The sequence below is a fragment of the Tachyglossus aculeatus genome, chromosome 21, assembly GCF_015852505.1.
Source record: "Tachyglossus aculeatus isolate mTacAcu1 chromosome 21, mTacAcu1.pri, whole genome shotgun sequence".
NCBI lineage: Eukaryota > Metazoa > Chordata > Mammalia > Monotremata > Tachyglossidae > Tachyglossus > Tachyglossus aculeatus.
The window spans coordinates 49846360-49990538 of NC_052086.1; the positions used below are offsets into that span (position 1 = coordinate 49846360).

At 43.6% G+C, this 144179-nt stretch overlaps 2 protein-coding genes across 2 annotated transcripts in view; one reads left to right on the top strand and one right to left on the bottom strand.

The window, feature by feature from the left end:
- Positions 1–15438: 15438 nt before the first annotated feature.
- On the bottom strand, positions 15439–90871 carry USP31 (ubiquitin specific peptidase 31). The gene is made up of 16 exons (XM_038763534.1): positions 90161–90871; positions 52522–52659; positions 51915–52003; positions 51298–51390; positions 43830–43965; positions 41454–41598; positions 39630–39810; positions 36963–37074; positions 34751–34845; positions 31975–32052; positions 28568–28697; positions 26195–26314; positions 23858–24083; positions 21655–21813; positions 18485–18637; positions 15439–17156 (listed from the first exon to the last, which is right to left on the bottom strand). The coding sequence occupies exons 1-16, from the start codon at positions 90869–90871 to the stop codon at positions 15580–15582; spliced, it is 4143 nt and encodes a 1380-aa protein (XP_038619462.1). The 3' UTR covers positions 15439–15579.
- A 20920-nt stretch (positions 90872–111791) lies between these two features.
- The window catches only part of LOC119942603 (amiloride-sensitive sodium channel subunit gamma-like), a 42413-nt gene continuing 10025 nt past the window's right edge, over positions 111792–144179 (top strand). The window contains exons 1-6 of the mRNA XM_038763458.1: positions 111792–111891; positions 133449–133783; positions 135155–135464; positions 137660–137853; positions 140726–140829; positions 143174–143337. Coding sequence (XP_038619386.1) covers positions 133467–133783; positions 135155–135464; positions 137660–137853; positions 140726–140829; positions 143174–143337 — 1089 coding nt within the window. The 5' untranslated portion in view covers positions 111792–111891; positions 133449–133466. The remainder of the gene's footprint in view (positions 111892–133448; positions 133784–135154; positions 135465–137659; positions 137854–140725; positions 140830–143173; positions 143338–144179) is intronic.

Consider the following 144179-nt stretch of genomic DNA (forward strand, 5'->3'; position numbering starts at 1 on the left):
TTAGTTATTCAATCACTTGAAGATAGACTCAATTTGATGTGAGCCTTCCTAGGGACAGGGACCATATCTGCTTATCTGGGAAGGGAACACGGCTACCAATTCTGTTGTATTATACTTTCCCAAGACCTTAGAACAGCACTCTGCATATAGTACGCACTCAAAACCATTAATTATCTTGTATCTAATCCAGTGCTTGACACGCTAATTGCTTAGTACATTTTTAAAAAATGATCTCTTGTGGCCTCTTTCAGCTACAGGGTCCTCCACTCCCTAAATTTGGACTTTGGAAGACAAGCCGATGGGCAGGGAAGGCAAATTTAGGGGGCCCGCCTCTTCCCCCAGAGCCGGCTGAGGGCTAGCTGGGAATCCGATTGCCAAGGTGCCTAATGTCCAATTTCTTGGACTGGACTGAGGTGCCCTCTCCTTCTGGCCAGAGTATACTCTACCCTTGGCTCAGCCCCAGAACCTGGAGTGGCTGGAGGCTACGCCAGAGCTCCTGGCACTGCCCTATAGGCTGTAAGCTCGTTTTGGCCAGGGAATGTGTCTGCTTATTGTTCAATCGTATTTGTTGAGCGCTTACTGTGTGCAGAGCACTGTACTAAGCGCTTGGGAAGTATAAGTTGGCAACATATAGAGATGGTCCCTACCCAACAGCGGGCTCACAGTCTTGTTATATTGTATTCTCCCAAGTGCTTAGTACACTGCTCTGCACACAGTAAGAGCTCAATAAATATGACTGAATGATTGACTACCTGGCAAGGAATCACCACCTCATTCTTGCTGTGCCCAGGGCTTTTATGTAATTTTGACTACATATCATTTCATCTTCCCTATTGTGTCTGTCATGTCACAATTTTTAGATTGTGAGCCCTTGGAGAGCTAGGGACCATGTCTAAATCTCACCTGTGCTTTTTTTTCCCCGGCATTTAGTACAGTGAGCACTGAAAAAATACTATTTCTACTACTGGCAAACCTTGTAGCTGACACAAAGATCAGAATGAATTAATTGATTAGCAGAGGCTGGAGCTCTATATAGAAAGTCAACATCCCTATAGAGTTGCATGATCTCTCTTGGCTCATTTCTCTATTTATTTTAGTTGTACATATTTACTATTGTATTTATTTTGTTAATGATGTGCATATAGCTTTGTGTAGAGGAGCAGCGTGGCTCAGTGGAGAAGAGCCCGGGCTTTGGAGTCAGAGATCACGGGTTCGAATTCCGGCTCCGCCACATGTCTGCTGTGTGACCTTGGGCAAGTCACTTAACTTCTCTGAGCCTTAGTTACCTCATCTGTAAAATGGGGATTAAGACTGGGAGCCCCCTGTGGGACAACTTGATCACCTTGTATCCACCCCCAGCACTTAGAACAGTGCTCTGCACATAGTAAGCGCTTAACAAATGCCATCATTATTATCAAGCGCTTAGTACAGTGCTCAAGCGCTTAGTACAGTGCTCAAGCACTTAGTACAGTGCTCTGCACATAGTAAGCACTCAATAAATACGATTGATGATATAGCTTTAATTCTATTTGTTCTGATGATTTTGACACCTGTTTCCATGTTTTGTTTTGTTGTCTGTCTCCCCCTTCTAGACTGTGAGCCTGTTGTTGGGTAGGGACCGTCTCTATATGTTGCCAACTTGTACTTCCCAAGCGCTTAGTACAGTGCTCTGCACACAGTAAGTGCTCAATAAATATGACTGAATGAATGAATTCTTCCTCCCCTTCCACCTCAGGGCTAGAACAGAATCATTACCTCGTGGCAGTTGGTCAGAGTTTAGGCTACTCTATGATGACTCACCTAAGAGCTCAGTCCCCAGTGTGCAAGTCCATTGTTCTTTTGAAAAATGATCTGAGATTACAAAAGGGAACTGAAGCTCATCTACATTCCGTTCACATTTCCGTGTTCTTTTCAATGATACGGGAAAAATCATCATTGCATAACCTCCTAAATGAAAAACAATATTTAATTAGGACTGTGAGAGTTAGACAAGCAAACAATTAAATGTTCTATTACAATCAGTCTTACACAGTTTAAGCCTCTGTTCAATAAGGAGCCATTAAAAAAGGCTAATAGAATATCAAAATGTAAATACTGAAGTGACAAGTTGCATTTCAATGACTTCCCTGGCACCGCAGGTCTAAAGACAGTTTGGTAGACGCTGATGAATCTCCTCACCAGTAGAAAGATGGAAGTGGCGATGTGAGAGGGAGGAAGGAGCCTGACAAATCCTCCCACTCTCTGAAAAAGGTGGGAAGGAAAACAATCTCTTGGAAGAAGACATCCTCCTAATGGTAGTGAGAAAAATACGGGTGTAGCTGCTGACAAGGGAGTGACTTCACAGGTATTTGTTAGCACAAGAGGGAGAATAGAGAGGTCTCCCTGAAAGAGCTCTCGGGTGTTTGGTGTTACGCAAAGAAGGGAGGTTGCAGGCCTGCATTAGCAGTGAGCCTGATCAAACTGCCTCAGACACCCAGCGTGCAGGACTTGAAAGCAACTCCGGGTTCCGACACATGGAAATGCCTCATCGCACGCCACCAAACCCCTGGGAAGGGACTGAAGAACATGGAACAGATTGCACAGACAGGCAGTTCCCAGGGCACAGGTCCAGACTTGGAAACTAGAGCATGGTTCAGCCTTCGTTCCAAATCTCACACTTTCCTGTGCAATGGTGTCAGGGGAATGTTGTGCCCCTCATCACATTCTTAGATCGTGAGCGTCCTGAGGAGCAGGGACCATTTCTAATTCTCTTCCCCTCTAGACTGTAAGCTTCTTATGGGCACGGAACACGTCTGCAATTCTTCATTCATTCATTCAATCCCATTTACTGAGGCTTTACTGTGTTCAGAGCACTGTATTAAGTGCTTGGGAAAGTATGATACAACAATAAACAGATACTCTGCCCACAATGAGCTTACAGTTTGGGGGAGGGAGGAGCGGAAACAATATAAACAATATAAATAAATGACAGATATGTACATAAATGCTGTGGGACTGGGAGGGGGAATGAACAAAGGGAGCAAGTCAGGGAGACTCAGAAGAGAATGCAAGAGGAGGAAAGGGGAGCTTAGTAAGGGAAAGCCTCTTGGAGGAGATGTGCCTTCAATAAGGCTTTGAAGAGGAGGAGAACAATTGTCAGATTTGAGGAGGGAGGGCATTCCTGGACAGAGGCAAGACGTGGGCAAGGGGTCAGCTTCAAGGTAAATGAGATCGAGGTAACAGTGTGAAGGTTAGCATTAGAGGAGTGAAGTGTTTGGGCTGGGTTGTAGCAGGAGTGTGGGCTGTGGAGTTAGAGGATGCGGGTTTTAATCCCGGCTCCATCACTTGTCTGCTGTGTGACCTTGGGCAAGTCACTTCTCTTTGCCTCAGTTACCTCATCTGTAAAATGGGGGTTAAGATTGGGAGCCCCATGTGGGACAACCTGATTACTTGTATCTACCCCAGTGCTTAGAACAGTGCTTGGCACCATTATTATTTAGGAGAGTAGTGAAGTGAGATAGGAGGGGGAAAGCAGGTTGAGTGCTTTAAAGCCAATGGTGAGGAGTTACTGTTTGATGTGGAAGTGGACGGGCAACCACTGGAGTTTCTTGAGAAGAGAAACATGTCCTGAATTCTGTCGCACTGTACTCTCCCAAGTGCTCAGCACATTGCTCTGCACAGAGTAAGCATTCAATACCAATGACGATGATTCCCACCTGTGTATTTCCTCCCAGCATTTAGCACAGTGCTCTTGCCATGGTAGTAAATACTACTATAACTACTACTCTCCCATGCCACTTGGAATAGAGCTGGCAATGGGAATCATTGCTTTTCTCCAGGCAGTCCTTGGCAGGTGGCCCAGTGGAAAATGTACTCAGCTGGGAAAATGGGGACCTGGGTTCTAATCCGTTCTGCCACATGCCTGCTGTGACCTTGGACAAGTCACTTCACCTTTCAGTGCCTCAGTTTCCTCATCTGTAAAATGGGGATTTATTCATTTATTCAATCATATTTATTGAGCGCTTACTGTGTGCAGAGCACTGTACTAAGCACTTGGGAAGTACAAATCGGCAACATAGAGAAGGCCCCTACCCAACAACAGCCTCACAGTTTAGAAGGGGGAGACAGACAACAAAACAAGTAGACAGGTGTCAATACCATCCAGAATAAATAGAATTATAGCTATATACACATCATTAATAAAATAGAGTAATAAATATGTACAAATGAAGTAGAGTAATAAACATGTACAAATATATACAAGTGCATGGCTCAGTAGAAGAAGCCCGGGCTTGGGAGTCAGAGGTCACGGGTTCTAATTCCAGCTACACTGCTTGTCAGCTGTGTGACTTTGGGCAAGTCACTTAACTTCTCAGTTACCCATCTGTAAAATGGGGACTAAGACTGTGAGCCCCGAGTGGGATACCCTGATCACCTTGTATCTATCCCAGCACTTAGAACTGTGCTTTGCATATAGTAAGCGCTTAACAATACCATCATTATTATACAAGTGCTGTGGGGTGGGGAAGGGGGTAGGGCAGAGGGAGGGAAGGGGGGCAATGGGGAGGGGAGGAGGAGGAGGAGAGGAAAAGGGAGGGCTCAATCTGGGAAGGCCTCCTGGAGGAGGTGAGCTCTCAGTAGGGCTTTGAAGGGAGGAAGAGAGCTAGTTTGGTGTATGTGAGGAGGGAGGGCATTCCAGGGCAGAGTTAGGAAGTGGACTAGGGGTCAACGGTGGGACAGGCGAGAACAAGGCACAGTGAGGAGGTTAGCAGCAGAGGAGCGGAGTGTGCGGGCTGGGCTGGAGAAGGAGAGAAGGTAGGAGAGGTAGGAGGGGCCGAGGTGATGGACAGCCTTGAAGCCAAGAGTGAGGAGTATTTTCTTGATTCAAAGGTTGATAGGCAACCACTGGATTACATCCAACTCCCTCCTACTTAGACCACGATCCCTGCGTGGGGCAAAGACTGTGTCAATCACAATTTTTGAGCACTTACTGTGTGCAGAACACTGTACTATGCACTTGAGAGAGTATGATATAACAGTATTGTAGATATTCCCTGCCCACAAAGATCATGTCCAACCTAAGTATCTTCTATCTACTCCAGCACTCAGTATATAGTAACTACTTAAGTAGTACCATAACTAGACCCTGCTTGGGTCTATACACCTAGTTTCCCCAGGTAAGAAATGTGAGACAGATGGGTGCCCATAAGTTAGGATATAAGCTCCTGAATCCACATTTGCCAAGTTGAGCATGGGCATCCTAGCTAACCAGTTGCTCTCCCTTCTCGTCCTCCCCAAATCACTAGAAACCTTTTCACTCTTCCTCTGCACTCCTCTTCCTCCTCCACAATCTCTTCTGTTGACAAACTCCACTCTACTGGCTCTTAATTATAACAACACAGATGAAAAATGAGCCTCCAAAGAGAGGTCTATAAAACTTTTTTTTTAATGTGCCTTAAACTTCCAAACCTTTTGTTTTGAGGAAGAGGGAAAAAAGGAAGGAAAAGGGAAGAGGGGGAGAGGGAGGGAAAAGGAAGAGGTGAAAAGGGAAAACATGTGATTTGCTAAATTTCAGTGACCAGCCCCCAACGGCTCACTTTTAGGTTTTCTGCTAGAGGTGCAAACAAGGGATGGGAAGCAGCGTAGCCTAATGGATACAGCAAACGCCCGGGAGCCGGGACCTGGGTTCTAAGCCCAGCTCCTCCATGTATCTGCTGTGTGATGTTGGGCAAGTCAAAATTTATCTGTGCCTCAGTTGCCACATCTGTAAAATGGGGATTAAATCCTATTCCCTCCTATTTAATAATGATGGCATTTTGAAGCGCTATGTGCCAGGCACTGTTTAGACCGTGAGCCCCATGTGGTACAGGGACTGTGTCTGATCTGATTAACTTGTATCTACCCCAGAACTTAGGACAGTGCTTGGCACATAGTAAGCACTTAACAAGTACCACTATTATTATTATGGGAAATTCACAGGAAGACAGCATGCAACACTAGTGTGAATCCACTGTGCAACCCTGAAAAGGTCTGACCTATGCCCTGTCTCTACTCTCACTCAGTCCAGCTACTGTTGCCCTCTCACTCACAGGAGCCATGTTCAACACTCTTCAAAACGTTTAAAACTCTCCCAAGCACTCATAACCGTTAAACACAGCTCCTGTTAAACAATTAACATCTAAAAGTCAATCAGACTGCCATCTAAAACTCAATATGCCCAAGACTGAACTCCTTACCTTCCCTCCCAAACCCTGCCCTCTCCCTGACTTTCCCATCACTGTAGATGGCACGACCATCCTTCCCGTCTCACAAGCCCACAACCTTGGTGTCATCCTCGACTCCGCTCTCTCGTTCACCCCACACATCCAATCCGTCACCAAAACCTGCCGGTCTCACCTCCACAACATCGCCAAGGTCCGCCTTTTCCTCTCCATCCAAACTGCTACCTTTATGGTTAAATCTCTCATCCTATCCCAACTGGATTACTGCACCAGCCTCCTCTCTGATCTCCCATCCTCCTGTCTCTCCCCACTTCAGTCTATACTTCACTCTGCTGCCTGGATTATCTTTGTGCAGAAACGTTCTGGGCATGTCACTCCCCTCCTCAAAAATCTCCAGTGGCAGTCTGTCAACCTACAAATCAAGCAAAAGCTCTTCACTCTCAGCTTCAAGGCTGTCCATCACCTTGCCCCCTCCTACCTCACCTCCCTTCTCTCCTTCCCCAGTCCAGCCCGCATGCTCCGCTCCTCTGCTGCTAACCTCATCACTGTGCCTCATTCTCGCCTGTCCCGCCATCGACCCCTGGCCCACATCCTCCCCCCGGCCTGGAATGCCCTCCCTCCACACATCCGCCAAGCTAGCTCTCTTCCTCCCTTCAAAGCCCTACTGAGAGCTCACCTCCTCCAGGATGCCTTCCCAGACTGAGCCCCCTTTTTCCTCTCCTCCTCCCCATCCTCACACCCAACCTCCTTCCCCTCCCCACAGCATTGTATATATTTGTACATATACATATACATATACTCTATTTACTTCAATTGTACATATTTACTATTCTATTTTGTTAATGATGTGCACATAGCTATAATTCTATTTGTTCTGACGATTTTGACACCTGTCTCCATGTTTTGTTTTGTTGTCTGTCTCCTCCTTCTTGACTGTGAGCCCATTGTTGGGTAGGGACCGTCTCTATATGTTGCCGACTTGTACTTCCCAAGTGCTCCGCACACAGTAAGCGCTCAATAAATATGACTGAATGAATGAATGAATTAGAAATGCTCAGAAATGTCGGTATTAATTGTCATGGCAGCTTTTTTCTCTTCCAGCCAGCCAACTGTGGGAACAAATAGATCCTTTACTGGACTGTATTCAAAGTTCAAGTTCTGCACTGACTTCCTCAATTCGGGGAAGTACGAATTTTAAAATTCCCCCATTGGAATTTCTGGTTATAGAGGAATTTGGTGTTTTGCATAGATCTTCAACACCACCTTGTGGCTGAGGCACATTCCACAATATACGGAACAGACGCCTTAACTGGAAACAGGCACTGAGAAGCAAACTAATGCTTCAGAATCTACCTATCGACAAGTGGGTTGTTCTACACATTCATTCTCCCCTTGTTGAAGTCCAAGTCCCTTACTCCACATGCTGAGGCTGAAACAAAGGAAAAAGAATTTAACCAAAGCCTGTTTATTTCCCACACAAAGAGATCTACAGGTTGGCCAGCCAGAGGCGAGAGGAAGATGGCTTAGATGGGATGTCACGTAATAAATTTATTGACTTTTTATTACATTTTCTGCTTTTCTCTTAATTCCAACTACATACTGTAGAGTCAAACTGTTCTTTCGGAAAGAAAAGTTTTGTAACATAAAAATATAAATTCTGAATATTAAAAGTGCATACAACTTGAATAATAAAACATACAAATAAATAACAGAAGGGCATTGGCAGTCATGCTCTGATCTCCAAATAATAATTTATGGTACAATTACTGTTTTTCCTTCAACATCAGGAAAAGAAAATTTTGCTTATGATATTACTGTAGAGCTCAAAAACATTTATACAGACGTCACTATCGAAGGTGTGAACGAGACCGGAGAATTGAAATGTACAGTGATATGACATGCAGCTTTCAGAACTGTAGAAATTCCAGTGTAAAAACTGATGTTTGGAGTTCAGTTGAGAAACTAGGTTGGTACCAGAACTTCAATTCAATTTTAACCAATGGTGAGGCACAGTTGGTAAACAAATCTATAGAATGCACAATTTCAAGGTCACAAGAAGGATATCGGGCTCAGAAAGAACTGTAGCTGTTTTCCCTTTGGTGTGACCACACCAGAGCACGCAGAATAGCGCCTAGGATAATTTTATATTGCATTTTCTTGACGGCTAGAGAATTCTCTACTGTCTCTCTCAAGCAATACGAGCACTGGGTGGCCTTAAAAGGGACCCCGACTTACTTCAATCGTGGCCTATTCTAAACATTTTCTGGTAGAGACTGGGTGCTATTGGTTACTTGGATGCCTCCTTTGCGTTGAACCTAAAGAATAGTGCTATTCTTTTGACTGCAGAACAATGCGCCACAAGGTGAAGAGCCATGCTTCCCTCAGTGGATTGAATTAAGAAGAGCATGTAGTACTTTCAGCTCACCACAGATTAAAACTAAATTCCAGTTGCCTTCTCATACAATACACACTGCAAAATTATTGGGGATTGGTTGGCAAATGTTGCAGCCGAATTAAAGAGGATCATGTTGTCATAGGTCACTTCAAAATCAACATTTTTCACATTTGCTTTTCATCTACCAAATTTGTTTTAAAGTTCCTGGAACTGTTGACCTGATAAATAAAGAGCATGGAAAAGGAGGCGGCAAAAATGGCCAATTAGCAATAACCCGATATGGGTGAGGTTATTGGTGGACTACAGAAGAAACATTTACATTGTGAGGTACTCTATCCTCTAACTGAAGCAGGGACAAGATCTCCACCATGACTATAAAATGGGGCCTACGGTTTTGCTCTCCTGTTGTTTCCATAGTCAGTGAAGCTTTCCTGTCTTCTCAATATGAGTCTTCGGTTGGGGCGTAGAGCTTTGAAATATGGACAGAGTGTCCTTTGATTATTGATTTCCAACCTTTTGGGGATTTGTACCTGTTACATCAAACTGAAACGCCTTCCGAACTCATCATCTCCCATTCGGTTCTCATGCTGCTCGTCTACCCCACAATACAATCCCAGCTTTCACGAGGGCCCCCTAACACTAATGACAGAGAAACCTGACACCCCCTAAATTTTACAACAGATGACTTCAACAAAACCCCACTCAAGGCATGGGACAGTCAAAGACTTCCTAAAACTAGCCCCGTTACGACTAGAAGGCAGAAATCATAGCTTTAAAACAACACTAAGAAAAAAAATGTACAAACACATCTTAAATTGCCAACACTGCTGGAAGCTATCTTCTTGTCAATACCATGATGCAGTAGAAGATTTAAGTCATTCATTTAAATCCTGTAGAAAATGGCAGGTAATTTACAAGACCGATTAAGAGGTTCCACTAGTCAGAAAAATACAATATATACACCAATTTATTCTCATCTGAGCACTTTGATTCCTTTCATACAAAATACATCTTGCACCAGTCTTACCAATAATCTGAAAGTTCCATGAGGAAGAGAATCAAAGATGTGCAAATAAAGCAAGAAACCATATACATGCCTCTCTGAATTGCCACCTGGGTCACAGGAAAACACAATTTAGAGCTTCCAAAATAGAGCTCCATAATATATCTAACAGCTTTCTTTCTTTGTAAAAATTAGTGCAGTCCATGGTTTGTAACAGCTGCTTGCATAGTTAATAAGGGCATGCATTTGGGATACCACACTAGAAAGTGGCCATGCAATGTTTGTTCTCATTATTTTGAAAAAAAAAAATGGCTGGTCGTGCTTAAATTGCAGCTTTCAAAAGGCAACAGCACTGCATTTTGGAAATAGGTGAAGGGAAGGAGAGGCAAGGGGGTTCTAAGGGCTAGACATCCTGAACTTAGGATATTAGGTTTTATCTAAAGCATTTGGTCATCTGTACCTATAATGCACAATAAATTATATGTATAAAAAGGGCAAAAAAAGTGTACAATGTGGTCCACGCTCATGGTAACAGGCACCAATACAGCTATACAGTTCAAACTTCTCAAATCCAAATAATCCACGGTATCCTATGTTAAAAACTCTACTTTAAAATATGCTTCTGATTTGCATACAACTGAAATCTTACCCCTGCCCCCCACCAGAATCCATGCTAGAAATGCTTAAATATCTTTGCATCGAATAGCTAAAATGGCAATATACGAGATCAATGAAATTTTCAGTTGATATTCAATCTAAAGACTGAAGTGCAAGGATGAGATGTAAATTCTGGAAATGTTGATACATATAACCTAACTGCAAGTCTTTCAAGAGCTCCCAATAAACTGAGGTCTTGCAAACAGTCACCACCATCCCCTTTCCTTTGAACTTCTGTAGCTGTTTTGGATGGAGGTTATTTTATTCTCTTAAAATACTGCCGCTTGTCCTTTTCGCACTAACATTCACCAAGAACATACTCTGAGGACATACTCTTTTTAGAAAATAAATACGGGTAAATGGGGTTATATCCCTGAACAGACAAGGAGGTAAAGATGTGGGAAGACAGAGTCAGTGAGGATAATTTTCCTCCAAATGTTGTGGAAATTCACTTTTCAAATCAAGCAATCAATCAGTGGAATTTACTAAGCATTTCCTGTGCACCAAACATTGTAATAAGTGCTTGGAAGAGGGTCTTACCTAAAGCCTTCCTTCCTCTCCCCTTCGTCCCCCTCTCCATCCCCCCATCTTACCTCCTTCCCTTCCCCACAGCACCTCTATATATGTATATATGGTTGTACATATTTATTACTCTATTTATTTATTTATTTATTTATTTTACTTGTACATTTCTATCCTATTTATTTTATTTTGTTGGTATGTTTGGTTCTGTTCTCTGTCTCCCCCTTTTAGACTGTGAGCCCACTGTTGGGTAGGAACTGTCTCTATGTGTTGCCAATTTGTACTTCCCAAGCACTTAGTACAGTGCTCTGCACATAGTAAGCGCTCAATAAATACGATTGATTGATTGATTGATTCTATACTATGAATTGGCTGCAGTCATTCTCTGTAAAATGAAGTCAAGCACAATGACTACAGATCCCTGTGTGGACAATTCTTCGGTGTTAGTCTTGACAACATGTGCTCGAGGTTAAGGAGGAAGACTGACGTAAGAATATGAGACATACATGACCCCCAGGTTGAATGGTAGGTACCCTGAGTGACAGTAAGCTAAATTAAAAAGTCCACAACAACGTTTTCTCTCTCTCTCTCTCTCTCTCACACACACACACACACACACACACACACTTTTGCCATGTCTTTCTGAAAGGAACACAGAAAGCTTTAAAGAAAGCTTTGAACACTAGCCTCAAAATGGCCAGCCCCCACTTTACCATACTGATGTTCTCATAGGAGTTACACATATAAAGCAATGAAATCGGAATTCTTTCTACCCACTTGTCAAACTGTTACTCACCACATGGAATGGCTGCCTATTGAATCTGAAACTGTATGTTCCTACTGGACAGAGAACCTGTCTTTTGCACTTTCCCATGTGCTTAGTTCAATGCTCTACACACAGTAAGTGCTCGTTAAATACAACTGATTGACAGAATGAATGCACTGCATTCAAATACCATTAATATTACAAGATTACAATACAGCTGACGCATTCCACTGGTTTTAAATTCTTTTTACAGGGAGTTCTTATCAGTTTTTCAAACACGGAAGAGAACAGAGTTCAACTGGGATCATTCAGACCGAGTAATTTTTTTTTTTTGGCTTAAATTAACACCATTTGGGCTGCTTACATGGAAGGAAATCAACTGGACAATTACTCAAAACTCAGCCAATGTCTAAGTGAAAACTTTGGGTCTACAGTAAAGCAGACAGTCAAAATAAGAGTAATTTGAATTTATCATAACACCCACGGACCTTGTTTACTCATTTAAAATTCCTCAAGAATTAGATACACACTAGTATTTCAAACAGAGTATTTCTTTTAGACTGTGAGCCCACTGTTGGGTAGGGACTGTCTCTATATGTTGCCAACTTATACTTCCCAAGCGCTTAGTACAGTGCTCTGCACACAGTAAGCGCTCAATAAATACGATTGATTGATTGATTGATTGAAACAGAACATTTCAAGTATCTAATTAGAGTCATGGGATCATGATATCTAATGGACATTTTTGTCAACTGCCACCAGAAAAAGAAAATCTAATTCCTTTAAATGAACTGCAGCAATTTTGCTGGCCAATTTATCTTCCCATTGGACACCACTCACATACCCATCTGCCATTTTAGAAAAATGCTCTTGAATTGAAGCATGGTCATCACTGTACCTTTGCACAAGCAGACAAAACAATACGACCCCAGTAGTTGGAGTGGATAAAAGGAAAATAAAAGGATGTAAAAGCGATTCTAAATAATCCAAATGAGAATGGTACTTGCTAACCAGAGGCCAGGGCCAATCCCTCCAGTAAAACACAGAGGACAATTCTCCCTGAGCCCAAATTTTTTCTTGGATAGTAGTTTAGGTACTTGGGATAATCATTAACTCTTTCAGGCCATTACGGGACACTTCAAGGACACTGCAACATAAAAAGCACACCAACTGCAATGATACAGTAAAGGGTCCCAGTAGTCTTGGAGTTAATAATCCTCCCCAAATGCTTAAGTTAGTTCCTGGACATAAATCTGGACAAAGATTTGTTCTCATTAACCATATGGGGGCAAAATATAGTGTTGAGATCAAAGAAATATAATTTTTTTAATTACTTTGGGATATCTTCAATGATGCTCAGAGTTTAAAATGACTGAAAATCCATAAAACTGAATACAGAGCAATGGCCACTTCAGAATCAAACCAAACCTTTCAACAAGTTCAACATGCTCTGACAGAATCATGCATGTTTGCATTTAGACTGAATGAGAATCCAATAAAGCTGAAACAGATAATAGTAAATTAATTCCTAAATTAAAGGGAAACAATAATTGAAAAATATGCCAAAACTATATATTCTGAAAATTAAACTAATTTTTGTTGGTATAAGACATTTTAGAAAGTTATTTTTCTTGACTGCTCTAAGGCACAAAAAAAGCCTCAAAACAAACCCAAGTACTCAAATCACCCAGAAGTTGTTTTCAGAGTTCCTCAGTTAGGTGATCTGTCTGAGTTAGACTCGACTGTTCAAATACAAATGGGAAGTTCAAATCCGAAAACATTTTCATGCCACTTTTCACTACAATGAAAAGCCAGTAAGAATTAAGAGGTATATAAAAGTACAGTCATAATATGTTTTAAAACAATGTTTGGACAAAGATAGCGTTATGAAGAACTCTATACACCATTAGGAGTCAAGATAACATCAAAGGGAGTTGACTTTAGCCAAATTACAGCATAGAGAGAAATACTGCTTCTTGGTCTTTTAAGTTCCTATACTTATAAAGAGAAGAAATGAAGCTGAATCCCGGTTACAGGGTGTAGTGCTCTTTTGTCTTATGTTAATGGAATACACTGAGCACTATGCTAGATTTATTCACAAGGCTGAATATGTTGGTGCCTTAGATGTTACAATGGTCTAAAGTTTCAGCAGTCCTGAAAATGAATGATTTCCAGTCTGGTTAATTATCTCTAAATGTTCAAACTAGTAGCAGTTGTACCACAAACACACTGACCTGCAAGGAACGTTTCCCAGCAGGCACATCAGAAAAAAGTTTCCAGCAACAGACATTGCAGGATGCTTAAATACATATGGAGCTACTTGTTCCAGTCAGTTGTTACTCAAATACTGAGCAGGAAAGGTTAGAATGGGTCTGTAAACCAAACTAAACTACAGAACATCACAAAACTGACAAGAATTAATAATAATGATGGCATTTGTTAAGCACTTACTATGTGCCAATCTGAAGCCATGAGAACTGGAGATTCGATATAAATATGTAGCATAGCACATAACACCTCTATTCAAGGTGAAGTAACAAAATGCTTGCCAAAGCATCCTGACAGCCTTTCTTAGAAAGAACAAAAAAGAACATGAACACAATTCCATTACCAAAAAAAAAAAAAAATGAAAACAATGACAACGCAAGAGATGGATCCAAAAGCTCAAGGAAATGGATTCCATTTTTAGTTGTTCTTTAGAGAGGGGAAAAAAATGGAAAATTGCCCCAAGACGGAATAAACTTTGATCCCAACTTTCACCTCCAGGAGATGAAACCCGCAGCACAAAGTAAAAGAAACTGTATGTTAAAGAGTCTGGGCATATTCATAATAGAAATATTTAATATTTCATTATATTCACCTCAACCTTATATTACTGATTCTTGGCAGTAAGCTGCTGTTTTTATCCCAGGTTAAAAGTCTTTTAAACATAAACATGTCTGAAAAAGGCAGGATACAGCAGACTCCTTTCACTACATAAGAAGGGAATAACAGAAACAGAGGATGGCACTGCTATATCCTATGTATACTTTTATAAGGTACCTTATATACCTTACCAATTATATGTTTCCAGTTCTAAATCAATTTTTCCAGAGGTATAACTCTAAGAGCAATGCTATATTACAGAATCACAATTTCTTGGCAGATGATATTTTTAAAAAGATAAAAAAAGATACAGGCTAGCAACTGGCAACCCAATTTGATTTGCCTTATCCAAACTTCAGAGCCAAGGGATAGCTTAAACTATGCACACATCTCCATGGAGGTGACAGCAATGAAAGACTTCTCATCAGATTTTTTCAAAAAACCTTAAACCTGGTTGCATTATGGAAAACTGCAAATATTCTCTCGTGAGAAATGTATTTTTCAGTTTAATTCATTCACAAATGCTCACCCCTCCTATACTAGCTGAGTCTACACCTGAGAAACAACATTAGTGTTTAAATATTGCCCTAGAAAAAGCTTGAAGAATGGGGCAAGAGCCTAAGAAGCCACAGTCCCGCTAACTCCGCTGATACTGTAGCATTTTCTATAATTCACAACACCAGAAAGCAATCCACAGGGCAATGAGGATGGACTCAGATTAAAACCAAGGAAGAATTTCACAGCTCTACACAATGTACAGATTACAGCCTAACATTCACAGGTTTCAAAACCCTAGCGGATGACAAAAAGTTGTTGCATGTCACTAGAGAAAAATACATACAAGTGCTATGGGATAATCCAGGTTAAATTCTACAGTTACTCCAGTTAGCTTGGTATCAATGCTTTGCCTATGGCTACTATTTGGTTTGATGGCAGAAAAAGGTAAGGCGATGCTTTAACAATTTGCAGTTAAGTTTTCCACACACGCACATGCGTGCGCCCACACATACCACACACACACACACACACACACACACACACACACTTTTAGGCACATGAACCAAATTTACAAAACAAAAGCACAAGAAAAAATAAACCAAAACACAAGAGGAGGACTGGGAATAAATAGAGTCTTTCTTTACACAGGTAAAACACCTGGATGGCAGACGCCTCACTGAGGTTTTTGAGAAGGCCATGCAGATGTGTGCATGCTGGAAGGTAGTGTCTTCAAAGGTTTTTCGGCAGCTTGTTTACCCCCTGGGGACAGAGGGGCCCCTGGTTTTAACTGGGAAGACTTGGCCCCTCGGGACAGCAGCGAATGTTTGACCGAGGCAGGATCCTTAGAGACAACCTGCTCTTTAGCAACAGCGTTGACACTGGGAGGCTGGGAAGATGGCAGCTGGGTGCTCTTCTCAGGCCTGTCCTCCCCTGCGTTCCTAGAGACAGACCTGACAGAGCCGCCGCTCGCCTTTTTCGAAAGCAGAGTGGTTTTGCCGAGATCCGCGGACCGCCGGGTCTCCTTCTGCCTCAGGGCAGATTTGAAAAAGGAAAGCCCCTTGTCTTCTGACTTACTGTCTCTCTTCAGGCCTGACTTGGTGCCTGGGTTGGGGGAGCGCAGGCTGGCCATCGAAGAACTCCTCACTTGCTTGTTGTCCCCCCTGTTCTCGCCTCCTCTAGACTGACTGACTCCAGGGGAGTTGGGTTTGGAGGCAGAGAGGGAGCTGCCTTTGTCCGATCCAAGGCTCGATTTGGAGCCCTCCCTACTGAGGCTTCGGTCTGAAGTCCTGCTCTTGCTGCTCGAGGAGTGACCCCTTGAGACAGAGCTCAGGGCGGATTTTTTGGCAGGGATGGAGGGAGCCGTGGAGGCCGGGACAGAAGCCGACTTTGGCTTCTGATGAGCGGCTGACGATGCAGAGTCTTGGTGTTTGACTGTCAGTTCCTTCTTGGGTAGTGGAGGGGCAGGGGATGCGTGTCGCCCAGCGGCCTTGACGGAATCAGCCTTGCTCCTGGATGTCTTCAGAGAGCTTTTTAAGGGGAGAGGAGGAGGAGGAGAAGCAGTAGTCATTACAGAGGGGGTGTTTGAATGAGAAGACTCCTGATTTGCCAAGACCATCCTCCCTTTCCTCAAGCTTTTATCTGGTTCAGGAATTCCTTTGGAGTCCAGAGACTTTTTGGTTGTGCTGTCTGATTTCTCCAGGGGTAAGCCAGGGCCGCTGGGCGGTTTGCTCTCTTTAACGGGAGAGCTCTCAAGTGAGTCGCTCTGATCCACAAAGGCGATTTGATTATTGTTATCAAAGGGATCTAAAATAGGATGCACCCTGTCCCCTTGTCCTGAACTTATCCTCTGCACGTCTGCAAGGCTTGAGCCAGATTTCCTGACGGCCAATTCGTCTCGAAATACTCCTTCCATAACAGCAAGAGGAGCTCTCCCCTTTTGTTCACGCCGGCTGTGGCTGCCACTTGGATCCATGTAACTACTGGAAAGATTTCTCAAGCTACCAAAGCAGGATATGGAAACCTTGTCGTCTGCAGCCTCACCGATCTTCTCCAAGGTAGAGGAGGAAGTGTGAACTGGAGACTCCCCTGAGAAACGGGATGGAGAGTTAGAACGCAGTTGCAGCTTAGCAGACAGTGACCAAGATGGTCTCATACAGTTTTCGTTGACTGCCAGAGGGCTGGTGACAGAGGATCTGGAGGATAAGCTTTGGCGCTGGACGCCTCTTACAAAGGGTCTAGTAGAGAATCCACCTGTGGAAAAAGATAAAAAAGTGGAGCAGATTATATCCGGTAAGGACTGAGGCTTCCGTTCTAGTGGCAGAGGGATGAAGAATTTTTAACACATAACTGGTTGCTAGTGAACACGTGAAGTCTCACAGGAAAGGCTGAAAGTCGTTTGCTCCCAGATATTCATATAGTAGCCAATTAACTACAAACTCTATTGCAGGAGTCCGTCTATTGCCTACAGGGGCACCTCCAGGCTGTGAGCTGCCCTCAGGGAACGTGTTTACCTGCTCTATTGTAGTGTACTCTCCCAAGTGTTTAGCTTAGTACAGTGCTCTGCATACAGGAAGCGCACATTAAATACCACTGATTGACTGAATTCTGTACTGTGTTAGTGAAATCAGCATGTCAGAAGTAGTTTCAAAGGGAAATAGGAACCCCCTCCCCACAAGTGTAGCAGCGTGGCTCACTGGAAAGGGCACGGGCTTTGGAGTCAGAGGTCATGGGTTCAAATCCCGGCTCCGCCACTTAGCTGTGTGACTTTAACTTCTCTGGGCCTCAATTACCTCATCTGTAAAATGGGGATTAAGACTGTGAGCCCCACGTGGGACAACCTGATCACCTTGTATCCCCCCAGCGTTTAGAACAGTGCTTTGCACATAGTAAGTGCTTAATAAACATCATCATTATTATTATTAAGTGCCCTAATGCCTCCATACATACATTAACTGTATTAAGGCCCACTTGACGTCATGGTGCAGCTTTTAATGGAAGCATTTTTCCTAAAATCACTGCTGTATGTATAATACAGCAAAACTCACGTCCAGCAAAACACATAATTCAGACTCCACATTTACTGCTCAGTTCCCAGTTCCCTCCACATCACATTGTCTTTCTTGACAAGAAAGGCAGTAGCTGAAACTCCACACAGTAATCCCTCTCTCATGCAGCTGAAGTACACAATATGCATGGCTACAAATTCCACAATCCTTCATATTTAAATTTCATTCTTTGGACTATAAGCCCTCTTTTAAACACATTCACTCCTGACTCCTTGGTATTTTAGGAAGCCCGCTGTTGCTTTATGCATTGCCTTTAGCTAGAAAGGTGCCAGAAAGAAGGCTTTATATGCCAGCCTTGTTTCAGAGCTTGTGTTTACCACCTCCAAAACTTCCTAGTTCTCATTGCCCTGGTAATCCCATTAACCCCATAGATATATAAGCATCTTATGGGTCTGCCCAGAGCTTTACCCACAAATGAAAAAAGGGGATCTGAAAGTAGCTCGGTGGAAAAGGAAGAAGAGGAAATCGATTGTTGCTCTTTCACTTTCTTCTCCTTTAAACATTCATACACACCATCATCTTCGCTTCGTTCACCAGTCAACTCCACTGATTCCGAGAGTGAAGCCAGAGATGTGCGTCGGGAAGAAGCTGCAGAAGTGACGCTAGCCTGTTTGCTTCCAGGGAGCCGGCTCACCCAGTGTTCACACAGTGAAGAACTTGTGGAGCCTAAAAGGGGGAACGGGGATATAAATCAAACCAAGATCACAAGACCAATTATGGTTTTCATCCTCTCTTACAAGTTCTGCCGAATGATCAAAAGTCAATTTTTGATGCTCTCACTATTAGGGCTCAACTTTAACCGTGAGAAACATGAACTGGTCACGTTGGCTGAGGTTATGACGAACTCAAGAGAGAGTTAATTGCAATTCATTATTATAGGGCTGTAGCCATAAATAATGCAAGGGCAGAGCGAAGCATTTCACAAAGCAAATTTAAATTTAATAGCTGAGAGCAGTGGACTAGATCATTGCCCTAGGGCCATGTTCCTGGCTGCTACAGAATAAGAGCTTTTCTTTTCTAAAGTGAAGACTACTTGCTAATTTTTGGCGGCTTAGGTTTACAGTGATTTAAACGAACCTCCAATCAGACATGAGTTCATTTTAATAAAATCTGCCCCATGTACCTGGACTCACGTGTCTCTCTTCTGCTGAGTTGATCAGAGAGATCTATTCAATCATTCTCCTTAATACAAGCTGTTTTATCCCTTCCTTTGACTAATGGGTTTTGATGGAGAAGTTGTTTCTAACTGAGATGGCTTATTTTTGAAAACTTATCCAACATTCTGACCAGCAGGGACATAATGAGTTTGGCAACAGGTCAAGAGTGCCATAAATATTTGGGAACACAGAGCCCAACATTTATGTTCACCATCTCTTCAGAACTCAAGAGACCCACAAGTCAGCACTCATACCCCCTATAAATCCTATATGTAAATGGAAAAGTATATTAAATATACCCACAATTTACATAATCATAACCCTCTCTGGATATGCCTGAACACATAGCAGTGTATTCAAAACTTAAGCTATAATACTAGGTTCAGGGCTTGAAATTTAATGATGTCCACAAAAATGAAATTAACTGAGACCCTTCCTTTCAACAGAATGAAAACTGGGAGACAATCCAATATGGGAACTATCTCTGCTCTCCTATTACCAAGAGGTTTCTTGATTGAAGTTAGTATTCCTATTCATAACTAGCTGAACCCTAATATCATAACGTAACTATCTGAACCCTACTAGCACTGGTGACAACTTTATATTCCATCTGTGAACATGCCTGAATGAAGTAGCACAATCACCCTGGTCAGAGTTTACAAAAGAATACTTCTGAGCTTCTGTAGGCACATAGGTACCACACCCAACTGCTGCACTTATATATGTGTCCCATATATATTCGTGCGCACACACGCACACACACACTATATTGCTTCCTTCTTCTTGTAATTTATTTTAGTGTGTCTCTCACTAGATTGCAAGCTTGCTGCGGGCAGGAATCAAATCTATTTATCTTATCCCGCCTTGATTCCTGTATCAGCCTCCCTATCGACCTCCCTGCCTCCTGTCTCTCCCCACTCCACACCGTACTTTGCTCTGCTGCCCGGATCATTTTTCCACAAAAATGTTCAGTCCATGTTTCTCTACTCCTCACGAACCTCTAGTAGGTTAGCTACTCATCTCCACAGCAAACAGAAACTTCTCACCATTGGCTCTAAAGCGTTCAACCACATTGCCCCCTTCTACCTTACATTGCTACTGTCCTACTACAACCCAGTTCACACACTTGGCTCCTCTAATGCCAACCTACTCACTGTAACTCAATCTCATCTACCTCGCTGCTGACCTCTTACCCAAATCCGGACTCTGCCATACCCCGAAGACAATTACCTTTCCCAACTTCAAAGCCTTATTGAACTCACATTTCCTTCAAGAGGCCTTCCCTGACTAAGCCCTCATCTCCTCTTCTCCCACTCCCTTCTGCTCCACCTGGATTTACTCCTTTTATTCACCCCTCCCTCAGCCCCACAGCACTTACGTACCTCTCCGTAATTTATTTATATTGTCTGCCTCCCCCTCTAAACTGTAAGCTCACTGTGAGCAAGGAATGTGTCTACCACCTTTGTTAGATTGTTCTCACCCAAGCACTTATAGTACAGTTCTCTGCACACAGTAACAGCTCAATAAATATAATTAATTGATTTCCTAGCTCTCTTGTACTCTCAAGTGCATAATACAATGAATGCTCTACGCAGAGTAAGAATTTGAGTACTATTGATATGTACAATCATACTAGGGTTTCCATTCCTAGACAGAAAGGGAGGCTGATGGACAGAAGTCGGGGAAGGAAGGAGAAAAGGAAAAGGGAAGGCGCTTGGGGGGGCTTTTTGCTCTCAGAATGAATGCATCATAGGAGCATGGGTCTCCCTGCATTCACCAACAAATCAAACTCTACTGTCCACCTGAATGACTGCTCACTAGTAGCCATTCTGTAACAACTGCCTAAGCCTAGCTTGAAGGTACTGTTACTGACATTAGTACTTCAACCGAGTACTTTGAGAAGCATTATGGACTAATGGATAAAGCACAGGCTTGGAAGTCAGAAGACCTGGATTCTAACCCCGCCTCCACCACTTGTCTGCTGTGTGACCTCAGGCAAGTCACTTAAATTCTCTGGGCCTCAGTTACCGCATCTATAAAATAAGGATTATGATTGTGAGCCCTATCTGGGACACACTGTGTCCAACCTAATTTTCGTAAATCTAGCCCAGCGATTACTACAGTGCCCAGCACACAATAAGCCCTTAAATGTCTTTATAAAAAAAAAAAAAAAAACACACCGATTCCTTAGCAAAGTAACTATGTTCTAGTTCCAAGATCCCTTAACTAAAGGAGATTTGGATTTGGATTTTTCATCAGGCTGAAAGAATCAAAATTTTTTCCAAGACCCTCTGAGGAGTGAGCCACTATACCAAAGCTCATTCCTTAAGTTTTAAAAAATAATGAAACTCCACGCTGACTTATGTATACTGCCTCTTCTATTAGAGGGCAAACTCCCTGAGAACAGGGCTCACATCTCCCTTTTTTTGGATGTTTCCCCCAAGATCCCAGCAAACCGTAGGTGCCCAACAAATACAGTCGATACAGACTACTAAAACAGAGCAGCCTGGAGTTGCAAGACTTTACCTGCAACTGAGCTGTTGGCTGACCATGACGGGATGGCAGTCCGCCGCTGGTAGAAGAGGATATAAGCCGTCTGTTTGCAGACTTCATCTTCAGACAACTGCTGCACATTGCTGTCATCAAAGCAGTACCACAGCCCATCCACTGAGTTCTTACAGTAGGCTGCCAACAAGAATTTGCTGTCATTATGGAGTTCAGTCTCACCAGTCAGTTCATTCCCAATATGAAGCATTCAATTTAATTCAATGATAACATAAAGGCACTCATCTTCAAGCTACGGGGACAATTCAAGGATTTTTCATGAGAAGAGGCAATTAGTCTTTTTTATTTAATAATTTCGAAGACAGGCAAGAAAAACACGATTTTTTTATTCATCGCACTCAGGCAATAGGCTTCTACTGCTTTACAGGAAAAACTTACGGCAACTTCACAAAAAATGTAGTTAAATTAATCCTAACTCATAAATGTGCATTTTTCCATCTTTCAAGCGTTTCTTCCTCAGTGTTAGAACACAACATGCCAGTGAAAACACAATACAATTCTCTAGAACATACTGGCAATGAAAGCCTCAAAAACTGTTTGGTGTTTGCTCACCAGGCTGAGAGACAATGAAAACACAAAACACTGAATACTACTGTCTTTGCCTTTCTGGTCCTAAAAAATAGCCTGGATAGAAATAAAGAACATGCAAATTGCAGCAGGACCAACAAACAGAAACTCAGTGTTTACCAGAGAGAACAATCATCTCTCCTTTAAAAATGCTTTTTGGACCAAATTCTGTGAGATACATACCAATAATAATAATAATGATTGCATTTATTAAGTGCTTTCTATGTGCAAAGCACTGTTCTAAGTGCTGGGGAGGTTACAAGGTGATCAGGTTGTCCCATGTGGGGCTCACACTCTTAATCCCCATTTTACAGATGAGGTAACTGAGGCACAGAGAAGTTAAGTGACTTGCCCAAAGTCACATGGCTTACAATTGGAGGAGTCGGAATTTGAACCCATGACCTCTGACTCCAAAGCCCATGCTCTTTCCACTGAGCCATGCTGCTTATATATCCAATTTTGAAAATATGAAATTATTTTCTGAAAAAGGAAGAGGACAAATTATTAATATTGTGTGTACTGCTAAAGTAAATTGTTCAAAGGTGACAAACCAAAAAATCACAAATTTTGGTTTCCAATTTGGAATGGCAGAGAGGGTGAAACACTCCCAAGTCAGTATTTCAAATGAAAAATGTATCTTAGGAAACTATGGTAAGGAGCAGCATGGTCGAGTACAAAGGACATAGGCCTGGGAATCAGAGGACCTAGGTTTTCATCCCTGCTCTGCTAGTTGCCTGCTGTGTGACTTGGGCAAGTTACAACCTCTCTGTGCCTCAATTTCCTCATCTGTTCTCCTTCCCACTTAGACTGAGGGCCCCACATGGGACTGGCAGTGTGTTTGACCTGATTAAGTTGTTGCCTACCCCAGGGCTTAGAACAGTGTTTGATGCATAGTAAGCACTTAAACAAAATACTAAATACCCTGAATTCGCCTAGATTCTCTCCACTGTGAAGATTAAAAAAAAAAAAAAAGCCAACCTTTGAATGCAGCTGAGATTATTTAAAGTTTAAATGCACACATACTGGAGCTGGCAGAGCTCACCCCAGTATGTAAAGTTTGGGGGGCAAAGGATAATTTTAGGACAGGTAGAGGAGTTTTTCTCTGCCTTATCAACATTGATAGCAGTCATAGCTAGTAGTAACCTGGTAGTTAATTGGCAGTTGACATGAGGAAAGGTGATGGTTTTCAATTTGTTTGACATTTGAAAGGTGCCTATTGTATTTGACTTTTGGACACCAAAGGCCATTAAAAAAAGAGAAAAATTATTTTGTCACCTGAAAACCATTAATAATAATGGTAACTGTGGAATTTGTTAAGCACTTACTGTGTGCCACGGACTAAACTCAAGATCTGGGATAGAAACATGAGAATCAGGTTGGACACAATCCCTGTCCCACGGGGCTCACAGTCGAATCAGGAGGAAGCAGAGGTATTTAATCCCCATTGTACAGGTGAGGAAACTGAGGTACTGAGCACAGAAGTGAACTAACCTGATTGGGGTCACACAGCAGGTAAGTGGTAAGGGCAGGATTAGAACAAAATAACTAAGGGTTAACTAGAAAAGTCTCAAAGCTTTGGAAAATGGTGACAAGTTACCTGTATAATGTCCCCCTTGCATGGTCCCCTGATGATTACATACAGCATACAGATCATATATGTAGTCTTCAGGGTCTCTCCCAAGCCCATAAGGACGCCTCCATGGGGACCAATGAGATGGTAGACTCCAGCTACTCTGGCTTCGTTTTACCACATGAGGTGTCATGTCCAAGCCAGTCAGAGGGAATTTCACCATGTTCTGAAGCTTCACGCGCCTGTCCCCTTCCTGTTTCAAGACAGTACAGAGGGTACATAAATTATTGTGGTCTTAAAGCCACTAGGCTTTAAGGATTCCTGAACAATCGATCAATCAAGACCATTTATTGTGCACCTACTGTATAGACAGCACTGTACTAGGTGCTTATTCATACTCAGGTGGTGCAAAAGGGCTGAAATGGGAGCTGAAGATAGGAGGGGCGGTGATTAGAAAATTATCAGAGAAGGCCTCCTAGAGGTGCCCACACATTCAGGATCAAATCTCAGAGATCAACAGAAATAATCAGACTCAGAGTCGACCTGAAAAGTTATTGGCTTGACAGTTACTCAAGAAAAACTCATGAATTGATCGGAAAGAAATCATACATATATAGATGAAACATTACCAAGGAATAAATATGATTAAAAAATGAAACACAACCAACTTGCATGGATACTACATTTTAATATGACTAGTATCTTCAGTGTCCGTACTTCACATGAATACAAACAGAGAATTGCAACTACAATCTTCCAATACTTATCCTCTGGCTAACAGGCACTCAGTTCTGCCACAATGCATGCTTTCACTATACCCTTTGGCTAAAACATGACTAGGAACTACGGAATGTCAGTTTATGGAGCCTCAGCTTGCTGCATCATCATAGCAACTGCTCCTGAGCAAACAAGTTGCATATGGTTGGTAGTACAATGTGAGTTTTCCTTAACAAAAGGTTTTGCAAGACTATAGCCCTTGCATTACAGGTGAATTGTGTCTATCACATCTTTTCAGAAATGCAATAATTTTAAGAAACAAAACAAGTGCTCTGTTGGCAGCCTTGAATGAGAGAAATCCACAGCTAACCACGATCCATTATTTCAGTCAATTTCCAGGAAGCCAATTCCATAATTTCAAAAAAACTATGCCCCATTAATGTGTCAGCAATCTATGAAATGTCAACCCCAGGGGTACAGTCCAAGTGGGTAGGAAGAATCATTCGATCAAAGGTATTTATGGAGCATTTACGGTGTGTGGATCACTCTGCCAATTTGGTTGTATTGTACTTTCCCAAATGCTTAGGTGACATATTCCCTGCCTATGAGGAACTGACAGTCTAGAGGGGAAGACCAGACTTTAAAATAAATTATGGATATGTATATAAGTCCTTTGGGGCTTAGGGTAGGATGACTATCAAGGGTTTAAAGGGGCTCAAGTGCATAGGTGATGCAGAAGGGACAGGGAGCAAGGGAAATGAGGACTTAGCTGGGGAAGGCCTCCTGGAGGTCTTGACGGTGACGTGGTCTCCCATATATGAATGTGAAAGGGAGTTACAGGCCAGAGGGAGGACATGGGCAACAAGTTGGCAAGCACACATTACTACCACTCTGACAGCCTTACTAATTCTCTTCTGCCTCCTCATCCACCCCCAAACCCATAAAGTATTTAGGACATTTGTTAAGCATTCATAGAGTATTAAACCCTGTATTCAGAGCAGAGTATGCAGAGATGGAGGATTAATCACTGGACATTTTTGAGGAGTGGGGAGATGTTTACAGCATGCTATTTTAGGAAAATGATCCAGGTAGGAGAGTGAAGATTGCACCGGCGAGGAGAGAAACTGGAAGCAGAAAGGTCTGCAAGGAGGTGGATACGGTTTGGAATGAGTCTGATCTGTATCTATCCCAGCACTTAGCATGTGCTTAATTATTACCAGTAGAAATCTACAGCCACACCCCAGAAAGATTTTTTGCGGGGAGGAAGGGGAGGTGTGTTAGAAAGGTAAGGAGCAATGCCCAAATTTTGTTGCTGGCTGGAGACAACATTCTCCATATTGCCATATTCTGGGTAACTATTTGTCAGAGCCACTAAAATAGAAATGCTACTCAATCATACTCAAATAAGCCTTACAAGTTGCTATGCAAGAAGTAATTTGTGAAGATAACTGGGATATTCGGATTTTGCTCTAAGAATCATTCCTCTAAACATAAACCAACTAATAAGCATACCTGGAATATAATATGCATCTTTTATGAACACCAAACCACAAGGAGGAACTATTCTACTGCATTAAAAGGTAACCTGTGGAATGCTGAAAGCTTTTGGACCCTAGAGGATTTTATATACCCGGGGGCCGTTCTTACCTGTCGAAATCTCTTTAAATGTACGATAAGGACATCAGGCAAAGTCCACAGACTCAAAGTTATGCTCCCCTGCTGAAGCTTCTTACAATGGGGACAACGCCAGGCATCATCTGGAGCAAGCTAAGAACAACTTTGGTTAGCCACACCACGTGATTTTTAGGCAATTTTGAACAGAACAGCTTGTCTATTTCTTACCCAGAACTCAGAATGGCCCTGATAATCAAATCTGCTGCAACAGATTTGGAGCCAACGCTGAGGGGAGTGGGGAGTGGAGGGGGGTAGGACAACACCTCTCTCTGGGCCCCTGAACCTCTTCTAAGCACTGGGACTTTGCCCCTCTCTTCCTCCTAATCTTCCCCTTCCAGTCTTATTTAAAGCCTTAATTTTCAAAGCAAAGAGTTGAATTTTGATAAAATATTGTGAGATAGTTTCACATTTCTTAGCTATTGCAGGAAAAAAGAACCTTTCCTCTCTGCTTCCCAGCCTAAATAAAATTTTAACCTCTACAGAAACCTTAAGGTTTCTGTTGGGAACTACACCCTCAAAATGGAGCACGAGTTTCTTGCAGAGACCACTAAATATTTATGCTCCAATCCCCCCACCCATTCTTTATACTGCCAAATATTATACTAATTAAATACTTTGAAATCTGAAAAAGAACTGTTTTCAGAAAGTAGAGACCTACAGCCCTAACCTGATTTTTCTAATTTCTCTCCACAGAGAAAAATCTTATTACCTCTCAGTTCATACTTGTTTTTTGTGCCAGGAAATGCCCTATTAGAATTGTGCCCTTCACAATCATTTAGGAATCAAACACACAGTACAGTGCTCTACCACATTAACCGTTCACGTGGCTCAGTAGAAAGAACCTGGGCTTGGGAGTCAGAGGTTGTGGGTTCTAATCCCAGCTCTGCCACTTGTCAGCTGTGTGACCTTGGGCAAGTCATTTCACTTCCCTGGGCCTCAGTTCCCTCATCTGTAAAATGGGGATTAAGACTGTGTGCCCCACATGGGATAATCTTGATTACGTTGTATTCCCCCCCCCCCCAGTGCTTAGAACAGTGCTTGGCACATAGTAAGTGCTTAACAAATACCAACATTATTATTATTATTATTATTAAATATCATTGATTGACCTTTAATGAGCTCATACTCAGGTGTGCATACATACTAGCCAAATCAAAATATTTAAAATGAAGATAAACAACAGGAGGGTGGAGATTAGGGGTTGGAGTAAAATGGGAGTTGCAAGATATGACAATGCAGAGACACGGGGGGGAGGAGGGGGGAGAATAAGAGGTGCAAAACATGACTGTGAGGACAAAGGAAAATTAAGACCCAACCAGACAAGCACAGACCACCCGTTCTACATAAGGTGACAAAAGTGAGGAATGACGACAGGTGGCACGCCTTGAGATAAAGGAATCAGCAGGTAATTTGTCCCTTTTATTCACTGTAAGTATTAGGCACATTACAAGAATGAAAATATGATTCTACAACTAACAGAAAACAGCGCTCACCCTACATCTAAATCCAAGTCATTTAACGCTTGGCCTAGTGGAAAGAGTATAGGCCTCAAAGTCAGGGGATCTGGGTTCTAATCCCAGGTCTGCCACTTGCCTCCTGTGTGACCCTGGGCAAATCACTTGAATTCTGTGGGCCTTAGTTTCCACATCTGTAAAACAGGGATTCAACAGTTGTTATCCCAACTACTTACGGCAGTGAGTCCCATGTGGACAGGGACTGAGTCCTACTGATCACCTTGTAACTACCCCAGTGTTTAGTAGTGCTTTTGTTTTTTTTAAAGGTATTTGTTAAGCACTTCCTATGCGCCGTGCACTATACTAAGCGCTGGGGCAGAGAAGCAGTATGGTCTAGAGGCAAGAGCATGGGCTTGGGAGTCAGAGGACGTGAGTTCTAACCCCGGCTGTGCCACTTGTCCGCTGTGTGACCGTGGGCAAGTCACTTAACTTCTCTGTGCCTCAGTTCCCTCATCTGTAAAACAGGGATTAAGACTGTGAGCCCCATGTGGGACAACCTGATTACCTTGTGTCTACGCTAGTGCTTATAACAGTGCTTGGCACATAGTAAGTGCTTAACAGATACCATCATCATTATTATTACTACTGTTATACAAGATACTATAAGATACAAGATTGTACAAGATATGAAATAATGTTTGGTAAGAGCTCAACAAATACTATCGTTATTATTATTATTATTATTATTATTGAGTTCAATTTCAAGGTTGAGTGTACTTGCAAAATCCCTGTAAATTTACAGATGGAGCTCCAGCCAGTTGACTGAACATTTTAACTTTCTCCCAATTCTCTAGTATAGATTTGATATAAGAACGGTTTCCACAACACTTACCTGCTCCTCTTTGGTGTAAAGTTGGAAACATTGCGATAAAGTGCAGGTCTGAGGCTGATTATGTTGCTCCTTCTGCAGACGGACACTCTCTGCATCTGGAACATATTCATCTTCAGTATTTACAAATAGGCTGCGGCAAGGAAACAAGAGGTTCAGCAGAAAGAAAGGTACCCTATGAAATTGACATAGCAATTGTGGTACCTTCAAAACTAGCAAGTTCAAGAAACGGCTTTTAAAATGCCACTTCACAGTTTTAGAAGCCAGGAGTTGATTATACTTCAGTTAATAAGGCTGCAACCAAAAAGAACAAAGTAAGAGACAACCAGAAGCAATAAATATGTGCTATATGCAGAAAAAAAATCTCACCAAAGTCAGTTCTGCTATAATAAATGTTTTCATTGCACAATTTAGTTTCAGCAAGATGGAAGCACTAGGGAATACACCTTCCACACACAACTCTATTCTGCCTATAGCAGGTCACAAATTGAGGTAAGTAGATTTGGTGTAGGAAGAAAAGGTTCTGGGCAGGGTATTGTTTATGGCACAATTATCGTAATGCTTCCCAACTTCAGGTTTCACGTTAACATATACCTCATATCATCTTGTGTTTTTGCAACTTTAGAGTACTTCATATAATGAAATAGCCATAAGTAGCAAGGGTATAAAATATTCACTTGTCAACAGAAATGTAAGAATTTGATTACCTAAAAATGTCATTCATGATGATATCTTCAAATCCTTCTGATCCCATTAAAAGCAATGATTATTACTGTATAATTTTTCCAGAACACGAGATTCTTACAGAATAAAACTACTGCATTATAAAAGAAATGACACACTAACTGTAAAAGCTGCCCTTCAGGTTTAAATATAGTACCGAAGGTGAGATTTTTTTTTAAAATTGGTGTGTTTGCAAGTGTGGTTGACAGAACCAATAGCACAGCCGACAATCCATTCAATATGGTGGGCACTTGTAACCCCAGGTGTCTATCTGTGAACACTTCTATGTCTGTCTCCCCCCTTAAAAAAGTGTGAGCTCCTTGTAGTAAGGGAATATAACTCGTGCGTCTGTTGTACCTTCCCAAGCACTTTAGTACAGTGCATTGCACCCATGCATCCAGTGGACACTCAATAAATGCCATTACCACCAGTGTCTGGCACTGTTTTCAGTTCTCCCTCTCGGTGTAACAATCTTCCTGAAGCCTCTGTTCTAAAAGAGAAAGTCATTCCCATTTCTAATTGCTTTGCACTGGGCTGACCTACCTTCTGCTCCTCTATTCCAGTTGGCCAAGGCTCTGCCACAATGTTTAAGGTATTGCTTCCCAGCATCTTTTAAAGTAGTTACTTGATCAATTCCGCTGATGGCTGCTCTGACTAGATGACTGCAGGATACCCACTGTCCTCACACAATTCAACGATGGGCTGGACCAACAAGCACTGTTTCGGTGTTTGTGGACTGACTGAATTATAGGACCTCACTAAGGTGATCGCTTCTTTCTGTTTAGTGTTCAGTACTGCACATTCATGACACTGCTGAAATGGCTCTTCAAGTTAGACGTGGCATCTGTGGATGGTCTAAGTCCCCCAGCCATGGAGGAGGTTTGGGCATTACGATGGCTCTATAAATCTTGTAGAGTGTCTGTTTGCCATTTTCTCAAAGGAGAGTCAATTTTTTAAGACTCAGTTTTCTACCTTTGCATCAGTGCAGTGGGCTGCCTATGGAACACATTCAGGAAGAATATTTACTGTCCTGAAGTAATGTGGCCTAGTGAAGCACTTGTCTGTGCCTCAGTTATCTCAACTGTAAAATGGGGATTAAGACTGTAAACCCTTGTGGCAAGTAGTAAGCACTTAACAAATACCATAATAAAAAAAAATCAATTTCTTATCACCTCTGGGGATAAGGTTTTCTAGCTTCTGAGGTCGTCTTCAGACTGTCCATCCACAGCACTTATCTGATTTTAACATAATCATCTGCATATTTTATTTGGTGTATACTCCTCCTACAGACTATAAACGTCTTGCAGCAGGGATTGTGTCTACTAACTTTATTGTATTTTACTCTCCCAAGGCTCACCACAGTGCTTTGCACCCAGTACATGCTTCATGTATCTGTTATATTGTGCTGTACTCTCAAAAATGCTTAATATAGTGCTCTGCACACAGTAAGTGCTTCAAGTTTCTGTTACACTGTTGTGTTGCACTCTCCCAAGACCTCAGTACAGTGCTCTGCACAGTTGGCACTCAGTAAATTTGACTGATTGATAAATGCCACTGAAAGATTGATTTCCAGAGAACAGTCACCAGCAATTAGAAGCTACTGAAGAGCAAATCAAGAACTTCCAATGATGTTCACGGCCTGTTGAGCTGAAAGTCTCTCAGAGGATACGAATCATACTTTGACAGTAGCTTCCAGCATTCCTTGGTGCAACAAGAACAACTTGCATAAAGCTGAACTAGACTCAGTTGTGCATTACTCCTCTGCTCAAGAGGGGATCAAAATGCTATTAATTCTGACAGAGCCTGCCATATCATCATTTGGTACAGAGCTGCCAGAGTCCAGGTTTAATGATCCTCCTTACTTGGGTAACAGAAAATTTAAAAAGGAGGATTTTTTTTTTCCAACCTATTCTTGCACTACCTTGAAAACCAAACAGCTAGGGTTGCCTCCTTCCCCACATCCAACACTACAAGAGCCAAAGCCCAGCCCCAGTGGAAGCGAAGAGCAGGCAGAAAGTAGGACCCTGTGCAGCCAAGGTCTCTATGCCATTATGGGCTCTGGGGAGGAGCAGGTGGCCACAAAATGACCAGATATGCCTCTGTCATCCCGTACCTGAACCTAAAAGAGCCAAGCTTGCCTTACCAATCTTTAGGTGCTTTTGATATACTAATAGTAAGTATGGTATTTGTTAAGCACTTACTATGTGCCATGCCCTGTTCTAAGCACACTGGGGTAGATACAAGTTAATCAGGTTGGATACAGTCCCTGTCTCACGTGAGGCTCACACTCTCAATCCCCATTTTACATATGACGTAAACTGAAACACAGAGAATTGAAGTGACCTGCCCAAAGTCACACAGCAGACAGGTGGCCGATATGGGATTACAGTCCAGGTCCTTCTGACTCCCAGATCTGTGTTCTATCCACTAAACCATGCTGCTTCCCAGGGACTATGAACACCAACGGTCCCAATTAAATATAGACAACCACACAGCATTCCTTGATTTAAGAAAAAGGATAGAAGAATTTGGAATCAACCATCAAGAAGCAGGATTCTGAGGGCTAAGGACAGAAGGCGATTCCCTTATTTCTTGTCAGATCTGGAAGGCCAGGATCAAATTGGGAAGACAATTATAACAACACGGAAGACAATTATAAAACCAGTGACTAATTAAATTATACTCACTAATCTTTTGTCTCTCTGTCCCATTCTACTATCAATTTCACATGAGCAGAGCCACCATGTCCACATGACTTCAATGCCCTACAATATAAGAAAAAACAAACACTGCATGATTGCCTTAAAAGAGGACTATATTAAATCTGCCACCCAAAAGAACATAATAAATATCATTATTAGATTATACCAATGGTCCATCCTGCTTGGTAGTCTGTCTCAGACACAGGTAACAAGATGGTTGAAAGGATAGTGTGGGGGCTGCTTTCTTTGATAGCCAAATCAATTGTTAGAGATGCATGATGTATCATTCCTAAATTTTCCCCTCAACAATCCTAACCTTCCCTTCAGTAATCCAAGACGAACTGCTTGGACAAGAATTTCACCAAAACCATATTGCTTTTTGGCTTGTACAGCTTCCTGTGGTAGTTAATTCGATTTGCTGATGATTTGCTGAGTGAAGGAAATATTTCCTTTTGTGATTTGAATTTACTGCCTTCAATAATAATAATAATAATGATGGCATTTATTAAGTGCTTACTATGTGCTAAGCACTGTTCTAAGTGTTGGGGAGGATACAAGGTGATCAGGTTGTCCCACAGGGGGCTCACTGTCTTAATCCCCATTTTACAGATGAGGTAACTGAGGCGCAGAGAAGTTAAGTGACTTGCCCGAAGTCACACAGCTGACAAGTGGCGGAGCCGGGATTTGAACCCATGACCTCTGATTCCAAAGCCTGGGCTCTTTCCACTGAGCCACACTGCTTCCCAGATTCGACAGTGGCTGCAAAGGGATTTGTTGAAGTTCAGTCAATCAGAACTCCCCTCCCTCAAGGGACAAACAGCTCTGGCTTCATACACAAGCTTCTTCATCCCTCAGTCTTCTTGGTTACCCATATCGGTATATTCTGTAGCTGGGCTAATCCAATCTAAACCATGGCAACTGTATGCAGTAGACTTTGTACAATTGCAAAAGCTCTGCTTTTTGTTTCTTCTAGTATGTTCCTGAAAATGCCCAGAACTTTACTGAAATGGTAGGGGACTTCTCAGACCTAATTTAACTAACAAAGACAAAATACAGGTAGAACTACTTAAAATGATCCTCCTTACTTGGGTAATAAAAAAAAAGGAGGGTTTTTTTTCAACCTATTCTTGCACTACCTCGAAAACCAAACAGCTAGGGTTGCCTCCCTCCCCACACCCAATGCTATAAGAGCCAAAGCCCAGCCCCAAAGGAAGTGAAGAGCAGGCAGAAAGTAGGACCCTCTGCAGCCAAGATCTCTATGTCATTATGGGCTCTAGGGAGGGGCAAGTGGCCACTAAATTACCAGATTTGCCTCTGTCTTCCCCTGCCTGAACCTACAAGAGCCAAGCTTGCCTTACCAACCTTTAGGAATTTGGGAGGTTATGACAGATTGTAAACGGAATGGGGGGGGGGGGGGGTACCTGTGAATTGACCCCTGCAAACAGTTTTATTTGCATGCTTCAGTGCTTATTATTTTAGACTGTTGCACTTTACTTCAGGTTGTCATTTGTAATGTATTCTTATTGTTCTATGTGCCTGTCCTACCTCTCTCAGACTCGGTGCCCCTAATAGTACAAGACTAGGTGTTTGCCCCAGCACTTAATACCGTTTAATGTTTAATACCTGTTAGTAACAATAAGACATCAAAAATAAGCTGGGGACAATGTCTCAATTCTGATTTACTGGGTGGCAGTGAGGTCACCATAAATTATTTCTAACCATATTTTTAGAGTTTGTGTGTTTAAGTAGTCACTCCATTCCAGCACAAAAAATGTGTGAAGATTCAATGAATCACTTCATCTGTGAAGGCATCAAGTAGATTGTCAAGGGAAGGACTCTTCTTTTCCCAGTTAAGTTCTTTCTTTCTTTAGCTAACAGAGAAGGGCACTTTGTGTAGACTTGACCCACAGCCAATATTTATAAAATGAGTATGATCATTTCGGTCATCACCTACCACGCATGGAGAAAGGATATTAATAATTGGTAATGAAACCATTCATCAATAGAGCACTACTAGAAAATGCCAAATTACCCACATTCTTATCCTAGGAACCATCCAGGAAGTGCTTTGTGGAATACCTGAAGTCTAAAGAGATTTTAAAAATCAGAATCTGACCCAGTATTTCATGTGAAGCTTCCCTTCAGAACAGCAACGTTGTCCACTTTCCTAGCATTGCTACTTACTTGGCTATTCAGAAAGATCACAGAAACGGCAACCCGAAGAGGGATCTGAAAGCACCTTGGTCTCGGTTATGAAATTCACACTAGTCCTTGGTCTTTGGATGGGAGTGGGATTTGCCTGTGAGGTTTACAACAAAGACTTGACTGTAATCCTGGTGATAGCATCTTCCTGGCACAAATACCAGAGGGTGACATGCCAGGACACCCCTACATCATCGATTCTAACCCCCGTTTTGCCTCATCAAAAGACACATGCCTGGGTCGCTGTTTCTATGCTCTGTGCCGCTCTCCCAGGCTCCCTTGCTGCGATCCTCCATTCACATGGCAGGAGGGCCGTGAGGGTGCCTGAAAAAGTGGCACAGTGTAGAATCCAGTAAGCTCACTGTGGGCAGGGAATGTGTCCGTTATACCGTACTCTCCCAAGTGCTTGGTACAGTGCTCTGCACACAGAAGCGCTCAGTAAATATAACTGACTGCACCCCAACCGTGACTGCCACAATGAACCTGCTAGGCTCTTCCCCAGTTATGCCTCAGAGAAGACAACACACTCCGCCAAGAATGAGGGAAAACGCATTTTTACCTTTCTACAGCTGGGTGGCAGAGGGGCTGCTCCTCCTGCGGTAGCAGGTATGTTATTCCCACAACACTGACCACTCGCAAACTGAATGGACAAACCTAATTTAAACATAAAACAGTTAGTCCAAAATGCTGAACATTTCCAGGAGTTACTGGTGGAATGCTCATATTTGTTACTGCGACTAAGATTTTCAAACAACTGAAATCCATATATTTCAAGTCTCTTAGACTGGTTTATTTTCCAGGTTGAATAATTCCAGGTCCTCCAATCTTTCCTCTTAGGATTTATTTTCCATCTCTCGAATTACATTCCTTGTAGGCAGGGAACTTGTCTATCAACTCTGTTGTATTATCCTCTCCCAAGTGCTTTTACTTAATACAGTGCTCCACACACAGTAAGTGCTAAATAAATACCACTGACTGATAACATCCTGAGGATCCTTCAATCCCCAATACATTCTATACATCCATTTGGTTGGGGCTCAGACCTAGGCGCTTTTGCAAAGAGTTGGCAGTGCTGAGGACAATGGAGGAATAAACCCGACCCCTTTAAGACTGTAAACTCCTTGTGGGCAGGGAACGTAGACATTGCTTTTGTGGTACTTTCCCAAAAGCTTAGTACTCTCAAAATAGGTTGTCAATAAATGCCATTGATTGATTAATTGCAGAAGCTACATCCTAGAGAGTGAGCATAAAGCCACATATTATACACACATTGTGATTTGTCTTAGCTCTTAATGAGCCCAAGTAACTTCCTGTAAGAAAATCAAGCATTTTGGGAGGAATATTAATGCTTTCATACCGCATCTTCCTCAACATTAAACAATTCCCTAGTGTTCTAAAATAATTAACTCTCTTCCCAAAGTCTCTAATTTATGACTGAGGAATAGATTAAGCTCAATTTCAGGAATCATAGGCATATTACAAGAGTGCTCATCTTAGATCTTCACTTTTTCATTTTGGCATAAATGTGAATAAATCAATTAGGAGTCAAGTCTGTTCTGTGATCAGTTTGAATGCTTAGATTTTCATGGGCCCCAATTAAATAGTGTCAGTAATTTCCCAACTTTGGTAGTAATAATATTTATTAAGCACTTACCGTGTGCAGATGACTGTACTGAGTGCCAAGGAAGACAACACAGGTGGGAAAAAGACATGGTCTCGGGCCCGGGGGCGGTCAATATTTTTGTACATCTAGTTCTTCCCCAACAATGTATTTTCACTGTGCTTTATCGGACAGAATTTAGCTATGGATAAAGGAATGTTCTTCTGACTAAGCTCATTATGTGCCATGAAACTATCTGCTAATTCTGTTGTACTGATGACGATGGTAATGATGGTATTTGTTAAGCGCTTACTAAGTGCCGATTACTGGTTTAAGCACTGAGATAGATACAAGTGAATCAGGTTGGACACAGTCCCTGTCCCATATGGGGCTCAGAATCATAATCCCCACTTTACAGATGAGGTAACTAAGGCCGAGAGAAGTGAAGTGACTTGCCCAAGGTCAGAGAGCAGACAAGTGGCGGAGCAAGAATTAGAACCCTGGTCCTTCTGACTCCCAAGCCCATGATCTATCCAGTAGGTGACACTCTCCCAAGTGCTCAGTACAGTGCCCTGAACATAACAGGTGCTCAATAAATACTACTGATTGATTGATACTGGGAAGATGAACTGTGAAGTAGAGATAATAGGTTGCCTGCATGCATGCATACCAGGCAAGGTGTGCAATACCATACACAGCATGAGCAACTAATTCAGTAGGAAGAGAACACCCCCCCCCCCCCCACAACCGCCGCTTTACAGGAGAACTGTGTGCAATTTGCTTCCCAATCTTTCTGGGAATTCCAAATCTAAGAGTTGCAGAGGGCCAGCACACTACTGGGGCTAAAATCTCTACCCTGGTTGTAAATGGTTATGGACACTGGGTGCCTGATCTTAAAAGTACTGACAATGTCGCATGGTCCTGTAATGACTTGGGTCATTACTGGCTCTAGGTGCAATTTAGCAAGACCTCTGAATTAAAATCTCCAGGAAGATTTAGCTTACTTAAGTCATCTGTCACCGGATCGCAACAAGGTTGGCTTTTATCCTCTGAGGGGAAGGAGCTCCTAATTTCTAAATTAATAATTTCTAATTTCCCTTCCAAAAGCTCAGTTTCTTCAAGACTTCACAGAGGCATGGAACTCAGGAGTATCGGATAGAATATTACGCACCTGAATGCAAACTGTCGGCCTCAAGAAATACTGCATCTTCTCTAATATCTCCTTCTGAAGAAGATCCCAGGCTATTGTCTTCTCTAGGTGCAGCACAAACGGTTGTCCAAACCTAAGAACATAAGCATTTTATGAACTTTAACAATTACAGCTAGTCTTAGCCCTGTGATTGTTTAGTTTACTGGTGTCCAAATTTTTCTCTCTAAAGTCATGACAGAATAGTTCAGGCATGGCACTAAGAATTATTTGTAACTTGGAATGCACTCTCCAAGGTCAGGATCAGAACCCAGATCCTCTGACTCTCAGGCCATGCTTTTTCTATTAAGCCACACTGCTTCTCTCAATGCACTCTCCTAAATGCTAAGTACAGTGTGCTGTAATAACAATAATAATAATAATTATAGTATTTGTTAAGCACTTACTATGAGCCAAGCATTGCTCTAAGCACAGGGGTAGAAACAAGATAATCAGGTTGTCCCATGTGGGGCTCACAGTCTTAACCCTCACTTTACAGATGAGATAACTGACGCACAGAGAAGTTAAGTGACTTGCCCAAAGTCACACAGCAGAGAAGTGACAGAGCTGGAATTAGAACCCACATCCTCTAACTACCCAGCCCATGCTCTTTCCACTAAGCCACTCTGCTTCTGCTCAATAAATGCTACTAACACTTGTAGGTGAAACTGACAGGAAAAAGCTGAGTTTCTATTTGAATATTACACAGCTGAGGAGACAAAATTGCTCCCTTCAAGGTCCGCTAAGCCAGCCTTTCCACAAAAGTACACCAGAGAGAAAAGTGCAATAAGAATAATGATTTTTCCATGGAAATTACTGGATCGCCCATTACCTCAGCATAGTAAGGTAAAGAAATTCCAGGTTCGTAAAAATGAATTTAATCTGGTCTCTAAGGACTGTCTCTATATGTTGCCAACTTGTACTTCCCAAGCGCTTAGTACAGTGCTCTGCACACAGTAAGCGCTCAATAAATACTATTGATTGACTGATCTAAAAGAGTGAACTACTTGATCATTTAACATTTCAAAATCATATAGTCTGAATGCCTGATCATTAAAAATTGCTGAAAATTTAAAACACCTTTTTTCACAAACAATTGACTCAAATTCTACATAAGGTGTCCCTTTAGGAAACCTACAGGTAGGTCCTCCAAACTTGCCAAGCTGCTTGATAAGCACTCTAAAGCTGCATGAATGGTAGGGCACAGCTGCAATGAAATTAAACGTTCTAAATGAGCGACGTTGAATATGCCATTTTTCAATAACTGGAAAAATCAAAGAGCTTTTCTTTAAACCCTTAAAATGGTCCAAAGTTGGACCTATGTGGACCAGCATGGCCTAGTGAAAAGATCATAAGTTTGGGAGTCCGGAGGCCAGAAATCCAACCCTGGCTCCACCACTTATCTACTTGAACAAGTCACTTCCTGGCTCCGCCACTTGTCTGCTGTGCTCTGTACATAGTAAGCGCTCAATAAATACGATTGAATGAATGAATGCTATGTGACCTTGGGCAAGTCACTTCACTTCTCTGGACCTCAGTTCCCTCATCTTTAAAATGGGTATTGAGACTATGAGCCCCACGTGGGACAGGGAGTGTCCAACCCAATCTGCTTGTACCGTGCCTGGCACACAGTTAAGTACTTAACAAATACCATTATTATTATTATTATTATTATTATTAACTTCTCAGGGTCTCAGTTTCCACAACTATAAAATAATGATTAAATGCCTGTTCTCTCTTCCTCAGATCATAAGCCTTTTTTGGGACAGGAACTGTGTCCAATCTGATCCAGCCCTTATCCTATCCTGACGACTTCAGAATCAGCCTCCCTGCTGACCTCCCTGCCTCCTTCCCCTCTTCAGAACATACTTCACTCTGCTGCCCAAATCATTTTTCTAAAAACCATTTGGTCCATGTTTCCCCACTCAAGAACCCCCAGTAGTTGCCCATCCACCTTCACATCAAACAGAAACCCCTTACCACTAACTATAAAGCACTCGATCACTTTGCACCCTCTCTTACCTCAATGACTTACTACTACAACACGGCACGCACACTTCATTCCTCTTACACCAAGCTACTCACTGTACCTCGATCTCATCTTTCTTGATCTCGTCATCACCGACCCCTCACTCACATCCTGCTCTGGCCTGGAACTCCCTCCCCCTTCATGTCCAACTGACGATCACTCTTCCCCTTATTAAAATTATACCTCCTCCAAGAGGCCTTCCCCATCTAAGCCCTCATTTCCCCTTATTCTCTTTCCCTTCTTTATCACCCTTGCACTTGGATTTGTACCCTTTATTCACCCCACCCTGACAGCACTTACATAATTTATTTTATTGACTATCTCCCTCTCTAGGCTAATCTCCTTGTGGGCAGGGAACAGGTCTACCAAATCTGCTACACTGTACTCTCCCAAGTGCTTAGCATAGTGCTCCGCACATGATAAGCGCTCAATAAATGTGACTGACAGATGATACTGTATTTGCTCCAGCACTTAGTACAGTCCTTGGCACCTAGTAGGCCCAAAACAAATTCCAAAATTATAGTCGGAGATACTAAGTGGGGATTTACACCTGCACCTATTAGGTGTGAGGCTCTTAAAACAATAAATTGGAATTACCCAGCACAAGAGATATCACTATTTACCTCTTGCCCTTCTGCCCAGTACATGCTCGGTTACACACTAGAAGAACGATCTTGTCAGTTGTTGCTTTTGTGGAGGACAATTCCAACTTGCCTTGCCTTGCTGTCGTTTGCATGTGTGAAGGTATTCTATGGTGATCAGTAGCGTATTTCAAATTGTTCAGATTATTGCTTAAATGCATTCCTGAAGAGGAATAGGAATAGGTCATTATTTCCAGTAACAATTTTTCTTCAACCTTCTTAATTTAAGAATTTGATCCAAAGGTAGAACCAGAGACTATCTTTATCTTTAGAAAACCAATTATGTCTTTTCAACTATGGGTACTTTACACTGGGCTAGAAGTAATCAGCACAATCATCAGATTGAGATTTACTTTGATAGAAACTTTCTTATCTTGAAGTACAGTAATATTTGGATTTTCAATTTTTGTCATTCTCTCAGAGGCCTAAAAACTAGTATTTCCATTTGTTTTGGTTCTATTTTCCTGTCTCAACTTCCTGGTGGTCTACCACCACCAACAGCCAAACTTCCCCAAGGCTGGACACTGTCCCCCCTCCGCCCTAAAACGGATTAGGGCAAGTAACTGGAGAAGAGAACCACTAACACAACAACTGCAGTTCCTCTCCCTCTTTCTAAAGGCACAAAGACCGCAGCCAGAAAACTAACGGTAGGTGCCCTGGGATGGTCCGGGTTACCCAGAGACCAACTGCAGACTCGAGAAAGCAAGCAAGCAACCTTGGCATCGAGAAAAGTCAAAAGGATATTATGGGAAGGGGCAAAACTGATGATCCTGTCCATGTTTACGAGAAGATACTGATCTCTAAAAGGGCAGAGAAGCTGCTATTTTCTAACCTTTTCCTCCCATTTCTTATCTTAGTCAACTTGTCCAGTATGGGGGGCCTCATGGACACTGAAGCTTCACCAGCTCATATCTGCATGGTTGAAAAATCAGTTTGGATAGCAAGGTGTTGACCAAATATTCCTGAAAACCATACATGAGCATCATCAGTTAGCTCAGACTTGGCCATAACAATCAAGCATTATTGTTGCTAAACATTATAGAAATGAATAGAAACTCTGGCACAGCTTTAAATGGGACACCTAAGTGTCCTATTTCACAGTAATACAGTGCTGTGTGTGTTTCTTTTTTAAAAAAAATCATCATTCCCAAACAATGCTTGTAGGATCTGAAGCCTAAGCAATTGCTAATGTCAACTTTCCACTGCAAGCTACTGAAGACAAATCAAAGAGTATTTAGCAGGGTCACCAAAGGGTCACCCGAGAACCTAGTTTAAAGATTGTGAAAACTAAGCGGCTGCTCCAGCTTGGGGTTCTCAAATGGAGATATATTCGAAGTCCTGATCCAAAAAAATAGGGTGATCCAAAATGGGGGCTGCAGGATTAGGGAAACAACGTGGCTCAGCAGAAAGAGCCCAGCCTTGGGAGTCAGAGGTCATGGGTTCAAATCCTGCTCCACCACTTGTCAGCTGTGTGACTTTGGGAAAGTCACTTAACTTCTCTGGGCCTCAGTTACCTCATCTGTAAAATGGGGATTAAGACTGTGAGCCCCACGTGGGACAACCTGATCACCTTGTATCCTCCCCAGTGCTTAGAACAGTGCTTTGAACATAGTATGTGCTTAACAAATGCCATCATTATTACTGGGGATGCGAAAAGAAGGGCAGTCAAGAAAGCACCTGCCACTATCACAGAAAGTTGACTGCAATGGAGGAAGATCTATGTCTGATTTTGAATCAATCCTATAATCTTCTACATTAAAGGTGGAAGGGTAGGAAGACCTTATTAGGTAAGGTGCATTCATTTACCTCTTTGACTGAGTATTCCTTCAGGTCTAAATATCTCAGGAGTCTCAAAGGCAAAAATGCAGTCACTTTCTTGTACCACCTCCAGATCATCTGTGTCACAAAAGGAACGATGGAACCCATCGTAGTACATCTCTGTTAACACAATCTAAAAACAGGAGAAATGGAATCACAGCTGGATAACTGGAATGTCCTTTGGTTCTGGTTTCAAATTTCTAGTAGGAAACTGATCTCCAGAACTTCTCCAGGTGGCAAAAATGGGAGCACAGTCGGGCCTTGGAATTTCTTAGGTCCTGAGAACACCAAGCATCTTTGCAGAAGCATCTCTGAAGGGACACATTCTTACATATTTTCAGCTTCAGAGAAGCTGCTGCAAAACAACCCCTGACTTCAGGATGTTTATGGTCCTTTGCCAGATCTAAATAAGTTAGATTTTTTGACATGCTGAGAATTAGCATGTCTAAACAAATTCCTGTCAAAACAGCACAGGTATGAGATGGAAAGGATAGAGAATAGACATGGGGACAAGTTTCTCAAATGGACCAGGTAATTCTTCAGGGTTACTCCTGACATATTGCTCCCCATGTGATTTTAATGGTCAATGAGTGATTCTAAGAGTAAATATACTAAATACTGGAGTCATCATTCACTGCACCCCGCTCACCAAATTGAGGGTCGAGAGGAGAGGTCTGAATTTGCACTTCAGTTGCATTTTATCTTTTGTCTGAAATAAGAGGCAGTACAGAGGATTGATTTAATGGCTGAAAACGTTTTTGCATTACACAGAGTACCAGTCAAAATAGAACCCAATAGAACCCCTAGGAAGAATACTAAGGGTACAATCACAATCCTGCTAAATTTGAAGCCCCTTGAGGACAGGAATCATGTCACCTAACTCTATTGTACTCTCCCAAGAGCTCAGTGCTGTGCCCTGCACAAAGAAAGCATTCAATAAATACTACTGAGTGACTTATCACTTTCAGTTTCTCCAACGGGAAGGATCTTGCTAGTTTAGAGCCATATTATGGTTATGTGTTTGATTGAAAAGAGGCTTTAAGAAATCCCCATCATTTTTCAAATGAAAAGAAATCATGGCTAAATATAAGGAACCTTTATAACGAACTTCTTTTCCCACTTAGAGTAACTTCCAGAAATTGCCTTGGAAGAAGATACTCAACTGTTGTATTGCATTTTCTTAGAAGAACAGTCCCCAAAATAGATGTGTTCCAAATGACAACTACTTCAGTCGATGTTTAAAACAAGTCAATAACAGGCTAAGATGATTTCCATTCTTAAATACCAAAATATTTACCAAAGTGAATTTATGAATCTGTCTAAATACTATAGTATTTAGTATAGGTTGAGGAGCCCTGGACTAAAAATGGATGTTGAACCACAGGTCAGAAGGCCTGAGTTCTATCACTGCTTCTGGAGTTGATTTGTTATGGGACAAAGGCAATCACAAACATTTGCCTTTGGAGAACTTTTGGAGAAGCAGCACGGCCTATTGGAAAAGACATGGGGCTGGGAGTCAAAAAACCTGGGTTCTTATCCTGGTTCTACCCCATACCTGCTGTGTGACTTTGGGCAAGTCACTTCACTTCTCTGTGCCTCAGTTACTTCATCTGCAAAATGGGGAGTAAGACTGCAAGCCCTATGTGGGACAGGGACTGTGCCCAACCTGATTACCTTGTGACTGCCTGAGCACTTAGTACAGTGCCTGGCCCATAGTAAGGGCTTAATTCCATAAAAAAAATAAATTTCTGTTCCTTAGTATTTAACCTTACTTTCGAACAAGAACATTCTCCCTGCTTGCTCCTTTTACAAGTAAATTAAGAGAATGAAAAGCACTTTGGGCTTCTCAGGAAAAGGTTCTCATTCAAATATTTGTTAATTGGGTAGTATGATACAACACTCCTTAGCGTGGCTCCGTGGAAAGAGCACCGGCTTGGGAGTCGGAGGTCATGGGTTCTAATCCCAGCTCCGCCACTTGTCAGCTGTGTGACTTTGGGCAAGTCACAATTTATCTGAGCTTCAGTTACCTCATCTGTAATATGGGGATGAAGACTAAGAGCCCCATGTGGGACAACCTGATCACCTTGTATCACCCTCAGCGCTTAGAACAGAGCTTTGCACAAAGTAAGCGCTTAACAAGTGCCATCATTATTATTATTAAAAAAAACAAAAACCAGACAATCTAATTAAAATTCAAACTTGCAAACTTGGACTCACACTGTTTTCTAATTTGAGACCTTGCACTATTTTTCCAACTTCTGGAAGCAAATGGCCTGTTTGGGTTTATTAAGTCTTAAAATTCCAGCAGAGCTTGATGATGCTTCTATGACAGACAACCAGTTTTTGAGAAGGACTTATTATTACCTGGTCAGTGGGGATCTTGGTTTCCTTGGACACGGCCTCTCGCAGCCTGGCCACTGTCCCGGTCAGAGGTACCGCCACGCCGATCCTCATGCAGTGAGAACATTTCCCTTGATAGACCACAGTAACGTACAAAGGCCTAGTAGATCAAGGTGGAGACAGTCATTTAGACCAATTTGATCACAGTTCAGCTACAAAAAAGCAAGTCTGTCCTGAGCTGAATGAGAGGTTGAATCTCACTTTTGGGTTTCACTCCTTATCTTATGGACTAAATGGAAAAATCTTCCTCAAGACCCAAAGAAGGTACCTGGGACAATTCTCCAAGGCCTGTAGGGAAAACAAATACTGCATTTTCTAGAGAGACAAAATGGGTTAAAAGTCGGGGTGATTTAAGAATCAGAAAAGTTTAAGAATCAGAAGTCCTTGTAGTTTCACCACAGTCTCATCTTCTGATCTTAGTTAGGTCACAACCTCCCTGGACCTTGCACTCCAATTCTGTAAAACCAGCTGCCCTACCTCACCAAGTTGACACAAATAATTGAAGAATCAACCAATCAATCAATCGTATTTATTGAGCACTTACTGTGTGCACAGCACTGTACTAAGGGCTTGGGAAGTACAAGTTGGCAACATATAGAGACAGTCCCTACCGAACAGTGGGCTCACAGTCTAGAACCACCTAAGAAAACACCTAAGTGGACATGTGGCTTTTTCAAAACAACTATGTGCTATGCAGCGTGGTTTAGTGGAAAGAGCATGGGCTTCAGAGTCAGAGGTCCTGGGTTCTAATCCCAGCTCCACCACATCAGCTGTGTGACTTTGGGCCAGTCACTTCACTTCTCTGTGCCTCAGTTATCTCATCTGTAAAATGGGGATTAAGACTGTGAGCCCCACCTGGGGACAACCTGATTACCTTGTATCTACCCCATCGTTCAGAACAGTGCTTGGAACATAGTAAGCACTTAAACACCAACATTATTATTATTATCATTATATTTCAATGTTCTGTTTTGATTAGCAATCTCGATGCTTCTTATTGCAGCTAAACTAAAAATTGAGTCCTTGGAGTCCCAGGTCGACAAAGACGGGAGGGGAGAGATTTGGTACTATTAGTTAGGAGGATAGTACTAACAGTATCAATTTTCCCTGTCACGTTCAGCTGGACAGCTCAATTCCATTACTAAACAAAGCCAACAATCTGCCCACCCTACATTTCCTAATAACAATAATAATAATAATAATAATGATGGCATTTGTTAAGCGCTTACTATGTACAAAGCACTGTTCTAAGTGCTGGGGAGGTTACAAGGTGATCAGGTTGTCCCTCGTGGGGCTCACAGTCTTCATCCCCATTTTACAGATGAGGGAACTGAGGCATAGAGAAGTGAAGTGACTTGCCCAAAGTCACACAGCTGACAAGTGGCAGAGCCGGGATTTGAACCCATGACCTCTGACTCCAAAGCCCATGCTTTTTCCACTGAGCCACGCTGCTTCTTCTATAATAATAGTAATGGCAATGGCAATAATAATAGTAATGGCATTTGTTAAGCGCTTACTATGTGTCAAGCACTGTTCTGAGGGTTGGGGTAGATATAAGTTGATCAAGTTGAACACAGTCTTCGTCCCACATAGGGCTCACAGTCAATCCCCATTTTACAGGTGAGGAAACTGAGGCTTAAAGAAGCAACGTGACTTATCCAAGGTCACACAACGGAGAAGTGGAGGAATTGGGATTAGAACCCACGTACTTCGGACTCCCAGGCCCGTACTCTCTCCCCTAAACCATAATAATGGTATTTGGTAAACACTTACTATACGCCAGGCACTGTCCTAAGCGCTCGGGTAGATACAAGATAAATGGGCCGGTCTGATTCTAGATCAGTCAAAATCATAGGGTTCTCTAAAGAGGAAAGGCTAGAGTCCCCCAGGGAAGGATAACTCTCACACACATTACTAATATCTTGAGAATGAAATATTGATGATTACGCACCCTGACCACAGGCTGGGGGGAGAGGGCAAGAACAGAGGAACACCAGAGGGATGACTGCAACAGAGCACTTGGAAGCCTGAAGCCTGAAGAGGAATGGGGAGGTAACAAGCTCTGATTTGAAATTCAATGGACCTGTTCTCTTACCTTTCTATTTAGATCAGGAGTACTATAATAACACTTAATCTGAGATCCCAGCAAACAAAGCTGACTGCAGAATTGCTACAGCAATAACTGCAAGACACATGCAGCTAAGCAGCTATCCCAAAATAATAATAATGATAATGATGGTATTTGTTAAGCACTTACTATGTGCCAAGCACTGTTCTAAGCGCTGGGGTAGATACAAGGGCATCAGGTTGTCCCATGTGGGGCTCACAGTCTTCATCCCCATTTTCCAGATAAGGTAACTGAGGCACAGAGAAGTGACTAGTCCAAAGTCACACAGCTGATTAGTGGTGGAGCCGGGATCAGAACCCATGACCTCTGACTCCCAAGCCCGGGCTCTTTCCCCTAAGCCATGCTGCTCCTTCTCCCTACCTACCCACTATCAACAGCGAATGGAGCATCCCAGACCAACCATGGGATTGTAGAGGCTATCCTGGGGAACTGTAGCCGTGCTGGGGACTGGCTCCAGGCCAAGGAGCAGAAGCAACATGGCATCGTGGATACAGCATGGGCCTGGGAGCCAGAAGATTACGGATTCTAATTCTGGCTCCACCACTTGTCTGCTGGGTAACCTTGGGCAAGTCACTTCACTTCTCTGGGCTAGTTACTCATCTGAAATATGAGGATTGAGATTGGGAATGGGACAAAGACTGTGTCCATCCCGACTGGCTTGTATCCACCGCAGCACGCAGTACAGTGCCTGGCACATAGTAAGCGCTTAAATATCACAAATATTGTTATTATTAAGGGAGTGCCATCTCTGGGAGCACCGAGAGGCAGAGGGGTTTCTAAGGCTCCAATAACAATCCAACAGCTACAAGAGAGCCCAGTATGGAATTGCTTCCCCTGCAAATCTCTCAAAACCTAGCCAAGACTTAAAATTAGTGTGTGTCCTTGAAACAACATAACTCTGAGGGTTCTCTGGACTGGGTAGAAGCAGCCGAACAGCAGACCCTCCTGAGAACCGCTGCTCCAAGACCTAATCAGAGTTCTATGGGCATCAGTAATTTCAGCAATGAAGAAAGGAAGACTGAATACCCTAGTGAAAAGAGCACAACAGGTTCTAGTTCCAATTCTGTCCCTTGTCTGCTGTGTGGCCTTGGACAAGTCACAACCTCTCTATGCCTCAGTTCCCTCATTTGTAAAATGGGGTTGCGATCTCTGCTCTCTCTCCCTCAAACTGTGAGCCATATGTGAGACAGGGAATGTGTTCTGGTTATCTTGTATCTATCCTAGTGTTTAGCACGGTGCTTGACATATAGTTCAACTTTAGTAAATGCCATCATAATTAGGAAATCCTCCAAAATATGGCTTCCAACAATAGTCATTTGGCTTCCTGCCAGAAGCCTCTGCGAAGAGATGACTACTGTCTTTGGATATGCAGTTGAAATCCTCTTACAACAAAAACTGCCACCAATGTTCCGGGTCTGCTTAACTTCCCCTGTTGGCCTGTCTTTTATGTCTACTGTGTGACCCCCAATACCTAGTCCTGGAGTACTGGACGTCACATCCAGGAAGTGCTCAAGTCCTCTAGACTCTAAGCTCGTTATGGCCAGGGACTGCGTCTTATACTGCTACAGTGTACTCTCCCAAGCACGTAGTACAGTACTCTGCACACAGTAAGCATTCAATAAATATGACTGACTGCTGTTGATATGGAACGAAACCTCCTTTCATTCCTTCATTCAATCGTATTTATTGAGCGTTTACTGTGTGCAGAGCACTGTACTAAGCACTTGGGAAGTACAAATTGGCAACATATAAAGATGGCCCCTACCCAATAATGGGCTCACAGTCCAGAATGGGGAGACAGAAAACAAAACAAGTAGACAGGTGACAATGCCATCAGAATAAATAGAATTATAGCTTTATACACATAATTAAGAAAATAGAATAGTAAATATGTATAAATAAACACAAGTGTTGTGGGGAGGGTTAGGAGAGGAAAAAGGGGGCTCAGTCTGGGAAGGCCTCCTGGAGGAGGTGAGCTCTCAATAGGGCTTTGAAGGGAGGAAGAGAGCTAGTTTGGCGGATGTGTGGAGGGGGGGCATTCCAGGCCAGAGGTAGGATGTGGGCCGGGGGTCGATGGCGGGACAGGCGAGAACGAGGCACGGTGAGGAGATTAGCGGCAGAGGAGCAGAGGGTGCGGGCTGGGCTGGAGAAGGAGAGAAGGGAGGTGAGGTAGGAAAGGGCGAGGTGATGGAGAGCTTTGAAGCCTAGAGCGAGGAGCTTTTTCTTCATTCAAAGGTTGATAGACAACCACTGGAGATTTTTGAGGAGGGGAGTGAGGTGCCCAATGCGTTTCTGTATAGTATTTTGCTGTCATAATAATGTAAATGAAAATCCACATGCTTTCCCCTATAACTACTCACTTGATGACTTGTCAGTCTGGACACCTAGCTGGGCCTATTGCCCACTTTTGGAAGGGGAAGTAGCATGGCCTCACTTGTCTGCTGTGTGACCTGAGGCCCGTCAATGCACTTCTCCGTTGCCTTAGTTACCTCATCTATAAAATGGGGATTGAGACTGTGAGGCCAATGTGGGACAGGGACTGTGTCCAACCCAAACTGCTTGTATCCCACCCAAGTGGTTAGTACGGTGCCTGGAACATAATAATTCCTTAACAAATACAAAAATTATTAAATGGGCAGTTCATAGAATCAAAATGGAAGCGTCTAGTTATAGCTGTTTATCATTTATTTGCCTGCTTTCTGTTAATGATCTGACTCATATGTCCTTATTTTTTTAACCTACTGTAATGGTTGTAATTGCCCATTATCTCTGCTTGTCTCCTTTCCCCTAACTTCCCCCAACCCCCAACCTCCAGGACACTGCAGACTTCTGGGAAGCAAGGACTGCATATTTTACTTGGTGGAGAGAAGAAAGGCAATGAATACAAGCCTGCCAGGCTAAAAACTCTGGGAGGCAGATAAGAGGGAGTATTGCACACCTATCAGGAATATTCAGCAGAAACATCAAAATGTTACCAGGAAAGGAGAGCATCCTGTAATCTCTGTAGGAAGAAATGTCATGCTTAAAAAAAATAAATAAAGGATGTATTTACATTCGGGCTAAACTACAGACCACCTCACCAAGATGAGGAAAGTGAAAAGGAGATACTAAATCTGGCCGTGGAAGCTGATTAAACAGATATACGCAGACCTAATGGGAGATTTTAGTTATCTCCATAGAATGACTAAACTTAAGGCATTAAGACAAGAAGGAACGATTAAGATAAAGGTTTTGAACAGGATTATTTCTAGAACAACTATTTCTAGAACCTACAAGGAAAAACGGAATACTGAATTTAATTCTAAATAGTGTACCGAAAGTTGGTGCAGAAGGTAACAGCAAACTATATTTAACAGTCTTTCCAAGGAAGTAAGGCCAAAAAATTCCAACTCAAGAATACTGAGTTTTGGATAGGGAAACTATAATAAAATGGGAGTCTTGGTTAGGAACCAGCTATAAGAAATAGCTATGAAAGAAGATTGCCTACAAGAAACCCAGAAGCTGTTTAAAAACAAAAATAGTTTAAAAGTGTGCCACAGAAAAAAAAACACAAAGCAGGCAAACAGACATAGCTAAGTGGCAAACCAGAAAAGCTAAGAAGAAAAAAAATCATCCTTTGTAAAAAATGGAAAGCACCTGAGGGAATTCAGGAAAACCAACAAAGGGTGATAGTTAAGGATAAAAAGGAGTTTGAGAGGCAGCACCTTAAAACAAGCACTAGAGCTAATAATGATAAAAGATTCTCCAAATATTTCAAAATCAGAAGACTGCTATGAAATTACAGGCAGTACTTGGTGATTATGTTCTAAAAGATGAATGCCGATGCCGAGAGACGGTTAGAAAGCTCAATTAATATTTTGGCAGGGATTTACCAAGGAAGCTATTCGATAGGTTTTTATCTCAAACAAGGCAGAGGACTTGGATCAAACTGGGGTGAGGACACAGGACATTTTAGACCAAATCAGTGAACTAGGTGCAAATAAATCACCAAGAGTTGGCATCCACTTGAGGGTTTGAAGGAACTCAGAGTGAACAACCACTTTTTGGAAGCAATCATTTTCCAGAAGACTGGTAATTCCCATCTATAGAAGGGTTACAGAGGTGACCCTGATCATTACAGACCAATGAGCCCAAAATCCTATGCTATTGGGGGGAAAGGTGAGAGATGATTATTATGATGGCATTTGTTAAACACTTACTATGTACCAAGCACTGTTCTAAGCGCTGGAGTAGATACAAGGTAATCAGATTATTCCACATGGGGCTCTCAGTCTTAATTTCCATTTTACAGATGAGGGAACTGAGGCACAGTGAAGTTAAGTGACTTGCCCAAAGTCACACAGGTGACAAGCGGCGGAGCCAGAATTATGACCTCTGACTCCCAAGCCCGTGTTCTATCAACTAAGCCACGCTGATTCTAACTTAATATGCATGAACACAAGGTAAATAAAACCATCAAGTGAAAAAATATTGAAAAACTACAAAATGGTGGGCTCTGAGCTATAGGGCATGACATGGGAAAGAGCTCTGAGTTACTGTTCACTTCCTTCAAGTCATCAGCATGTAGCAGTAGCCACAAAGACCCACAAAATAGTAGGCACCATCAGGAAGGGTATTGAAAATGAAACAAAAAGCAGAATTTTGCCTCCAACTGAAATAATAATAATTGTAGTGTTTGTTAAGCGCTTACTGTGCCAGGCACTGTGCTAAGCGCTGGGGTGGATACCAGCAAATCAAGTCAGATACAGTCCCTGTCCCGGGGGCTCACAGTCTTAATCCCCATTTTACAGATGAGGTAGCTGAGGCCCAGAGAAGTGAAGTGACTTGACCAAGGTCACACTGCAGTGGTGAAGGCGGCATTAGAACCCATGACCCTCTGGATCCCAGGCCCATGCTCTATCCACTACAATATGCTGCTTCGGAAATCATGTTTCAGTCCACACACAGAATATTGGGGTGCAGTTCTGGTCCCCTCGTTTGGGCTGATGGAGGATTTCACCGGAAACAGTGATCACAATACCCCGAAGGACCTCCAAAACATATAGGAGTGGGGCAACAATTCAGCAGGATTCCTAAAGACCAAAATGTAGCACAGGCTGATGAGGCTAACACTCACTTCTATAAAGGACCTGGGCATCCTCGAAATACAGGCAGGCATTCTGCAAGGAAGAACTTCTGGGTGTTTTAATTTAGCAATCATTGTGTTTACTGACTAACAGCTGCAGGAAAATCTCAGAGCAGCTCAGGGGGATGTCATCCAAAGCAAGAGAATCCATAGCTCCATTATGAAAGTTTGGTTCTTACCTTGTATGGGGTAGAGGAATTGGTAGAGAAATGCAGAGGAAAGGGTCAAAGGTGTTGCTCTGTTTCTGGCAATGAGGACATGTCAATGAAGACCTTTAAAAACAAAGCATGAAAATACAGATCAGGAGAGTGCTTTATTTTTGCTACTATAAATGTATGAAACAGTAAAAATTGGAACAGTGGGGGGCGGGGAAAGGGGGGCAGTGAGCCTCACCTAGCCATGTGCTTAAGTTTAAACTCTTGAATAGTTCAAATTGTACAGAAACTGTCACTAACCATTTAAGTGGCATTTAGTGACAATGATGGGAATTAGAGAAAACTAAAGGAGAGACTTACAGAAGCAAAACACCAAGAACCAATCACCCCCATTCAATCATTCATTCAATCGCATTTACTGAGTGCTTACTGAGTGCAGAGCACTGTACTAAGCACTTGGGAGAGTACAATATAATAAAACACACACATTCCTTGCCCACAAGGAGAACCACATAGCAAACTGTCAGGACACACTGTTTTGGGTCTGCTGGCCTCCCTACGGGGACAAAGAATTATATCGATCCTAAAAGCACGTAAAACAGAGCTCATGAACTCCCGTAAGTTCTGGCACATTACTGTACCTGTACTGGGCTTGGAAAAGTTCTTGTACAAAAGTGCTACTAACTGGAAAGGTTGGTCCCTCTGGCACCACATCATTTTCTAACGGTGGCTGAAAAAAACAAAGGCGCAATCTTACAGATTGGAAATATCAGCATTCCACATAAGATGACCTCTGGGACTAGACTAAGGACCAGGATTGGGTGTAGCAATAGTGGTGGAAAGATGCATGAAAAATTCATACATTCCCTTTGCTGCCTCACAAAGTCACATCAGGTAAGCCTATCAGTCCCATACTGTACATACTCCACAAACAGTCAGTGTTCAAAAAATACCGCTCACTGATTGATTGACCCATTGTGTAGCCAGAAAACAAGGCATTAGGGTGGGAATCAGATTTTTCCATTTGTTTTTCTCATTCCACTTAAATGCAAACTCAAAAAAAAAAACTTCAAAATGTTCTAGGAGAGCAGGATTGCAGTTCTCTCCAAGGCATTTGTTATCCCCTGGATCCTACACCAAATTAGAAGATTTGTGTACTGTGTTTTGACAACCATTTAACGAAGTACAAATGGGGTTTTCATCACCCCTCAAAACCAGACAAAGAGCAGGTCGAATGGTCCGACTCACCTTAAGCGGAGGTCGATTATTGTGTTTCACACTATTGTTGAGGTCTTCGTGCACACGATCCAAAAGCCACAGCAAAAACTCCTGAGCATCATGCTGAGAATTCCCTCGATACTGGAGTGCATTTTTTGAAACAATACTCTGAAGCAAGAAAACCAGATAAACAAAAACAAAAAAAGTGAGGGTCTTTAGCCATAAGCTACCATTCTCATAGCTCCTAATTATGTAAATGCTAGATCTCAACAAGTCATATACTGGCTCCATTAAAAGCAAGTTAAAAGGAGAGGTATAAGTCTTTAAGTGTGTAATTCCCTTTTATAATGGCATTATAATAATAATGATGGCATTTGTTAAGCACTTACTATGTGCAGAGCACTGTTCTAAGGGCTGGGGAGGATACAAGGTGATCAGGTTGTCCCACACAGGGCTCACAGTCTTAATCCCCATTTTACAGATGAGGTAACTGAGGCACAGAGAAGTTACGTGACTTGCCCAAAGTCACACACCTGACAATTGGCAGAGTCTGGATTTGAACCCATGACCTCCGACTCCCAAGCCTGTGCTCTTTCCATTGAGAATGGTTTACTATGTGTCTAGCACTGTTCTAAGTGCTGGGATAGATACAAGTTAATTAGGTCTGACACAGTCCCTGCCCGACATAGGGCTCCCAGATTAAGGGGGGAGGGAGAATGGGTATTGATTAAATTCCCATTTTACAGATGAAGAAACTGATGCACAAAGAAGTCAATTGACTTGCCCAAGGTCACACAGCAGGAGAGTATCAGAGTTGGGATTAGAACACAGGTCCTCTGACTCCTGAGCCCATGCTGTTCCCACTATGCCACCCTGCTCTTCTTTTTGCATAGTAAAGTGACTGGGAGAGTGTTCCAGAGTGACTGCCAGTAATGTCTACTGGGCAAGAATGCCAAATGGAAGCTTAGTGTATTTCTCAACTACTTTTGGAGGCCACTTCTGACACTGCTGTCTGATGTCACTGAATCTTCATTGGCACGTGCTGCTGACCATAGGAATGTTTCTATTCCTGTTCAGTGAAATGAAAGACGATGGCAAAATTCTATGACCTCTCAGAGGCCCTGATACACAACAAGTCCTGGACCTTCAAATTAAGGCTTCAAAAAAACCTCAAAAACATTTGCACTTAAAATGCTCAAGTTTGGACCAGATCCTTGGGCCCGAAGTCTGATCATCTCACATTCACTAAAGGTGCCCCAAAACATTTGCAAAGAGGAAAGCGGGAAAAAGTTTCACTGCTGGGAGATCTCTGACTTGGGGCACCCAGTCAGGGATACAATTGACTCTGGTAGAGGGCTCAGTCATTTATGACAGTAGAAGACACAGGGTCTTCTGTCTCTGCTGAACAGGCTTCTTACTGGACTCCCAAATAGACAAGAACTCAGAGGACTCTAGCAAAGGGGAATAACTAGCGGCAGTCGGGCCTGCGAAGAGAAAGCAAAAATTTTGATTCCGATGTTGCTGCCATCAGCTTCCCAGAATTCACACCTGGCCAGGAGCACAGCAAGAAATGGCCCTGTGGGTATAAATTCCGATGAGTTTATGGCAGTGGCAACAGCAGAGGCAGTTTGGCTTTCCCATCCCTGTAGCTGCTGCTCTGCCTACATGTTTCTAGCTCTCAGTCTTCTCTGGCTATTTCCATTAAAATCTCAAGACCCCAGCAGTACAGTTTCTAAACATGGCTGAAAACATCTGTCTTCACACAGCATTACCTGAAGAAACAGCACCTTTCCCCAGGACTATACATAAAAGGAGTAAATAGCCAACTAAAAAGTCAGAGGAAAAAAACCCTGCAAAATGCCATTATGCCCTTCTCTTTACTTTCCTACTCTCTCTTCTGTCCTCAAAGAGTAGGTTTGAGGTTGAGGACTCATTCATTCAATTGCATTTATTGAGTGCTTACTGTGTGCAGAGCACTGTGCTAAGTGCTTAGAAAGTACAATTCAGTAATTAAAGAAGGACAATCCCTGCCCACACCAGACCTACAGTCTAGAAGGGGGGAGAGACAGACATCAAAACAGGTAAAAAGGCATCGATATAAACAGAATTATAGATATATACACATCAAAACAATAATAATAATAATGGTATTTTTTAAGCACTTACTTTGTGCCAAACACTGTTCTAAGTACTGGGGTAGATACCAGGTAATCAGGTTGTCCCACACAGGGCTCACAGTCTTAATCCCCATTTTACAGATGAGGGAACTGAGGCACAGAGAGGCAAAGTAAATTGCCCAAGGTCACACAGCAGACAAGTGGCGGAGCTGGAATTAGAACCCACATCCTCTGACCCCCGAGCCTGTGCTCTTGCCACTAGGCCATGCTGCTTCTCTAATAAGTAAACAGGCATCAATATAAATAAATAGAATTATAGATATATACAAATATAGGCACCATTATTTTCAGAAACAGATGGCATAATGTCTGCCTCCCCTTCTAGACTGTAAACTTGTGGAGGACAAGGAACATGTCTACCAACTGTTATACTGTACTCTCCCAAGTGCTTAGTACAGTGCTCTGCACATAGTAAGTGTGCAATAAATACCAATGATTGATTGATCAGTGAATCTATCCTCTCTCCATAAACACCTAATACTCCAGTGTATTCCGGGAAAGTGACATTGTGCTGTGTCTATGCACAGCTCATATAAATATCTTTAGACTGAAGTGCCTTATGGACAAGGAATATGTCTACCAACTCTGTTGCTTTGTGCTCTCCCAAACACTTAGTACAGTCTCTGCACACAGTAAGTTCTCAATAAATACCACTGATTGATTTGACACACGCTACTACTCTAATAAAATTCCCCCGCAAAATGAAAACCGAAGAGCAAAATCCTAACCTAAATAGTTACACTGGGGTCAAACCATTGTCATGTTTCACTTTAGAGAAGCAAAGAGGAAGTTAATAACTATGAATGAATAAGAACAACTACATCTGTCAAAGTGATCTAGAATTTGCACTTCAAATAATATCTGAAAAATGAAAACAATGGGACTCAGCTAGTGTATCACAGTTCTTAAAGTATCTGTCAAAATATATCATGGAGCAAAAGTTTCTTGTAGAGCAGAGCTAAAAATGAAATTAAATTAATCCTAGTATCGACATTCTTGAAATAACTGAAGAAATCCTGAATATAGCCACTCAACCATGAATATTCTTACTAAAGTCAAGTTTTAAAACTTGGAGCAGAAAAACTGGCTTAGGCAGCACTACACATTCATCAGTTAATGGCACCTCTAAGCTTGTTCTGTTAATAAAATAATGTAGCACATAATGATGATGGTACTTGTTAAGCACTTTCTCTGTGTGTCTGGGATATATACAAGATAATCAAGTTGGACACAGTCCCTGTCCCACATTGGGGCTCACAGTTCTAAGTAGGTAACATCCCAAAGGCAAATCCTTTATCTTCGGCTGCATCCTTATTATTAGTTTTTTTTATTCAATACAAAGAAAAAACAGATTACTTTCAGTCATAATGTCAGTGGCTGAACTAGGCCTAGAATTCAGATATCCGAAAGTGCCAGTTATCCTGTAGACCGTATGCTCATCCTCAAGACTATAAGCTCATTAGAGACAGGAAAAGTATTTGATTTGCTAACTTTGTTGAACTGTACTCGTCCAAGTGCTTAGCACAGTGCTCGTCACCTAGTAAGCACTCAAATACCATTGACTGATTGATCCTCAGCTTTAAAGAAAAAAAGGAATAAAAACTGCTAGGATACAAGTCTGCCAAGTTCCAAAATGACCTAATATCATTTACTAAATCTAGACAGGCATCATTCCACAAACCTGTTCCCTTTATTTTACTGCTCACAATGAATGTCGATTTCTATAGTAGTCAATCCTGTGAAATGTGTAGGACTATTAAAATTATGCAATCTTGCTCACGGTTACTCCATAAAAGTCTTCCTCTGAATTGTACTCATTTTTCACTGCTTCACTCCCTACCTCCCTTTAACAAATGAATAGAATTCTGAATGAAAACAATTTTAGCATCTTTTCATAGAAACAATCTATGAAAATATCAGGTAGCAAATTATAAACACAAAGAGCAGCAGGTGTATGTATTCAACTTCAAAAAAGACCATCTACCAGTTTGCCTGCCAAGCAGACAATTGATTTCCTTCCCTGTTAGATATTAAAATCCTCTTGAGGTCAAATATCAAAGAGATGGAATGGGTGGGGTAAGAGTTATAATATAAATGTTTGAAATAGACGAGACTCACAAAATGTATATTTTTTCAGAAGCATGATTTAAACTGATTTAACACTACTAGGTCATGATTTCATGGTTGGCTTCATTGGATAATTGTATCCAGATTTGGAAGTAAAGAGCAATATAAATAAAATGTCATCATACTAGTCCAGAAACAAAAATTTAAAGAATCAGAAGTTTTGCTCAGTGTGCAGACACCGTTCTATTTAAAATACCTTTACCTACTTGACTTCCATGACCTCCTAATTCCCCTGGGGATCGTCCATCCAAAAAGATCACTCTGTTCTTTCCTAAGAGGGCTATACAACTTAGAAGGACTATTTCTTTCTCCCAAGTAATTTCCCTTAGTTTTTTGACATTGGGTCTGCTGTTAATAGAACACTTTCAGGCTTATCTCACTAAAAATGGTTACTTTTAAAGAGATTTTACAGTTCGGTTCTTCTTTCAGTACAGTGCGTCTACCTGAACGCTATTAACTGAGTTATGTGTGGCTTTGAAGTCTTTCAAAGAGATGTTGCACAAGAAAAACATTAATCTCAACCACAGATGATTTACAAGAAGCCAACATTGTGTGGGAAAGAATGAATGCATGCAAGTTATTACAGAATTTCCACTGCATCCTCTCACCAGAAACAGGCTACAGAATAGTATTATGAAGGAGGCAAAGCTACGCTGTCTATCAGATATTCTTAGCACTACTGTGCAGCCCCAAACCACTTAGTCCACCAATTGCACAGAAAGAACAGCAAGATCAAAAAAGCAGCTGGCTTTTCCAGACTTTTGAAAGTGGCCTTTCAAGCCAAAAGAAGTAGTCATTTTAAAAAAAGTAAGTTCTCCCTTATTCACTGCATGCTGCATCTTTTTCTATAGAGAGTGTTTATTTAGTGGATCCTTTTATCAACTGTTCCCCTAAATCCTTTTCCTATTACCCCTCTTTTTCCTAGAGCCCCTGTGTAATACACGAGCATCTTGTCAATTCCCTTGTGAACAATTTACTCTGTCTTATTTTCTCATATTTGGTACTCTATCCTTATAGTACAACCAACAGGCTTTTTGAGCACCTGTGCGCAGAGTGCTCTGAACTGTTTTGGAGGGTACAATTCATAATAATTATGTTGTTTATTATGAAACAAACTTGGCAATCACTGGTCACAGGGCTTGCAAGCTAAAAGAGAAGCAGTATGGTCTAGAGAGAACAGCATGAGCTAGGGAGTCAGACGACCTGGTCTATCACAGCTCTGTCACTTGCCTGCTGTGTGACCTTGGGCAAGTCACTTCACTTCTCTGTGCCTCTTTTACCTCATCTGTAGAATGGGGATTAAATTCTCCTCCCTTCAACTTAGACTGTAAGCCCTATGTGGGACAGGGACTGTGTCCAACCTGATTACCTTGTATCTACCACAGCACTTAGAATAGTGCTTGATACATAGTAAGCACTTAAATACCATTAAAAAAATAAAGTAAACAGGACCCCCCGTTTTACAGTCTAGGAAACCGAGGCACCGTCAAGTGACTTGCCCAAAGTCACATGGCAGACCAGTGATGGAGCTAGGATTGGAAGCTGCGTGGCTTAGTGGATAAAAGCACAGTCCTGGGAATCCGACGACCTGAGTTCTAATCCCAGCTCCACCACTTGCCTGCTGAGTGTGACCTTGGGCAAGTCAATTAGTTTCTCTGTGTGTCCATTTGCTCAACTGTAAAACAAGGATTCAACACCTGTTTTCCATCCTACCTGACTGTGAGCCCCATGTGGGACAGGGACTGTGTCCCACTTGATGAACCTGTATCTATCCCAGCACTTAGAACACTGCTTAAGATAGAGTAAGCAATTTAAAAATACCATTTTTTTTAAAAAAAAAGAAGTCAGTTCTCCTAACTCCCAGGTCTCATTCTCTTTCCACTATGATATACTGCATGGTCTCTGTCCTCAAAGAGCACACAAAACAGTGGAGAAGGACCGAAACAAAGCCATTCTCATATAGTTGGAGGACAAAGAAATAACACTGGATGTTGATAGCAGAAGGATAAATAATTAAGTGAAAATTAATAGGTCAAGAATGTTAGTATGTGTATATATCTATATATAGAGATATTTATATATCTATAAAACACGTGGACTATGAGTAGCTGTTGGAGAATTTACCACAAAGCAGTAATTAGCCTTTTATTAGGCTCCTTGTATGTAAAAAGCGGGTCCTATCAACGCTATTGTGGTGTATTCTCCAAAGAGCTTCCTAAAGTGCTCTGCACACAGTAAGCACTCAAATACCATCAATTAATTATTTCACATACATCCGGTTCTCCAAGGTTGATGGGACTGTGTTCCTGCAAAACCCCGCATTATGAAAAACATGCCCTGTAGCACTCACTGTGTCCAACTCCGCATGCATGCACAAAATTTCTTCCAAGTTCCTAATTCCTTTACAGCATTCTAGCCAAAACATATAATGAAAATATATGCTGAGGTGAAACAGTGTACTGGTGAAATCTAACAAGTCACAGAGCAGTGGAACCCAAAGGAATTTTTATTTTTATTTCCTTTTTTTGTTAGTTGTGTCTCTCAACACCTCTACAAGGTAATGGATGAGGGCTGAATTACAGTGGAGATAAGTGTCTTGTTCAAAGTTGCATGAAAAGTCTGGGGCAATTCTGAGGTTAAAATTCATGAACTTTTGAGCCTTAATGCTCTATGCATTAAGTCCAACTCCCTTGGCCAGAACCTAGTTTGGGCCTCACTACCATATAAAACTAGTTAGAGATACTACAGAAAAACAAAGAATCCACCTTTCTGGAAAGGAATTCAGAAAGGATTATTAATGGCCTAAAAGCTTATCACATCATATCCTTCCCCAGTGGAAGCCTGCAGAGTAGAAGATCCACCCAACCTTTTTCCAAGTTTACAACATTTATAAAGGTTTCTGAGTATCTATTTCACTGTAAGAAGTAAGATTCCTTTAACTTTCACCTACCCCAGGGACAATGAAATGTGTGTTTAGATGCAGTGTGAAATGTGTGTTGGCTGCAGTGGAGTTGGAAACTCAATAAAAACCACTCCAACATCTCTTCCCTTGGGGATATATGCTCTTAAATGTTTTAAGTATCAACAAAGTGAAAACTGAAAACACCCATGTCCTTTTGGAAAGGAAACCTCAAAAGCCTGCTTTGCTTTCAATGCTACAATGCACATGTCCCCTGGGCCACTGAGTGTCTATCAAAATATAGGACAGCACTCTGTGACACATGAACATAACAATCTGTTGCTTTGGGTAATGTTACCCTAGTGGATTGTCACAAAAGTTCCATATTCTCTTTTACTCCGGTTCCTTTCCAACTTGCATTATCAGTCAGAAGCAGACGGAGGGTTAATGCTACATGACAGCTTAGGGGCAGTGCCCTGAACAATAATAAAAATAATAATAATATTTGTTAAGTGCTAACTTTGTGCCAAACACTATTCTAAATTCAGGGGTACATACCATCAGATGAGGCAGTCCCTGTCCCACATGGGGCTCCCAGTCTAAGAGAGGAAGGAAAACAGCTATTGATTAAATCCTCACAGATAATGAAACAGACAGAGAAGTGACCGTGCCCTAGGTCACAGCAGGAAAGTGGCAGAGCCAGCATCAGAACCCAGGTCCTCCGATTCCCAGGCCTGTGTTCTTTCCACTGAGCTGCTGTTTCTGCCAGAAGGCAGAGATGGGTAGGAAAATGGCACTTCCTTACTTGCCTGGGAGGCTACAGAAAACGACAAAAAGGGACATGGGACACAGAACATTAGGGGAGTCACACAAAAGCTCCATCTAGGGAGGGACAAAAGGACTCACTCCCATGTATTTAGTAAAGTGTTCTGAACAAAGCATGAAAAGAAGACATCGATTGACTTAAAAGGTACACTCTGTTCTCATTACATAAGGGTTGCATTCTTCCAAAACCCTGTGTTAAGGAAACTCACATTGTAGTTCTCACCACACACGCAGGCACACAAAAACACATTTCTACTGATACCATGGCAGACTATGCCCCGACAGGTCTGCACTGTTGGATCAACGTGCCCTCATTCCCTAACACCATTCTAGCCAAAACACGTGCAAGGGCATAACTGAGTATTTTTTTTTCCCTGTATCTTTCCTGGTCAAAAGCAGTCAATACTGAAGCAGCTGTGCTTCCAGGAGACAAAAGTAGTGCCAATGTGTCCTTATGAGCACTCTATGGATTTTGTGCGGCACTTGCATAAAGATTATCTGCACTGTTGCCAAGTTTAAGGTCGATTTGGGTTGCCTGCAAGTATTTGTGCATCCAGCAATATTAGATGCTTGCTCACTGGAGTTGCCCTCTCCCCCGTCCCTCTACACATTTTGCTCATAGTTCCTCAGTCTATTCTGCTTCAGTCAGTCAGGGAGGGTCTCCCCTCCACCCCTTCTCCGCCTCCTCATCCATTTCCCTTTTTTAATTTGACTTGCAAATCACAGACTTTTTCTTCAATTATAGTAAATAGACTAGGTCTTCCCAAAACAGCCAAAGGGGAAACACTGAGTTTGAAGCCAGCACAAACATTAAATATTATTCCATCCCTGTTACAACAGAGAGGTTTTCAGGGGCCAAGACAGAGGGGTTGGGGGAGCCCAGAAATCAATATCTCTTTAAAGAAGTGGTTGGCACTCCCTTTTGGAATTTTCACTCCAGAGAATCCTTGAAATTACAACAACTGGTTCCTGGAATCGGCTCTGAAATTGAAATTGGGGGCCACTGTTTCCTCTCCATGAAAGCCCCACTATTCACAAATTACCTATTTGCAAGAAATTAATCAACTGATTGGTATTGTGTGCTTACTGTGTGCCGAGCACTGTTCAAAGCACTTGGGAAAATACAATGTACCAGCATACAGCTATTAATAGAGCTATTCCCCAATTTAATTTCCTTTTTGATCTTTTCAATAATAATACCAATGGAGCATTAGGTTGCTACAGAAATTTCACAAGCAATTTTCAGCTTTCTACAAATGTGGTCCAAATACAGTGAGTACTTCGGCAGCTCATCACTAATTCATTCACTCATCTGTATTTATTGAGCCCTTACTGTGTGCAGAGCCCTGTACTTAAGCGCTTGAAAAGTACAATTCTGCAACAGAGACAATCCCTAGCCAACAACGAGCTAACAATGGTATTTGTTAAGCGCTTACCATGTGCCAGACACTGTTCTAAGCCCCGGGAAAGATACAAGATAATCGGGTTGGACACAGTCTCTATCCCACGTGGGACTCACAGTCTTAATCCCCTTTTCACAGATGAGGGAACTGAGGCACAGAGGAAGTGAAGTGACTTGCCCAAGGTTACACAGCAGGTAAGTGGCAAAGCCTGGATTAGAACTCATGACCTTCTGACTCCACTAGGTCATGCTGCTTCTCAAGAATAAGGCAAACTGTCCTGCTATGCAGGGTCCCCGAAAGGCCAGGAACCGTTAATGCTCTTCCCAAGGTTCCTAATTTAGGATCATACCATACCTTTAGGAGAAGCAGGCTAGCCTAGTGGAAAAAGCAAGGGGCTGTGAGTCAAAGGATCTGGGTTCTAGTCCCGGCTCTACCACTTGTTTGCTTGCTGTGCAACCTTGGGCAAGTCACTTCTTTGTGCCTCAGTTTTCTCATCTATACTGCATGCTCGTTATAGGCAGGAAACGTGTCTGCTACTTCTGATGTACTGTACTCTCCCAGGCGCTTAGTGCAGTACTCTGCACATAGCAGGGGTTCAATAAATACCACTGACTGATTGATCTATAAACTGGAGATTCAATACTCATTCTCCCTCCTACTTAGAATGTGAGCTCCCTGTGGGACAAGGACTGTGTCCACTGGATTATTTTAGCAATCAATCAATCATACTTGAGGGATTACTGTGTACAGAGCACTGTACTAAGCTCTTGGGAGAGTACAACATAACAATATAACAGATACATCCCCTGCCCACACTGAGCTTACAGTCTAGAGGCGGGACAGACATTAATACAAATAAATTACAGGTATGTACTTAAGTGCTGTGGGGCTGGCGGAGGGATGAATAAAGGGAGCAGGTCAGGGTGACGCAGAAGGGAGTCTATCTACTCGAGCACTTAGTACAGCACTTGGTACATAGTAAGCTCTGAACAAAAACCCACAATTATTATTATTACCTTTAGCCCAAAGAGAAATGGATGCTACTTAAAAAAAAAAAACCTAAAGGATTTAGTAGTCAAGAATAACTTTGTACACTATGCCACTACATAAAGCAAGAAATTTATGACCCCCCGATTCTTCTCTTGACCCTGCATACCACGATAGTAGTACTACTAGTATTTATTAGGCATTAACTGTGTGCAGAGCACTGTACAAAGCACTGGGAAAGAATATACAAGAGGGAATTAGACAAGGACCCTGTCCCTTGAAGTGCTCACAAGCTATGAAATGGTAAATACTAGAAAACCTTACAAAGCAGCATGGCCTAGTAGAAAGAGCATGGGCCTGGGAGTAGGAGGACCTGGGTTATAATCCACCACTTGTCTACTCTGTAACATTTGGCAAGTCATTTGACTTCTAAGCCTCAGTTTGATCATCTGTCAAATGAGGATTATGACTGTGAGCCCATGTGGGACACAGTCCAAGCTGACTAGTCTGCATCTACCCCAGCGCTTAGTACAGTGCCTGGCATAAAGTAAATGCTTAAATATCATTAAAAAAAGGCCAACACTAATGAAATAATAAAGACAACCTGGACCACCACTCTACCTCTTTTCATTCTGAGGAATTAAAAACAATAAAGAACAAAAGGCAATGCCAAAAAATCAAAAGACTGGGAGAAAAAAAATCAAAAAGTCTTCATGCTACTGAGATTTTATGGGGTTTATCATATACAGAGGATTATTAAAGGCATCGATTTCCAACCTTTTCTGCTTAGCAGTCATATTGTATCTGCTATCCCAAGAATTGTTCAATGCCTGTTTTGTTAGAGCATTGTTCATTAATACCAAAGCAAAAAGTGATCAGAGAGGAAGCTACAGATGTATAGTGAAGAGCAGCCAACTCCTTTGGCAGCGTCTACAATCAGGGACACAAAACAATCCCTTTGAAATGTAGACAAAAGGCCCAATCAAATTAAAAACAAGGGATCCTAGATTTGCTCAGTAACACAAAATATCTTTGTAAAACTAAAAAAAATACCCGAAAAAAACAGCTTCTGACCAACTACCAAACTAAGAAGTTTTCGAAGACAGACGGAAAAAAGGAGTGAGTTGAAATTACAAAATTTAAAGTGCACTATTTCATTTATACTATTTTGAAGACTTGTAAAAAGTATGGGCTCATTGTTTTCCATGGGTCTTCAATAGGAAACAGATGTGGAAAGACTATATGAACGGATGGGATGGCCATTAGTACCTTTCTCCATTTAACAACTGCACAGATGGGAGCAGGAAAGGACTTCAATTACCATTCTACATGGAAACAAAACAAAAATATTGGATCACATTAAACTTAAAATGTTTAATGGTCTGAATGGTGGAAATATTTTAAAGCACATTTTCATAGGGGCTAAATTTTTCAACCTGCTCTGCCCTTTGGATGATCCTTTTGCTTGTCTGCATATTTCACCATGAAGGCAAAACATTATTTTCAAGTTTTCTTTCAATCTAGGTTCAGGAAGAATGGGGGAAAAATATTTTGTAACAAGAAGTGTTGACAAGACATGGGATTAAAGGGTTGCCGGATAAGCTCGTTTAATCAAGCTTTCATTCTCAACCATAATTTAATTACACCAAATTATTCTTTTAATTTACTATGTTTTCCATGAAATGATTGTCGTGCATTTTGTAATCATTAACTCCTAGGCAGCTGGGGTCAAGTACTACCACCTAAAAACAGGAAGCATTTTACATACGCTGAATTAAAACTGTAATTGTACATGTGCAATGGGACCACTAACCAAACCTGACATGGTGAAAATAAAAAGATTAAGTGATTTACCCCAGGTCACACAACGCGCCATTCGTAATTAAAATTAGATCTGGGCTATCAGACTCAGTCCATGACTCAGACTAACAGGAATTCTACCAATATTCATTACATGTAGACGACTGGTCAATAAATCCCATTTCCTGCTGGACTTCAAATGTGGCTTCTGCCCCAATCCAAAACACAACTGATTGAGAAAAATCAAGAAGAAAACACAACATCACATTCATCAGGAAATACCGTACTCATTAAGCACCTGTCCAGTAAGGGATAGACTGTGTGCATTACAGATACCTTTATGCCACCTCGAAGGGTCTGGGAAGAAGGAGAGGAGGAAAACAGGGAAACGGAGGTCGACGGGGAACAGAGAAGGAAAGAAGAGAGAAACAGGCTTGTTTTTCACTTAAGAATCCTTACTTCAAGACTCTTCATCAGCTCGCTCGCTCGGCACACAGGTCTCCACTCTTCAATACCCTCCACTGGCTCCCTGTGTCCTTCCCCATCAAGCAAAGGCTCCTCACGACTGACTTCAAGGATCTCCACCAACTCACCCCATCTTCCATACCTGCTCTTTTCACCCACTACTCCCAGCTCACTCTTTATTCTTCTCCAGCAAACCTTCTAGCTGTATCTTGCTCTTGACTCTGCCACCAACAGTCCATAACTTAGGCTGTTCCCCCAGGTTAGAATGCCTTCTCTTCCTCCCTAAATTTCAGACCTCTCATTTTAATTCCAAGCCCATCTACTCCACCATGCTTTACCTGATTAATTCCCCACATCCTAAGCCACACAAACCCATCAGCCATCTTCAGTACTTAGGAACTTATACCCAATCTCAGCGCTTATGCATATATGCCTATTTCCCCCTCTAGATTGTAAACTCATTGTGGGCAGGGATCATGTCTACTAACTCTGTTCTGCTGTACTCTCCCAAGCACCTACTATAGTGCCCTGCCCAAATACCTGCATAGTAAGCACTCAAATATCACTGACAATGCTATAAGTTTATTCAATTGAACATTTAATCATTTATTCTTCTTATATATACTTTTATGTCTGTCTCCCCCAGTAGAATATAAGTTCCTCATGGGCAGGAAATACATCACTTGCTTGTTTCGCACTTTCCTAGCACTCAGTACAGTGCACTGCACACTGGGGGAATTCAATAAAAGCTATTTCTACTACAAGTTACCATTTTCCTCATACTACTCCTCTGCTTATGCTCTTCACTCCTCCCAAACCCATTTCCTGACTGTATCCCACATTTATCTCTCCCACCACCAACCTATTGCTCATGATGTTCCCAGGAACGGACACTCCCTCTCCAATCCAGCAGCATGGCCTAGCAGATGGAGCACAGGTCTGGGAGTCAGAAGGACCTGGATTCTAATTTTGGCTCCATCACTTGTCTGCTCTGTGACTCTGGGAAGTAACTTCACTTCTCTGGGCCTCAGTTATATCATCTGGAAAATGGGGATGAAGATTGTGAATCCCAAGTGAGATACGGACTATGACAAACCTGATTTGCTTGCATCTTCTCCAGTGCTTAGAAACGGTGCTTGACACATGGTATGCGCTTAATACCATTGTTATTATTACCTCTCCCCACCTTCAAAACCCTAAAATCCCACATCTCCCATTAGCGCTCTAACGAATTATGAACAGCCCAAATCTTATCAACCTTTCAGCCACCTGACACCTAGGTACCATATTTAATTATGCATGCCTGTCCTCAGCACTTGACTTTATACACACATGGGTATCTTCCATTGAAAATTCATTTTTTTCCATTCAATTCCACTGCATGTGACTTTGAGGCAGTGTGGCCTAGTGGAAAAAACAACAGGCCTGGGAGTGAGGGGATTTGCCACTTGCCTGCTGTGTGACCTTGGGCAAGTGCCTTCACTTCCCTATACCTCAGTTTTCTCATCTGTAAAATGAGGATTTAATACCTGTTCCTTCCTACTTAGACAGTGTCCAGTCTGATGACCTTATACCAGCACTTAGAACACTGCTTGACACGCAGTAAGTGCTTAATGGGTACCATTATTAATATTAATTACTATGATCATTTTTAGAATGTAAATTTTCTTTGGGAAGGGAATGTGCCACGTGGTACCTCCGAAGCACTTAGCATAGCGCATAATAAATTCAGCACAATGCACAATAAACATTATTCCTACTGTTGACAGAGTCTACCTTCAGGAACAACAGGAGAACCTCAGCCCATAGACTTTTGGACAGCAGCATTTCTGTACATATCTGAAATTTATTTATATTAACATCTGTCTCCCCATTTAGACTGTAAGTTTGTTGTGGCCAGGGAATGTGCCTGCTTTTGTACTGTACTATCCCAAGCATTTTGTACAGTGCTCCGCACACAGTAAACACTCAATAAATACGACTGAATGAATGAATGAGATCAGTGCAGAGCCTTATACTTACCAACTCCGACAAGTGGCAGAGAATTAGAATCCAGGTCCTTCTGACTCCCAGGCTTGTGTTCTATCCATTAGACTGCACTTATCAGATACAATTCCTGCCCATAACAAGTCTTCTATTTTGTTTGTTATCCCCTTCCTAATAACACCTAACATTCAGTTGGCCATTTAGGCTGCTGACTACTGACTGATAGCTCAGGACCCAACATTATGAAGCTGTGATCTGGCTTATTTTTCCCCCACATGCATTAGCTCGCACTTGCTCACTTTGAAAACCATTTCCATTTTTCAAAACATTCAGCTTCATTACGTCTTCCAGCAATTTATCACCATGTGCACGGCAATTCACAACTCTGAAGAGCTTACTGTCATCTGCAAATTTGAAAATTTCACGGCTCTCCCCCTATTTCAGATCATTTATGAAAATGTTACAAGAAACCAGTCCTAGCACTAATCCCTGGAGGACCCTACCACATTTCTCCATCCTGAAAGGTAGTAGTTTATCCCTACCCACTGTTTCATATCTTTTAGCTTTTCTAGCCATTGGAGGTTTTAAGAAGTTTTTGTTGTGGAATCATGTCAAAGGCCTTTACAAAACCTAAGTGAATTATATTTCCTGCTTCCACTGTATCCACATGTTAAGTGGCCTCTTCAAAGAAAGCCAGCAGGGTAGAGAAGCATGTTTTCCCCTTACAAAAGGTATGTTGTCCTTTCCCCAACAGGTTATAAGAGTTCATTGATCCTAAAATCAATTATAGATACTACTTTGCAGGGTAAAGAAGTGAGACCCACCCATTTATTGTAAGTCCCAGGATCACTTTTGGAACTCTTCGCACAGATGAGCTAAACTGATGAGCACTTAAGATCTTCAGTAGAGTGTCTGTTTTAAATTACACAATGCATCTATCAGGAGGGCATATTTTTCTCCTCTAGGAGCTCTAGTGGTTAGGTACTCAACCCCTTTCCTGTGTGACACTCTTCCCCCTGGAAGATGGCATAGCATGGCGCAGGTCCAGTGAACCGCCAACCTCTTGTCCCAAGTGCTTAGTACAGTGCTCTGCACACAGTAAGCGCTCAATAAATAAGATTGAATGAATGAATGAACCGCGAACCTCTTGTCTTTGCCCTGCCTCTAACTTGGAATGCCCCTCTAAACTATAAACTCATTGTGAGCAGGGACTTCCTCTTCATATCTGAGGCAATTACTCTCTCCACCTTCAAAGCTTTATTGGAGGCACATATTCTTCAACAGGCATTCCCTGACTAAGCCCTAATTTCCTTTACTCACACTTCCTCCGGGTTGCCAATTTGCTCCTTTAATTCATCCCCCACCCCACTTATACACAAATCTGTAAATCATTTATCTATACTAATTTCCGTTTCCCACTGACACCTAAGGAATGTGTGTGTATATGGATGTGTGTGTTTGTGTGGTTTTCATGCATGCACAAAACCTCCTAATTCTGACACTCACTGCCCTAGGGATTAGTGGGCAATCTGGTATTCTCCCAAACTTCAGCAGACAGCCCTTAGGGTACAAGGCTGGCAGACTGAACCCTAGATATTCCCCATACCTTTTAAGGGTTCCAAGTCTAGGAGCCTTGACATGTGAGCAGGGAATGTGTCTGTTTACTGTAATATTGTATGCTCCCAAGTGCTTAGTACAGTGCTCTGCATGCAGTAAGCACTCAATAAATACAACTGAATGAGTGAACGAATGGTAGAACATATGGTATCTACTGGGCACACCACAATGTACTAAGCACTTTGGAAAGGGCAAAAGGGACACAGAAAATTACTAGAAACTTGAACCTCTTCTTTACAACTTTGGGGTCAGTGCCTGAGTTCTAGCAAGGCGGTCTTCATTAAAGTAAGCACATTTTCACAAATACAAAGATGCCTTGCAGAAGACACAGAATGCAAAAATCAGAGAAGGTCCTTTGGAGAGAGATCACAGTGCGGTGTATCTACTGGGATGAAAGTTCAACACCACCTCCAGAAGCCCTTGCAGGCAAGAATCATAATAGAGTCCAGAAGAATATATACTTCCCCCATTGAACTAGCTGGAAAAAAAAATGCCTACATCTGGTAGTATGCACTAGCAATAGAGTGGCTGTACCCAACCAACACACAATTCCTGGAGATGTCCTAGTTTCTCCACTTTAAATTTGGGGCTAATTTTAACGTCCAGCTTGAGATGATCATGGATCATCAATGGCACTTACTGAGCGCTATACTGTGTGCAGAGCACTGTACTAAGCGCTTGGGAGAGTTCAATAAAACAGAATTGGCAGTCATGCTCCGTATTTACACTGAGCTTACAGTCTAGGGGGAGAGACAAACATTAATATACCTAATTTATATCATTTATAGCTATTTCCATAAGTGCTGTCAGGAGATTATCAACTGCCTAGAGGTCACATATCCAAGTGCATAGACAAGGGAGAGGGAATCAGGGAAAAGATGGCTTATTTGGGGAAGACTTCTTTAATAATACTTTGAACGTGGAAAGAACTGTGGTCCAGAGAGTACAGAGGGGAAGGCAGTTCCAGGCCAGAGGGAGGGCGTGGAAAAGGGGCTGGCGGTGAGATAGACAAGATCAGGGCACAGTGAGCAAGCTGGCATTAGATCAGTGAAGTGTTGTACTGGGCTGTAGTAGGAAATCAGTGAGGTAAGGTATGAGCGGGCAAGCTGATTGAGTGCTTTAAATATGATGGTAAGGCGTTTCTGTTTGATGCAGAGGTGGAAGAGCAACCACTGGAGGTTCTTGAGGAGTGGAGAGACATGGGCTGAATGTTTTCTTAGACAGACAATCCAGGAAGCAGAGTGAAGTATGGACTGGATGCAGGGAGATGATGCTCAAAAAAAACCATCTGGAGAGCCAACTTCTTTCCAGAGTATGGTGATTTGAATGGATGGAGCTAGAAACTTCTTGGCGGCCCAAGTTTAGACAATGGTAGTTTTCAGAAGAACCTTGGAGACCAAAGAAGGATTGAAATTCCTCAGAGAAGAGCCAGTTCTGTCAGACAGCACTCTTAACATAATAATAATAATAATAATGGTATTTATTAAGCGCTTACTATGTACAAAGCACTGTTCTAAGCGCTGGAAATGTTACAAGGTGATCAGGTTGTCCCACGTGGGGCTCACAGTCTTAATCCCCATTTTACAGATGAGGGAACTGAGGCCCAGAGAAGTTAAGTAACTTGCCCAAAGTCACACAGCTGACAACTGGCGGAGCCGGAATTTGAACCCATGACCTCTGACTCCAAAGCCCGTGCTCTTTCCACTGCGCCACGCTGCTTCCCCAACATCTGCCTATACTGTGTCTGAACAGACACTGCCACTGATCCAGAGAAGAGTGGCCAACAGACTTCAAGATCCTACAATCTTTTCTGGAAATTCCTGGTATTAGAGAAGATTTGATTCAAGGTTCTTCTACTGTTGTATATGACCTTTACTTGCTCTAACCTGGGGAACGCTTTTGAAGGTTTTAAAAAGCCTCCTGAAAATGAAATGTCACTTCCTTTAACAGATACTGAATTGTGACCTTGTTTTTCTGACCCAGACACCAGCCCTGGCCTTGCCATTGAAACTCAGCCTTATCTTCGCTGGAGAGCTGTCAGTTTGGATGGGCCGGGTGGGGTTCTTTATCAAGAACATCCTGATGGAGAAGACCTATGGCCTCTGCCAGCAGAGGCTCACCCTTTCTGGCTAAAGAGCTTCAATTCTCAAGTAATATTGTCTGGCACTGAATTGGGGAATGAAGGATAATGTTACATGATTATCTCTATGGAGCCAAGTTCTCATTATGAATGGATAATTGTCAGCCAAGCCTCTTCTCCTCAGTTTCCACCACATCAAATCTTCTGCCAAGCTGAATGCAGCAGGATTAAGGGGGAGAGCTGCTGCCAACTTATGATTTTGACCAACAAAACTGCTTCGGGAGAAGTAGTATAACTGTAGGTGTAGATGTCCCTCTTGGACCCCTGGACCCAAATGGGGAGTAAAAAAAAAAAAAAATCAATTATTATAACCTTTTGGGCTGTGGGTCACTGGGCTATGTTTTTGTCCAGTTAAGAGTTCCCCGCCCTAAGCTCTATCACTAATCTTCAACGACATTCCCCAATTAAGCCCTCTTTTCAATTAATTGGTCAATTATATTTATTGAGCACTTACTGTGTGCAGAGCAATGTACTAAGAATTGGGAGAGTACAATAGTTGGTAGACACATTCCCTGCTCAGCTCCCTCTTCCTTCTGCATCATCTTTGCACTTGACCTGTGGATAGAGCACAGGCCTAGGAGTCAAACAGTCATTGGTTCTAATCCCAGCTCCGCTACTTGTCTTGGCCTTGGGCAAGTCACTTCACTTCTCTGTGCCTCGGTTACCTCATCTATGAAATGGGGATTAAGACTGTGAGCCCTTTGCAGGACAGGGACTGTGTCCAACCCAATTTGCTTGTATCCACCCCAGCGCTTAATACAGTGCCTGGCACATAGTAAAAGCTTAACAAATACCATTATTATTAATTATTATATTATCTGGTATTCACCCCATCCTTAGCCTCACAGCACTTGGGTACGTATCTATAAATTATTTATATTGTCTGTCTCCTCTCCTGTAGACTGTAAGCTCATTGTGTGAAGGGAACGTGTCTACCAACTCTATTGTACTGTACTTTCCCTAGCATTTAGTGTGGAGTGTTTAATAAGTGCTCAATAAATTTGATTGATCGATACCAACATGGTTAATTTGGGGCTCCGGTATTTAAGACAGTCACAGAAGACACTATTCTTCCATCTCTTTACTGAGGGCAAAAATGTTCCCTTTTACCTCACCAAAAAAGTTGTGTCTGATATGGACTGGTACATGAAACTAGTGTTTATTATGCGAAACTATTCTGCTATTTTTCACAACCTGTTGAAAAATAACCCTAAAAGCACTTTACCATAACTGGGAATTTAGCAATCAAAATGAGTCTGCTGAGAACTGTTCCTATTGATTTGAGTGTCATGTGGAGAACTACAAAGAGAAAGAAGTCCTTACCTTTTCAAGTATCCCTACCAATGTTTATACCAAAGTTCTTGTCAAACTCGGGTGCCTACATTTCCCATCCTTTGAAAAGGACGGGAAAAATATCCAAGGTGGCTGTTATTTTTATTAAATAAAACCGGGCTTACCACAAGAAACCAGCAAGCCAGCACTGGGGACAAGACCCTTTGGGACAATATTCTAATGTAATATGGGTTGCCCTTGAGGATTCACTCATTAAGATACGATTTCTGGAAACCACTTAATTTGATATGCTAAAAATGCTGGGCTTTAAGGGAAAAAAAAAGTTTTTGTCTCATGTGTACCTTAATGGGAACTTGTAGCCTGGGCAGTTTAACTAGACCTTGTTGATGGTAATGTTCTAAAACCCTCCTACTATACAAGAATGAAGTTACAGGTTTCTCTACTTGATAGGAGGCCCAACAGTTCAGATTTGGAATTTAGAACTTATGAAGTTATTAAAAAAACAAACATGTCTGACCTGATTATCCTGTATCCAACCTAGTGCTCAGACTTGAGTTTGGCACATGGTATGCACTTAAGTACGAAAATTATAAAAGTTAATAAAATAGAAAAGCACTCTGCAAGTTAAGTAAAGCACGGCTACCAACAAAACCCAATTTAACAGATAGGTGGATTATCAATATTTATAAATGGGAGACAGCCCAGCCCTATTAAAACAGAGAGCCTAAAATTGCTAACTGATGGGGCCAAGACCTTTAGTATGATAAAAAAAATTTAAAAAAGGTTCCCAGATTGACCATTTACCAAGCGAAGCCTGGGGAGAGAGGAGACACTTCGTTTGGGGGAAATGTAACCCATTAACCACTTGGAAAAACAAGTCAGTTCCCTAGTCCCGTGGGAAACTATCACCAGACTCGAAAATGGAAATACCTGGATTCAACCTGAGAGGTGTTCCTTTCCGCAACCACTGCTATATTCTTAAATGCTATCAACCCGGATGATGGTCAGTAATAATAATGGTATTTAAGCACTATGTGCCAAGCACTCTACTAAGTCTTACAGTAGATACAAGATAATCAGGTTGGACATAGTGCCTGTCAAACATGGAACTCATAGTCTAAGTTGGGAGAAGTAGGAGAACTAACCAATACTCCACTCCCCCATATTTCCTCAAATCCTGAGGCACCATTTTTGCGTTGGGAACAGGCCGCATATCTCCATGGACAAGTTGTTGACATGGGCTCCCAAGATAGGAAATGGAAGAACATACCAGCATATATGAGAAGCTGCATGGCTCAGTGGAAAGAACACGGGCTTTAGAGTCAGAGGTCACGGGTTCAAATCCCGGCTCCGCCAATTGTCAGCTCTGTGACTTTGGGCAAGTCACTTAACTTCTCTGTACCTCAGTTACCTCATCTGTAAAATGGGGATTAAGACTGTGAGCCCCCTGTGGGACAACCTGATCACCATGTAACCTCCCCAGCGCTTAGAACAGTGCTTTGCACCTAGTAAGCACTTAATAAATGCCAACATTATTATTATTATATGAGAAGTTAGGCTCGGCTCTCGAAGAGACCCTTCTCCCAAGTGACAAGGACAGTGATGTTTCTTCAGGCCACACAAGAGAAGATGCAAGAAAGTGATTTGAAGTTCACAAGTGGGTGGATCTTTCAGCCCAATAGAAGCAATAAATGAAGCCCCCAGAGTAGAAAAATGGCAATTAAGTCCTATGGCAGAGACTGAAAAATGGGGGTGACAGTTTACTTACTCCTTCCCCACCCCTTTATTTCCTAGGGTGTTATGAAATGACTGAAGGTCTGGGGGGATAGAGTCTCTACTACAAATTCAAATTTCAGGACCACTTCCTCCCTAAAAAATAAATCCACCAAAGGAGTTATAGTGAATTTGATTAGGAGGAAGGAAAGAAGATGATACCAGGAGATTTCTTCCCCTATCAGTAACAATCTACCTAGTCGGAAGTTTCTAACTCACTTCCCGGCCTTACATAAGGCAGTATTAACAGCCACCTGCTTTAAGATGAGCATTGCCAAGTTTAAAATGACACTGTGAAGTGGCGCCACCATTCTACCAGAAAATGGGAGTGCCATTTTAGTTAATACAAAGTTCTGGGAAATCATCTCAGCATGTTCTCATCTCCCTTCACAGATGGGAGGATCGTTCTTTAGGGAGTTATCAGACCACAACTGCCAATGGCAGAAAGGATGGGCAGAGAGATGTCCCAGAGAACTAAGAATTGCTACTCCAGAGCTAAATTAAAACTACTCCATCAAAATAAGTCTTAAATTGAAAATCTGAAGATCTGTAAGTTCCTGAGAAAGTAAGAAAACTTGGGCAATTTTTGTAGCAAATTTATTTGGCCTAAATTCATTGTCTGTTTTAGACTGAAGTAGAAGAATAAGAAAATAGTATTCTGGCCATTCTAACTCAAAATGATCACTTTTGGCAGGGTTTACACTTGCAACTACTTGGGACAATTTGTCATAGCTTTTTCCCCCGACCATTCCTGATTTGCCAAACCAGATTTCACTATTTGCACATTTTAATCTTGAAATAGAATAAAATAAATTTATACAATGGATATTTTGAGTATAGTCCATAAAGGCATGGGAAGCAGCGTGGCCTAATGATAAAGCACGGGCCCAGGAACGAGAGGGCCTGGGTTCTAAAGCCAGCTCTGTCACTTCCCTTCTCCATAACCTGGACAAATCCCTTAACTTCTGTGCCTCCCTTTCCTCAACTGCAAAATGGGAATTCAGTATCTGTTCTCCCTTCTACTTAGACTGTGATCCCCATGTGGAACAAGAACTGTATCCAATGTGATTAACTTTTACCTACCCCAGTGTTTAGAACAGTGCTTGACACACAGTGCTTAATCAGTCAGTCAGTTGTATTTACTGAACATTTACTGTGTCCAGAGCATTGTACTAAGTGCTTGGTAGAGCAAAATGCAACAACAGACACATACGCTGCCCACAATGAGTTTTCAGACATTAAAAAAATTAAGTAACTACAACTTGCTTTAAGTGCTTTATTATGCCAAAAGAATGCAAGAATAGTACATTATACTATTTAATATTTAATAGTTCAATAGTTTGCCCAATGAACACAACACCTGGGCCTTCACAGACTATACAAATTGGATCTAAATTCTGACAAATCAGTGATATTTATTGAGCACTTACTCTGGGTAGACCACGGTCATAAGTGCTTGGGAAAGTCCAACTAAATCAAGTTAGTAGATATGATCCCTGCCCTCGAGGAGCTAAATATGTGACCGTGGTTTTCTCCCTATTATTGCCTCTCAAAAAGCGGCCAAGTAGTGCTCTCAATTATATATCTCAAAGTGCTTCACTTTTTAGAAACCTGCTTAAAAATGGGGTTAAGAGAAATTAGATTGCACATAATGCAGTTTTAAGAGAAAGTTGGGAATGTCTCTAAATCAGTGAATAACTATTGGTAAAGTTTATTCTTAAGTGATTGGGACAAATGAAGGCAATTTTGTAGGGTACATTTCAGATAAAAACTCAAACAACTCAAATCTTTTTAAAAGGAATTGGCTTTTGAGGACCCAACTTTTAGGATTTGATAGTGTGCACTTCATCAAATCTTCACATTAAAGCAAGACTCCAACAAAAGACAACACAAGTTACGGCAAGGTATGGCAAATGGTACTTCTGGAATTTCAAACTTTGCAACCAGGTTCAACTTTATGACCTCAACTCTGGCTAATAACATCGGGTTCGTTAAGTCTTACACTGCCCCCTCTTCCATCCTTAAGGCTTTCCTAATCTCCCCCTTGCAGCCTCTTGCTCGCTGCTGCCCTGTTGCCACTGGTCCTCCCCAGAGCCACCTCCTCCCAGGGCCACAGAGCCGGGTTGGCAGTGGCAGGATTGACAGCTGTGGAAACTGCCATGCTGCCCCTTCGGTTTCCTCGCCCCTGCCCTTCCTGGACCACCAACACCAGCAGAAGCAGTATCACAGGAAGCAGCAGCGGCAGCCACTAGAATCCCCAAAGCCTCTTCCTCTTCATCCCTCACTGGGCACATCCCAACCCCAGCAGGGGAGTGGATGGCAGCACAGCCTTCTCCTTCCCCTCCCCACATCGTGGGGACCACAGTTCTGACCAGTCAGCCAAGAAACCCTCAAAATGTCCCTCCAAATCACCTAAAAATCCCCAGGTCACCTCATCCAAGCAAGTGGATAGCCATGTACAAAAAAGTAAAATAAAAATAAAAATACAAGACTTTAATTTCTTTTATATCATTTTTAACTACGGCCCCATAACAATGCAGTTTTCTGTGTTCATGTTCCATTTGGTGCCAACTCTTTGTTTTTGGAAAGGGGCGCTCAGAAGAAAAATGGGCCAGAAAGCCACAGTTTGGGGGGGGGGGAGGGGGTGTCTTCCGAACTCAGGCTGGAAACTCAAGGAACCTTAACAGAGCCCTGGAATGAGCTCAGTTGTGAGGATTAGTTTTCATAATATTTCATTCTGGTAGATAGGAATATCCTTACTCCAACAATCAATGGTATTTATTAAGCACTTACTACAACACAATCAGCAGGCACATTCCCAGCCCGACTGATATGAAAGAAGGCTCAAAAATAAAAATGGAAACCTGTGACCTGGAGAAACCAGCCAATCTATAATCAACATGACTTGGAAACCTTCCAACATGCCCAAAGAATTTCAAAAGGCCACAATCTTTTCTGGACTCTCCCAAGTGCTTAGTACAGACCACTGCACACAGTAAGCGCTCAATATATGCCATTGATTGATTTTGATATACCTGGGCAAGCTACAGCACTAATCAGAAGGCTCAATCTGAGTACTGCTAATTCCATTACTTTATAGCAGCAGGGAATGGGAAGAGGTGTCTACTGCCTGCTCATATTTAGAAAGTGCTCATTTAAAAGAAATCCCTGGGAGGCACTGCTAGAAATTTCACCTAGAGTGTTCAATGGTAAAATTGGGGATAAAAATTCACACTTCCTGTATCTCAATCTTCTGCCCGATCCAAAAGACTGCACTGCCCCAGCTCAGTAATAATATTTGGAAAACAGTAACCCTCTGATCAACTCAAAATAGTTTAACAAGACTGCAAGCCCCTTGGGGTCATTGATTGTGTCTATCTACTCTAGTGTACTTTCCCCAAGTGCTTAATAATAATGATGGCATTTATTAAGCACTTACTATATGCAAAGCACTGTTCTAAGCGCTGGACTTAATACAGTACTTGCATACAGTAAGCATTCAAAAAATTCAACTGATAGAAAATAGAAGTAGTTTTGGCCAATTGTACGCTCGTTGTGGGCAGGGAATGTGTCTGTTATACCATACTTCCCCAACTACTCTGTATAGTATAGTGTTCTGCACAAAGTAAGCGCTCAATACGATTGACTGATAAAATAGGTTCTCCAATCCTCCCCATTAGAAACATTTTAAAATACACAGTGAAATGAACACGTATTACTTACCTGTGGTCAGAAGACAATAAGTATACTCAGAATATAACATAATTCATAAATATTAGTGCTCACCAAAACTCTCAAGAGCTGATGCTACAAGTTTTAATAATTGCTAGGTCCAGTCTTATTTAATGTATTCCTTGCTGGCATGGTTGAGAATTGGACAAGGAACACACAGATTAAAATGTACGAATTCTTGCTGGAGAAGCAGCATGGCCTAGTGGATAGAGCATGGCCCTGGGAATCAGAAGGACCTGGGTTCTAATCCCAGCTTTGCAACCTGTCTGCTATGTGACTTTGGGCAAGTCACTTCACTTCTCAGTTACCTCATCTGTAAAACAGGAATTAAGACTATGTGGGACATTGTGTCCAACCTGATTAGCTTGTAACTACCCCAGTGCGTAGTAAAATGTCTGACACGTAGTAAGCACTTAATACCATTAAAAAAAAACAACACTAAGAAAAATCATCCAAAGACTGTTATCCGGGAATGGCTCTGTGCTAATAGCTGATGTCTAAAAATATTTATACACAAATATACATGCCCGATCACAAAACACTCCAAGAACCAACACAGAGCTATGGACTGACAATAAACCTGAAAACTAAGGTTATATATTACCCAAAACCTGGAAAATAAGACACAAAAATGTTCTTCAGCAATAGAGCTACATGCGGACACAAAATTTGCCACCTAGATGCACTTATAGAAATAGAAAACAGATTCAAGAAGGCCACTGAGTCCTTTAAGACTGATAATCTGGTGACAATTGGGCATCAAGCTTCATGTTTAACTGAAGGTTACAAAGTAATAGTGGTGCCCAAACTTCTACATGGCACTCTTTGGGAATGTGTGATTATGGTGAGAGACAGCTGTTTACTAAATTCAAAAAAGAAGTAACTGATGGTAAAATTTACCCACAGTGCATATGCAACCAGAGAGGCCAATGCAAGACACGCAGACCTGCACACATATATTCGGACACTTGTGCAGTACTCAGCAAATGGTATTTACTGAGAGCTTACTTTGGACAGAGCATAGTGCTTGGTTAGCTGAGAGTAATAATAATAATAATAATAATAATAATAATAATAATAACATGTATTAAGCGCTTACTATGTGCAAAGTACCGGCCCTGTCATCACCTTTGCCTCCAGGCTCCTCAATCCTTAAGAAGCACCTGGCTCCAGCACAGTCGCTCCTTCCCCAACTGCTGGACAACATATTGGGTTATATACAGTAACCGACTCCACGTTTCACCTGGGATGCAGCATGGCTGGGGGCTTTGTTTTAGTGTATCCTCAAATCATTTCCTCTGGCCTTCTCTCGTTTTCACTTTTCCAATTTCAACGTATCACACAGCAACTACTTAGGCATCTTGTTTTCATCCATTCTCTTCCCGAGACCCACTCAGCCTTGGCTTTGTTGCGGCAAGCAGAGCTTCAATGCTAAGAAAACTGACCTGGCTCCAGAACTTCATTACTTCCGATCACATGATTATGAGACCAAAGATATCTCCAATTCCTCCAAAACGTCTTCAGTGTGGCCCATGGCCCATACTCACCCCAAAAGCAAGGTGGAGACTCAACCAACAATGAAGTACCAGGAACATGATCATTTCACCAGCACCAAGGCAGAGCACAAAGGTACAACTGCGAAGGATACGTGAGTAAAAGTATGGTGGCAGGATACACAAGCTGTTGCTATATAATGAGCTGCATATTTGCCGGCAAGGTGGGCAAAACAAATGCTTTAAAAACTTAGTAAAGCACTATCTGAAACTATGCAGTTTGGGAAGAAATTACAATGGACAGGGAAACCTGGGCAGTTGGCAAGCTGAGAAAGGGTCACCCTTCATGAACAGACTACCGGAAAAATTTGGATAGCCAAGGGGCAGACTCAAAATCAGTGACAAGCCCTAGAAGTGACAAACTCTTTAGTATAGCAAAGAATAATCTTCATGTGAACAAAGGGGCAAATAGGTTGTCAGATACAAAGAAGTCTTTTTGGGTCACAACCAACCACAGGCCAGGGCCTCCAGCTGTCAATGCCATCTTTGAATAAGGATAGCTATGTTTCACAAACACACACATACGTACCATAGTTTAGTGTAACATCTGCTGGAGACAGGATCTATAAGACTAAAGAGTTGCTTCATAACTTTAAGGAATGTGTTCACAAACAAAAACTTTTAAAACATATGCAAAGGCAATATAGATAAATGCAACTTTCTCCTCAGGACTTTGCTGGAAATGGGGGAAGGGAAAGACTGTAAATTTTTAAAAAAAACTGCATGAAAATGGAATGTCCCCTTTAAAGAAAGGGATTAGTCCACATGCTTCATCAAAAGCCAGACTTTCAGCCAGTTTGGTTACCATACAGCAATGACTTAAAAAAAAAAGGGGGGGGGGGGGATTTTTTTTTTTAAGGAAAAAAAAACACACTGGATTTAAAGAGCACGGGCCTGAGAATCAGATCTGGGTTTTAATCCCATCTCCGCCATTTGCCTGATGCGGGATATCACTTCACTTCTCTGTACCTTGGCTTCCTTGTATGAAAAATGGGGATTCAATTCTTATTCTCCCTCTCCCTTAGGTGGTGAGCCCCATGTGAGACTGGGATTGTGTGGCTGATTTGACTGCACTGTATCTACCCCAGTGCTTAACACAATACTTGGCTCATAGTAAAGTGTTTAAGAAATACCACAATTACTAAATATTCACAATTCTTTTCTAGACAAAGTTCAATCTTATACTGACAAACTCTGAAAAGTCTCAAATTCTATGAGAATCAAAAGTTCATAGCCCTAGCAAATAAGGCTCATCAGGGCATAGATGTGAAAGAAGTAAAAATAGTTTTCAAAATCGATAAGTCAAATTTTGCATTTGCTCATCTTCCCATGTGTGCAATATGTTATAATTTAAAATTATACCTATCAATTTGCAAATAATGTACCGATTTCAAGCGGTATTTTAGAAAAAGAGTTAAACCATGAGGGCAACTGGATTATTCCACAGAAATCTAACACCATGATTATTCTTACCATCTTCATGGCATTTTGTTAAGCACTTGATATGTGTCCAACACCATTCTAAGTGCTGGGAAAGATACAAATTGATCAGGTTGGACAAAGTCCCTGTCCTGCATGGGCCTTATAGTCTAATTAGGAGAGAGAACGGGTATTTAATCCCCATTTTACAGAGGAGGAAACTGAGCCACAAAGACATTGTGACAACATTAAGTCACTTTGCCCATAGTATTCAAAGTTCTCCCTCTTTCTACAAGGAAATATGTTTCAGTTCAGATAGGAGCTGTTACAATTAAAAATTGAATAAAGGAGATTTCATTTTCATCAGTCCTCCCCATTAATTTATCATTTGGGGGAAAGGGTACTTGAAATAATTATGTGTGCCATTTTGAAATAACTTCAAAATAGGAGTTTTAAACAGTACAGTTAAGTCATCAATCTTCTAAACATACTAAACAGCAACAATAGAAAGGCCTGGGAGAATATATGATCTTACTGCTTTCTGCAGATTTAAACACAGGTTCGAAGAGAATGTAGGCATAAAAACTAAGGCAAACCATGCCAAGGTAACAGGTGGATGTACACTATCTGTAAGTGTTAAAAAAAAAACCAAAGAAGCATACCTGCAGAGCTGAAACTAAGCAGATCCAGCTGAAAGCGAGTGGGTTTTGTTCCAAGACAAATGGAGAAACTGACGTAAAGGGAAGAGCAGCAAAAAACAAAGCAAAATGTCCAGAAAAAGTCCAAGGGTAAAATTTGCCTCTATAAGGAAAGCAGACGACAGCTGTAAACCTCTCCAAAACAGAGATATTTTCCTCAAGAAAAATGGCTGCAGGTCCCAACATGTAATTCAACTGTTTCAAGTAACAGGCACCATTAAAATGTAGTTTCCACTGTTGCACATACCTGGTAACGAACAGTAACAGTATGTTCCTGTGGTTCAAAAATGGCATTGCCAAGCATCACAATAGGAAATCAACTCCACACATCTTACCTCCCTTTCCTCTCAAAGATAAAAAGTTTCACTCCAAAGCAAAAGCAGCATAGTTTAACATACAAATACCCTAAGCTAGAAAATCTACCCTGTCAGGTTTGTCCCATGGAGGGCCTTTCCATTTTCAAGGCTACTGCTTGGCATTCATTCAATGGTATTTATTGAGCGCTTACTGTGTGCAAAGCACTGTATTAAGCGCTTAGGAGAGTACACTACAGAAACAAACATATTCCCTGCCCGCAATGAACTCACAGTCTAGAGGGAAACGCAGACATTAATATACACAAGTAAATAAATAAATAACAGATATATACGTATGCGCTGAGGGGAGGGAGGATAAATGAAGAGAGCACGCTAGGGTGACATAGAAGAGGTGACCTAGAATGAGAGGAGAGGGAAGGCTTCTTGACGGAGGTGTGCCTTCAATCAGGCCTTGAAATAGGGGAGAGAAATTATCTGTCTGATATGAGGAGGGAGGGCGTTCCAGTCCACAGGCAGGGTGCGGGCGAGGGGTCAGCGGTGAGAGAGCTGAGATTGAGGTACAGTGAGATTAGCATTAGAGGAACAATTATCCGAGCTGGGTTGTAATAGGAGAGTAGCAAGGTGAGGTAAGAGGGGGCAAGGTGACTGAGTGCCTTAAAGCCAATGGTGAGGAGTTTTTATGTGATGCAGAGGTGGATAGGCCACCCCTGGAGTTTCTTGAGTGGAGAAACATGGTCTGAACATTTTTGAAGGAAAATGATCCGGGCAGCAGAGTGCACTATGGACTGGAGTGGGGAGAGACAGGAGGCAGGGAAGTCAGCAAGGAGGTTGATACAATAATCAAGGAGGAATAGGATAAGTGCTCTGCATTAATGCAGTAACAGTTTGGATGGAAAGGAAGGGATGGATTTTAGCAATGTTGTGAAGGCAGAACTGACGGGATTGAGTGATGGCTCGAATACGTGGGTTGAATGAGAGAGGAGTCAAGGGTAATGCCAAGGTTATGGGCTTGTGAGACAGAAAGAATGGTCAAGCGGTCAACAGTGATGGGAAAGTGAGCAGGAGGACAGGGTTTGGGTAGGAAGAGAAGTTCAGTTTTAGCCACATTAAGTTTGAGGTGACAGGAGGACAACCAAGTAGAGATGTCCTGAGGGCAGGAGGAATTGCAAGACTGCAGAGAGGGAGAGAGATCTGGCCTGGAAGTGTAGATTTGGGAGTCATCAGCACAGAGGTGGGAGTTGAAATTGGGTAAGCAAATGAGTTCTCCAAGGGAGTGGGCGTAAATGGAGAAAAGAAAGGGACCAAGAACTGAACCCTGAGGGACCTCCACAATTAGGGGTCGGGAGGCAGTGGAAGAGCCCACGAAAGAGAATGAAAATGAGCAGCCAGAGAGCTAGGAGGAGAACCAGGAGAGGACAGTGTCAGTGAGGCCAAGGCTGGATAATGTTTCCAACAGAAGGGAGTGGTCAACAGTGTCAAAGGCAGATGAGAGGTCAAGGAGGATTGGGATGGAGTAGAGACCATTGGATTTTAGCAAGAAGGAGATCAGTGGTGACCTCTGAGAGGGTGGTTTCTGTGAAGCGAAGGGGATGGAAGCCAGACTGAAGCGGAGCAAGGAGAGAAGTGGAGGAGAGGAACTTGCGACAGCAGGTGTAGATGGCTCGCTCAAGGAGTTCAGAGAGGAATGGTGAGAGGGAGATGGGGTGATAACTGGAGGGAGCCGTGAGGTCAAGGAAGGGTTTTTTTAGGAAAAGGGAGTTATAGTCATGTTTGAAAGCAGTGGGGAAGAAGCCACTGGAGAGTGAACAGTTGAAGATGGCAGTAAGGGAGGGGGCAAAGGTTTTGATGAGGTGCAAAGGAATGAGGTCGGATGCCCAGGTGGAGGGGGTAGATTTCGAGAAAGAAGGAGATTTCCTCTAGAGATACTTTTCCAAAGTTGGGAAACCTTTGCCCAGCAAGGCAACCCTTCTTCTGACTGCTGTTTGGCTGGCTGGTCTTTCTGCTGCTGTGGTGTCTTAATAGTACTGAATGCTTACTGTGTCCAAAACACATTACCTAGGTGTGTGAAAGTGTAGAAACATAGACAGGATTCGTGCCCTTAAGGAACTCCCCCTTAAAGCTTCATTTGAGATTGTATTTCTTTATGGCTTTAAATCATTCATTCTGCCCTCCCTTCTTGCTAGTGCCCTTTCAATTCACAATACTGCAAATGCCTCCTCACATGTCCCACCCCTGAAAGCTATGTTACTGCTTCAGTCCTGATGAGCTTACTACATACCAAGGCCTCGTTGTTAGTGATCTTGTTTTTTGGTACACTTAGGCAGGTAAGGGTGAGAAGAACACAGCAGTTCTAGCCCACAGATTCCTTGAGAATTAGAAAAAGGGGAAAATGTGGCCTGAAGCGATAAACCTTTCCATCACTGCCAGGGTACAAGATGACTGTAAAATAGTTTTGTTTTGTGTTTCTGGAACTACTACTCTGGTTCCCTGTTTAATTAATGGAAATACACAAGAAGAAGTCAGAATCCGAGAAAAAGGATGCTCAATATCCACTGCCATATATCTGCATTCATCTTCACAAACAATACTTTGGGTAACTAGGTAAACCCTTCTTCTGAGGTTCTTTATTTCCCCCCTTTCATCAGCAGCTCATTCAGTTTCCAAGAGTCACATCCCTATAGAGAAGCAGCGTGGCTCAGTGGAAAGAGCACGGGCTTTGGAGTCAGAAGTCATGGGTTCAAACCCCGGCTCCGCCAATTGTCAGCTGTGTGACTTCGGGCAAGTCACTTAACTTTTCTGGGCCTCAGTTACCTTATCCGTAAAACGGGGATTAAGACTGTGAAGCCCCGTGAGACAACCTGATCACCTTGTAACCTCCCCAGCGCTTAGAACAGTGCCTTGCACATAGTAAGTGCTTAATAAATGTCATCTTTATTATTATTATTATTATCCTTACTGCCGAGAGAACAGGTGGAAGCCGTGTGTTTTTTAAAAACCCAACTCCAAAGAATCACTGCGGTCAAAACGCACTCAAATGCATTCCCCAAGTGGAGTCAAATGTGAATCGCAACCATGGGCCGGTTTCGGCCTTAAAAAGAAGGCAGAAGGTCTCTCCTTGGGAAAACGCACATTTCTATGTTTGGCACAACGTAATTGCGGGCTTCCAGACTTTGACTTGAAAACATCTGGAAGAAGCAGCAGCAGCAGACGGCGGCAGGCGGGGAGAAGCAAACCAGGCCGAGGATGGCGGGAGAGTGGGCGGGCAAGCGGGCCCCTGGAACCACGCAGGATGGGCGCCTTTGGGGTAAAGGGCTGGAGGTGGAGGGAGAAAGGGAAGGGACAGCAGCCGCAACATCCCTGGAGCCCTGGGGGCTGCGACAATCCTGATAATAAGCCCCGCGCCGGGCTCCTGGAGGCAGGCTCTCTCGTGGATGCACTGGCACCATTAACCCCCAAGCACCGGGCTGCACTGGCACCAGTTTGCCCTCAGTCTGGGCTACACTGGCACCAGTTAGCCCCCAGTCCGGGCTACACTGGCACCAGTTAGCCCCACCGCACTAGTTACCCCCCAGCTCCAGGCTGGGCCAGCACCAGTTGCCCCCCAGCTCTGGGCTACACTGGCACCAGTTGCCCCCCAGCTCCAGGCTGGGCCAGCACCAGTTACCCTTCAGCACCGGATTGGGCCAGCACCAATTACCCCCCCAGCACCGGACTGGGCCAGCACCAGTTACCCCCCCAGCACTGGACTGGGCCAGCACCAGTTACCCCCCCAGCACCGGACTGGGCCAGCACCAGTTACCGCCCCAGCACCGGACTGGGCCAGCACCAGTTACCCCCCCAGCACCGGACTGGGCCAGCACCAGTTAACCCCCAAGCTCCGGGCTGGGCCAGCACCCGTTACCCCCCAGGACCGGACTGGGATAGCACCAGTTACCCCCCAACACCAGTTACCCCCCAGCTCTGGGCTGGGCCAGCACCAGTCACCCCCCCACCCCCAGACCGGACTGGGCCAGCACCAGTTACCCCCCAACACCAGTTACCCCCCAAGCTCCGGGCTGGGCCAGCACAAGTTACCTCCCAGGACCGGACTGGGCCAGCACCAGTCGTCCCCCGCCCCCCCCAACTCCGGGCCGCGCCAACCGATGTCACCCCTCCCCCAAATTGGCAAAGGGCAGAGACGACCTCCCGACCCTCTCCCAGGGAGTGACCAGACACTGCCTCACCTCCTCCAGGAGGCCTTCCCAGACTGAGCCCCCTTTTTCCTCTACTCCTCCCCATCCACCCTGCCCTACCTCCTTCCCCTGCCCACAGCCCGTTGTTGGGTAAGGACCGTCACTATATGTTGCTGACTTGTGCTTCCCAAGCGCTTGGTCCAGTGCTCTGCACACAGTAAGTGCTCAACAGCAGCGTGGCTCAGTGGAAAGAGCTCGGGCTTGGGAGTCAGAGGTCGTGGGTTCAAATCCCAGCTCCACCACTTGATGATGATGATGGCATTTATTAGGTGCTTATTATGTGCAAGGCACTGTTCTAAGTGCTGGGGAGGTTACAAGGTGATCAGGTTGTCCCACGGGGGGGCTCACAGTCTTAACCCCCATTTTACAGATGAGGTAACTGAGGCACAGAGAACTTAAGTGACTTGCCCAAAGTCACACAGCTGACAATTGGTGGAGCCGGGATTTGAACCCATAACCTCTGACTCCAAAGCCCATGCTGAGCCATGCCACTTGTCAGCTGTGTGACTTTGAGCAAGTCACTTAACTTCTCTGGGCCTGTTACCTCATCTGTAAAATGGGGGTTAATAATAATAATGACGGCATTTGTTAAGCGCTTACTACGTGCAAGGCACTGTTCTAAGCACTAGGGAGGACACAAGGTGATCAGGTTGTCCCACGTGGGGCTCACAGTCTTAATCCCCCATTTTACAGATGAGGAAACTGAGGCCCAGAGAAGTGAAATGACTTGCCCAAAGTCACACAGCTGACAACAGAGAAGCAGCATGGCTCAGTGGAAAGAGCCCGGGCTTTGGAGTCAGAGGTCATGGGTTCAAATCCTGGCTCTGCCAATTGACAGCTGTGTGACTTTGGGCAAGTCACTTAACTTCCCAAACACTTAGTACAGTGCTCTGCACACAGTAAGCACTCAATAAATACGATCGAATGAATGAATGAACTTAACTTCTCTGTGCCTCAGTTACCTCATCTGTAAAATGGGGATTAAAACTATGAGCCCCCCGTGGACAACCTGATCACCTTGTAACCTTCCCAGTGCTTAGAACAGTGTTTTGCACATAGTAAGCACTTAATAAATGCCATTATTATTATTATTATTAATTGGCGGAGGTGGATTTGAACCCATGACCTCTGACTCCACATCCGGGGCTCTTTCCACTGAGCCACGCTGCTTCTCTAGAACTGTAAGCCCCACGAGGGACAACCTGATCACCCTGTATCCCCTCCAGCGCTTAGAACGGTGCTTTGCACATAGTAAGCGCTTAGCATTCATTCATTCAATCATATTAGTGAGCGCTTTCTGTGTGCACAGCACTGTACTAAGCGCTTGGGAAGTCCAAGTTGGCAACATATAGAGACGGTCCCTACCCAACAGCGGGCTCAGAGTCTAGAAGGGGGAGACAGACAACAAAACATATTAACAAAATAAAATAAACAGAATAGTAAATACGTACAAGTAAAATAGAGTAGTAAATATGCACAAACATATATACATATATACAGGTGCTGTGGGGAGGGGAAGGAGGTAAGGCGGGGGGGATGTGGAGGGGGAGGAGGGGGAGAGGAAGGAGGGGGCTTGGTCTGGGAAGTCCTCCTGGAGGAGGTGAGCTCTCAGTAGGGCTTTGAAGGGAGGAAGAGAGCTAGCTGGGCGGATGTGTGGAGGGAGGGGATTCCAGGCCAGGGGGAAGACGTGGGCCGGGGGTCGACGGCGGGACAGGTGAGAATGAGGCACAATGAGGAGGTTAGCTGCCGAGGAGCGGAGGGTGCGGGCTGGGCTGCAGAAGGAGAGAAGGGAGGCGAGGTTGGAGGGGGCAAGGTGATGGACAGCCTTGAAGCCGAGGGTGGGCAGTTTTTGCCTGATAATGCCATCGCTTTTATTATTATTATTAATAATAAATACGATTGAATATTCTATCGTATTTATTAAGCGCTTACTATGTGCAAAGCACTGTACCAAGCGCTTGGGAAGTACAAGTCGGCAACATACAGAGACGGTCCCTACCCAACGGCGGATTACGATTGGATGAATTGAATATAGGAGAGAGGGCGGGCTGTCTCACCTTGCAGTCCCTGCCGTGCTGGAGGGTGCTTACTGTGTGCAGAACACTGCATTAAGCGCTTGGGAAGTACAAGTCGGCAACGTATAGGGATGGTCCCTACCCAACGGCGGAATATGATTGAGTGAATTGAATATAGGAGAGAAGGCGGGCTGTCTCACCTTGAAGTCCCTGCCATTCTGGGGGGTGCTTACTGTGTGCAGAACACTGTACTAAGTGCTTGGGAAGTACAAATCGGCAACATATAGAAACGGTCCCTACCCAACGGTGGAATAAGATTGAATGAATTGAATATAGGAGGGAGGGCGGGCGGGCTGTCTCACCTTGAAGTCCCTGCCATGCTGGGGGGTGCTTACTGTGTGCAGAACACTGTACTAAGCGCTTGGGAAGTACAAGTCGGCAACATCAGCGGAACACGATTGAATGAATGGAATATAGGAGGGAAGGAGGGAGGTTGGGCTGTCTTACCTTGAAGTCCCTGCCGTGCTGGGGGCGGGGGGGGGGTGCCTACTGTGTGCAGAACACTGTACTAGGCGCTTGGGAAGTACAAGTCGGAAACATCAGCGGAACACGATTGAATGAATGGGATATAGGAGGGAGATTAGGCGGGCTGTCTCACCTTGAAGTCCCCACCGTGCTGGGGGGGGGTGCTTACTGTGTGCAGAGCACTGTACTAAGCGCTTGGGAAGTCCAAGTTGGCAACATATAGAGACGGTGGAAGTACATGTCGGCAACATATAGAGACGGTCCCTACCGAACGGCGGAACACGACTGAATGAATGGACTATAGGAGGGCGGGAGGGAGGTTGGGCTGTCTCACCTTGAAGTCCCTGCCGTGCTGGGGGGTGCTTACTGGGTGCAGAGCACTGTACTAAGCGCTTGGGAAGTGCAAGTCGGCAACATCGGCGGAACACGATTGAATGAATGGGATATAGGAGGGAGGGAGGTTGGGCTGTCTCACCTTGAAGTCTCTGCCGTGCTGGGGGGTGCTTACTGTGTGCAGTACACTGTACTAAGCGCTTGGGAAGTACAAGTCGGCAACATCAGTGGAACACGACTGAATGAATGGGATATAGGAGGGAGGAAGGAAAGTTGGGCGGTCTCACCTTGAAGTCCCTGCCGTGCTGGGGGGGGGGGGGAGGGGGTGCTTCCTGTGTGCAGAACACTGTACTAAGCGCTTGGGAAGTACAAGTCGGCAACATCGGCGGAACACGACTGAACGAATGCAATATAGGAGGGAGGGAGGGAGGTTGGGCGGTCTCACCTTGAAGTCCCTGCCGTGCTGGGGGGGGGGGGGTATTTACTGTGTGCAGTACACTGTACTAGGCGCTTGGGAAGTACAAGTTGGCAACATATAGAGACGGTGGAAGTCCAAGTCGGCAACATATAGAGACGGTCCCTACCCAACGGCGGAATACGATTGAATGAACTGAATATAGGAGAGAGGGAGGGCGGGCTGTCTCACCTTGAAGTCCCTGCCGTGCTGGGGGGGGGGGGGGGGGGGGCTACTGTGTGCAGAGCAGTGTACTAGGCGCTTGGGAAGTACAAGTCGGCAACATCGGCGGAACACGACTGAACGAATGGAATATAGGAGGGAGGGCGGGCTGTCTCACCTTGAAGGCCCTGCCGTGCTGGGGGGTGCCTACTGTGTGCAGTACACTGTACTAAGCGCTTGGGAAGTACAAGTCGGCAACATCGGCGGAACACGATTGAACGAACGGAATATAGGAGGGAGGGAGGGAGGGCTGTCTCACCTTGAAGGCCCTGCCGTGCTGGGGGGTGCCTACTGTGTGCAGAGCACTGTACTAAGCGCTTGGGAAGTACAAGTCGGCAACATCGGCGGAACACGATTGAATGAATGAATGTAATATAGGAGGGAGGGAGGTTGGGCTGTCTCACCTTGAAGTCCCTGCCGTGCTGGGGGGTGCCTACTGTGTGCAGAGCACTGTACTAAGCGCTTGGGAAGTACAAGTCGGCAACATCGGCGGAACACGATTGAACGAACGGAATATAGGAGGGAGGGAGGGCGGGCTGCCTCACCTTGAAGGCCCTGCCGTGCTGGGGGGTGCCTACTGTGTACAGTACACTGTACTAAGCGCTTAAGTCGGCAACATCGGCGGAACACGATTGAACGAATTATAGGAGGGAGGGAGGGAGGTTGGGCGGTCTCACCTTGAAGTCCTTGCTGTGCTGCGGGGTGTACTCGAGGGTCCAGAGCGCCCTTACCAGGTGCGCCAGCTGCTCGGTGACCTCGGCCTTGGGGCGCGGGGGTCCGGGCAGGCCGTTGGCGGGCGGGCCGGGCCGGGCGGCGGGCCCGTCGGGCGGGGAGGGCCGGCCGGGCGGGGCGGGCCGGTCGGTTGGGGCGGGCCGGGCGGGCCGCTCGGCCTCCGGGAGGTCCCCCCGTCCGGTCCGGTACTGCTCCAGCGCCAGGTACTCGGCGAACAGCTCGGTGTTGCTGAGGCACTGCAGGGTGGCGTTCATGAAGCAGGTGTTGCCGTGGTTCTTCAGCCCCGCCACGCCGGGCACGGGCTCCGAGCCAACGGGGCCGAGCGGGGACGCGGGCGGGGCCGGCGGCGGCTGGGGCTGAGGCGACGGCTGAGGCGACGGATGAGGCGGCTGAGGCTGAGGCGGCGGGGAGGCCCGGGGCGGGGCCGGGAAGCAGCCGGGAAGGGGCGAGCTCTCGCTGCCGTAGTGGGACAGCGTCGACAGCGTCTTCAGCACCCGGCTCATGAAGCCGCCCGCCGGACGGCCGGACGACGGAGGGGACGGGGACGACGCCGCCGGGCCGCCGCCCGCTCGGCCGCTGCGGAACAGGCGCTTGCTGAAGGAGCGCTTCTCCTTGCCGCCCGGCCCCGGGCTCCCGGACCCCGTTACCTCAGACATCGTCCCGACCCCAGCCCAGCCGAGCCTCGGAGGCCGGCGACACCCCGCAGCCCGCCACACCGCGGGCGCGCGACCCGGGGCCGCCCGTCACGTGACGACCGACCGAAGCCGGGCGGGCGGCCATCTTGACTGCGGGCACCGAGCGCGCGCTCTCCCTCCCTCCCCGCCGGGCCCGTTGCCCTCGCGCTGAAGCGGGGCGGGCGGCCATCTTCACTGCGGGCACCAAGCGCTCTCTGCGCGCCGGGCCCGTTGCCCTCGCGCTGAGCGGGGCGGGCGGCCATCTTGACTGCGGGCACCAAGCGCGCTCTCTCCCTCCCCGCCGGCCCGTAGCCCTCGCGCTGAAGCGGGGCGGGCGGCCATCTTGACTGCGGGCACCAAGCGCTCTCTCTCCCTCTCCGCCGGGCCTGTTGCCCTCGCGCTGAAGGCATCTTGACTACATATTTATTATTCTATTTATTTATTTATTTATTTATTTTACTTGTACATATCTATTCTATTTATTTTATTTTATTTTGTTAGTATGTTTGGTTTTGTTCTCTGTCTCCCCCTTTTGGACTGTGAGCCCACTGTTGGGTAGGGACTGTCTCTATATGTTGCCAACTTGTACTTCCCAAGCGCTTAGTACAGTGCTCTGCATACAGTAAGCGCTCAATAAATACGATTGATTGATTGATTGACTGCGGGCACCAAGCGCGCTCTTTCCCTCCCCTCTGGGCCAGTTGCCCTCGCGCTGAAGCAGGGCGGGCGGCCATCTTGACTGCGGGCATCAAGCGCGCTCTTTCCCTCTTCGCCGGGCCCGTTGCCCTCGCGCTGAAGCGGGGCGGGCGGCCATCTTGACTAAGGGCACCAGGCTCGTCCCCGCCCCAGGCCTCCACGGCTAGGCCCGGCAGGGGGCGCAGCCCGGAGCCTCCGCTGAACGGGAGGGGATTTATGGAAGGACTTCTCCGTTTGGGAGATCAATTAATCAATCAATCAATCGTATTTATTGAGCGCTTACTGTGTGCAGAGCACTGTACTAAGCGCTTGGGAAGTACAAGTTGGCAACATATAGAGACAGTCCCTACCCAACAGTGGGCTCACAGTCTAAAATGCGCTCCTTTCCTCGTCTCCCGCTCCCTGCTGTTACTCTATTCATTAATGATAATAATGGCATTTACTAAGCGCTTACTATGTGCAAAGCACTGTTCTAAGCGCTGGGGAGGTTACAAGGTGATCAGGTTGTCCCATGTGGGGCTCACAGTCTTAATCCCCATTTTGCAGATGAGGTAACTGAGGCCCAGAGAAGTGAAGTGACTCGCCCAAAGTCACACAGCTGACAATTGGCAGAGCCGGGATTTGAACCCATGACCTCTGACTCCAAAGCCCGGGCTCTGTCCACTGAGCCACGCTGCTTCTGTAATAATGATGGCATTTATTAAGTGCTTACTATGTGCAAAGCACTGTTCTAAGCGCTGGGGAGGTTACAAGGTGATCAGGTTGTCCCACGGGGGGCTCACAGTCTTAATCCCCATTTTACATATGAGGTAACTGAGGCACAGAGAAGTTAAGTGACTTGCCCAAAGTCACACAGCTGACAAGTGGCGGAACGGGGGTTTGAACCCATGACCTCTGACTCCAAAGCCTGTGCTCTTTTCCACTGAGCCACGCTGCTCCTCAATCTATTAATGATGTAGAAGATGTGCTCCTTTTCTCTTCTCCCACTCCCTGCTGTTACTCTATTTATTCTAGACTATTTATTCTAGACTGTGAGCCCACTGTTGGGTAGGGACCGTCTCTATATGTTGCCAACCTGTACTTCCCAAGCGCTTAGTACAGTGCTCTACACACAGTAAGCGCTCAATAAATATGATTGAATGAATGAAAAATTTGATTAATGATGTAGAAGCAGCAGGGCTCATTCATTCATTCAATTGCAGTAAGCGCTCAATAAATACGATTGAATGAATGAAAATTCTATTAATAATGTAGAAGCAGCAGGGCTCATTCATTCACTCAATCGTATTTATTAATAATAATGATAGCATTTGTTAAGCGCTTACTATGTGCAAAGCACTGCTCTAAGCACTGGGGGGGATACAAGGTGATCGAGTTGTCCCACGTGGGACTCACAGGCTTCATCCCCATTTTACAGATGAGGTAACTGAGGCTTAGAGAAGTGAAGTGACTTGCCCACAGTCACACAGCAGACATGTGGCAGAGCTGGGATTCGAACTCATGTCCTCTGACTCCAAACCCCGGGCTCTTTCCACTGAGTGCTTGCTGTGTGCAGAGCACTGTACTAAGCGCTTGGGAAGTACAAGTTGGCAGCATATAGAGATGGTCCCTACCCAACAGTGGGTTCACAGTCGGAAAGACCATGAGCTTGGGAGTCAGAGGTCATGAGTTCAAATTCCGGCTCTGCCAACTGTCAGCTGTGTGACTGTGGGCAAGTCACTTCACTTCTCTGTGCCTCATCTGTAAAATGGGGATTAAAACTGTGAGCCTACGATGGGACAACCTGATCACCTTCTATCTTCCCCTCCCCCCCCAGCACTTAGAACAGGGCTTGGCACATTGCGCTTATCAAATGCCATCATCAGTATTATTATTAGTGGAAAGAGCATGTGCTTTGGAGTCAGAGGTCATGAGTTCAAATCCCAGCTCCTCCAATTGTCAGCTGTGTGACTTTGGGAAAGTCACTTCACTTTTCTGTGCCCTCAGTTACCTCATCTGTAAAATAGGGATGAAGACTGTGAGCCCCACATGGGACAACCTGATCACCTTGTATCCTCCCCAGCCCTTAGAACAGTGCTTTGCACATAGTAAGTGCTTAACAAATGCCATCGTCATCATTATTATTATTATGTGTATAGATCTATAATTCTATTTGTTTTGACGGCAATGACGCCTGTCTACTTGTTTTGTTTTGTGGTCTGCCTCCCCCTTTTAGACTGTGAGCCCGTTGCTGGGTAGGGACCGTCTCTAACAGTAGCCGAATTGTACTTTCCAAGCGCTTAGTCCAGTGCTCTGCACACAGTAAGCGCTCAATAAATACGATTGAATTGAATGAATGACTTCCCAGACTGAGCCCCTTCCTTCCTCTCCCCCTCGTTCCCCTCTCCATCCCCCGTGCCTTACCTCCTTCCCTTCCCCACAGCACCTGTGTATATGTATATATGTTTGTACATATTTATTACTCTATTTATTTATTTTACTTGTACATATTTATTCTATTTATTTTATTCTGTTAATATGTTTTGTTTTGTTCTCTGTCTCCCCCTTCTAGACTGTGAGCCCACTGTTGAGTAGGGACCGTCTCTATATGTTGCCAGCTTGTACTTCCCAAGCACTTAGTACAGTGCTCGCACACAGTAAGCGCTCAATAAATATGATTGAATGAATGAATGAATGAATGATGCCCTTGCGCTTGGGTTTGCACTCTTGACTCACCCCTCCTATACCCCCACAGCACATATGTATGATAATAATGATGGCATTTGTTAAGTGCTTTCTATGTGCCAAGCACTGTTCTAAGCGCTGGGGTAGATACAAGGTGATCAGATTGTCCCCCGTGGGGCTCACAGTTTTAATCCCCATTTTACAGATGAGGCAACTGAGGTACAGAGAAGTGAAGTGACTTACCCAAAGTCACACAGCTGACAAGTGGTGGAGCGGGGATTAGAACCCATGACCTCTGACTCCCAAGCTCGGGCTCTTTCCATTAAGCCATGCTGTCTGATGTCTGCCTCCCCCCTCTAGACTGTAAACCCGGTGTGGGCAGGGATTATCTCTATTGCTGAATTGTACTTTCCAAGCTCTTGGTACAGTGCTCCGCACACAGTAAGCACACAATAAATGCAACTGAATGAATGGATGAATATTTATAATTAATTTATTTATATTAATGTCTCTCTCCCCCTCTAGACCGTATCCTCGTTGTGGGCAGGGAATATGTCTCCCAACTCTGTTATAGTGTACTCTCCTAAGCGTGGCTCAGTGGAAAGAGCATGGGCTTGGGAGCCAGTGGTCATGGGTTCTAATCCCAGCTCTGCCACTTGCCAGCTGTGTGACTTTGGGCAAGTCACTTAACTTCTCTGGGCCTCAGTTACCTCATCTGTCAAATGGGGATTAAAACTGTGAGCCCCATGTGGGACAACCTGATCACCTTGTATCCCCCCCAGTGCTTAGAACAGTGTTTTGCACATAGTAAGCACTTAACAAATGGCATCATTATTAGTATTATTATTATTACCCTGCATACAGTAAGCACTCAATAAATACCAATGATTGACTGATTGCAGAACCACCACCCCTGTTCCCTTTACACGTGTCCACAATATTGTTAAGATGCAAGGGGACAGCAGTACCCCCACAAGTAGCACCTGTCACCTGTGCCAGGTATGACAGATAATAATAATAATGGCATCTTTTATTAAGCGCTTACTATGTGCAAAGCACTGTTCTAAACGCTGGGGAGATTACAAGGTGATCAGGTTGTCCCAGAGGGGGCTCACAGTCTTAACCCCCATTTTACAGACGAGGTAACTGAAGCACAGAGAAGTTAAGTGACTTTCCCAAAGTCACACAGCTGACAATTGGCGGAGCCGGGATTTGAACCCATGTCCTCTGACTCCAAAGCCCGTGCTCTTTTCCACTGAGCCAGGCTGGAAACAAATGTTTAGGGTGCATAGGCCTTCTCACCGGCACCCTGACTCGACTGCTATGTGGAAACCCTCCCTTGCCTTCAGCGTCCTTTTCTCTTGGGCCCCTTTGTTCCAAAAGCAGTCACCGAACCCCGCTTTCTGGGCAGCACACTATCCAAAGAAGCAATGATCCTCCTGGAAGTTAAGAAATGAATCCATTGGGAAGCAGTTTGGCCAAGTGGGAAGACCATGAGCCTGGGAGTCGGAGGACCTGGGTTCTCATCCTAGCTATGCTACTGGTCTGCTATGGGACCTTGGACAAGTCACTTTTCTTCCCTGTGCCTCATTTTCTTCATTTGTAAAATGAGAATTAAATCCTACTCCTAAGAACTTAGAGTAGGAGTCCCACGTGGGACAGGGACTGTGTACAAAACGATTATCTTTTATACTCCCCAGCACTTGGAGCAGTGCTTGACACAAAGCAAGCGCTTAACAAGTATTATTATTATTATTATAAGGCTAAAATTAATTTTCAAAGCGTAGCCCCAAAGTGACATCAAACTGCAGACCCAACGCAAGGGTTTCAGGGCCATGGAAATGTCCCGTTTTCTATATGGTGGAAAACCTGAATTTTTAACACACCCACTGGCATCATCTACAAATCACACAACCTGGAATGGGTAGTCAGGATTACAGGCGCTGGGGTACAGCTCGTCACAGTTCCTCTCACTATTTCAATGTTTGACAGATTTGAATACCTCCCTTAGCAGGAATCCCAAGTACCAGCTGAATGGAAAACTGAAGGGAAGAGGTGACACAGAGAGACCAAAAGATACAGTGAATCAATCAATCAATCGCATTTATTAAGCGCTTACTGTGTGCAGAGCACTGTACTAAGTGCTTGGGAAGTACAAGTTGGCAACATATAGAGACAGTCCCTACCCAACAGTGGGCTCACAGTCTAAAAGGAGGAGACAGAGAACAAAACCAAACATACTAACAAAATAAAATAAACAGAATAGATATGTACAAGTAAAATAAATAAATAAATAGAGTAATAAATATGTACAAACATATATACATATATACATGTGAAGCATAAATTGAAATGATTCAGCCCAGCAATGGGCTCTTGGGAATTTCAATGGCAGCGGACTTGCCTGGAAAGGGGTCACCAGGATGGAAATGGCTCTCCTTGAGCAAAGTCTTCAGGAAGATCATAATCATACCGTCATCACCACGCAGAATTGAAAATAGACAGTCCCTGCAACAACACTGGTCTTTTCTGCCACATGCATACGTATGTGGGTAAAGCTTTTTGTTGAGAAGGATCATCTTTAACAACAAAGGAGCTACAGATAAAATGACTGCACGTTACTGTAGCACATGTTCGTCTAGTCTTCACATTTGGGTGGTAAAATGCTGTTATTTTTTATTCCATGAGAAAGTCTTCTGGATGATAATCTCAGTGCTATGTGGATAGGAATAAGATCATCGGGTCTCCTTATCTGGGTCCCAAAAGGGCAATGTGGCCTCAAGGTAAGTATGCAGAAATGGGAGTCAGGAGCCCTATGTTCTAATCCCAGCTCTGTCACTAGCCTGTTTGTTGAAGTTGGGAAAATTGCTTAACGCTACCGGGCCCCAGTTTCCTCATCTGTAAAAAGGGAACGGGATTCCAGCTCTCCCTACCTCTTAGACTGGAAGCCAGCTGTGAGAAAGGGGCTAGTAATAGAGGTAGTTATTGGGTGCTTACTACACACACTGCTCGAAACATACTACGATCAGCTAGCATCAGATTTGGAAACACCAGCTTCTGATTTGAAATTGCTCACTAGAACTCATGGACATTTTTCTCATTTATAAGAAATAAAATAATGAAGCAGTGTTCATAGCAAAATAACTTGAGTGATTGGTTAATCATTAGTGCAGTGCTCTGCACATAGTAAGCACTCAAAAATATGACTGACATTGGGAAAGGGATCAATCATATTTATTGAGCGCTTACTGTGTGCAGAGCACTGTACTAAGCGCTTGGGAAGTACAAGTTGGCAACATATGGAGACAGTCCCAACCAACAGTGGGCTCACAGTCTAGAAGGGGGAGACAGAGAACAAAACATATTAACAAAATAAAATAAATAGAATAGATATGTGGATGTGCAGACTTAGTGCTTGGCACATAATAAGTGCTTAACAAATACCATCATTATTATTCAAAGGAACTGCATAATTCACTGCAGAGCTCCTTAGTAGAAATAACAGAAGATCCAAGGAGTGGTCAGATTATTCAAGAGGCAGCAGAAGATGGAAAGGAAAAACTAACAAAGATCTAGTAACACACAAGACCACTTTCTAAAGAATTTGTCATCACAACCTCCTCCATTCTGAGAGGATCCACCCATCCACGAGACACCTTATTCCAGTGGTGGAAGTAAATTGAAAACTAACAATGCCACTAGTTCTGGTTCCCAGCAAAGCTGCATCTGAGAGAAACTATCATGTATTGTCACCTAACTGTCCACATTTGAATCTAGCTGTGATTAGCTATTCCCATCTGTTATGAACAGCCAATAATTATTACCAGCTGCCAGTATTTCTTCCAGCTATCCTCAACTGACTCCAATTACCAGTAATTGTCACCTCCAATTTTAATTTGTGTCTTATGTAGAACTCTGAAAGTCTTCACCAGAGCCTCTTCAGCTGGTACAATCCCCCAAATTGGGTCTACAGGTTAGGAAGAGTTAGGGAATCCGTGTGTATCAATCAATCAGTGGTATTCATTGAGTGCTTACTGTGTGCAGAGCACTATCCTAAGCACTAGGAAAAGTACAATAGTGTTGTTAGACATGATCCTTGCATAAAAGGAGCTTACAGTCTAGAGGGGTATCCTGTTAGAAGAGGTGTTAAACTCAAAATAACCCACAAAACTACCTCTCCCTTCTTCTTGCTGGTTTTCCAGGGCTTTGAATCAACTTATATCTTGTGCTGGGGGTGAACCCTGGCAACCCCAAATTTTTCTGAAGGAGACACCTGAAAACGTGTATTTGTTTGACTTCCACACCATGGAGAATTACTTTCAAGGAGGCAGATTTTGAATTGTTAGAGATTCATCTTCATTCCAATTAAACATGGTAACAAATTGTTTGCTTCTGATGCCTGCCATACATTTTTAATACAAATTTTGAAAATAAATTATATCAAGACCAAAAATGTTCCTCATCACCGATCATAAAGAAAATTGATTATCAGAAATCAGCAAAAATGGTCTGCCCTTTAATTTTACATATTTTTAAGCAAACACTCATATTTTACCTTCACCTAACTATAGTCTGGACCTTTTAATGCTGGAGAGGGAGCTAGATATGATCTTAGTGCATCATGTTTGTAACTCTTATTATATAATAATAATAATAATGGCATTTATTAAGCACAAAGCACTGTTCTAAGCGCTGGGGAGGTTACAAGGTGGTCAGGTTGTCCCACATGGGGCTCACAGTCTTAATCCCCATTTTACAAGTGAGATAACTGAGGCACAGAGAAGTTAAGTGATTTGCCCAAAGTCACACAGCTGACAAGTGGCGGAGCCGGGATTTGAACCCATGACCTCTGACTCCAAAGCCCATGCTCTTTCCACTGAGCCACTCTGCTTCGATCATATATGTTTCTAGGAGCCCAGTATGGTGTTCTGCACCCGATAGATGCTCAGTAATGATTGATGAAGGAATGAATCCTGTAGAGGTAATGCCATAAGCATAAGCCACCTGGCTAAGGTGCCCTTGGCACGTCCTGAACTCCTTTCAGGAACCAAGCAAAGTCATCCCAGCCCTAAGTCAACATTCACTGGGTAAAGTCAGGGCAGAGACTCATTTCCCCCCATTTTATAGCCCTCTAGACAAGTAGCTAGTCCTCTAGATAGACAGCATTTTTCTTAGAAATAGTAGAAAGAAGGATGAATAGGGAGACAATGTCCAAGTCTGAACTACAGTCCAGTCTCCTGACTGGCAAGCTTCTCCCTTCCTCAGGTTCTGACCTAGTCAAATGAAGATAAACATCTAACCTCTACCTGCTTCTCCAGGGAGTTGTTGAGGCCAAACATGGTAAACTGAGCTTCTTAGCAATAGCAGTAGTGCTAGTATTGCTTGAAGGCCCATTTTTCTAATGCTATTTGTTAAGTGCTTGCTACCTGGCAAACACTCTTCTCAGCTTTGGGGAAGGTACAAGTTAATTAGGTCAGACACAGTCCCTGTCCCACATGCGGCTCACAATCTAAATGGGAGGAAGAACAAGTATCCCAATTTTACAATTGAGGAAACTGAGGCACAGAGAAGTGAAGTGACTTATTCAAGGTCACAGAGCACGCAACTGGTAGAGTCAGGATTAAAACCCAGGTCCTTTTGACTTCCAGGCCATGCTGTCTTCACTAGGCCACGATCCCCAGTTGGTACATTACACTCTTCTAGGCTCCTGGGAAGGAAAGAATAAAGAAATAAGTTCTCTCCCCACAAATGATTTACACTCTTAGGGAAGACAGGCTTAAATATTTACAACTGAAGTGGTCAAAATGACCAATTGAGAACTCATATTCCAGAGTGCTGCAGATCGATGGAAATAACTTTATAAATGGTGAATTAACTGATGGAATTTTATGACTCAGAAGGTCAAGAGATTAACCAGAGATGATTAGTCTGTAAATTCATGTATTGTTATTGAATTACCAATCGGTAATATGAATGATTTATTCTTTGAAAAAAAAAACGAACATAAAGGAAAGGAGAGTAGGATCAGTAGCACTAATCTGTTCTCTTCTCCCAATTCAGATCTTTCTGCTTCCAGGACCGCTCCCCTCTCCAATATCCCACTCCATCCCAAAGCTGCCACCTACCTGGCCTTGGCCCAGTAGTCAAGTCCCCTAGAGGTATCAATTCCTCACTGACTCACTCCCCTGCCTACCCCATCCTGAGAGTTTGGAGCATCATCCTTCCTTCACTTTTAGGTTCCTTTCAGAGAAAGCGAATTTATTCATCCTGCAGTCTGAGCCCAGGCCCTTGCTGACCTGATGACAGGCAGACTTGGCATGGCCACTGGTTTCAGTTCCCAGTTGTTCCATTAAATGTGATCCTGGGAAGTGCTCTGGCCCCTTTGGGAGCCAAAATAAAAATAGAGAGTATGGTACAATTCTTGGCCAGCTTGTTACTCTTAAACAGGAGGTGAGGTGGGGACTCTTACAATCCACTGTGGGTCTTTGAATAATAATAATGATAATAATGATGGTATTTGTTAAGTGCTTACTATGTGCAAAGCACTGTTCTAAGCGCTGGGGGGATACAAGGCGATCAGGTTGTCCCACGTGGAGCTCACAATCTTAATCTCCATTTTACAGATGAGGTAACTGAGGCACAGAGAAGTTAAGTGACTTGCCCAAAGTCACACAGCTGACAATTGGCAGAGCCGGGATTTGAACCCATGACCTCTGACTCCAAAGCGCATGCTTTTTCCACTGAGCCACGCTGCTTCTTATGACTCTCAAGCATTCCTCTGAGCAGCAAGGAAGTAGGAACCAGAACACAAGGGAGAGGGTAAGCAGTAAGGGAGCAGAGGACGTTTGGTCAGCACAGAAGACCTACTGCCAAATAGGATATTTAGCCCCCAGGGCAAATTTGCCCTGGGGCAGGGACTTCAGGTCCCCCAAATAGAATTGTTTCCGAAAAGTAAGGATGGGTAAGCTCTCAAAAGGTGCAGGAGTTGGCAGAGCACTAAGAAAATAACAAGAAAACTTCCCCCAAAAGACATGAATTTTTATTGCATGTGGAGGCAATTATAATGTCCTCCTAGATTCCCACATCAGAGAGGGTAAGGAGCCAGGAGTCGAATCATGGTGAACTCAATGCCAAGCAGCTGTCCTAAACCATCACCAGTACTGTTAGGGCAGCGGTGATGATGACTGAAGCTGAGTGATATTAGGAAAGAAGAGGTATATTTTGAACTCAGTACCCCATCATCATATCCTTGTCTTAATGGTAGTTTGTGAGAGGCATTACCCTCTCCACTTTTCTGAATCTCTCAGGGCAGGGACCATCCCAAGTGATGGTATCCAGGAAGACCAGTCTATTTCCTCTCCAATCCATAGTGGGATCATTTTTCTGAAATGTTATTTATCACACATCTCCCCACTCCTCAGAAACCTCCAATAGCTGCCCATTCCTCTCCCCATCAAGTAGAAATTCCTGACTACTGGTTTTGAGGCACCCTATCAGTGCTCTTCCTTCTATTTACCTAAACTTTTCTTCCACTACAATCCAGGTCCTACTCTTCTCTCCTGTCATACCAACCTAATAATAATAATAATAATATCCCTGATTAATTTCTTAACTTCCCAGATTATATCCTCCAACTGCCATGTCACCACTTTCACACTACCTAAGCACTTGTCAACCCCTGTAGCACATATGTGCATATCTAATATATACTCCTACATCCTCCTTTCTGCAATTTTTTTAGTGTCTGTCTACCCAGCTAGATTGAAAGCACCTTTAAGGCAAGGATCAACTCTCTTTCTTCCTCTTACTTTCTCTCTTCTTCCAAGGAGCAGGGATTGAAGGTGCTCAATAAATTATATTGATTAATTAATTGATAGGTCTGCCTCCTAGATTCCTTTACTTGAAAATGGGGTTCCAAGCACTCTTCTCCTCTTTTTTGAACCATTTTCATAGCCTTGAACCATGTGCAATCCTCTTCCCCATGCATAAACCATCTCTTGATCAGCACCCAGAGTTCTCTATGGCCCCACCTTTGGTCAGAATCTGTTTTCTTTGACATTCAGGGCATGATAAAGCATGCCACCCTCACGCCTCCTCTCTTCAGGTATTTCACTTTGGCAGTAGCAAACAAGATAAGCTATGTTTCTTTATTTTCTACAGAGGGATAGGAATGGGGTTAAAGGCAAGAAGGGATAGGTTGTCAATTGCTCAATATTTCTCTCTTCCTTCTCAGTTTTTCACTTTTTTCCCCACCCTCTGTTCCTTTCAGCAATTTCAGCCTTGCCTTCTTTTCTTTTCCTTCCCTTTAGCAAGAGCTGTATTGGTATTTATTGAGTGTCCATTGGGACAATGCATTGTACTAAGCTCTTGGGTAGTCCAAAACATATTAGACTGTGTCCAAAGTAATTACCTTCTGTCTTACCCCTTTGCTTAGATCAGTGCCTGTCACATAGTAAGTGATTAATGCATACCATAAAAAAACAGACAAAAAAATGACGTTCCCAGCTCGCAAGGAGCTTGCATTCTAACAAATGAGACAGACATAAAAATATGCCCATGAATAGACTTGTCATGATGAACAACTGTATGTACAATTGAATAAATGTATATACAAAAGCACTGAGCATGTGAGTAAATAATTTCCTGAGTGCTAGAGATGGCTGATGAGGGTGCTGAGAAATAATCAGGGGAGGTTTTGTTTTGGGGGATTTTTATAACCCTTCTTGTTAAGTGCTTCCTATGTATCAGGTACTGTACTAAGCGCTGGGGTAGATACAAGTTAATCTGGTTCGTTCATTCATTCATTCAATCATATTTATTGAGCACTTACTGTGTGCAGAGCACTGTACTAAGCACTTGGAAAATACAAGTCGGCAACATATAGAGATGGTCCCTACCCAACAATGGGGTTGGGCACAGTCCCCGTCCCACATGGGGCTCAAGTATTAATCCCCATTTTACAGATGAGGAAACTGAAGCACAGCAAAGTTAAGTGACTTTCCCAAGGTCACACAGCAGACAAGTGGCAGGCTTTGGAGTAGAACCCAGGTCCTTTGACTCCCAGGCCCTTGCAATATCCATTAGGCCATACTGCTTCTCTAGGGTTTGTTGGAAGAGGTGGGATATTGGGAGAGCTTTGAATGTGGGGAGGGCTGTAGTGCCTTGGATTTGGGGAAGGAGGTAGTTCCAAGCCGGGGGGAGCAACGTGAACAAGGGGACAGAGTTGGGAAACTCAAGACTGAGGTGTTGCTAGATCATCATCATCATCATCATCATCAATCATATTTATTGAGCACTTACTGTGTGCAGAGCAATGTACTAAGCACTTGGGAAGTACAAGTTGGCAACATATAGAGACAGTCCCTACCCAATAGTGGGCTCACAGTCTAAAAGGGGAAGACAGAGAGCAAAATCAAACATACCAAGAAATAAATGGTTAGATGGCTGTCTAAATGGATGGCTGAGCTAGATGGTTGTCTTGGGAGAATGAGGGGAGTGATTTGGGGACTAGCAGGTGAGGAGAGCAGAAAAGTACAGTGGGGCGAGTTGATGGAAAGTCTAGAAGCTCATTGTGAGGAGTTTTGGCTCAATTCAGAGGGACACACGAAGCCAAAAGAGGATTTTGAGAAGAGAAGGGATGAAGGTCAAGCAACCCTCCAAGGTGATCAATGTATCAGGGAGTAGTATAGTTAGGAGGGAGGAGAAGCTGAGGCTAGATCAGCAAATGGGCTGACAGAAGAGTCTAGCCACAATATGTTCAGAGCTTGGACCAGGTTGGTAGTTGTTTGGGAACAGAGGAAGAAGTGGATCTCAAATAGGTTATACTGGAGGAACCTGCAAACGTTAACAGTAGATTGAATGTGAGCGTAGACTGTTAGCTTGTCCTCTAGACTGTAAGCTCATTATGGTCAGGGAACGTGTCTGCTAATTCTGCTGCATTGTAGTAAATTGTTAGGATGTTTGGTTTTGTTCTCTGTCTCCCCCTTTTAGACTGTGAGCCCACTGTTGGGTAGGGACTGTCTCTATGTGTTGCCAATTTGCACTTCCCAAGCGCTTAGTACAGTGCTCTGCACATAGTAAGCGCTCAATAAATATGATTGATTGATTGATTGATTGATTGATTGATTATGTACCAAACACTGTTCTAGGTGCTGGGATAGATAGCCCCTGTCCACATGGAGCTCACACTCTTTATTCCTATTTTACAGATGAGGTGACTGAGGCCCAGAGGAGTTGAGTGACTTGCCCAAGATCACACAGCAACATGGGTGGAACCAGGATTATAACCCAGGTCCTTCTAGCTCCCAGGCCTAGTGGCTAGAACACGGGCCTGGGAATCAGAAGGTAATGGGTGCTAATTCCACCTCTGCGACTTGTCTGCTGTGTGACCTTGGTCAAGTCACTTCCCTTCTCTGGGCCTCAGTTCCCTCATCTGTAAAATGAGCCTCACAGGAGACAGGGACTGTGTCCAACATGGTTTGCTTTTATCCACCCCAGCACTTAGTACAGTGCCTGGAACATAGTAGGCACTTAACAAATGCCAAAATTTTTTCAAGGTTCAGTTCTTGGTCCCCTTCTATTCTCCACCTACACTCACTTCCTTGGAGAACTCATTCACTCCCATGGTTTAAATTACCATCTCTATGCATATGGTATCCAAATCTACATCTCCTCTCTTGTTCTATCTCCCTCTCTCCAGGCTTGTATCTCCTCCTGCCTTCAGGACATCTCTACTTGGATGTCCTCCCACCACCTCAAACTCAACATGTCCAAAACAGAGATCCTTAATTTCCCTCCCAAACCGTGTCCTCTCCCGAACTTTCCCATCACTATAGACGGCACAAGCCCATAACCTTGTTATCATCCTTGACTCCATACTCTCATTCAACCCACATATCCAATCCGTCTCCAAATCCTGTCAGTCTCACCTTCACAAAATCCCCAAGATCTGCCCTTTCTTCTCCATCCAAACTGCTACCCTGCTAGTACAATCACTCATCCTATCCCACCTAAATTACTGCATCAGCCGCCTTTCTGACCTCCCAACCTTGTGCCTCTCCCCACTCCAGTCCATATTTTACTCCGCTGCCTGGATTATCTTTCTACAGAAACGTTCAGGGCATGTCCCCCCAAATCTCCAGTGGTTGTCTATCCACCTTCGTATCAAACAAAAACTCCTCACTATTGGTTTTAAAGCTCTTCTTCACCACGCCCCTCCTACCTCACCTCTTTGCTTTCCCTCTACATCCCAGCCTACACACTACACTCCTCTGGTACTAACCCTCTCACCGTGCTTAGATCTCACCTATCTTGCCACAGACCCCAGCCCACATCCTTCCTTTGTCCTGGAACACCCTCCCTCCTCAAATCCTCCAGACAATCTCTCTCCACCCCTTCAAAGCCCTACTGAAGGCACACCTCCTCCAAGAGTCCTTCCCAGATTGCCTCACTTTTCCTCATCTCCCATTCCCTTCCACCTCACCCTGACTCACTCCCTTTACTCTTCCCCCCCACCCCAAAGCACTTATGTATACATAAATATATATATATAATTTTATTTATTTATATTGATGCCTGTTGTTTGTATTGATGTCTGTTTCCCCCCATCAAGACTGTGAGCTGTTATGTATTGCTCTTTATTGCTGTGTTGTACTTTCCAAGTGCCAAGTACAGTGCTCTGCACACACTAAGCGCTCAATAAATATGATTGAATGAATGAATGAAAAGCACTTACTATGTGTCAAGCGCAGTTCTAAGCACTGGGGTGGATACAAGCTAATTAAATAGTCCTGGTCTGAGGGAGACAAATGGAGCTTTGGTGGATCTCTGCTCAGAGATTAGACTCAAGTCCAGGGATGCATTCCAATACCTCAGGAGCTACAGATCTGGTTTGATTGAATAGATTAAAATGCAGCACAAAGCCCCCTGGACTGCTAGTCATCCTAGAAACACCCCTTGCAGAAATCCAGTATGTAAACTATGGGTGACTGTGGCTTAGCCTTGATGTTAGAGAAATGAGCATATCTTTCCATTTCACTGAATGATTTTCACTATTCTCCCCAGTGTCCACAGGGCAGTGGCAGGGGTGGGAACCTACTGCATAAACAGAGCCAAGTTGGTACTGAAAGGTAGAGAAAAATGAGGTGGGTACAGTTGACTCAGTGGTAGATTTGGGATGTGAATACAGAGCCCTGAGGTAATTCTATGCTCATAGAATCTCATCAATTCTCTCAGTCAGACAGTCAATTAATTGTATTTATTGAGCACTTACTATATGCAGAGCACTGTACTAATGCTTGGGAGAGTACAATATAACAATAAACAGACACTTTCCCTGCTCACAACGAGCTTACAGTCTCTCTATGTGGTCCTTGCTGACTTTAAGTTAGGTAAATAATTAGAAGAGGGCAAATTTTCTAGGTCTCTCTGTGCCCGGTCATTTGGATTTCTAGCCATTCCTCCAACAGGCAGGAGGAGTCCAGCAAAATCAACATGTTCCCCAAATATTGGGACTGGAAAGAGGTGTAACGCAAAACTCAGAGGCAAAGCAGGAGTAGAGGTAGTGGGTGGGAAACGGGGGAGAGACATGAACAGAAAATGGAGATGAAGGTGGAGAAGGAGGGGAAGAGGAGAAAGGAAAGTGACACACTGAAAATGTAAACACTGAAGCAGCAGAAGCAGGCTAATCATCAAAAGGCCCGGCTTCTGAAGAGAGTTGGTGGAGTGGAATGGATCTTACACTTCCCCAGATGGGGTGATTCGGGTGTGGTAGAGAATGTCACTCGTATTTGGTTTGATATATACCTTGTTTGGACAATCTTGGGGATTCTGAGAGCCAGAACCAAAGTCCCAGCTGCCTGAAATGAGAGGGAGGTGAGGATGAATGGTCCCCATCAAAAAGGTCTGCTGTCAGAAGAATCATTTCATTCTTTAAGTAGTTTTTGATAACAGCTAGGCCCAAAGGTAGCTGTTTATTTTTGCCTCCAAATATATTGTGATATTTCAAGCATTCTGTTGATCTGTGCGGAGATTTTACACCGTCAGCCTCAAAGCAGTGTTACTTTTTATAGTCATACGAGCTGTCTCCTATTTATCTGAATTTGTTAAAATGTGTCAGCTTCGCATATGGAATAAGTGTGCAATTCTGGGGAAAATAACTATCCCTGACCCCTTTGTTTTGCCCTTAAGTTGGCTATAAAGAATTGTATAACCTTTCTGAATGGCCACATTTGACTTTGGAGGAACCCCAAAAGTGGAAGTGAGGAAATGTTTTTGACATAACTTGCAAACAAGTGTAGTGGCCTAATGGATACAGCATGGGCCTGGGAGTCCAAAGGACTTGGGTTCTAATCCCAGCTCCTGCACTTGTCTACTATGAGAACTGGGGCAAGTCACTTTACATCCCTGTGCCTCAGTTACCTCATCTGTAAAATGGGAATGAAGACCGGGAGTCTCATTTGGAACATCAACTGAATCCAACCTGATTATCTTGTATCAACCCCAATGCTTAGCACAGTGCATGGCACATAGTAAGCATTTAACAAATACCATTAAAAAAGTGTAAACGATTTGCCAGTTTCCAGTGTATTTCATCAAGCACTTAGTACAGTGCTCTGCATACAGTGAGCGCTCAATAAGTACAATTGAATGAATGAATGACTCAATCAATCAGCTATCCTTCATTTCCATATTTACTAAGTAGTAAAATCAACATTCTTTCTTGCTCACCCAACATAGAAAAAGTGACTAGGTGCTGTGTTATATAGGTATACAAATCAAGGCTTTCCATATATTCAAATACATATTTTATGTGTAAATAAAATCAAATATATAAGGCATTTTTTAAAAAATCTACAAAAAGAACTTCATAGAGCCATCAGTTTTCAGCCAAGCTGGGAGACAGTAATATCGGCATTGGAAAACAGAGCTGAGAGGCCCTAACGAGCAGTTTGGTGATGACAGGAATAAGGCAGCTATTTTTAAAAAGTCTCACTCCACTTATCTTTTCCTGTCCCAGTGCCAGCCTAGCCACCAAGATGCAACATAGTTTGGAACCCTCTCCCTCTCTCTCCCTCTTCTTCTCCCTCTTCCTTTCTCTCTGCAGCCAGAAGAGTGGAAGAAAGAAAGACAGGGGAAACGCTAATATGCCCCATGCTTTTTAAATAATTGGGGAGCTGACAGTGTCAGCAGAAGGGGACACTGTTACTGGGCTGCCCTTAACAAATACCATTAAAAATGAAAAAAAATGTGCAGGGGTTGTAGGGGGACTTTAGAGTTTATTATAGAACCATGAACTTTAGACTTTGTTTTTTTGCTTTTCTACCTGACATATTAGTAGAATACATATGTAATCTTAGGATGCACGAGCACTTAGACAAACACAACCTGTTGGGGGAAAAACAATGTGGTTACTGTAAGGGGAAAGCATGCCACCCTATCCGCTGAACTTCTTTGAAGGTGTATTTCCCAATAGAGGGGAATCAGAGGACATAATATATTTTGCCACTTAAATGGCTTTTAACAAGGTTTCTCAACAGGAGCTTTAGAATAAAGATACCAGTAATAACATGATTGGGGAGAATGTTCTGATATTGATAGAAAAATGGTTAAAAATGGGGGGAAAAGGCAGAGGCAAACACTTCTTAATATGGCAGATAGTGAGAATATGCACAAAAATTTGTACATCCTACTTTTGGGGATGGAGAAGTCTCAATAGCAGGGTCCCCTGGGATGTTATCTTTTGTGAGTAGTTACATCTTCATAAATGATGGAATGGGCAGTGAAATCTCTGAGTTGGCAGAGGACATTAAGCTCTTCAGATTGTGAAATGTCATGTAGATAGGGAAAAACTGGGGGAAGACTTCATCAAATGTCCTTCCCCTCTCGTCTTGTCTTATGCTATTGAATCATTTCCGACCCATAGCAACACCACGGACACATCTCTCCCAGAATACCCGCTCTCCATCTGCAATCGTTCTGGTAGAGTTTTCTTGGTAAAAATACGGAAGTGGCTTACCATTGCCTCCTTCCACGCAGTAAGCATGAGTCTCCGCCCTCGACTCTCTCCCCTGCTGCTGCTGCCCGGCCTGGATGAGTTTTGACTTGTAGCAGATTGCCTTCCACTCGTTAGCCACTGCCCAAGCTAGGAGTGGAATGGGTAGACCTCTGCTTGATTCTCCCTCCCATAACTGAGATTGGTAGAGTACTGAAAACTCTGCAGGTGTGACCTGAGAGGGGTTCTTCCCCTCACCAGCATGTATTTAAGAACATAAGACCATAAGGAAATACTTTTACTGAGTCAGGCCAATGGCCCTTCCAGTTCAATATTTGGATAAATTCAGAGCAGCATGGTACAGAATGGTCTTCTAGAGAGAATGCTGTGGATGTTATATGGTACTGCAATACTGCAGTTCCCTAGCAATTAGGATGAATGGCCTTTCCCAGTTTTTTATTGTTTTTTTAATGTATTTGTTGAGCTTACTATTAGCAAGCTTACTATTAGCAAGCTTACTATTTGTGGATGTTAGATGGTACTGCAATATTGCAGTTCCCTAACAATTAGGATGAATGGCCTTTCCCAGTTTTTTATTGTTTTTTTAATGTATGTGTTGAGCTTACTATTAGCAAGCTTACTATTAGCAAGCTTACTATTTAAGCACTTAACAAATACCATAATTGTTATTATTATTATTATTACTATGTGCCAGGTACTGTACGAAGTGCTGGGGTACATACAAGTTGATCACGGTGGACACAGTCCATGTCCCAGATGGGGATCAGTCTTAACTGCAGATAGGTGGTGGAGTAGGGATTAGAACCCAGGCCCTTCTGACACCCAGGCCTGTGTTCTATCCACTGCCATTCCTCTAAGCACCTTGTTGTAACGGTTACAGACAAAATACTGGGTTGAATGGACCACTAATCTGATTCAACAACGGCATTTCTTTATGTCCTTATCTTAAGAGGTTGAGGAAGGAACAAGGGAAGGAACACTAACTTGATATTTTGGTCTAGCCATGATAAAAGCATAGAACAACCTCCACCATCCACACCCAGAAAAAAAATGTAACTAAAAGAAGGTGTATCCCTTTAGTGGTGTGGGTTGGTCATGGTCATCTCAGGGATGCTTTTCACCACGGGGATAAAGCAGAGAGTTTGTTCATTGGACAAGCCGGTCTGCTTCTTCAGATGTGGTAAGGCTCGCTCTCCATTGTCAAAATGCAGTAAACCTTAGCACAACTGTTCAAAGAATTACAGACCACCCAAATAGCTTCATTCAGAAAAGGAGGGGGTTCTTTTGGCTGAATCAAAAGGCTGCCCAGGCAGTCTCTACTTGAGTGGGCAATTATGTCACCCTCTGCTGTGTGAACCAGCCCTAAGAATCCTGGGAATCCTGCTGGCTTTTGACCAATAATGGTTCCCATAGAAACTGGACAGGCCGACCCTTTCTAGCTGTTTACCCAGCATGAAGACTTCCATTCGTGCTGAACTCTTGGATGTCTAAACTCACCGGTTTGAACTATGTTTCTCAAATCATTTTCTGAATTTTTATCATCCGTGAATGGAAAGAATCCTTTCACAGCATGCCAGAGGGCAATAAATCTCTTTCCCCTACTCGCTTGTTAGACATAAAGTTGTTTTCAGTGGGTTGTGGGAAGGTTTAAAGAGCAGTAAAAGCTACAATAAATATTACTTGTACATTTCAGGAATCGAAGAGTTGAAAAACGATAGAAAACATAGGGGATTTATCCCTGTTTTAAATTAATTGTTTCCCAGCCTTCCTCTTTTGGATCATAAAGTATTTTGATTCCCAAGCTTATTTTTTTTAAAAAAAATCCCAAACTAAAAGGCTCTTGTGGCTGAGGCAGTAGTTGTATTGGAGAAAGTTTGAATGGCTTCCTAATGAATTTCACCAATTGATTGTGCACTTCCCAATGTGCTGTGTCATGTGCAATTAATTTTGCAGTGCTCTTTTCAGGCACATTCAGGTTTCTACTTTATATGTGAACACATTAAATATTTGGTAGTACTACCTTCCTTCAGAAATTGGAATCCTGAAACAAAGGATAGCTTGCTACACCTCCCATTCCTTCTCTAAGGCTGAGTAAGATTCATTTTGGTGACTGCTAGAAATCACTGGTTGGATTGAGGAGAACCCCTCTCTACTATCAAGAAGCAGCATAGCCTAGTGGTTAAAGCACAGGCCTGGGGGTCTGAAGAACCTAGGTTCTAATCCCAGCTCTGCTACTTGTCTGTTGTGTAAACTTGGGCAAGCCAATTAACTTCTCTGTGCCTCAATTACTTCATCTGCAAAATGGGGATTAACATTGTGAGACATATGGGACATGGACTGTGTCCAATATGATTAGCTTGTATCTACGCCAGCGCTAAGTACAGTGTCCAGAACATAGTAAATGTTTAACAAAATACCATTAAAAAACACAAACTCATTCTGATGCTCTCTCCAAGAAACTTGAGATGAGGGACGACCTAAAACTGATCCAGAAGAGCATTTAGAAAATTCCATTGCACCCAGTAGGCTTTTGATCTATAACACTCTCTAGGGTGACAACCTAGATCGACCAATTCCAGACCTGAAACTAACTGGTGTTTTACCAGCCCTAGACAGACTCCGACATGAAGTAAGTCAGTCTCTGGACTGGTTAAATTCTGTTCTTTGTTGGTCAGCAGATTCTTCAGTCTCTTGGGACATTTGGGGTTTTTTTTTTTGTTTTGTTTTTTGTTAGCTCTGATTGTTTGGGTTATGATGAATCTTCTTTTCATTGCTGCCAAATTGTATTTTCCAAGTGCTTAGTACAGTGCTCTGCACACAGTAAGCGCTCAGTAAATATGATTGAATGAATGAATAACTCTTCCCTTGAGCTTGGACTGGGGCATTCTGATTGCCAGCTGCAAGAGTCGTGACAGATTAACTCGTGGAGATCTGTACCAGAGCTGGAAAATGAGCTAAATCCTCCAAGTCTGGCAGTTGCAGGGAACTCAGTGGTGGGTGAGTTAAGGAGCCTGAAGCTTCTGGGGGTTTTTTTTGGTTTTTATTTTTTCATTTTAATGAAGCCTGAAATTTTCATTGGTATTGCCAGCTAACAAAGGGGAGAACCAGCCCACTCCTTCATGTCAGCAGTTTCAAGGTGCTTAGAAGATGACTCACAGGAACCAGAAACACTTTCTAAGCACCTGGGGTGCGGGCTCAAGGCATCAGTCAGTCAGTCAGTGAGTTAATTATATTTATTGGGCACTTACTGTGTGCAGAGCACTGTACTAAGCACACGAGAGAGCATAATATTACAATATAACAGACACATTCTCTACCCACAACCAGCCTACAGTCTAGAGGATGTAAGTTGGAGGTGGGTGGGAAGAGGAACTGTAGCAAGTCAATCCTCATAATACTACTAATAATAATTGTTAAGTGCCAAGCACTGTACTATGTGCTGGTATAGATCATCATCATCATCATCATCAATCGTATTTATTGAGCGCTTACTGTGTGCAGAGCACTGTACTAAGTGCTTGGGAAGTACAAGTTGGCAACATATAGAGACAGTCCCTACCCAACAGTGGACTCACAGTCTAAAAGGGGGAGACAGAGAACAAAACCAAACATACTAACAAAATAAAATAAATAGAATAGATATGTACAAGTAAAATTAATAGATAAATAAATAGAGTAATAAATATGTACAAACATATATACATATATACAGGTGATGTGGGGAAGGGAAGGAGGTAAGATGGGGGGATGGAGAGGGGGCGAGGGGGAGAGGAAGGAAGGGGCTCAGTCTGGGAAGGCCTCCTGGAGGAGGTGAGCTCTCAGTAGGGCCTTGAAGGGAGGAAGAGAGCTAGCTTGGCAGATGGGCAGAGGGAGGGCATTCCAGGCCCGGGGGATGACGTGGGCCGGGGGTCGATGGTGGGACAGGCGAGAATGAGGTACGGTGAGAAGATTAGCGGCAGAGGAGCGGAGGGTGCGGGGTGGGCTGTAGAAGGAGAGAAGGGAGGTGAGGTAGGAGGGGGCGAGGTGATGGACAGCCTTGAAGCCCAGGGTGAGGAGGTTCTGCCTGATGTGCAGATTGATTGGTAGCCACTGGAGATTTTTGAGGAGGGGAGTAATATGACAGATGGAGTAATAGGGCAGTAATAGGGCAGACAGCCAGATGGAGATGTCCTGAAGGCAGGAGGAGATACGAGCCTGGAGGGAAGGAGAGAGAGCAGGGGCAGAGATGTAGATTTGGGTGTCATCAGGATAGAGATGATAGTTGAAGCCATGGAAGTGAATGAGTTCACCAAGGGAGTGAGTGTAGACAGAGAACAGAAGGGGACCAAGAACTGACCCTTGAGGAACCCCTACAGTAAGGGGATGGGAGGGGGAGGAGGAGCCCACAAAGGAGACTGAGAATGAATGGCCGGAGAGATAAGAGAACCAGGAGAGGATGGAGTCTGTGAAGCCAAGGTTAGATAGCTTGTTGAGGAGAAGGGGGTCGTCCACAGTGTCGAAGGTAGCTGAGAGGTCGAGGAGGATTAGGATCGAGTAGGAGCTGTTGGATTTGGCAAGCAGGAGGTCATTGGTGACCTTTGAGAGGGCAGTTTTGGTGGAATGTAGGGGATGGAAGCCAGATTGGAGGGGGTCCAGAAGAGGGTTGGCGTTGAGGAATCCGAGGCAGTGGGTGTAGACGACTCATTCAAGGAGTTTGGAAAGGAATGGTAGGAGGAGGTAGGGTGATAACTAGAATGGGAGGTGGGGTCGAGAGAGGGTTTTTTTAGGATGGGGAGACGTGACAACATCTGGAGAAATAGTTTTGTCTGGCAGAGGAGAGGGCAGAGTTAAGGCAGGAAAGGATAAACTCAAAGTGAACGAGGTTGGCTTGGTGTTTAGACTTTCGCCAGCAGTGTTCAGCAGCTCGAGCATAAGAGTGAAGGAGGCAGACAGTGGCAGTGATCCAGGGCTGTGGCTTAGTGGTACGAGAGCGGCGAAGGGAAAGGGGAGTGAGAGAGTCGAGCTGAGTAGAGAGGGTTGAGTTAGAGTTGAGAACAGTAATCTGATCATCAAGATTGGGTAGAGAGGAAAGGGAGGCGAGGTGGGGTGTGAGGAGCTCAGAGAGACGGATGGGACTTCCTCTGAGTTGTCTCCATTCCCCAATTTTCTGCCATCTCTTAGCTTTGACCTAAGTTGATTCCCAGCACAAAGGAAAGCTGGAAGCATTGGTGGGGGAAGGAAAGTCATCCTTATAAAAAGTGTCCCTCCACAACCTGGGGTTGGGGTGAGGTGGGGGTTGGGTGGAGTCCCTGAAGTTACTCCTCACCTGGGATGCCATTTGACCTAGGGCCAGCCCTGTTCTCACCTACTTTTGTATTGTATCGTTACATTATTGTTAAGCACATCCTATGTGCCATTCATTCATTCATTCAATCATATTTATTCAATTCAATCAATGGTATTTATTGAGCACTTACTGTGTACAGAGCTCTGTACTAAGCGCTTGGGAAGTACAAGTTGGCAACATATAGAGACGGTCCCTACCCAACAGCGGGCTCACAGTCTAGAAGGGGGAGACAGACAACAAAACAAAACATATAAACCAAATAAAATAAATAGAATAAATCTGTACAAGTAAAAAAAATAAATAGAGTAATAAATATGTACAAACATATATGCATATATACAGGTGCTGTGGGGAGGGGAAGGAGGTAAGGCGGGGGGGATGGGGAGGGGGAGGAGGGGGAGAGAAAGAGGGGGCTCAGTCTGGGAAGGCCTCCTGAAGGAGGTGAGCTCTCAGTAGGGCTTTGAAGGGAGGAAGAGAGCTAACTTGGCGGATGTGCGGAGGGAGGGCATTCCAGGCCAGGGGGAGGACGTGGGCCGGGGGTTGATGGTGGGACAGGCGAGAATGAGGCACAGTGAGGAGATTAGCAGCAGAGGAGCGGAGGGTGCAGGCTGGGCTGTAGAAGGAGAGAAGGGAGGTGAGGTAGGAGGGGGTGAGGTGATGGAGAGCCTTAAAGCCGAGGGTAAGGAGTTTTTGCCTGAGTTTTTGGCTGATATACTAATCAAGGTGGGACAGGATAAGTGCTTGGATTAACATAGTAGCAGTTTGGATGGAGAGGACAGGGCAGATTTTACCAATGTTGTGAAGGTTGAACTGACAGGATTTAGTGATGAGTTGAATATGTGAGTTGAAAATGAGAAGAGTCAAGGATAATGCCAAGGTTATGAGCTTGTGATACAGGAAGATTGTGGTGCTGTCTACAGTGACGGAAAAGTCAGTGGGAGGACAGAGTTTGGCTGAGAAGGTAAGGAGTATGTTTTGGACATGTTAATTATGAGGTGACAAGAAAACATCCAAGTAGAGATGTCTTGAAGGCAAGAGGAAATGCAAGACAGCAGAGAGGGAGAAAGGTCAGAGCTGGAGATGTAGATTTGGGAATCATCTGCATAGATGTGGTAGTTGAAGTCTTGGGACAACTGAGTTCTCCAGGAGAGTGGGTGCAGATGGAGAATAGAAGGGGACCCAGAACTGAACCTTGAGGGACACCACAAGAGGAGCCTGCAAAAGAGATTGAGAATGAGTGGCCAGGGAGATAGGAGGAGAACCAGGAGAGGATGGTGTCAGTGAAGCCGAGGTTGGATAATGTTTCCAGAAGGGGGTGGTCAGTGGTGTCGAAGTCAGCTGAGAGGTCGAGGAGGATTAGGATGGAGTAGAGGTCACATTTACTGAGCGCTTACTGTGTGCAGAGCACTGTACTAAGCGCTTGGGAAATACAAATCGGCAACTTATAGAGACAGTCCCTACCCAATAATGGGCTCACAGTCTAGAAGGGGGAGACAGACAAAAAACAAACAGACAGGTGTCAATACCATCAGAAAAAATAGAATTATAGCTGTATACACATCATTAATAAAATAGAGTAATAAATCTGCACAAATATACATAAGTGCTGTGGGGAGGGGAAGGGGGAAGGGCAGAGGGAGGGAGGGGGGCACTGGGGAGGGGAGGAGGAGGAGAAGAGGAGAAAGGGTGGAATCAGTCTGGGAAGCCCTCCTGGAGGAGGTGAGCTCTCAATAGGGCTTTGAAGGGAGGAAGAGAGCTTGTTTGGTGGATGTGTGGAGGGAGGGCATTCCAGGCCAGAGGTTGACGGCAGAACGGGCAAGAACGAGGCCCACTGAGAAGGTTAGCGGCAGAGGAACAGAATGTGTGGGCTGGGCTGTAGAAGGAGAGAAGGGAGGTGAGGTAGGAGGGGGCGAAGTGTTGGAGAGCTTTGAAGTGTCAAACACTGTGCTAAGCACTGGGGTAGATACAAATTAATCAGGTTGGACATAGTCCCTGTCCCACATGGGGCTCACAGTCTAAGTAGGAGGGAAAACAGGCATTGAACTCCCATGTTACAGATGAGGAAACTGAGGCTCAGAGAGGCTGACTGGCCTAAGGTCACAAAGCAGGCAATTGAGAAGCAGTATGGCCTAGTGGTCTGGGAGTCAGGAGGACCTGTCTGCTGTGTGATCTGCCACTTGTCTGCTGTGTGACCTTGGATAAGTCACTTAACTCCTCTGTATCTCAGTTACCTCATCTGTAAAATGGGGATTAAGTAAGTCTGTGAGCCCTATGTGGCACAGGAACTGTATCCAACCTGAGTAGCTTGTATCTACCCCAGCACATTGTGTCTAACACATAGCACACACTTAAAGAATACCATAAAAAATGGCAGAGCTGGGATTAGACACACACGCCCATGCTCTTTCCACTAGTCCATGCTGCTTTTCTACTTATTATTAATAATGGGGAGAGGGCCTATCTAGTTTCCATAAACTGAATTTGATCTGATCCTGAGAACTTAGTTGCAGTCTGTCAGAGGATTTAGGAAGAAAGTACTACTAAAAGAAAGATTTTGTCGCATAATATACCATTGCAAGGATATCAAGCAGTAAGTAAAATGTTCATATGGTTTCATTTCCCTCCTTATTTCTCCACTCTAATTGAACCACAAAATTAATAGTCATGTCAACCCATCCCTACTTTGAATCTTAAATGCTCTTTACAGCCCAAATTACCCTAGTCATTCCTCTACTGGGAAGAATAGGCCTAAGTGACAAAAGAATGTAAAAGATTCAACATTGAAAAAAATCAACCCTATATTAGCTGCAAAACATACAGCCATAGAGAGTTTGAGATGCTATTTAGGAAGAGACTCAACATAAAAGTTATTGCTTCCATAATCTGAGATAGCAAAAAGAAGCTAAGAATATGCATAAGGTACCGGTCTTAAATACATAGATAAAATCCTATTGACATGGTAAGTAGGTCAAATAGAAATATCTGAGGAGACTGAGAGGACTATTAAGAGACAAATAAGTAATTTTTGTTTCTCCTATCCGCCTCCCATTTAGGAATAGAAAAAGTACATTAATCTGTAATGCTCAAACTGAATCTGCAGTAGAAACAAGATTCCAGTGGTTCTGTTTCGCAACAAAACCAAATAGATGATTTTCAAGCAAAGCAGAAGGACTTGTGGAGCAGCAGACGAATTTTAGTTCTCAATGACAGGAAAGATGAAATGGGTGGAAATTTTGGAAAAATTCTGAAATATCATATTTTGTCAAGTTCTTAAATATGCAGTGTTATGGGAAACCTGTGGGAAACAAACTCTCAAGGATTTCTTTTCTAAAAAGGACTTATTCATTTCCTTGATAGATGCAGAGATCTTACCAGTTTTCATACTTTGCACTGTTCTTGTTTGTTGATGCATTATCAAAAGGAAGACAGTTAGACAAATGGCATGATCCCTCTCCTAGAGTTCGGCCAGAGTTGAAAACAGGAAAAACAGGCTGAATTTTAAATCTGACATGTTCTGACAAAGGGAGGCATTTGGAGTTAGTTACTATGTTGGCTGAAATGAGATGCATTTAAGATACTTCAGCAAAAGAAGTTGCAGCTTCTAAAACAATCTATTAGATCCTGATAATTCCCTCATTCCTGGCTGCCCATAATTCCCATCAAAGCCAGTGAACAGCATCTGCTGTGCAACTGGAAAATAGGTCAACCTGAGTAAAAGTGGGGCAGTTGTTTGGTTAAGTAGGGCAAAGTAATAGTATCCTTTGTAGTAGTAATAGGGAAGCAGTGTGGCCTAAAGAATAGAGCACAGGCTTGGAATTCAGAAGGTTCTGGGTTCTAATCCCAGCTCCACCACTTGTCTTTAGTGTAACCTTGGGCAAGTCACTTCACTTCTCTGCACTTCGGTTATCTCATCTGTAAAATGGGAATTAAGACTGTGAGACCCATGTGGGACGTGGACTGATTAGCTTGTATCTACCCCAGCGCTTAGTACAGTGCAAGGCACACAGTAAGCACTTAACAAATACCATTAAAAAAATCCACCCCAAAGGCAGGATTTGAAATTGTGGTCTCCCACCCACAATGTCCCCTCATAACAAGCTTTGAGAAAAATGAAAGGAATGCGAAGAAACCTAAACAGATATAGTTCCTTAGTAGTGCAACTGTTAAACTTATTTTCAAACTGGCAAGAAGGGGTTTGATAACTAGCATTTCTATTGCACTTCAGGACAGTTTACTTGAAAAATGCTAGAAAGAGGCTATTGAGAAAGGACAGTAATGTGATGACTTCCTTGGTGAGTGCTTCCAGTTAATTCAGGAGATTGCATAGTTGACAACCGACACTTCTTACTCCCTTCTGAGTCGCCCTTGCACTTAGATTTGTTCCCTTTATTCAACCCTCCCTCAGCACCACAGCACTTACGTACATATCCATAATTTATTTATTTGTTTTAATGTCTGTCTCCCCCCTAGAAGGTAAGATTGTTGTGGGCAGGGAACGTGTCTACCATCTATGTTGTATTGTACTCTCCCAAGTGCTTAGTACAGTGCTCAGCACACAAGTGCTCAATAAATATGATTGAGTGATTGACTGACACCTGGGTTGCTGATAGCCCTGCAACCTTACCCACACCCCTCACCCTTCTCCTTTCATTCCACTTCTCTGGGCCTCCACAGTTACTTCATCTGTAAAATTGTTACCCCTATGTGGGTTAGGGACTGTGTCCAGCCTGATTAGCTTGAAGCTATCTCAGAGCTTACTACCATGGCTGGCACAGAGTAAACGCTTCACAGATACCATAAAAAAATCCCATTCATAATGATTATGTTACAAAACCCAGTCATGTAGCTTTATATTACTTATAGGCAAATGTAGTATGGCATTATAGCTTTGTGATTATTTCATTTTAAATAAGGAAAATGACTTGCCTATAGGGGCCTGACAAAATTTCTACTAAAAAAATTATCTCTCCAAAACATACTTGCCTCCAAAAAGACACACTGAATAAGCCCAATTCTCCAAGGTTGTTAAAAGGTAAGGTGGGGCAAAGATTAATAATCAGTCGTTAACAATATTTACAGAACTCCTCATCATCCCACTCAATCCCTATCCCCCCTGACTTTCCCATCATGGTAGATAGCAGTCAGTCGGTTTGCCCCATCCCACCTCACCTCACTAATCTACTACTACAGCCCAGCCCACAAACTCCAGTCCTCTACGCCAGCTTATTCACTGTGCCCAGTTTTCGTCTAGCTAATTGCCAACCTCTTTCTCACGTCCTCCCTCTAGCCTAGAATTCCCTCCGCTCCCTAGATACACCAGACCCCCGAATCTCTCCACTTTCAAAGCATTATTAAGGTCACACCTTCTCCAAGAGGCCTCCCATAAGATTAAGTCTTCCTTTCTCCAGTTTGCTCTCCCTTCTGCGTCATCTATGCATTTGGATCTGTGACCCTTCTGCTGAAGCTGTCTCTCTGGATGAAGCCTTCTATGTTAGCCTCCCAAACGTCTAGAACAGTGCTCAGCACAAGGCAGGCCCTCAGTCTATCCAACTGATGGACTGAAATGATAACTGCCTCGGGATTAGAAGGGTGGGGTTGGTATCACATAGCTAGACAATTCCTGAGATTTGCCCTTTGGGTGCAGAGGCATATAGAGTCTGGCCAGCTTTCCTGCCCTCTAAAACAACTGCCCTTACTTTCATACTCTCTGCTCTGATGCTCCTGCTGGTTTTTGGCTCCAGCCTGCCTAGTTATGCAGAGGATAGCTATTTTTTGTTGTCGTTGTTGTTGCAGTTATTTTTCATTGTGGGGCTTTTTTGTGTTTCTGTTATTTGCAATTCCCTTGGTTTCTGCAATAAAGGACAAAAGATCCCTCCCATCACCCCCAGCCTCTACTAAGCAAATTTGCATATTTTAGTCCATGGTTTACCACCAGTTGGCTGAGGGTTCAGTGGCATCAGCTGGCTTTGAGGGCTCTGAGGCATTCTTGACTAGACAACTGGCTGCCCCCATTCCCTCTCCTAGATGCATCCCAGTGCCATGGGCCAGAAGGAGGGGGCAGAACAGATGACAGAGCCCTCTAGGTTATAAGCTCAGGGAATGTGACTGTTGTTATTTTGTACTCTCCCAAGCTCTGAGTACAGTGCTCTGCTGCACACAGTAAGCGCTCAATAAATATGATGAATGAATGAATGAATGAATGAATGAGTGCTTTGTGCATAGTGGAACCTAGGAGAGCTCCAGAGACAAGGGTAGGGTTGGGCATCCAGACCCTCCGTGGCACCTGTTTAAACCCCATGAGGCCACCATCTTTGTGCTTCTCCCATGGCCCTGGGCCTCCACTTCCCACCCCTCTCCCAATCACCCCCCCACACACACAAGACTGCAGCCCTGGAGCAGCTCCAGAGCCCCTACCCTACCTCATCCCTGTGGGAGCCCTCAGGCTTGCTGAGAATGTTGAGGCTGAAAAGTCATCCTCTCAGATCTCTGTTGCCAGAGGCAAAAGTCCTGAGCCCCTGGGCTGGCCCTGGACACCAGATAACTTGAGAAAAGTTGTGATGGCAATGAGGGCAGCATGATGATGGCACAGGAAGAGACCAAGGAGCAAGGACTAGAACACAAGTCCTCTGACTGTCAGTGGTATTCACTGAGTGCTTACTGTGTGCAGAGCTCTATCCATGCAACTCCTTGTCATATAGGACAATGGCAAAAGTGAAAATTCACTGAAAAATCCTGCTGGGAATAAATCCAGTTGTTGGTGTAGAAATGGATTGAGTATTTTGTGCAAATAATGTTATTTTAAAATGAGTTGACAATTAGGAGCCAAGATGTTTTTTGGAAAGTTTAGTAGTATCACCACTAGGAGTCACTATCTTCATTGAAAATAATGAATGAAAATATAATACGATGGCTGGATCTTTCCCAGTTAATTTTAGAGATGTTTAAGGTAATGCTGATTTGTCCTGAAATCTTGAGGGAGTCCCAGTACAAAATGTATTTTTGGTCTGGGTTATCTGTAAAATTTTCTAATGTGTCATTGAGAAAGAGTACAGAAATGACAATTTGAACCCAGTCCTGAGCCATTAGACTACAAGCTGGAGGGGAGAAACAGGGTGGCGTAGTGAATAGAGCTAGGTTTCGAAGTTAGAAGAACCTGAGTTCTAATTCTGTTCTGAGCTCTGCAACTTATCCGCAGTAAGATCATGGGCAAGTCACTTCACTTCTCTGTGCTTCAGATACCTCATCTGTAAAATGGAGATTAAAAATATTGTGAACCCGATGTGGGACAGGGGCTGTGTTCAACCTGATTAGCATGTATCAACCCCAGTGCTTAGTACAGTGCCTGGCACATATTAAGCCCTTAGCAAATATCACAGGGGAAAAAAAAGAAGTCTGTAGAATCACCTTTGCTTATTAAAGTAACTTGAATGAAGACTCCACTATCATGCCTTAACGAGCTTAGCAGTTTGAAAAAAAAATCTGACATGTCCTAAGAGACAAGGCATCAGTTCTTAGTGTACTTGTTCCCAGAGGTACTGGTAGTCATCCCACCTCCTGTGCCCCTTCCATGCCACCAGCCTGCCTGAATTCTGAGGAATGCCTTGAGGGTACTTAGACTGGCACTATGGTGGGAAGACATGAATAGAGGGATGGCAAATTCAAATCACTCTGTCAGACATGTAGACTTTCAGTTTTGGGGGTTTCTGGGTCAAGTTTACAGGTGGATTAAAAGATACAGTCCTTGATCCCTAATATTTGCTGTATTTTCTCAATCTACCAACTACAAATATTAGTTAGGTGTTAAGTGCCATGATGCTACTTAAAATTGAACTGTCAAATAAATATTTCATTAAGAAACACACAATAGCCTGGTGTCAAACCAATATCTAAATAGAAATGACTGGCAGGTCTTTCCTGGAATCTTAGTAATAAGACAGACAATTGGCTTTCTCGATTGCTTAGCTGCGATCCTTTCTCCAAGCAGGAGACTGGACAAGAGGCAGTGTGACCAAGGGAAAGAGCAGGTGACTGGCAATCCAGAAATCTGGGTTCTTATATCAGTTGTGCCACTGACCTGCCATGTGACTTTGGGCAAGGCACTAAGCCTCTTGGCCTCAATTTCGTCATCTGAAAAATTAAGGTTAAGATAGATTGTATGCCCCATGTGGGGCATGAACTGTGTTCAGTCAAATAACCTTTGCCCCAGTACATGACAAATGATTAATAAATAGTAATTATTTATTAATCCATATTAATGGTTAGTACTTTAATATCATTACTCTTTATACTTCTGAAGTACATAATTTCTAGGATTCATATTTTCTTTTCTGATATTGAAGGTTATTTTAACAATAAAGCATTTATTCTTAATTATTCAGCATATCCCTCATTTATATATACTATAAAGCTCATTTTTATATACTATACTATCCTCCAGATTACTGTTTTCTAATTTAGCCACCATAGCCTAGTATCATTAATATTATTAATATGATGTGTGTTAAGCACTTACTGTTAAGTGCTGTTCTAAGCTCTGGAGTAGACTCAAGTTGATTAGGTTGGACACAGTCCCTGCCAAACCTGAAGTTCATAATTTAAGTAAAAGGAAGAACAGGTATTGAATCCCCAGATTAGAGTTGAGGTAACCAAGGCCCAGAGAATCTAAGTGAATTGCCCAAGGTCACGCAGCAAGCAATTGGCAGAGCCAGGATTAGAACCCAGATCCTCTGACTCCCAGTCCCTTACTCTTTCCACTTGGCTATGCTGCTCCCCAAAATGGCCATTTGAGGGTCTCCTTTTCCTATTCCCAAGTCCAAACATACATATTTGTGCTATTGGGAAGGAGCGTGGCTCAGTGGAAAAGAGCACAGGCTTTGGAGTCAGAGGTCATGGGTTCAAATTCCAACTCTGCCAATTGTTAGCTGTGTGACTTTGGGCAAGTCACTTAACTTCTCTGGGCCTCAGTTACCTCATCTGTAAAATGAGGATTAAGACTGTGAGCCCCCAGTGGGACAATCTGATCACCTTGTAACCTCCCCAGCACTTAGAACAGTGCTTTGCACATAGTAAGCAGTTAATAAATGCCATTATTATTATTGTTATTGGGCACACACAATACAAAGTGACAGATTGGAAATCCAACTGAGACCAACTAGGACTTGGGAGGGTGGACAGTGAGGGAGGTGGAGCCCAAGTAGAGATGTTCCAGGGAGCAAGGGAGCCTAAATTTTCCAAAAATGTTGGGGTATATGCCCCATATATTTTCTTTGAGAAACACTGCTCTGTGTATTTGTTCATTCACTCCTTTTTATCAATGAATAATATTTATTGAGCACACACTGTATGCAGAGAACTGTATTAAGCACTTGGAAGAATGAATTAGAGAAGCAGTGTGGCTCAGTGGAAAGGGCACGGGCTTCGGAGTCAGAGGTCATGGGTTCAAATCCCTGCTCAGCCACTTGTCAGCTGTGTGACTTTGGGCAAGTCACTTAACTTCTCTATGCCTCAGTTCCCTCATCTGTAAAATGGGGATTAAGACTGGGAGCCCACTTGGGACAACCTGATCACCTTGTATCCTCCCCAGCACTTAGAACAGTGCTTTAAGTGCTTAGTACAGTGCTCTGCACACAGTAAGTGCTCAATAAATACAATTGAATGAATGAATGAATGAATGAATTAGACATGGTGCTTGCTTCAAGTGCTTTAAATCTAACTGGAGGAGACAGATATTAAATAAAATTACAGGTAAGAGGAGGTGATGGAATATATAGATATGTACATAGATGTTATGGGGGCTTGTTGAGAACTTAAAACAAAGCCTCAGACAATTCTGCATCCCAGCTACAAACTGGGAGTCAATTGCAACATGGCCTAGTAGATAGGTCACTTGCCTGGGAGTCAGAAGAACCTGGGTTCTAATCCTGGCTTTGCCACTTGTCTGCTGTGTGAACTTGGGCAAGTCATTTCTCTTCTCTGTGCCTCAGTTACCTCATCTGTAAAATGGAGATTAAGACTGGGAGACCCATGTGGAACAGGGACAGTGCCCAACCTGATTAGCTTGAATCTACCCTAATGCTAAGTTCAGTGCCCGGCACACAGTAAGCACTTAACACACACCATTTAAAAAATGAACAGATTTGCAGTGGTACACTGCCACATCAGGAAGGGAATACTTCTCTTTGAGCAAAAACTTTGAGGGAAAGAGAGACAAGGAGGCAAAGAGAAAACAGCATCAGACACTGCACATATTAAGTATAACACAACAAGAGACAAACTTTTTGTGTGTCCAGCTTAGTTTTGGCCTTTTCAGCCACCCGCACAATCACAGGTTAATCTCAACAGTGTCTTCTAAATGTGAAGTGTCTTCACATTTATGTGTTTAGGTGGTACAGAAGTACTGCTGTGGCCGTTGGAGGATAATGTTTAGCTTGTAGAAGACCTCCCCCCGCCTCCCGGAAGGAGATAAGATTTAAGAAAGGCTTTGAAGATAGGGTGAGTATTGAGCAGTCTTGCTAGATGTAATAAGTGAGAGAGCCTCAGGAACTAGAGAAGGCATGAGTAAGAACAAAGCTCGGTGAATGGATTAGCTACAGGGGAATGAAGAGTGTGGAACAGAGGTAAGGTGTGAGAGGAGAGTGGATAGTAGAGAAGAGGGCTAATTTACCTTAAAGCCAATTGCCTGGCACCTTCTGCCCTGCCCAATCAATCTATGTGGTGCTTATTGAGTACTTAATAATTATAATTGTGATATTTGTTAGGCACTTACTATTTGCCAAGCACCAAAAACTAGATATAAAATAATAAGGTTGGATACAGGACATGTTTCGCCACTCCTCAAGAAACTCTAGTGGTTGCCCATCCACCTCCACATTAAACAAAACACTCCTCGCCACTGGCTTCAAAGCCCCCTCCAACCTCACCTCCCTACTCTCCAACTACTACCGAGCCAGCACACTTTGCTCCTGTAATGCTAACTTTCTCACTGTACCTCGATCTTGTCTATTTGACTGCCAACCCCTTGCCCATGTCCTCCCTCTGGCCTGGAACCCTCCTCAAATCCGACAGACAATTACTTTCCCCCCACCCCCACAAAGCCTTTTTGAATGTACATCTCCTCCAAGAGGACTTCCCTGACTAAGCCCTCCTTTCTTCTTTTCCCACTCCCTTCTGCATCGCCCTGACTTACTCCCTTTATTCATCCCCTCTCCCAGCCCCACAGCGCTTATGTACATATCTGTAATTTATTATTTATATTAATGTCTGTCTCCCCCTCTAGACTGTAAGCTCATTGTGGGCAGGAAATGTGTCTGTTTATTGTTGTATTGTACTCTCCCAAGCACTTAGTACAGTGCTCTACATTCATTCAATCAATCATAGTTATTGAGCGCTTACTGTGCGCAGAGCACTGTCCCAAGCACTTGGGAAGTACATCTACACACAGTAAGCACTCAATAAACATGATCAAATGAAAAGATGAATGAGATCCTGTCTCACATAGAACTCGTAGTCAAAGTAGGAAGGAGAACTGAGGCTCAGAGGATGAAGCAATCTGCTCAGAGTCACACAGCAGGCAAATGGGAGAGCTTAGAGGAAAGAACATGGGCTTGGAAGTCAGAGGTCATGGGTTCTAATTCCACCTCTGCCACTTGTCAGGTTTGTGAGTTTGGGCAAGTCACTTAACCTCTCTGTAGTTCAGTTACCTCATCTGTAAAATGGGGATGAAAACTGTGAGCCTCACGTGGGACAACCTGAGTACCTTGTATCTACCCCAGCTCTTAGAAAAGTGCTTTGGCACATAGTAAGTGCTTAACAAATAACAAAGAGGAGGAGGGGTCCGGGAGAAGAAGGAGGAGGAGGAGGAGCAGGAGGAGGAGGAGAACGAGGGACCAGGGAGGAGGAGGTAAAGGAGGGGGGATCGGAGAGGAGGAGGAGGAGGAGGATGGGTCCGGGAGAAGAAGGAGGAGGAGGAGGAGCAGGAGGAGCAGGAGGAGGAGGGGTCGAGGTGGAGGAGGAGCAGTAGGAGGAGGAGGAGGGATCGGGGAGGAGGAGGAGGAGAAGGATGGGTCCGGGAGAAGGAGGAGGAGGAGGAGGGGTCGGGGAGGAGGAAGAGGAGGAGGGGTCGGTGAAAGGAGGAGGAGGAGGAGAAGGAGAGATCAGGGAGGAGGAGATAAAGAAGGTGGGGTTGGAGAGGAGGAGGGTGGTCGTGGAAAGGAGGAGGATAAGAAGGAGAGATCAAGGAGGAGAAGGTAAAGGAGGGGGGATTGGGGAGGAGGAGATAGTTGTGGAATGGAGAAGGAGGAGGAGAAGGAGGGATCAGGGAGGAGGAGGTAAAGGAAGGGGGATCGGGGAGGAGGAGGCAAAGGAAGGGGGATCGGGGAGGAGGAGAAGGAGGAGGAGGAGGAGGAGGGGTCCTGGAAGGGAGGAAGAGGAGGAGGAGGAGGGATCAGGGAGGAGGAGGTAAAGGAGGAGGGATCGGGGAGGAGGAGGAGGAGGAGGAGGAGGAGGAGGAGGTGAGGGAGGAGTGGGAGGGGAGGCCGTTGAGGGGGTGAGGACGGATCCCGGCCCAGCAGAGTCCCCGTCGAGGGGCAGGGAATCTCAGGTGGCTCCCGGCCCGCAGCGCAGCGCAGCGCAGAGGATCCTGCGCGGCCCGCACGGCCCCACCCCGGTGTCCCAGACCCCCGTAAGCCAGGTGAGCCCGGCTCGGGTCTGCATTCTTTCTGTCCTCGCTGGATGCCCGCAGCCCGCAGCCCTTTCAGCCGCCTTCGACACTGTGGATCACCCCCTTCTTCTCAACACGCTATCCAACCTTGGCTTCACGGACTCCGTCCTCTCCTGGTTCTCCTCTTATCTCTCCGGCCGTTCATTCTCAGTCTCCTCTGCGGGCTCCTCCACCCCCTCCCATCCCCTTCGTGTAGGGGTTCCTCAACGGTCTGTTCTTGGTCCCCTTCTGTTCTCTATCTACACTCACTCCCTTGGTGAACTCATTCGCTCCCACGGCTTCAACTATGATCTCTACGCTGATGACACCCAAATCTACATCTCCGCATCTGCTCTTTCTCCCTCCCTCCATGCTCGTATCTCCTCCTGCCTTCAAGACATCTCCATATGGATGTCTGCCCACCATCTAAAACTCAATATGTCCAAGACTGAGCTTCTCATCTTGCCTTCCAAACCCTGTCCTCTCCCTGAATTTCCCATCACTGTAGAAGGCACTACCAACTTTCCCGTCTCACAAGCCTGCAACCTTGGTGTCATCCCCGACTCTGCTTTCTCGTTCACCTCACACATCCAATCTGTCACCAAAACCTGCCTGCCTCACCTTCACAACATCGCCAAAATCCACCCTTTCCTCTCCATCCAAACTGCTACCTTGCTGGTTCATTCTCTCATCCTATCCCGACTGGATTACTGCATCAGCCTCCTCTCTGATCTCCCATCCTCCTGTCTCTCCCCACTTCAGTCTGTACTTCACTCTGCTGCCCGGATTATCTTTGTACAGAAACGCCCTGGGCATGTCACTCCCCTCCTCAAAAATCTCCAGTGGTTGCTTGTCAACCTACGAATCAAGCAAAAACTCCTCACTCTCGGCTTCAGAGCTCTCCATCCCCTCGCCCCCTCCTACCTCACCTCCCTTTTTTCCTTCTCCAGCCCAGCCTGCACCCTCCGCTCATCTGCCGCTAACCTCCTCACTGTGCCTCGTTCTCACCTGTCCCACTGTCTATCCACGGCACACATCCTTCTCCTGGGCTGGAGTGCCCTCCCTCCCCACACCCACCAAGCTAGCTCTCTTCCTCCCTTCAAAACCCTACTGAGAGCTCACCTCCTCCAGGAGGACTTCCCAGACTGAGCCTCCTCTTTCCTCTCCTCTTCCCCTTCCCATCACCTCCCCACCCTACCTCCTTCCCCTCCCCACAGCACTTGTATATATATTTGTACAGATTTATTACTCTATTTTACTTGTACATGTTTACTATTCCATTTATTTTGTTAATGATGTGCTTATAGCTGTAATTCTATTTATTCTGATGGTTTTGGCACCTGTCAACATGTTTTGTTTTGTTGTCTGTCTTCCCCTTCTAGACTGTGAGCCCATTGTTGGGTAGGGACCATCTCTATATGTTGCCGACTTGTACTTCCCAAGCGCTTAGTACAGTGTTCTGCACACAGTAAGTGCTTAATAAATATGATTGAATGAATGAATGAATGAATGAGGGAACCCCGGGGCACCACAGCTCATCGACATCCACCCCCTAAAACCATCTGGCTGCTTCTTTAAACCCTCATTATTCACTCCAACCTTAGCACCATGGCTCTTATGCACCTATCTGTAATTTATTTTAGTATCTGTCTACCCCTCTAGGCTCTAAGCTCCTGCTGGACAGGGAAGTGTCTGCCGATAGTCCATTATAATAATAATAATGATGATGATGGTATTTGTTGAGCACTTACTATGTGCAGAACACTGTTCTAAGCGCTGGGGTAGATCCAAGGTTATCAGGTTGCCCCATGTGGAGCTCACAGTCTTAGTCCCCATTTTACAGATGAGGTAACTGAGGCACAGAGAAGTTAAGTGACTTGCCCAAAGTCACACACCTGACAAGTGGCAGAGATGGGATTTGAACCCACGACCTCTGACTCCCAAGCTACTAAACCACGCTGCTTCTCTATAGTGCTTCTCTGTATTATCTCCCAAGCACTTAGTACAATGCTCTGCACACAATAAGCACTCAGTAAATACCACTGATGGACTGACTGATTGATTATTGATCAATGACTTCCTCTATCCTTAGCTCTTTTCCTTTTTTTTAAATCCATCCCTCCTTCTCTTCTCCTGCATGTGATGTCATCCTCATCAGTAGTATTTATTGAACACTTACTATGTGCAGAGCACTGAACTAAGTGCTTGGGAAAGTACAATATAACAGAGTTGGTAGATGCGTTCCCTGCCCTCAATAAGCTTATAATCTAGAGGGGAGACAGACATTAATACAAATAAATAATTCCCCTTCCTTCCTCTCTATCTCCTCTTTTCCATTCCTCTGCTTCTCTTCCTGCCATTGTCCCTTCTCTCCTCTCTCCTCCTCTCCACTATCTCTCCTCCCTCTCTAACATAGATGTTAATTAGGATGATCCTGATCCTCAAATAATTAGGCATTATGATAATATTGCTAATCAAAAACTACTTCACTCTCCGCAAAGGAGCACCCTTAATCTCTTTACCCCAAAGGAAATCCTTCTATGTTACTTACTAAATTATGTCAAAGTCAGAATGTGCTCCTTCATTGGAAATAAAGAAAAGAAAGCACTTAGCAGGTGAAATGGAGGAGGCAAGGGTCACTTTAAAGGTGTGACGGCGTTGGGTTCAACTGTAGGCATGGTGCCAAAAAGGCAGTGGAAATGGTTAACCAGGAGTAGTCCAGTCAGCCAGCCAAGTCAGGACCAATTCTTGCCTCAGTCCTAATACTGTCTCCATTTCCTGACTCCAGTCGGGAGGACTGGCCTAGTGGAAGGAGCAAGGGGCTGGGAGTTGGGACATCTGGGTTCTAGCCCCGCCTCTGCCACCTTCTGGACTCCTGTGTGACCTTGGGCAGGTCACTTGCCCTCTCGGAGCCTCCATTGTGAAATGGAATGGGGATGAGATTCCAGCTCTCTTTCCCCCTCTTAAATTAAGAACTGTGTGGCACAGAGTGAGCACTGAATATACACTGTAATTATTATTATCATTATTATCCTAAAATCACATCAGTTCCCCACTGTCCCTTCGCCCCTTGCAAGCAGAGGTTGTCATTCTTATCATTCATGTGATTATGCTGCACTCACTCTGTGCATAGCACTGTGATACATCATGAAGCAGATACATGATCATCAGCTCAGACACAGTCGCTGTCCAATATGGTTTCACTGTTTAAGGGGAAGGATGGCCAGGGATCTTGTTCCCATTTCACAGAGGGGGAAACAGGCCTGGGTAGGAGTGTGAGGGGTTGGGGGAGGAGGCGATTTGCCCGAAGTCACACAGCACACTAGTGGTGGAGTTGTGATTAGAGCCTGGATTTCCCAGCTCCCAGCTCCTTGATGTCTGTACCCTTGGATCTGTACTCTTTAAGCACTGGACATCCCACCCACAGCCCACAAATCTTATGACTATATCCTTAATTAATTTACTGACTTTAGTGTTAGTCTCCTCCTCCAGACTCTTAAGCTCGTTGTCAGCGGGGTACATGTCTACCAACTCCGTAGTATTGTACTCTCCCAAGCATGCTTAGTCCATTGCTCTGCATAAAGCAAGTGCTCAATACATACCACTGACTGATTGATTTATTCATGAATGGAATTAACAAATAATCCAGAAACCTCATTTTAACCAAGCACGTTTTTTTTTCCTCTCTCCATGCCTCTATGCTCTGCCCAACTAAACTTCAGTAATTAGCTTCAGATGCTTAGCATATAGTAGAGTTTTTTTTCCCTTTCTTTCTTTATAACCTACTATCTTAAGCTCCTCTGGGTGTCACCTGTCCATGCCTACCATGGAAGCACTTAGACACAACTCCTTGTAGCACTTACATACAAATCTTGGTATTACTTCGTCCCAGCTACAATTTATTTTAATGTCTGCCTCCCCAACTAGATTTTAAACTCCTTAAGGGCAGGGAAGATGTCTCCTAATTCTATTGTTCTCTCCCAATGCTCTGCACACAGTAGGTGCAAAATATATACTATTGATTAATGTTGCAATCGTCAATTATGTCCACACTTGGCCTGTTTTTGCAGACTTAAGCACCCTAATCCTGCCCCCCTGTTTTACATGACCTCTATTTCACTCCTTTCATTCATTCTCTCATTCATTCAATCGTATTTATTGAGTGCTTACTGCATTCAGAGCACTGTATGGCCTTCTGGGATGAATAAAGAATATAACTCGAAGTGCAAGGGTTTACACAGAAGGGAGTGGGAGAAGACAAAATATAGGCTTGGTTGGGGAAGCCCTCTAGGAGGAAATGTGCAGCACTTAGAACAGTGCTTTGCAAATAGGAAGCACTTAACCAAAGCCATTATCATTATTATTATTATTATTATTATTATTATTTTGAGAAGGCTTTGAAGGTGGGAGAGTGATTGTCTATTGGATATGACAGGGGCGGGAGTTCCAGGCCAGAGGCCAGGTGGGGGGCGAGGGGTTGGTGAGATGGGCAAGACTGAGGTAAGACTGTAAGCTCGCTGTGGTCAGAGAATGTGTCTGTTATATTGCTGTGTTGTACTTTCCCAAGCGCTTAGTATGCTGCCCTGCACACAGTAAGTGCTAAATCAATGCAATTGATACACTGACTGATTGAATAGGTTGACATTGAAGGAATGAAGTGTGTGGGCTGGGTTGTAATCAGAAATTGGGCAACTGCAAACATGGAGGTCAGATGACGGAATCAGTAAAGTCAAATTTTAGATAGTATGATGTTTCATTTGAAAAAGGATTATTTGCAGGCCCATGGTATATTGTGACTAAATGGCACATTGTGTGCCAGAAAATACTTTAGTACAGTGCTCTGCACACAGTAAGCACTCATTAAAATGATTAAATGAATGACTGAAAATAGTTGGTCTTTTTGTCTAGTAGCTTCAAGAGAACTGTAAAGCAACTAGACAGAGGGAGAACACTGCCAGGCAATGCAAACAACAAAAAGGAGAAAAGCCAAATACTGTAGGTCCTACATTGGCCTTTTTAGCCAAACTTACACTTATAAGTGAATTTAAGCAATAGTAATGTCTTCAAGTACAAAGGACAACTATACAAAACTACAATTAACAACTGTACACACAAACTCATTGATAATACATTACTTGACAGTTTTAACTCCTTCTAGAGTTTTGGGGTCATCCTTGTTAAATTTCTTCTGGTGATAGAATTAGCGTACCTAATCTCCTAATGACTGCTTCTCTGGCTGATTTCTAGACTTCTTAGCTTTCACAATTTCTTGGATTGTGAGTCCCCTGAGGGACAAGGACTATGTCCAATTCCCATCTGGGTGTTCTCTCCCAGTGCTTAGAACAGTGCTCTCCACACAGCAATACTTTTTTCAGAAATCAGTCAATCAGTCGTATTTATTGAGCGTTACTGTGTGCAGAGCACATAGCACTTGGGGAGAGTACAGCATAATAGATTTGGTGGACATATTCCCTGCCCACATTGAGCTTACAGCCTAGAGGGGGAAGAGCTTAATACAGTGCCTGGCCCATAAGTAAATGCTAAAAAAAACCATAAAAAAATGGAAGGAGCTCAGAATAAGCTTATACTGTAATGAGGGATACAGTCACAAAAATATTTAGTAAAATGAGTTAAAGCTTCAGTAACATATGCAGAAGATGAGTAAATTGAAATGCATACGCAAGTGCAAAAGATGACTCATACTAATAATAATTATGGTATTTGTTAACTGTTTACTAAGTGCCGGGGTGTATACCAGCAAATTGGGTTGAACATAGTCCCTGTCCCATGTGGGGCTCACAGTCTCAATCCCCATTTTACAGATAAGGTAACTGAGGCACAGAGAAGTGAAGTGACTTGCCCAAGGTCACATAGCAGATAAGTGGTGGAGCTGGGACTAGAACCCATGACCTTCTGACTCACAAATCCCTGCACTATGCACTACACCATGGGGTTGATTCATACAAATAATACCAAAAACAACTTCCCTTTCCCGAAAGATTTCTCCCACTAATCTGGGTGGAGTAAAATAAATGAAATTCATATTCGAATATACTTGACCCAGCACCAAACATTACAGGCCCTGGACTAGTTGCTTTTTGTCAGGCAATTTAGTTATTTGATGTCGGTAGACTCCCTTCCTGATTGGATTGGTTTCATTCAGTCCCTTACAGCTGCCATCATGGCACCCGGGGAGAAGATCACTGCCAAAATAAGGAAGAATCTCCCCATCAAAGGGCCTCAGGCCCCGACCATCAAGGAGCTGATGAAATGGTACTGCCTCAACACCAACACCCATGGCTGCCGCCGCATCGTGGTGTCCCGGGGCCGCCTGCGCCGGTCTGTCTGGCTCCTGCTCACCCTGACGGCCGTAGGGCTGATCGTCTGGCAGGGAGCCCTGATCATCCTCACCTCTCACGACAATACGGTGTCTGTCCAGGTCTACTTCCAGAAGCTGGATTTCCCTGCAGTCACCATATGCAATATCAACCCTTACAAGTAAGCACTTAGGGTTGGGGAAGGTGGGGGGAAGTGATGGGGTGTGATGTGGTGTGGGGGCTGTGGAAAGAGAAACTTTGCGGTAATATGGAATTCCCAGGGACCAAACGCATCCCTAAAAATCTCCTAGACTTTTTTCACTTCAAGTCCAATAATTTCCCTGGAACTATTCTTTTTTTGGCAGGGGGAAGATCAATCATTTAGGTAGACTGTAATCTCATTGTGGGCAGGGACTATGTCTTTTTATTGTTGAATTGTACTCTCCCAAGTGCTTAGTGCAGTCCTCTGTACACAGTAAGTACTCAATAAATCAATCAATCAATCAATCGTATTTATTGAGCGCTTACTGTGTGCAGAGCACTGTACTAAGCGCTTGGGAAGTACAAGTTGGCAACATATAGAGACAGTTCCTACCCAACAGTGGGCTCACAGTCTAAAAGGATACAATTGAATGAATTAGGCACTGGTCTGGCTGATTCTGCCAAGAGCAATGACATTACCATTGCCATTGACTAGTACTTTTGGTCCTTAATTGGCCTTCCCATTGGCAGGTCTAACTACTTCTTCCATTGACAGTCATAGGACAGGAAACATGGAGGAACTGAGCCATTGGTAATTGGCTGGGACAAATGTAATGGTAACTTGAAAAAAATTCACGACTTCCCTTGCACCATCATAGTTCTATGACAGCTGATCTTTTGGCTAGATAACACTAAGAAGATTTGCTAATTGTAATTTTTTATCATCATTCATTTTGGTATGGGTCAAAAGCATAATGTTTGAGGTTATGCAGAAAAGGCACCTTTGTCATATGTTTCTCCTGATTGTCTCAGGAGTCTGCCTGAATGACAGCCACTGTTCAAAGACACTGGTGATCCCGTATACTTTATATCACTCTTCTGCTAGTCTGTCTAAGCCCTGAGGCCATACAAGTCTGGGAGGGGGCAACTTGAAACCAAATTCCCAGTGGAAAGAACACAGGGCTGAGATTCAGGGATCCATCACTTACCTGCTGTATGTCTTTGGGCAAGTCATTTAAACTCTCTGGGCCATATATTTCCTCATCTGTGAACTGGGGTTTAAATTACTTTTTCCCTTCAATTTGACTATGAGTCCCATTGTGGGGCAGGAACTGTGTCTGATCCTTTTGTACTGTATCTATCCCAACCCTTACAATGCATTATTTTTATTATTATTATGACTTGAACTAGGTCCACATATTCTGATTTAATGCCATGTTTGTTTCACTAAGACGCATGGCCCTCAAGTGAATAGGTCGGTCAATGAGATAATCAGTCTTGGTCATATGCAGTCTAGTCTCTGGTCATCAGAGAAAACAGCCTTCCCTAAAACATCCTCTCTGACCTATAGATACAGTACACAGAAAGCTCTTTTAGTCGACTTGGACACCTATACCATGGACCTACTGAAGAAACTTTATGGATTTTCAAAAACCAGATTGAAGGTTCTACAGGGAGGTAACTTGGATACCATCAAGAAAAGGCTAAGAAAGAAATTCACCGACTTCCTCCCTCTGCTCATTTTCCAAAACAATGACCCCAGTAAGGTGGCCACTGAGATCCTCACTGGAAGAAGATGGAAAATCAAAGGAGACATTGTCCAGGCTTCTCCCACAACTGCCTCCTTGCAGCCCCACAAGGATATGGTGGGATTCCAGCTGGTGAGCTCTGTTCCTGTTTCCATAACTCTTTGTTTTTTTGTGAGAAAACAAGGTCATTATTAAGATTGTAAACAATTACTGTCTCCACCTTCAAAGCCTTACTGAAGGCACATCTCCTCCAAGAGGCCTTCCCTGACTAAGCCCTCATTTCTTTCCCACTCTCTTCTGTATCAACCTGATTTGCTCCCTTTATTCACCCCTCCCTCAACCCCACAACACTTACATACATAGCCAAAATGTATTTATTTATATTAATGTCTGCCTCCCTCCTCTAAACTGTGAGCTCAAAGTGAGAAGGGAATGTCTACCAACTCTTTATCTTATACTCTTCCAAGTACTTAGTACAGTGCTCTGCACCCAGGAAGCACTCCACTGAGTGATTATGATGATGATTAAAATTATCATAATTATTACTATATAATTGTTATTATTGTAACTATCATTACTATAAGTATTATCACCCTTGCACTTGGATTTGCACCCTTTATTCTCCCCGACCTCAGGCCCACAGTGCTTATTTACATAGCTGTAATTTATTTATTTTCACTAATGTCTGTCTCTCCATTGACTGCAAGCTCACTGTGGGCAAGGAACTTGTCTACTAACTCTGTTATATTGTACTCTCCCAAATGCTTAGTACAGTGCTCTGCACACAGTAAATGCTCAATAAAACCATTGATTGATTGATTGAGAGGAACAAAATGTATAGAAAGGGTCAGGAAATGGCAGGGAAGGCTGCTGATAGGTATAGAGGAGACCCTATAGTGCACTCTTTGTTCTAAAGCTCCCCACCAAGGTAGAATTTTAGAGCTAAAAGGACTACATCAATCAGTCAATCAGTCAGTCAGTCATACTTACTGAGCACTAACTGTGTGCATAGCACTGCACTAAGCACTTGGGAAAGTACATTATCACCAATATAGCAGACTTATTTCCTGCTCACAATAAGCTTACAGTCTACATGAAGACATGTAGCCTATCCTACTGCCTCCATCCACAGCAGGATGGTCTGTCCTAGAAACCTCTCTAGGTGGTTGCAAATTCTACCATTTCCCCTTGAAAGCTTTTTGTAGTTTTACAACCTTAACCATCCATAAGTTTTTCCACTAACATAAATCTTTTGTGCTGCAATGTAAGCCCATTTCCTCTTTGGAAAAGGCAAGCAGTTGGTCAGCATCCTCCCTCAATAAAAGTTGTACCCCTTCAATTTTTCTGGACCCCAGACTGAAAAACTATGCATTCAAATGGGCTGACCAGGCCATCCTAATATAGTAAGAATATGTTTGTTAAAGGAACCAACTGTGTACAAAGCACTGTACTAAATAAGCCTTGGAGGAAAAGCATGGATGAGAATTGTATACAGTCCTTAACCCCCAAGGGACTCTCAATCTAAGAATAAGGAGAAAGGGGATGGCAACAGAGACATAAGGAGTGATGGAACATTAAAAATCAAAGACAATAGAAAATATATGGACAAAGATAAATACAAGACCAGTTAGAGAATTGTGGGTAGAGTGTACCCATCCCTTCACAACTCCTCAATGAAAGAGCAAGAAGCCAGGATTCTTTAGCTATTTAAGGCTACTGGATCCAGGCAGGAACTTTTCCTGGCCCTTGATATATCCCTAACATTTCCACATATTCCAAGCAAAGGCAATGGAGTTGAGTTTTTGTCACCCAGCTTCCTTTACAGATCACAGTGCAGGACCCTGTGCTGATGTACTGAAGAGATTTCATAATGTGGTTCCAGAGCCTTTTTGAACATGAATCACCTGAGCTTTGGGAAGCAGTGTGGTCTAGTGGATAGAGCACAGACCTGGGAATCAGAAGAAACTGGGTTCTAATCCTGGCTCCACCACTTGTCTGCTGGGTGACCTTGGGCCAGTCATTTAACTTCTCTGTGCCTCAGTTACTTCATCTTTAAATGGGGAATGTGAGATCCATGTGGGACATGAACTGATTAGCTTGTACCTAACCCAGTGCTTAGGACAGTGCCTGGCACATAGTAAGTGTTTAACAAATGCCAAAAAAACAAAAACCAAAAAAACCCCCACTATTTTAACCTTTTCTTGCAGGTCTGTTTTCCATTTCTTTCATCATTTTGTGTTGCTTTTATCTGGATCTCTCCAACTCCTCCACTTCCTTGTGAAAATATAGAAACATCATGAGCCTTGCTTTTCATTTTTCGCCAACAGTGTGCTAATGATGACCCCACCAGCTGTACTATCTACGCTTTCAATTCTGGAATAGATGCCATTCAGGAATGGTACAAGCTTCACTTCTTGACTATCATGGCCCAAGTGCCCCTCGAGGAGAAGATCAGAATGAGCTATTCCATTGAGGAGTTTCTGGTCACCTGCTTCTTTGATGGGCTCCCTTGTGACTCCAGGTCAGTTAAAAAAATATCCCATCCTAGGACTCAGGTCTTCTCTTACCCCTGAAGGTTGGGCCATCCGGAGAGACTGGCAAACCACTCTTGCTCATCCAGAGGATGAGCTCTGTGCAGAACTCCAGCCTGGAATGGCCTCCCTTCTTTCTTCCTCTTTTAAAGTCTTCCTAAAAAGTCATTTCCACCAGAAGACACTCTTTGATCCATTGTCTACCTTCTCAAGCATCAGTATCAACATCTACAGGTACCAATGTTTCATTGTGAGTGCAGGGACAAAAAGGAGGCAATGGTTGAAGGAAACCAGCTTCAAGGAGCTAACAGGCCAGATGGTCACCATTTGGGGCCTTTTCAGTCCTGACCAGAAACCCTCAGAGATGGAGATGGGAGAGGCTGGGAGCTCAACTCAAATTGTGGGGGCAAGCTTCCCCACCCCCTCCATTGAGGTGATGACAATGTCAGCATCATCGACGGCATATGTTGAGCTCCTATTCAATCGATCAATCAGTTAATGGTATTTATTGAGCATTTACTGTGTGCACAGCACTGAACTAAGCACTTGGAAGAATACCAAACACTATTTTTGTTGGATATGATCCCTGCCCACTAGGAGCTTACAGTCTAGTGGGGAAGACAGATAGTAAAATCAGTTCCAGGTAGGGGAAATGGGAGAGTATAAGGATATGTATCTAAGTGCTGTGGGGCTGGTGGTGGGGTGAATATCAACTGCTTAAGGGTTACAAACCCAAGTGCACAGGTTTCAGAGAAGGGAGAGTGAATAAGGGAAATGAGGACCTCTTCAGGAGGAGATATGATTTTAGTAGGGCTACTGCAATGCCCAAGCCTCTTGAGGAGTTTGCAGTCTGATGATGCCATCTCACCTGTCACCTCAGTTCTCACGTACTTTTCTGTTTACCAAATCAGTAGCAGTTATTAAAAGCACTGTGTGCCCAACACTGAACTAAGTGCTTCTAAAAGTTAGAGGTAGAAGACCAAATCCCTTCCCTCAAGGATCGTATAATCTAGTAATAATAATAATAACGATGGCATTTGTTAAGAGCTTACTATGTGCAAAGCACTGTTCTAAGCGCCGGAGGGTGGGTGGGGGGGGATACAAGGTGATCAGGTGTCCCACGTGGGGCTCATTTTACAGATGAGGTAACTGAGGCTCCGAGAAGTTAAGTGACTTGCCCAAGGTCAATCAATCAATCAATCGTATTTATTGAGCACTTACTTTGTGCAGAGCACTGTACTAAGTGCTTGGGAAGTACAAGTTGGCAACATATAGAGACAGTCCCTACCCAACAGTGGGCTCACAGTCTAAAAGGGGGAGACAGAGAACAAAACCAAACATACTAACAAAATAAAATAAATAGAATAGATATGTATAACAAAATAAAATAAATAGAATAGATATAAGCAGACATGTGGCAGAGACAGGATTTGAACCCATGACCTCTGACTACAAAGCCTGTGCTCTTTCCACTGAGCCACGCTGCTTCTCTAGTAGGGGAGACAGGTAAAATTATTTACAGATAGAAGAAAAAAAATTAATAAATGCTTTCATTATTGATATGAATGAAAGTGCAGTGGGCAACAGCGAGTCCCTAAGGCTGAGATGGTATTGGAAGAATTTGACCCTGAAAGAATAAAAATTAGTCAGGGAATACCTCCTTATTGTTTGCTAATTTATTAGCTTCCGTTATTTGTATCTTTTCTCTTTCATAGCATTAGTATTTTCACTAGTTTTTGTCTGTTGTCTTCAACATGCAATTGTAGAGTCCTTGAGGCCAAGGATAGCATCTTTCATTTTTTTTATGTGCCCTGAGTACAGTGCTCTCCACGCAGTGGAAACTCAGTGAATAATGTGGCTATTTGGGAATGTGACAGCAGTAGCCTGGGCTCCAGGTGTTCACTGAAGTAACTGGTGATAGTGCCCAGGCAAGTCTATTTTAATGACATGCCCTTCAGGGGCTACTGTAATAAACACTTGACTATTAAACATCAGAGGGTCAAAAATTGACCCAATCACTCAACTACTGTTTTTAATAAGTTCTAATATTAATTAAACCAGCCAATGAGTAGAACAAAAATCCCCCAGCCTCCCCCTTTCTTAAGAATGGCATGGGGGTGGGAATAAAATAATAGACACAATTCCAGGGCCTTCTGGGATTGGGGAGGGCAAAGAGCTTTTCATATTTAAATAGGGTTAGTCTCTCCATTCCTAGAAATCAGAGAAATACCATGGGAAGGATCTTCATGAAATTGGGATCATCCCCATTTGCAGAGTGTAGAGCTGGACCACCTGTAGATGAAGATGTTTTCCCTCAAAGATCCTCTCCAATCAAAGTGAGAACTTCTCCCTGTATTACAAGACCATTTCCAAACCCACAGAAACTCTCTGCCTGGATATTGGAGGAAGAGCCCCTCTTTTTTACTGCTTATACAGTCAAATGTACTGTTTAAGCCCATTTATTTACCCATGTACTATCTTATCCAAGGCCGGTAATGCTCAATGCCAGGCAATTGGTAAAGAATAATAATCTCAGTTAGATTGCTTCCAGTACTAAGGGAAGAGCAGGGATGATTAATAAAACTTTGTAAAAAATTTTTTATACTTGTTTACCAGATGTCTGCAAGAATATTGCACCCACTTTTGCCCCACTTCTAGGTGGATTTTTGAGAAAAAAAAACACCATTTGTTTTTTGCCCAAGAAACACATTTCATGGGCAAAAGACAAATGCTTTGAACCCTGAGATAGGACAGTACTGGTAAATTATGGCTACAGATTTTCATTAACTTCTAAGATCCTTGGGGGAATACTCACCCTGTTTTAGTTGGATAAAGTCAAAAGACCTGTTTCCTGGCTTTTAGACACTTCACTCTATTCCATCACCCGGAGTATGGAAACTGCTACACTTTCAACAGTGGAAAAGAGGAGCCTGTTCTTAGTACTTCCTTGGGAGGCAGTGAATATGGTAAGAGACTCTAGACTTCAGAAATTCATTACCAAACCAGATTGGAGAACATGTTAACAGAGTGGCTAGTGCTAACCTTCTCCCTGAGCCTCCATCTCGCCTATCTGCCAATTCCTAGCCCATATCCTGCTTCTGGCCTGGAACGTCCTCCCTCCTTAAATCTGACAATTACTCTCCCCTACTTCAAAGCCTTATTGAAGGCACATCTCCTCCAAGAGGCCTTCCCAGAGTAAGCCCCCCTTTCCTCTTCTCCCACTCCCTTTTGCATTGCTCCCTTTGTTCTTCCTCCCTCCCAGCCCCAGAGTACTTAGATACATATCTGTAATTTATTTATTTTCCATGATGTCTGTATCCCCCTTCCCCACCCTGTAAGCTCATTTTGGGCAGGGAATGTATCTGCTTATTGTTGTAATGTACTCTCCCAAGCGCTTAGTATGGGGCTCTGCACACAGTAAGCACTCAATAATTAGGATTGAATGAATGAACCCAAATGTGTGGGTTTCTGAAGGAAATGTTCTCTTTTTGCCTCTGTTGCCAAGAATTAGAGATAAGCTTCTTCCCTTCCCAAATCTTTTCCTTCCAAAGTGATTCCTGTATCACATGCACTTGTAACCCTGGGAGATTTCTTTCCAGATTTTCCTTATCATTGAAGTGTTTTCTCACCCAGGCCCCAGATCTGGTGCTAATGTATCAAGAGAATGGGGTAATTCTTTAGTGAGGCAACTATTTGCCTTGTACCTGTCTCAGGACCCATTGTAACATTTGTGGGATGTAAAGTGCACTCAGGAACCTCATCTCGGAAATTGATAAGCCAATTTGTTGATTTGTGGTATTTGTTAAGCACTTACTATGTGCCAGGCACTGTACTAAGTGCTGGGGTGAATACAAACTAATTGGGTTGGACATAATCCCTCTCCCGCTTTACAGATAAAGTACCTGAGGCACAGAGAAGTGAAATGACACACACAGGGTCACACAGCAAACAAGTGGCAGAGCCGGGATGAGAACTCATATCTTTCTGACTCCCAAGCCTGTACTCTTTCCACTAGGCTATGCTTCTCCACCATATCCCTTCTGTCACTCACCTTTGGACCATTTGTTACCTATTAATACCCCCATCAGAGGGTGTGCAGGGATAGATAAACTTCAAAAACTCACATTAGTTGATTTTACTCCTTGTTAGTAGCTCAGGTGAAAGTCTTGGTCTGGAAGGTGGGAAGACAATAGAAGAGGTTGACTCTTAAAGCTTAAATAATAATTTTGGATTATTTCTGATCTGTCCTACCTCTGACCCCCATTACCCTGAGGAACTGAGAAAACTGTTCCTCGATGCCATAAGATTAGAGACTAATCTCCCCAAGTAAGGGTTATTTTAATGAATTTGCTCTCAAGTTGAAGTCACATAAGAAGCCTGAGGCACTGGTGGCCAAAGAAGCTGCCAGCTCGAGGAAAGTGAGTTCTCCTTCAAAACAGGGTTATGACTGGGATGAGAAAAGAGCCCAGGAGAGAAGAATTCATCTTTTTGAGCCATAAAATCCCAAGATACACCTAGCCCTCTATAGTGAGGGTGTTGCATTCTTGGAAAACTCCATGTAGAGAAAGACTTGCACTGTAATCACATTAATAATAATCATACTACAATGAGTGCCATTATTAAGCCCTTTCTAGGTACTACATGCTGGAGTAAATACTCGATAATCAGAGCAGGCACAGATGACTCTCTAAGAGGGAATGAGAGTAAATATTTTATCACCATTTTATAGATGAGAGAACTGAGGCAGAATGGTTAAGTGACTTGCCTAAGGTAACTCAACAGGCCAGGGGCAGAGTTGAGACTGCAACCCAAGTCTCCTGATTCCCAGATCTGCTCTCTATGTGCTACCAATGACTCAATAAATCAGTCATATTTATTGAGTGCTATACTGTGTGCAGAGCATTTTACTAAACACTTGGGAGAGTATAGCATAATAGAATTAGTAGACATGTTCCCTGCCCACAACAAGCTTACAGTCTAGAAGGAGCTTACAGTCTAGAAGAAACTTACAATCTAGCTGGGCTAGGTCTCATGGAGTAGACTTTTCCTTACCCATTCCAATGTGCACAAACTGTTTTTTCCCACCTGCATTATGCTGAATCCAAACAGTCTCATGATGTTGGGCAAGCATTCCCTAATTCCATAATAATATTCTGGCTAAAAACCCTCTGGAAAAATGGATTATCGGATAATTCAATGCACTAAAGATTGTGAGAATGGATAAGCAAAATTTTATGTTGATTGATGAGTCTTCCGAGGTGGTTAAATATTTCCATTTTGAAATGGTGAGACATTTGCTTCTCTTCCCAGGACTGCAAGCTATCCTTTATATCGACAAAGAGGAATATAACCCCTTTCTGGTCTCATCATATGGGGTCAAAGCTATTGTCCATCACCAAGATGAATACCCCTATATAGAGAATAAATGGACCGCAATAGAGACAGGAAAGGCCACTTCCATAGGGATGCATCTGGTAAGTGATAAACCATTTCCCATCAAAGGGACTAATCATGGAATCTAGAAAGCATTATTGCTGCTACTGCTGTTGTTATTACTGCTGCTATAATGAATTGAAGCCCTCACTTCCCCAAAGGACTAAACCTTTGCCTTGAGTAGTAGTAATAGTATTATTATTATATAGTATAATAGTATACTAATATATAGTAGTATTATATAGTGGTATTCAATCCATCAAAAGTATTTACTGCGAGCTTTCTGTGTGCAGAGCCCTGTACTAAGCACTTGAGAGAGTACAATACAACAGAGCTGGTAGACATATTCCCCACCCACAATGAGCTTACAGTCTAGAGGGGCTGACAGACATTAAAATAAAATACAGATATTTACATAAATGCTATGGGGCTGAGATTGGGGTGGAGATCATGTGCCTAAAGGGTACAAATCAAAGTGCATAAGTGAGATAGATGGGAGAGGGAGTAAGGGAACTGAGAACTTAGACATAGTTCCTGTCCCATATGAGGTTCACAGTTTAAGTATTGAATCCCCCTTTCACAGCTGAGGAAACTGAGAAGTGAATTCCCTAAGGTCACATAACAGGCAAGTGACAGAGTCAAAATTAGAACCCAGGTCCTCTGACTTCTAGGCCTGTTCTTTTTTCACTAGGCTACCCTGGTTCTTTGGTTCCTCTTGTAGCAAACTGCCCCAGAACAGTTCTAATAATTATTATTATTATGGTATCTGTTAAGTGTTTACTATGTGCCAGGCACTACACTAAGTTCTGGGGTGGATACAAGCTAATCAGGTTGGACACAGTCCCTGTCCCATGTGGAGCTCCCAGTCTCAATCCCCTTTTTA

Coding starts and splice junctions, on each gene's coding strand:
- USP31 (XM_038763534.1), bottom strand. CDS start 90,871: ATGTCTGAGGTAACGGGGTCCGGGAGCCCGGGGCCGGGCGGCAAGGAG. Junction 52,004..52,521: donor ATAATCGACCTCCGCTTAAG/GTGAGTCGGACC, acceptor TGTTTTTTTCAG/CCACCGTTAGAAAATGATGT. Junction 39,811..41,453: donor AGGAATACTCAGTCAAAGAG/GTAAATGAATGC, acceptor ATTCCTCTTCAG/GAATGCATTTAAGCAATAAT.